This window comes from Vulpes lagopus, chromosome 2 (assembly GCF_018345385.1).
Source record: "Vulpes lagopus strain Blue_001 chromosome 2, ASM1834538v1, whole genome shotgun sequence".
In the NCBI taxonomy this organism is placed as follows: Eukaryota; Metazoa; Chordata; class Mammalia; order Carnivora; family Canidae; genus Vulpes; species Vulpes lagopus.
This window is the reverse complement of record NC_054825.1, coordinates 144,242,517-144,348,973: the sequence shown is the minus strand read 5'-3', so window position 1 is coordinate 144,348,973 and position 106,457 is coordinate 144,242,517. Positions and strand designations below refer to the sequence as shown.

The following is a 106,457-nucleotide window of genomic DNA, read 5'->3' as shown; positions in this document are numbered from 1 at the left end:
CCATGAATGTTCTCAGATTGGGCCGTAGGTTGAGATACCAGGCCATCAGTATGTCTCATTCTTTATTTACATTTTATTTATTTTAATTAATTAATTAATTAATTATCTAATTAATTAATTTCACATGGCAGATGGAAGCAGCCAGCAGGTAGGCCTGCAGGAACAAAGGAGCTGTTACCAAGCCCAGGAAGAGCTGTGGTCTTGGGGAAAAGTTGTATAAGAGAGACTGTGGCTAGAGGAAGAAGAACACAGCCACCTCTAAAACGCAGCTATGCTCCAATTCCCTGGTGAATCCAATCAAAAGTCAGAGGGCAAGACGATGAGCCTAGACGATGCAGGTCATCGAAATCAATCTCCCAGGCCACAGAGCAAGGGATATAGTGGGGCAAACAGAAAAGATACAACACAAAATCTTTAAATCTCTTAATGAATTTCATCTTAAAGCACTATCTAGAATCTTTAATAGTGAGGATTGTGGCCTCATTCTTTAAGAGAGAGAGAGAACTAGCAGCAGGGGGATAGGGAGAGAGAGAGAGAAAAAAAAAGCAGACTCCCAGATAAACAAGGAGCCCAACACAGGGCTCGATCGCAGGACCCTGAGATCATGACCTGAGCTGAAGGCAGATGCTTAACCAACTGAGCCACCTAGGCATCCTGGCATCTTTCTTTCTATATGTTTTTTTTAAAGATTTTGTTTATTTATCTGAGAGACTGAGAGAGAGCACAAGCAGAGGGGGAGAGCAGAGGAAGAAGGACAAGCAGACTCCCTGCTGAGCAGGGAGCCCAACCTGGAGCTTGATCCCAGGACTCTGAGATCAAGACCCCAGTGGAAGGTAGACGCTTACCTGACTGAGCCACCCAGGCACTCTACTGCCCCGCTCCCTGCATCTTTCTTTGGATCTTAATGAGAAGGAATAGGAAGCTTCTCCATTAATTATCCTGTATAGTCCAGGTTTTTGATAAGTAGCATTTAGCAAGTTCAGGAACTTCAGTGCCATTCATTGTTTTCTAAGGCCTTATTACAAATAGACATTGAACTTTATCAGATGCTTCTTTGCATATGTTGAGATAATATGATTTTTCCCTTTAATCATTTAACATGGTGAATTACATGGATACATTGTAGGTACTTTTTTTTCTCCTTTAGAAATGCCTAACTTTTTATGTAAAGCATAATCTAACTGTAAAAGAGTATACAACATGGGGCACCTGGATGGCTCAGTGGTTGAGTGTCTGCCTTTGGCTAAGGTCGTGATCCTGGGGATTGAGCCCAGGGGGCTCCCCCTGCCTGTGTCTCTGCTTCTCTCTCTATCTCTCATGAATAAATAAATAAATAATCTTTAATTTAAAAAAGGTTTGTAAAAAAAAAAGTATACAGCATGTATGTCAATGTTTAAGAATAATAATAAGCACCCATGTACCATTGATACAGCATGAGAAATAGAACATTATCGATAATTTAGAAGCACTCCGTGGACTACAGCCCAGTCACATGTCCATTCCTTGTCCAGAGAGGTAACCATTATCCTAAAACTCACGTTAAGCATTCCTTTGTTTTGTTTTTTAATAGTCCTAAAGCCTATTTATGCATCCTAACAATATATTACTTAGCTTTGCTGGTTTTCGAAATTAAATGAGGTGGGGCGCCTGGGTGGCTCGGTCACTTAAGCATTTATTTGACTCTTGATTTTGGCAGAGGTCATGATCTCAGTTGTGAGATCCAGCCCCACATCAGGCTCTGCATTGAGGGTAGAGTCTGCTTGATACTCTCTTCTCTCTCTGTCTCCCTGCCACTCACACACATGTGGGCACACACTCACACTCTCTCTCTTTCTCTCTAAAAAAAAAAATTATACAGAAGAAATCATTGTATATATATATCCATTGTAACTTGTCTTTTTTTCCTCAAAATTATGTTTTTGAGATTCAGCAGTGTTGAGTTTCTAGCTGTAGTTAATTCATTTTCACTGTGATATGATATTCCATTAAATGATTAGGCTGCAATTTATTGATTCATTCTCCTATTGATGAATATTTGAGTTGGTTCTAGTTTTTTGCTATTGTGGCAATGCTGCTAAAATACTTCTTGTGCAAGTGCCCAGGTACCCATGTGAAAGAATATCTTTAGGTTGCACATCTAACATGTTGAATTGCTGGTTTGGACCTCATAGGTACACTATACTACTGAGTGAGGAAAACTGCTTCCCAACTGGCTGCACTAATCTACACAACATTTACCAGTGTAGATGAGTACCCAAAAGATGCTAATGTCAGATTTTAATTTTTGCCTATCTGATATTTATGAAATTGCATTTCGTTGAGGTTTTTTTATTTTTATTTTTTGTTGAGGTTTTAATTTGCATTTCCCTACTAATGAATTAAATTGAGCATCTAATCATATGTTCTATGACCACTCATGCACCTTGGGCCAAATGCCTGTTTGTTTTGCCCATTTTTCCAGTGAGCTGTGTATCTTTTTCTTACAGAATCATAGGAATCTCTTAACACCCAGATACTAAGCTTCTGTTTATTTTAAATGTTGCAAATATCTTTATTTTATCATGTGGCTTCTCTGCTCCCCACTCATATTGTGAATTTGATTCATGAAAGGCTTAGTTTTTAATATGTATGAATTCATAATTTTTTTCTTTATGATTTATATGGGTTTTTTTGTCTTAAGAAACTCTTCCCTACCCTGTGTTTTTAAAGATATTCCCATATGGTTTCTTCTAAAAAAGTAAACTTTTGTCTATTCTGTTTGTTTGATTTCTCTGGAATTCTATCCAGCCAACTTGCTAAGCTCTCTTTCTCAGAACAGACTCTATATTTACATTCATTTCCTACTGCTGCTGCAACAAATTACCATGCTCTTTGTGGCACAAAACAACACATTCATTATCTCATAGTTCTGGAAGTCAGAGTCCTAAAAATGAGCCTCATGGAGCTAAAATTAAGGTTTCAGCAGGGCTGTGTTCCTTCTGGAGGCTCTAACAGAAAACCCATTTCTTGTCTTTTCTGGGTTTTAGAGGCTTCCCACATTCCTTGGCTCATGGCCCGCTTCCAGCTGTGTTCTCTCTCTAATATCAGCTTTCATTGTCACGTCTCCTCTGACCCTGACCATCCTGCCTTGCTCTTTTAAGGACCCTTCTGATTATATAGGTCCACCCAGATGATCTAGGATAATCACCCCATCTCAAGATTCTTACCTTAATCACACCTACAAATTCCCTCCTGCCATGTATTATAACCTATTCACAAGTCTCAGGGATTATGATGTGAGCATTTTTGGGTTAGCCTTTATGCTGCCTATGGCAGTTTTCTTTTGCTATTAGGTCAGAATTCTTAATAAGGCCAGTTTTGGTTTTCCTCTTACAACTCCTCTATGTGCCCTATTTTCCTAACTGCTTTAGCAGGTTAAGATCTCTAATGTACTGCTCAATAGGAGTAATAGAATCACCCTTGACTTGTTCCAGAACTTAAGAGAATACTTCTAAACATTCTATCATTGAACATGAGTTTGCTAAAGGGTTCTGGAGTCACCTTTTCCTGGTTAAAGGGAGGTTTTGGGTTTTTTTTCTATTCACATCTTCCTAGAAATTTCGACCATGAATGTGTGTTGAAAACAATTTGAATGCTTTTCTTTTTCTGCTTTGATCTTCCTCCTATATTTTAATATGAAAAATCATAGTAATTTATTTGATTTGCTAGTATTTAGTCGATCTTGGATTCCTATAACAAACCCAGTTGGGTCATGATATATTTATTTTTGTGAACATTGCTACATATTCGTGCATATGTCCACGAGTAAGATAGGAAATTTTCATTGTCATCAATTTTCCAAGAAGCTAGCAGATTTACATGATTAGACTCATGTATTCTCACAAAGTATGGATAGGATTAGAGTGGAGATTCTTAATCTGGGGATGGCAGAGGAGGGGGGAGCAATTTTACCCTTTAGGGGACATTTTCCAATGTCTGGAGACATTTTTTGCTGTCAAATCTGAAGAGGCACTACTGGCTTCCAGTGGGTAGTGACCAGGGATGCTGTTGGCTATCCTACAATGCACAAGACAACTGTCTCCTCTTCTTCCAAAAGAATTTTATCCTACCCAAAATGTCAATAATACTGAGATTGGGGTTTCTTCTCATTCTGATATAAATAATCACTATCCTAATTTGTAATTTTGTGTTTTTTCAGAAGGGCTTCAACATTTAGGTAAGTTTCAGGGCCCCCACAGAACCTGGATTCTATGGGGAAAAGAGAGTATTGTGTGGAGGACAGAGATGTATGTGTAAGAGAGATACAGACAGGGAACAGCTACTGAGCCAAAGTCAACACTAGAGAGAGATGGAAAAAAAGAGAGAAATTTTGTTTTGACATAATTTTCAAACAATCACAGTTACTAAGAAATTGGCCACATGCAACAATGTCAAGAAACTGAAGGGAAGTAATTAGTGTAGTATATAGTCTAGCAATTTTAATTCTTGGTATCGATCCTAGAGAAATGCTAGCACATGTACATAAGGACATGTTTGAGGGTATTCTCTGAAACAATGTTTGTAAAAATAAAAAATTGGAAGCCATCTATATGTCAAATCAGTAGAGTAATGGATAAAGAGAATATCATCATACAAAAATCTTACAGCAGTTAAAAAGGAAACAGTTTTATATGTGTCAACATGGATATTTCTCAAAAATACATTTTTGCATGAAAAACAAAATTGTATAACCTTACCATATTTTTAAGTTAATATATTTATATGTATGCATGTAATATATTATATTTTTATGTAATACACTTATGTAATGCATTCACACTCAAAATATTACCACGTATTTTCTGTAGATAAAATGCATGTAAACATAAAAATGGGGGGGGGGCTTGGGTGGCTCAGTCAGTTAAGCCCCCAACTCTTGATTTCAGCTCAGGTCTTGATCTCAGGGTCCTGAGTTCAAACCCTGAGTTGGGCACCATGCTGCGTATGGAGACTATTTTTTTTAAATGGTCTTAAGAGACATTACATACTGAACAAGTGGATAGGTGAGGATAAGGTTTACAGCAACAAGATTGAGGAAAAAAATATCAAATGCACACTAATTTGATCTGTACTGTTCTAGTTTTTTTAAAAATTTTATGTATTTGAGAGAGACAGAGAGAGCACTAGTAAGAGGCAGGGTAGAGGGAGAGTAAGAAGGACAAGCAGACTTGCCACTGGGCAGGGCTCCAACCCAGGACCCTGAGATCATGACCTGCCAAAGTCAAACACTTAACCAACTGAACTATGCAGGCACCCTTGTATTGTTCTAATTTTTAAGAGAATGTATGCATGTGTATCATGTGTAATTGTTTAAAAAGCAGATAATGGAAAGAAGGACAATAAGATCATGCCAAATTGTTAACAGTGTTAATTCTTTTTTAAAACGTTTTTTTTAAAAGATTTTATTTATTTATTCATGAGAGATACAGAGAGAGGCAGAGACACAGGCAGAGGGAGAAGCAGGCTCCATGCAGGGAGCCCGATGTGGGACTCGATCCCAGGACCCCAGGATTGTGCCCTGAGGCAAAGGCAGATGTTCAACCACTGAACCACCTAGGTGCCCCTCTTTTAATGTTTTGAAAATACTTTTAATCAATCTCTTTTGGATATTTAATTCTAGTATTTGTTAAAATCAAACATGCACTGGTGAACAATTTCATCTTCACATTTCTGAATATTTACTCAGGGTAAATTTATTAAAGGAAACTACTGACTCAAGAGGCATGAATAATTTTGGTGCTCTGCTCTATACTGCCACGTGATACCAAAGATCTTGCTGAACTGATTTCCTTACCAAATTTTCCCTTTGGTGCCAGAATGACAATTTCATTGATCTTTCACCAACATTGGATGAAAGATTATCATTTTCAATTTCTGACTGACGTGGAAGACTAACTTCATATTTGCTTTGTAATAATTTGCACTTTTTAATACTTTGTGTGAATATTTTTTCAAATATCTGTGGCCATTTTAGTTCTTGTTTTATGATTTTTCCTTTTTTTCCTTTTCAAATTTTTATTTAAATTCTGGTTAGTTCACATACTGTACTCAATATTGGTTTCAGAAGTAGAATTCCATGATTCATCACTTATATACAATACCCAGTGGGCACCATAACAAGTACATTCCTTAATGCCCATCACCCATTTAGCCCATCCCTCTACTCATTTGCCTCCACCAATCCTCATTTGATCCCTATCTTTAAAGAGTCTCTTATGGTTTGTTTCCCTCTGTCTTTCATCTTTTCTTCCCCTCCCATATGTTCATCTGTTTTATTTCCTAAATTCCATATACAAGTCAAATCATATGGTACTGGACTGTCTCTGTCTTATTTCACTAAGCATAATACTCTCTAGCTCTATCCATGGCATTGCAAATGGCAAGAGTTCATTCTTTTTGATGGATGAGTAATATTCCATTGTGTGTATGTGTGTGTGTGTGTGTGTGTGTGTGTGTACCACATCTTCTTTATCTATTCATTCCATTCTTCAGTCAATGGATATTTGGGCTCTTTCCATAGTTTGGCTATTATTGATAATGTTGCTATAAACATCAGAGTGCATGTACCCCAGTGAATAAGTATTTTTGTATCCTTTGGGTAAATACTTAGTAGTGCCATTGCTGGATCATAGGGTAATTCTATTTTTAAGTTTTGAGGACCCTCCATAACAGTGTTAGTTGTTTTTTAAAGATTTATTCATTTATTTTAGAGAGAAAGAGAACAAGCGTGAGTGGGGATGGGACAGAGGGAGATAATCTCAAGCAGACTCCCCACCAAGCACAGAGCCTGACACAGCATTCAATCCCATGACCATGAGATCATGACCTGAGCCAAAATCACAAATTGGAAGCTTAACCAACTGAGCCACCCAGATGCTCCTGTTAATTCTTGATTGTAGGAATATGCATGCATGGTTGTTGGTTCCTGTTTTGTGTTTTTTGGGGGGTTTTCAAAATTCCAAAATAATACCAAAAACACAAGTACAATTTCAGTTATAAAAAGAATGTTATGGCTACCAATCAAAATTGTGGAAGTAAAAACTTAAACCGAAGGAGTGCATGGGAGAGTTTACTTTATAATTTATGTAGCTGATTTCAACAGATTTAGCATGGTTTTGACTATTACCAGCTTTATTTCTTTTGGGTAGTAACACAGTGTGAAGGGAAACACTCACTCTCCCCCCATATACCTCTGACCTAGCCTGGGTGAAGAGGACTGTTCATTTTGCAAGGATTGGCAGAGATGATTGCTCATAAGTGCTTTAGCACCTTGTTCCTGATCTTTCTGAAATTGACAGTAAATTCCTTCTGGAGCAATTTAATAACTCTTTTCCCATTTCATATCCTCAAAAGAAATGAAGGCACATTTAGCTATAGATTTTCTATCATGACACATTGCAAAGAACATTTGAAACCCAATATTAATTCTTAGTGATTTTTTTCAAACTTTCAGTTGGTTTTCATATCCAACAGATGGAAACTTGAGAAAGATGCAAATCTGTTGAGATATTGATCTCAAATGAACTATTAAAAAGTACTTAGAACAGTAGCTGGTATATGGTACATGCTGTTAGTATCAGCTACTTCTACTAATACCATCGCTATTACTCTAACCAATTCCAAGACTACTGCCACCATGGTAAGGAGAAGGAGATATTTTGATTGTTTAAAGCTTTTCTGTTTTTTAAATATTTTATTTATTTATTCATGAGAAGCACACAGAGAGGTAGAGACATAGGCAGAGGGAGAAGCAGCCAATGCTACATTTGATCCCAGGACCCTGGGATCATGCCGTGAGCTGGAGGCAGACGTTCAACCACGGAGACATCCAGGCATCCCTGTTTAAAGCTTTTCTATGATGTTAGAAACAATTTTTTTTAAAGTAAAAGCGTTAGAGATAAGGTATCCTTATTCCTAGCAGAAGCTTGCTCTATGGTGTGTTACTTCCTCTGTAGAAAGGGTGCTTATTCTCCTCAGAACAGCTCATCCCTCCCTACATCTTCCCCAACTTTTTTTTTTTTTAAAGATTTTATTTATTTATTTCAGAGAGAGAGTGTGTGCACAAGTGGGGAGAGGTGCAGAGGGAAGGGAGAGGAAGAGAATTTCAAGCAGACTCCTGCTGAGTGCAGAGCCAGAATCCGGGCTTGATCTCAGGACCTGAGCTGAAACCAAGAGTCAAATGCTTAACCAACTGAGCCCCCAGGCGCCGCCTCCCCAACTGTTCTTTAACAACATTAATTAGAAAGAGTGGGTGAGGAGGCACCAGGAAAGAAAGGTTGTGTATGGGTGCTAAGGACTTCAGTTTCAACAACTGACTTTTCCCCTTCTTTTCAAGCCACCAGGGCTCACTTTTCCACTTTATGAATTTGCCAAAAGCAAAAAGCCGTATTTACGCCAGAGGACATCATCCCTGTTATCCTGTGAGGGTCTTATCAGAACTAGACGAGTAAACCATCTTAGTCCATGGTGGCCTCCGCAGAGTCCCAGTCCATGTATCTCGCCCCACCTTCTTGCTATTCTAGCACCATTATCAAGGGTTTGGAGTAAAGCCAAGAAAGACAACACACAAGATGGTATTCCCAGGGTGAGGTGAAATGTACTTACAACCCTTAACACTGCCCCCTTTCTGTCAGTTTTTTTGTTTGTAGCAGTTTTAAAGTTTCTGGAGCACTGTAAGGCCATCACTCAAAATCGCCGCTGGTGACTTACTCCTCGGTGAGTAGAAGGTTAAATACAATTGCTCGGCCACCGTCGCTAGGAAAAATGGCCCGATGAACTCAGCTGATGAGTGGACTTCGGATCCTGGAAATGTAGAATTAGCTGTTGTGGCTCATTCACTTATTCATTAGTATCAGTTTCCAATTAATTGATATTCTATTTCCAGAGACCATCTCCCTCTGCCTCTCTACCACCACCTCTTCCGAAACAGTTTTCACCAGTGGAATTAAAGAAACCAGGTGTGGCAAGATACTTTTATGGGTGCATGAAATTATTAAAGAATGTTAGGAAGCACTGAGCTAGTATAGTCAGCCAGAGCACCCCTGGTTCCTGCTAACTGCCAGTTACAGAGTCTAACAAAAAAGAAACGTTTAAATCAATTATAGTTTTTGTTTGATGGAATACTATATGGCTTCTTAAAACTATGTCACAGAAAAATATTTTTATGGCATGGAAATACATTCATAGTACATGAGAAAAGGAGTATTAAATGCTGTAATTTGGGATGCCTGGGTGGCTCAGTGGTTGGGCGTCTGCCTTCAGCCCAGGGTGTGGTCCCGGAGTCCCGGGATCAAGTCCCACATCAGGCTCCCTGCGTGGAGTCTGCTTCTCCCTCTGCCTGTGTCTCTGCCTCTCTCTCTCTGTGTCTCTCATGAATAAATAAATAGATAAAATCTTAAAAAAAAATGCTGTAATTCATGTGGCATCATCCTGTTTTTTGTTTTTGTTTTTTGGAGGGCGGCAACAAAAGTTGCATATCATACATACAAAAGGAAGGAAGATATAACATACACCTAAACCTTAACAGTGATCAGCCTGGGTAGAGGAATCAAGAGTACTTTCTCACTTTGTACAGTATTTCTGTGAGTTCCCAAGGTTTCTACACCTAACATGTATTGGTTTTGTAACTCAAAGCAAAAGCAATAATATTTTCCTTTTTTAAAAAAGATTTTATTTATTTATTCATGAGGATAGATTTCCCCCAAATGTAATCATTTCTTCATAGACTTTGACGCTTCTAAGGTTCTTGAAATGAGGTAACAAATTACTTTTCAAAAAAAACGTGTCCTAGCCTTGTGAGGGAATGACAGGATAGAGCCGCCCCCCCACCCAGACCTAAAAGTTCTAAAATTATTCTTCTGTATTGTAATTTGCAATTTATCATTATTTCTAGTAACCACGACGAGTTCATATGCTTTTCTTCTCATTCTATTTTCTCTGATAATAACTTTTAGAGAGCACTGATGCCACTTGTGTGAGAGGAAGCGCCAGGCACCTGGGGAAGGAGCACTGGTCCTCGAGTCAGGAATGAGGGTTCTACTGCACCAGTTTTTCAAATGGCTTCCCCGGTTCCAGGCTTGACCCTCTCCAAACAGTAATGAGGGGTTATTTAAAAACTTGAATCAGATCACGTCTCTCTCTTGCTTAAAGCCATCCAATGGGCTTCCCAAAGCCTTAAAAATAAAAATCAGCTCTGCTATGGTGGGCAAGGCTCTGCCGTGCAATGGTCAGGTGATCACCACCACAGCCACACAGGCCTTCCCTTTGTTCCTCAGAAGTCCCCCTGTTCCCACTCCAGAGCTTTTGTCCTTGCCTGGAATGCTTTTTTTTATTTTTTATTTTTTATTTTTTTAGCATTTAGGGTTCCACTCAAACATCACCTCTTCTGACAACCTTCTGTGCCTCCCCCCATCACCTGAGTTCTGTTTCACAGCACCTAGCACAGCCTGGAATGATCCTGAATTGCTCCACTGGTTCTTTTTCTGCCTCCCACACCGGGGAGGGGCTCAGGCACGCATCCTTAGCTGGGGTCCCTCAGAGCCGCAGCTCCAGCCTCTGGCGGGTTAGACCTTAAGGAGCAGCTGAGTGATGGAGGCGCTGCGGAAGCTTCGGTGCGCCTCCTGCTCAACGAGGCTAACCAGCGGCAGGTGCGCAGGGTTAAGTGAAAGCACGCACCCACGGAAGCCGCTGCGCTCGAGCTCCCGGGTTTCTAGAAACCTCGGGGCAGGAAGCCTTAAAAGGGAAGGAGGGAGCGAGGGGGCGGAGTGTCTGCTTGCAGGGAGGCTGTTTGCAACTTGGAGCGCCCCGGGTACCTGGCACCACGCGGCTCTGGAGGGAGACGCGGGCGCAGGGCCACGGCTAGAGTTTTCTTTTCCGGACACGGGGACCTGCATGAGGCCAGCGGGGAGCAAAGTGAGACGCGGAAGAGCCCAAAGCAGGCGAGTCCTGGTGCGCTCGGGCAGGGTCCGCCCGCGGCCCCCGAACGTCTCCCTGCGTCCTCTTCGCGGGTCGGCTCCCTCCGAGCGCTCAGGGGGCTTTCCGAGTACTAAATGCAACTGACATCTTTTTCTGAGCCAAAAAGGCCGAACCGTGAAAAATGCACGAACGCTTCGGGGGGACGGCCCGGTAGCCGCGCGCTGGGGGCGCCGCCGCCCGCCCCCGAGGCCCGGCGCCGAGGGGCGGGGCCGCCCGCTGACGCCGCCGGGCCGGACTGCGCAGGCGCGGGGCGCGCTCGCGGGCCGGGCAGTTCGCGCGGGAGCCGGGCGCCGGGGCGCCGGGGCTGCAGGTCGGTGGGAACGGAAGCGCCCGCGGGGCGGCGGGGACGCCGGGATGGCGACTCCGAGTAGGAAGTCGTCGACCCCAAGCACCGTGGCCTCCAAGAGAGCTCTCCCGAGGGATCCGTCGTCGGAGGTCCCGAGCAAGAGAAAGAGCTCGGCCCCGCCGGCGCCGCCGCCGCCGCTGCCATCGTCCAGGCCTTTCGTGGAGGGCTCTATCGTCCGCATCGTGATGGAGAACTTCTTGTGAGTGTCCGGAGGCCGCGGCGCGGCGGGGAGGCGGGCGGGGAGGCGGGCGGGTGGACGCGTGTGTCGGGGCGGTCGGCGCGCGTCTGCTGTGATGCGGGGTGGTTTTTATTTTTTTTTTTATTTTTTATTTATTTATTTTATTCATTCAGCCAGCGTTTTCTGAAGGCGTCACGGGGCGGGCAGCGGACGGGGTAGGGCCCGGATTTCTGTCGGCCGGAGTCACGGCCTACGGAGGGGAGGACGTGATGTGCGAATCCCTGAAGTAGGGGCGCTGGCAACTCCGAGGAAGCCACGGTGGAATCGGAGCAGCGGTGATGCTGTGGCCGCCTCGTGAGGAGTCAGCGGTCGCCAGGTGGACAAGATGGTGAAGGTGGTTCCGCCTGGAGGTGGGAACGTACAAGAGAACTAATAAGCCTCGCTCTGGATTGTTGGGCCTCCTAGCAGACCCTGGAGCCCTCAGCATCCAGCTCCTCCCCCCCCCCCCCCCCGTTCCTTTTCTTTCTCTCCAGGCAACTAAGAATCGTAATAATCGTTTGAGAATTTAGTAAATATCTTTTAACACAGATACTGTGTATCTCTCTAGCACCTTACAGTTTTGTTGGGCAAGGTCTTCCCACCCCCCCACCCCCCCTACTCCCCACTATTTTTTTTAAAGCTTGCACATGGGGGCTTAGGATAACAGAATTGTAACTACCAACGTTGTCGTTCCCGCGCCCCCGTATCTATCACGTACCAGGTATAGAAGTAGATGCTTTATTTACATAATACTCTGATTCTCTCCTGGCTTTATTTACATAATACTCTGATTCTCTCCTAACAACTCTTCATCTCCACCGATGAGATGATGTCAGGTTAATTTACCCATGTTATACTGCCAATAAGTAGCTGAATTGCTATATGAATCTAGATCAGGAAAGATAATCAAATGAGTTACCCACCACGATAATGCGTGTATGTATTTATATATATGTATGTATCAGGGTGCTGTGTGGGTACAGAGGCTGAAGTGGTTAATTTTATTCATAGCTGTGAGAAAGGGCTTTGTACAGGAGGTTATGAAAGTTTTAAGGGAAGAGCACTGTTTCAGAAGAAACCGCCTGAAACAGCTGTATTTAGGAAGTTCTAGTATTCTAGTATGGTTAGCATGTAGGGTGTGAGTGAGAGTGACGATGTGGACAAAGATGATACTCACGAGGTAGGCAGCTCTTGAGGATCTTTGTTCTCTATGCTGAGGAATTCCAATAATCCTGTTGGCAACCTGGGAATGGCATGTGATTTATATTACTCTGGAAGCAGTGTGAAAGATGATTTAGAAAGGGTCCAAGATTGGAAGCAAAGAAGACTTTTACAACGGTAAGACATGATTGGTTTTCGAACCTAGGAGTAACAGTGGGAAGTAGTGGAAAAGAGATTTGGCAGGATCTGGCTGCAGATTGGGAGGCCTGAGGGTAAGAGAGTAAGAGTATTTTTCTCAAGTCTCTGTCTTGGCTCTTGGTCGGATGTGGCCCTTTTCAGAAGACGGAGCAATTTGGGGAGAATAATGATAATTACTTTCTGGATCCTGTGATTTGAAGTTTCCCATGGGGGTGTCTAAAAAAGGTCTTCCATGAGCAGTATTTTTAGGGTCAGGAAAAGGCAAACAGGTGAGAGATTTGGAAATCATGCATAGAGGTGATTCTTGAAGTTGCAGAAACAGTTGAGGTTGCCCAAAAGGAAATATAAATTGGAATAGAAGGCCAACTGTGGTGTCCTGGAGGAATGCCAACACGTAAGGGTGAGCAGAGGAGTTGTTTGGATGGAGAAGGAACTGTTCAGGGAGGTAAGAGGAGAATCGTGGGAGAGTATTCTCTCAGGAGCCTAGGGGGAAAAGTGTTTCAAAAATATCATCTGCTATTTTGGCATCTGATACAGGATAGTGGAACTGAAAAGAGCTCACTGCATTCAGCAATTAGGAATTCTCTTACCCTTTGAAGCCAGGTAAGCGCAACATTTTGCAAGTCCTAGAAGAATGAATGAATGTGAGGAAATAAAGTTTGGATATGAAGAGGAGAAGGAAGAGGTGGCTGCAAAGTGCAGAGCTAGCCTGTTGATTCTCACAATGAGAGGATGCTGAGTTTTAAGAATGAGGGAGGAAGGGTGGGTCTGGAGAACCAAAGTGGCCCGAAAGAGTACTTCCTAGAAGAATTCCTAGGAGCAAACCCAAGTCCAGTGGGCTTGGGAATGGAGGGAGAGATTTCTGCTGATGGAAAATAGCATGTGCAAAGGCTTGGGAGAATAAATAAGTGTAAGATAGTCAGGAAGAAGTTCATGGTAGGTAGAATTTAGAGGTCAGATTAGAGAACAAGGAAGGAGATAGAAAGTAGGAAAAGATGATGCAAGAGTCCTATTTTTTCTTTTTCTTTCTTTTTTCTTAATGAGTGATCTCAGAATTGCTTGTCTACCAGCATGACTTGGTGACTGGATGATGGGGGGCAGAGGTGAAGAAGATGGTAGAATCAAAGATGATGAAAAACTTAACGTCTAGGTTTCTGATTTGGGCAGTGGGATGAATGATGGTACCATTCACTAAGAGACCACAAGAGTGGTTTTGGATTGGAAAGCTAATGGGTTTTAGTTTTGAATGTGGGATGTTTGAGGTGACTGTTGTGCAACATCCAAAGACAGTTCTGGAAGTGGTCATTGCATCTGTAGGTTACATGGGTTGACTTTGAGCATGTAGATCCTACCAGAAGTCATGAAGAGTATGTGAGATACCTGGCAAAATACATAGATGGAGAAGAGCATGGGCCTTTGACAGCTCTTTTCTGAAGGCGCTCAGAAAAAAAGAAAACTCACCAAAAGGGAATTCCCAATAAATATATTACAGAGTCAGACCAACTAATTTTTTTTTTAAATGTTTTGTTTGTGTGTTCTTTTTTTTTCTTTAGCAACTTTGTTGATAATATCTGTATGTTATAGGCCAGGAATTTTTCTTTTTCCTCTTGTTTTTATTATCTTAAACATCATTTACATCACTTGTTTTAGTAAGACGGTGGCACAGATTTTACAGCAGGAAATTGGGGCTTAGTGTTTTTCTGTGATGATGTTCCAAGGCTGGTCATTTTCCAGATGCCTGAAGTACCCAAGTTAGTTTCATTTTAACCATGACACTAAGGGTTTCTTTATGATCATGCTGGGAACAGAACAAAGTATTTGAAATGATAAAGTAGGTGGATGCTGTGTTGAGACGTATAGTTGGAAACCTCTCAGAAAATACTTGTTTACTCCCTGTATTTACATTTATTACTATGTGGCATTTCAGATTATTTGATTACTAAAGTGGAAGTGTACTTTGTTAAATTACTTATATACCTAGCAGGTTAGTAGTAGGGTAAGTTTTTATTCTTGGGGAAGTAGTTGTCAGCTAACTCAAACCATTTGGGAAGAGGATATTATTTGTAGGTTCGAATTTAGGATATTCAGAGACAAAGTAGATTATCGGAGTGCATTTGTTTCACATTTTGCTGTAGTTGTCCTTGGTGGCTAATACGGATTAGGTGCTTCTGTTGGAGATAGAAGATTAAAACTGCTGGACAGCAGGCAGCTTTCTGGTTTGAGGGAGTTTACAAAAGTGCTTGGTGATGATGCATTCTTGTTTCTTCCCATAGAAATAACATTTATTTGAATATGGACTAACAGTGGATCTTTTGGTGAACCTCTGGCAGGATATTAAAAGAAATGGATTTTTAAAAATTTGTAATAAAATGAAACCATTGAGTTTATATCTCCAGTTTGTAATTAGAATAGAAATTTGGACTGTTTCAAGTAGTAAAATGTGAGAAGTTGCTATTAAGCATTTTAATTCGAGAAATAGAAGTGAAAAATGCACAGATTTAAGATGAGCTGTGGCTTCTCTTCACATAATTTTTTTTTGAGATTTTATTTGAGAGAGCATGAGCAATGGAAGGGAGCAGAGGAAGAAGCAGACTCCCGTTTTCTTTTTTTTTTTAAAGATTTTATTTATTCATGAGAGAGACAAAGACTGGCGAGAGAGAGAGAGAGAGAGACAGACAGACAGACAGACAGACACAGGCAGACCCCATGCAGGGAGGCTGATGTGGGACTCGATCCTGGGACTCCAGGATCACATCCTGGGCTGAAGGCAGGTGCCAAACTGCTGAGCCACCCAGGGATCCTGAAGCTGATTCCCTTCTGAATGAAGAGCCCGATGTGGGGCTTGATTCCCAGGACCCTGGGGTCATGATCTGAGCCAAAGGCACTTAACTGACTGAGCCCCCCAGGTGCCCCTCTTACATAAAATTTAAAAAAATTATTTGTATCCTAGCTCTGATAAATTTTCTCATGTATTCTAATTATTAGAGGAATAAATAATATCAAACTTTGCTTTATTCAACAGACATATGTTTGAAAAGGACCTATGAAATCTTATTTTCTCACTGATAATCTTATTTCAGATTTGCATTATCACTTTCTCATTTCTTCCATTGATTTTCTTTTTTCTCTAGTTTATTAACAATGTATAAATACGTTAAAATGTAAGGTCAGCTGGCTTCTAAAGGAACTCCAGGAAGCCCTTAGATAATATAAACAAGAATAAATGTTTTTGTAAATAAAATATTCTTCACTTGTTATGTCTTAATAATTTAACCTCTTTATAATTCAGAACGTATGATATCTGTGAAGTGTCTCCTGGACCCCACCTGAATATGATTATTGGAGCTAATGGAACAGGGAAGTCTAGCATCGTGTGTGCCATTTGTCTTGGATTAGCAGGCAAACCTGCTTTCATGGGACGAGCAGATAAGGTGAGTTAATATAAGTACTTAAAAAAAAAAAAATCAGAGTTGACTTGCTTTTAGTAACAAATCACTTTCTATATCTCAGTTCCTTGGGTATCACAAAGATGTAGAGTTTGAATATAAAGAATGAAGTTTGCAGGTAGACTGCCGGGAGGAGATTGCCATTTCTAGAAGTATTTTGGACTTTATATGTAGAGAATTCTCCAAGTATGTAACACTATAATTTTTCAGACTAGTGTAGGATGTCGTTTTAAGTGTATTGCTGGAGGAAAGATCACTGTCACTTTGAACATTAACATCCTGCCAACATTTCATGGGGAGGAGGAGCCCTACCAAGGGCAGAAGGTTAAAAGAACAGCCTGAATTGATGGTCAGCCCTCACTTTTGTGGTTGAAGTTAGAAAGACTGGTGGCAAGAAAGCCACCAGTGCTGGACTGTCCCTGTCCAGAAGATGAGGCTGAGCAAGAAGAAGAGGTCAAGAGGGACCTTTTTCTCTATGATGGAAGTGAGCTTTCAGCCCATTGTTGAGTCTGAGTGAAAGGATGTGAATTACACACTCAACACTGATCCCCTGGACTGGGCCTTATGTGAGCACGTGATGGATTTCCTGGCAGATGGATGGGTGGATGACACTTTTGCAGATGAGTTGGTAGAGCTCAGCACAGCCCCGGAGCTTGAGGAACACATCATTTTCCATGAAGATCATAAAGGTTTTGTCAGGGTCTCGTAGAGCTGGCAAGACCTTGAATACCTTCTATTTTATGGCCGGCTTTGGCCAGGGAACAATCTACCCTGAAACTAGGCACATACATATTGTGAAAGGGTTTTCATCCTAATATGGAAAATAATTCAAATTTAAGTTCTTTCCATTTCTCTCGTTTACTATTCATTTACTACTTCTCTACAAATCTGTTCCTAGATTTTTGTGTGACATAATGATGGATAATAAAGTTGGTTTATCTCCTCCCAAAACAAAACAAAAATTACTATGAACAACATGAAGAATTCAAGCTTTATTAGCATAAAGTTGAGTGTATAGGTTTTTACAACTATGTAAATGATCAAAATCAGTAGGAAAAAAGTCAGCCATTCATTTTTTTTCTTAGAACACCAGAGACAATTATCCAAAGACCATTATCCATTATATGCTGCTCTAAAAGCAATCACTTCGTGTTTTACACAAAGAGTATGACTGTACCAGAATAACAGTACCAGCATCTGTTGAGGATGGAATGAGAAAATTAAAAGATAGTCCTACTCATGAACATGGGAGCAAAAATCTTTTTTTATTTTATTTTATTTATTTATGATAGTCACACACACACAGAGAGAGAGAGAGAGAGAGGCAGAGACACAGGCAGAGGGAGAAGCAGGCTCCATGCACTGGGAGCCCGACGTGGGATTCGATCCTGGGGTCTCCAGGATCGCGCCCTGGGCCAAAGGCAGGCGCTAAACTGCTGCGCCACCCAGGGATCCCGGGAGCAAAAATCTTAAGAAACTTTAGTCTGTTGAATGTAATACATAAAATGCATAATACATCATGACCAAATGTAATCAAGGAATGAGAGATTGAACATTAGCAGGAAATTAATATATCATGTTTATTTTTATCTTTTTTGCATATCACTTTTTTTTTTTTTTTTAAGGATTTATTTGAGAGACAGAGTGCTCACAGAGGGAGAGGGAGATCCAGACTCCTACTGCGCAAAGAGCCTGACACGGGGCTCAATCCCAGGACTCTGGGATCACGACCTGAGCCAAAGGCAGATGCTTAACCGAATGTACCACTCAGGCACCCTACATAACATTTTAAAGGAGAACTGGATGATCATCTCAGTGGAGGAAAAGCATTAAATTCACAGTAATTTATGATAAAGTCTTAGCAAATTAGGATTAGAAGATACCTACCTTTTTTAATTACGTAAAAGGTAAAACATACAACAAGTTCAGGAACAAGTCAGGGTTAACTACTAGCGCTTCTATTCAATGTTGTACTGGAAGTTTTAGCTAGAACAGTAAGGTAAGACAAAAGATGCAAGTTAGAAAGAAAACTGTCATTTACAGGTTTATAAAAAATCTGCAGTGAAAGAGACTACAGATAAGCCTTCTGATGAATTAATTTGGAAATTTATCAGGATTGCTAGATGTAAGATTATATAACAAAAAATCATATTTCCATACATTAACAGTGGACAGAAAAATGCAATTAAAAATAGATAACTATTTACAGTAGCACCAAAAGTGCAAGTTAATAGCAGTAAACTAATAAGACATGTAAGAGCTATATTTAGAAGCTATAAAATTTTATTTGAAAATATTGGCATTTGATGAGATGGACAGTTGTACTGTATTAATGGACAGGAAGACCTTGTATAAAAATGTCGTTCTTCATGTTGATTTACTTATTGAGCATCATTCCAGTCAAAATCCTAATGCTGTCTGTAGCAAATTACAAGCTGTTTCTAAAATTTAGGTGAAAGAATAAAGGGCTAAGTATAGCTAAAATACTCCTAAAGAAATTCAACAAAATGGAAAAACTTGCCTTATTAGATGTCAAGACTTAACACAAAGTAATAGTAAATTAAAACATCATATGGAATATTATTCAGATATAAAGAATGAAATTGATGTTTGCAACAACATGTTTGCCTAGAGGGTGTTAGACTAAGTGAAATAAATCTGATAAAGACACAAATACCGTATGATTTTAGTTGTATGAGAATCTAATAAACCCAGAAATGGACTCAAATACAGAACACACCAGTGGTTGCCAGAGGGGAAGAAGATGTGCGTTTGGGTGAACATTGAAGGAAATTGAGAAACAGACTTCCAGCTCTAAAAGTCAAAGGGATAAAACACAGTATAGGGAATATAGTGAATAGTATTATAATAACTTTGCATGGTTACAGATGATGACTACACTGACTGTTGAGCATGTGTAATGTATAGGATTCTTAAATCATTGTGTTGTATATCTGAAACTAATAACATTGTTAATTGTACTAAAAAAAAAAAAAAACCCCACCTATGGTATATTGGTGGAATATACATCAGACCACCAGTAATGTGATAGAATAAAGAGCCTAGATACAAAGCCATGGTGAGTAGACTCTTGATTTATGATGACTGACATTGTAGCTGAACGGGGAAAGATGGATAAATAGCACTGAGACAATTGCATAGGAAAAAAGAAATTGTATTCTCACACTTGAACACAGATCAGTTGCAAGTCGATTGAAGATCTAAATGTGATTGACAAAGTTTTTAGAAGATACTGGTATAGAGGAGAATAGCTTTGTGAATATCTTTTGGGTTAAATAAAAATTTATCAAGTAAAAGTATAGATTGAAAAGGAAAATACTGATAAAGTTAAACTCTTATCAAAAAGCACTATAAAGAAAAAGACCAGCCACAAATTGGGGGAAGGTATATATAACCCATATAACAAAAGATTGCTATTTAAACTTTTCGTAACAAAACAATAACAATTAAAAATGGACAAAAGCTGTACTGAGACACTGCACAGAAGAGGCAGCTCAAATAGCCAATAAATGTTGATCTTTGAACAACATAGGTTTGAACTGTGCGAGTTTACCTATATGAGGGTTTTTTTTTTTTTTCAGTAAATACAGTATGGTAGTATAAATGTATATTTTCCATATGATTTTCTTAGTAACTTGTTTTTTGTAGTTGTAAGAAAACAATATATTGTACACATAATATATAAAATATGTATTAACTGTTGACAATATTGGTAAGGATTCTGGTCAATAGTAGGCAATTAATAATTATATTTTGGGGAAGTCAGAAGTTAATGCAAAGTTTTATGCAGGGAGTTGGCACTCCTTTGTGTTGTTCAGGGCCCAACTATATATGAAAAGATACTCAACTTCAATAATGGTCAGAGAAATGGTCATTAATCCTGGCAAGGTATATTCCTCAGTGTCACAAAAATTCTGGCAGTGCCATGTGCTTATGAGGATATGGAATAATGGGAACTCTGATGCACTCTTGGTGGGAATATAAACTTATAAAGTCTTGGAAAAGGGCATTACCTAGTGAATCTGCATATGCATATACCAAATCTCTCAAATTCTTCTAGACAGCTCTTGTACATTAATACTAGGCAAAAATTATTAAAATATTTACAGCAGTATTTTAAAATAAATCCTCGTATAGTGACGTAAAATTGAATATTACAAATTAGTGAAAATAAACCATAGCTCATTGGTTAAATCTCAAATAATTTTAAGGAAAAGTGCTATTCTGGAAGAATACATGAGATATGAATTTATAGAATGGTCAAAACATTTAATATTTAAAGAGACAGCAAAACTAAAAAGCAAAAGGATGATCAAGTCAGCTTAGAGATTATATTTGCTGAGCGAGGATACAATAGTAGTGAGTTATATACGTGGAATGTCAGATACATGGTTAATGTTCAGTTCTTTAAATTTGTGATAGATGCCTGATTGTTGTATTCTTTCAAACAGTATATGAAGTTTATGTATAATGTTTGGTGTATATTTCACATAAAATTATGTTTTAAAAAAAGTTTGAGGGTTGGGTTAATCCAACTGGAAAATAGTTGTAAAAGTTTAAATGATTCTTTGTGTTTTTCTAAAACTACTGGGAAATACTGCAGTATTACTAAAATGATGCTATAGGTTTCTTAGCCAGGCTTATATTTAATGTGGGATTATAAGGTTGAAGCATATACCCTTAAGATTATAAATAAGCCTATTCAAAATATGTGTGTGTTTTTAATGCTATATGGAAGGCATTTATGAGGTATAATATTCCTAGATACTGCTCTATTAATAATTAGCCTTGTGACCATAGTCATTTGTCTGGACTTCAGTTTATTATAAAGATAGGGAGGTTGGGGTAGATAACTTCCAAGGACGAGTTTTTGTAAATATTGATGTATAGTTTTTTAATTGTCAAAAATCATTTATTAAATCCTTATCTCTCTGTAATCGTCTGCTGAATTGTACTCCAGACACTGTACAGTCAGAATGGTTTGGTGTGTAACAATTTCCACCAACCTTCCCATTAATTTTTGGCAATCAAAGACGCCAGATCTTACCCTTCAGTGGAAGGGATTTTTTTTTTTTAAAGATTTTATTTATTCATGAGAGACACAGAGAAAGAGGCAGAGACATAAGCAGAGAGGGAGCCCAGTGTGGGACTCAATCCCAGGACCCCAGGATCACAACCTGAGCCAAAGGCAGATACTCAACCCACTGAGCCACCCAGGTGCCTTGAGTGGTAGGTTTGTTTGTTTGTTTTTTTTTTGAGTGGTAGGTTTTTAAAGGCTGTGGAATGCAGGGTTTCTTAGGTGACAGATGGCAGACCTTCGGGCATCCCCAGATGGATTTAGGGGCTACATAAGTCCTCAGCAAAAATAGTTTTAATGTATTTACGGTTAAATCCTAAAAGAATTTACCATATTCTCTACCATCCATATGTATACCTCATAATAAGAGCTGCCTTGTGATTTTTTTTCTTGACATAAAGTATTTTAATTGATGCAAGCTAATGAGCAAATAGCACTCCTACAAAAATGCCATTGTTTTTCCTGTTTATGAAGAAATTATAAAACAGTGGTAACAAGTAACTTACACATTAATGGCAGGGTTGAGATTGGAACTTGGATGGTGTGTGTTAAAGCATGTACTCTTAATCATTAAGCTATACTTTCTAATTATGAGGACAGACCTCCTTTGTCATCTTTCTGGGCCTCAGTTCATCATCTGTAAAATGGGTATAATACCTCCGAAAGTTGCTCATGAGTATTAAAAATTTGTAAATTGCTTAGCACAGTAGCATATGGTAATGCTTAATAAATGTTCCCTTTTGTGGTTCTAATTGTTGTCATCACTGGTGTTACCACTATTAAAAAAAATTATTATTTATGAGATATATTTTCTGCCTTTTTTTTTTTTTTTAGAATTATTTAGCCAGATTGAAGATCCAATCTGTTGTTTTGTTTTTTTTTTGTTGTTGTTTTAGGTCCACAGTCTCTTCAAGATTATGCTTATGTCTATATTCAAACTAGATTAAATATGTCTACTTATCATGTAAACTGTACTTAAATTGTATTTGCTATGTGTATTCCTCTTTTTAAGAAAATGTCAATTATGTCCTCATTAGTAACAGGATGGGTAGTATTAGACTGGTTAATATTTAATCTGTGCTACTCCAAAGAAGTCTCCAGTGGTAATAAGGAGATTTGGTAAAGCTTTTGATTAATCCATAGAACCTATTTTCCTCCTGGCTTTTTTGCCTCTACTGAGAGTATTTAGTATAGAGGCTAAGTATGCAGACTCTGGAGTCGTATTATGTGGGTTCATTACTTACTCTGTCATTCCTTGCTCTGTATCACTTATCAGCTTTGTCGCAAGCTTTATGAGAGGCTATCTGGCACAGAGAATGTTCAGTAAATGGTAACTAATAGTATTGTTACTTGTGGGAGGAAACAATGGAAACAATTTCCCAAATCTGGGTAAGGGATGGGAGTGGACAGAAAAAAATAGTTATTGAAAAAATTTTAACTTGGCAAATAATAATGACTTTGCTAAATCTGTGATAACCTGGGAATGTCATCATTCATGCACTTTGTCTTTTTTGTTCTAGGTTGGCTTTTTTGTGAAGAGAGGATGTTCCAAGGGAATGGTTGAAATTGAATTGTAAGTGTTAAAAGTGCTGAAACCACTTTTTCCTGTATGACTTATGTTCATGCTTTCATGATAACTTTAGAAAAGAGTAATATTGTGGCATTATGGCATGAGTATTTATAATTAGAATATTATAAATAATATTTAAAGAATGTTTTATCCAGACAAGTAATTTTCTTATGTTTCTATTAAAACCTAAGTTGTAAGACTTTTCTTTCAGTAGAATTCTTAAAGAAGTTACCTCTCGGCAGCTATTTCTGATGGGTAAGAGTATTCAAGATGAAACCAGTTAACTATCCTTGGTATATATACTGTTAGTCTTTTAAACACAGATATGCTCATTGGTTAGTTGGTTTTTAGTGAGCGTTGTGTTTTGGAGTGTTTATAGAAAGTCATGGAATTTTTGAGCTTACGTAGCTTTTAAAGATCATCTGATAGCTTCCTCGTTTTATAGGATACGGGAAATGATCTTTCTACCCAAAAACTGTGGAAGAACGTTTTATTTATGTAGTGATGAGAAATAGGCACACATAGAGGTAAAAGAAAACAAGATTATACTCAATTTATTAAAAAAATATGGTACTATTTTACTGAAAGATGTAAAACCGAGACCTGAATAACAGGGAAAGCATACTTTGTTCCTGGAAACATAAAGCTAATGTCATTATGAACATGCCAATCCTTTCTTATTAATGTATAAATTTGATACAGTTCCAACTAGAGTATCAACAGGTAAGTTTGCAAGTTGATTCTAAAGTTCATCTGGGAGAATAAATGTGCTGGAGAACCCAAGAAGATTTTGAAAAAGCAGAATCATGAATAAGTCGTTTGTGTACCAGATGTTAAAGTGTACTTACTATGAAGCTGTTGATAATGGTATTAGTACAGAAAATTAGAGGAGCAGAATGGAAAATGTAGGGAGATCTAAACGTGTAAGAGAATTTATTGTAAAGATGGCAGTTTAAGCATAGGCTATGAATTACTCAAATTGAGATAAACTAATTGCTATTAATTTTTCAAAGAACATTTAGAGCTTTATCAAACATCCTACTTATATATCTAAACGTGTTAATGACTGAGTGAAAATATATGTAACTTTGAAAATAATAGAAAATTATATTATTTTTTAAATCTTAGGAAAAGGAAAGGCTATTCCAAGAAGAATAGGATACCAAATAAACATAAAAAGGAAGATAGGAAATTTAGATTACTTACAAATCCAGCTGAAAATAATGGTACCATAGTTAAAAATGAGTGAGTGACAGACGGGAGAAAACATTCTCGGCACAAATAACATGTACATGTCTTAAAATTACCAAAATACCAGTGTCTCATGCAAATCAGCAAAAATTACAAACAACTCTTAGAAAATAAGCAGAGAATTTTAATGCCAAGTAAAATAAATTGCCAATATGTATAAAAAGGATACAACTCATTAGTTGTAACTCGTCAATTTTGAAGGAAATCAAAATGAGGATTTTTTTTTCCTTTTAGTTTAGGAAAAAAAATTAAAAAAAAATTTTTTAAATTTATTCATGAGAGAGAGAGAGAGAGAGAGAGAGAGAGAGAGAGACACAGGCAGAGAGAGAAGCAGGCTCCATGCAGGGAGCCTGATGTGAGACTCGATCCTTGGGTCTCCAGGATCCGGCCCCGGGGTGAAGGTGGCACTAAATCGCTGAGCTACTGGGGCTGCCCGGTTTAGAAAAAATTTTAAATAAAATTTAGTGATGTGATGGTATAAAGAAGGGAATCCTGTCATGTGCTGTAGGAATGTTAGCAGTATGTCTTATTTGGCAGTATATATCAGATTTTAAATAAAATAATCTTTGATTCAGTTACTATTTTAGAGAATGTTTATTCATTTGCACATAATTAACTTTTTCCTAATTTTAATAGCGAGAAATTATAAACACTCCAGATGTCTATCATCTGATAAAAGGCTAAAGAAAATGTGGTATGTTCATAGTGACATCGGATTCAGCTATAGAAAGGAAGATCGATCCTCCAACAAGGGTGAACTGGGAAAACATGCTTTGTGAAAGAAGCCAGACACAAATACTGCATACTGTGTGATTCCACTTCTGTGGAATGTCCAGAATAGGCAAATCCGTAGACACTGAAAATAGATTACTGGTTGCTTTGGAATGAGGGGAAGAGAGAGTGGCGAGTGACTGCTTAACAGATATGGGCTCTTTTTTGGGGTGCTGAAAATAATTTGGAATTAGCTGGTAGTGATGGTTGCAGAACCTTGTCAATATGCTAAGAACTATTAATTCACATATTCCCTCACCTGTATACCTAAAAATGGTTAAAATGGTAAATTTTATGTCATGTACATTTTACCATAATAAAAATGCATTAATTGGTATATATAAAATGATGGGGTTTGTATGATATATGAATTACATCTCATTTTTTAAAAATTGCCAAGGATATGAATTACATCTCATTTTTTAAAAATTGCCAAGGATACTCCTGTGTTAGCCTTGTTACCGTTGATGGATCCCAGTGGTTTCTTATCTTTTACAACTGAAACAAATATACTAAGCCAGGAATATTTACAAAACACAGAGGTAGTATTAATATTTAAGTTTCAAAGTCTTGTATGGGTGGCTGCAGGTGTTAGCACTCCTGATTTTCTGCTTGGAATCACCAAGTCCCAGTTGTTTTCTTAGTTATCTAAAGAGGTACACTTTTTGGTGTGTAATAGCTACTAGCTGTTATAATCTAACCAGTGACCATGAACCAGAGTTCTGTTACCAGGTCTGCCACAGGGGAAGTTTGCCTAGTAATACTGTGGTCACTTGTTTGGGAATATGAAACACAGAATGACTCATCATTAGTTGAAATTGTTATTGATGTTGAATAAATCTGTTAACTGGTCACATATTTGTTGAATGGAATAATGGATAACATAATTCTGGCATAAATTTATGCCATCATTTTCAGATATTTCTTGAGTACGAATTCTTTGAGGGAGAGGAGAGACAGAGCATCTTTCTAATTTATGGTTAGGGGCATGAGGGGAGGGAAAGATAAATACATAGGTAAAATACATATTAGATTAGATGGTGATTAGTGAAGTAGAAAATTGAGTAGGAAAGGAGGATAGGCAGGGCGTGCCAGAGTGGAGTTAACAGTATTAAATAGGGTGATCCGGAAAGCTCTCACTCAGAGGTCAATACTTGAATAAAGACTTGAAGGAGATAAGGTGTTGAATTTGGAGGTATTTGGGGAAACAGCATTTCAGCATCTACAGATGCTAAGATGGAAATGCTACCCAGTTGACTCCATTGCACTGAACAAGAGAATAATAAGAGATGAGGTCTGAAAATACCAAGGATCTGGTTGAAAGGGGCTTGTAGGCCAGTGTAAGAACTTTAAATTTTTGAGTAAGCTGTGAACCCTTCAGGATTTGAGCAGAGGAGTGGTAGAAGCTGTCTTGTGTAGTAGTGTTATTAGCCTCCTTGGTTGTTTTCCCCTTGATGTGAAAAAAATTGGTTTATCACTTTTATTAGTATTTTTCAGTGAATTGACTTCTGCATTATTGTTTCTGTGCTATATCATGGTTTTCTGTTTCATTATTTTCTATACTTTACTAATTCTTCTTGAAACTTTTTTTTTGTGGTCTTTAATTTCTTAAAATGGATTTCTTAGTGCAAATTTTTAGTCTTTTGTTTTCCTAATATAAACAGTTAAGGTTAAAATTTCTCTCTCAATATTGCTTTAGGTCTGTCTCCCAAATTTTGGTATATAGCATTTTCCTATTTTTCAATTCTATTTTCTTCATTTTCTTTGAGTTCAAAATCAGAAGTTGTTTCAAAATTTGTAGTGATTTTCTTGTTATATTTTAATATTGATTTCCACTTTGCTAGTAGTACTGTGGTAAAAAATACGTATATTATGAATATATAAAATTGCACAATGTTAGTATGTTTACTACTATGTTATGTATATTATATATAGAACCATGTGTAATATTACTATATATTGTATATATTGTACATTTTATTGTGTATATGACCTTAGTGATAAGTAGTATAATATATAGCAGTGTACATTACTGTATTGTATGTTTTACTATATATGACCTTATAGTGATATATAGTGTAATACATAGTATTATATACAGCATAATACAGACTTATATACATAGTAGATATATATATAGAGAGAGAGTCATGTTACCAAACCTTTGAAATTTATCAAGGCATCCTCTTTGTAGTGAGCTTTCATAATTGTTAACTATTGAGTTGAAAGAATGAGTATTCTGCTCTTATATGTTCAGTGTTTTCTATTCAGTTCAAGCTGATTAATCATATCGTTAAAGCTGATTATTTTGTTGATTTCAATCATTTGATTGATTCTTTAATTATTGCGAAAGGTGTATTACGTGTCCCTCTCTGTAGATTTGTCAGTGACCCTTGTCCTATCAGTTTTTGCTTTATGTATTCTCAGGACGTTATTAGTTGCAGCTAAGATTCAAATTGTTCTATCTAGTGAGTTGAACTTTCTGTTGTTAGGTACTGACTTCTTTATCTTTTGATGCATTTCCCTTAGAATGTATTTTAATTTGCTATTACTGTAGTTGGTAGCTTTCTTTTTAAAGTATTATCCAGGTTATCTTTTTTTTATTCATTTATTTCCAATTTTTTATACCTTTTTGTATCTCATTGGAAAATTATAGCTGGGCTTTGTTTATATCACCTTTTAAATAGTGCATATGATCCATTATGTTTATTGAATGACTTACATGTTGAGGCTTATTTTACTGTCTTACTCCGTGCTTTTTATTTGTTCACCTGGATTTCTTTTCAGTATTTCTTCTCTCTTGCCATTGTATAGATTTTTGTTTTAATTTTTCTCTACTGTTTTGGAAATTACCATTTTTGTTTTAGTGGTTGTTGGAATTTATAATGTAAATACTTGAATTTGAGTCTAGACTGAAATGTCTGTATCTTTCTGTTGAGTAAAGACCTTAGAGTACTTTTGTTTGAATAACTTTTTTTTTTTTTTAAGATTTTATTTATTCATGAGAGACAGAAAGAAAGAGAGAGGCAAAGAGACAGGCAGAGGGAGAAGCAGGCTCCATGCAGGGAGCCTGATGTGGAACTCGATCCCGGAATTCCAGGATCACGCCCTGGCCGGAAGGCAGGTGCTAAACCACTGAGCCACCCAGGGAACCCCTTGAATAACTTTTTGAACTATTTTAATTTTACCTTGTCTTTTAAACTCTTTAAGATACAGTAACTATTATTAATTTATACTGTTAGTGTTTGTTTAGAATTACCCCCTTTTTTTTTTTTTTTGGTTTGCCTTTTTATTCTTTGCTGCATTTTTATTTCCTCTAGGATCTTTTTCTGCCAGAAGATATTTTTTAAAGTTTTCTTTAATGAGAATCTTCTAGTAGCATACTCAGTTTTTGCCTGAAAATGATGTTCTTATACTCTAAATCTAGAAAGATGTATTGGCTGGATATAAAAGTCTATATTGATAGGTCTTTTCTCAACAGAGGCAAAGTATAATTCTATAATCTTCAAATGTAAATCTAATCTTAGTTTCTTTGATATTCTTTTTTTTCTTATAAGACTTTTTTCCCCATTAGTTTCATGTAGTTCCAGTGGCTTTTGAAATCCTATCTCAGTTTTTGGTGTTTTATAGTTTCATATATATTTCGATGTTGATTTATTTTTTATTTATTTTGTTTGACATTTAATGAGCTTCTTAAATTTATGGTTTGGAAAATTATCTATTACCTCTTCCTATATTGTTACTGACCCATCTGTCTCCCTCCCTTCTGAAACTCTTGTTAGACAGATGTTAGGATCTTTTAGTCATCCATGTCTTTTTTTTTTTTTTTTTTTTTAAGATTTGTATTTATTTATTCATGAGAGACTCAGAGACACAGGCAGAGGGAGATGCAGGCTCTATGCAGGGAGCCCAATGTAGGACTCGATCCTGGGACTCCAGGATCACACCCTGGGCTAAAGGCAGGCGCAAAACCGCTGAGCCACCCAGGGATTCCCATTCATTCATGTCTGTTAACATCCTTCATATTTTTCATCTTTTTATGTCTGTGCTGCATTCAAGATCCATTTCTCTTTGGTTCGTTTTCAGATCAGAATAAGTAAATATTTTGCATCTGCTATTTCTTGAAATATAGTGAATTAATTCTGTACTTGCCCATTAATTTGAGTGATTCTTTTTTGTTATTTCTGTTCTTGATCTTGATGGTTTGTTTTCATATGTGTATTTCTAGTGAGCTGCCCCTTTCTCTTAGAACTTTGTGTTAATTCTTTGAGGGTAAAGGTAGATTTCTGCTGAGGAAATTTTTATTGACTTCTGCAGCAGACCATTGGATACTTTGAATCCAGGATTGAAATATACACAGTTCTCAGTTTGTGCATTTTTGAACCTTAGGTATGTCATGTAACTAACTTCAAGATACTAATGTGTTTGAAACTGGCTTGTGGTTAATAACTGTCTTTAGGAGAAATTGTTTTGCATTGCAAGCCGCAGTTGGAGACATGTCGGTGCTGGTGGTGGTAGTGGTGGTGGTGATGGTGATGATGGAGTAGTTCTAGTTTACCCTTATATTGAGGGTATGGTCTTTTGGGGATGGTTTTTATTAGACTCTCTACCATAGGTAGCTTTGGGCCCTGTCTGCAACCCCTCTCCCAGGAGATTCTGAAAATGGATGTGTCAGGTTATTTGGTCAGATGCTTCCAGGGCAAAAGCGGGTTTCGTTTTTCAACTTCTGGATCTGTACCTGCCCTAGGATCTAGGCCAGATTTACTTACTTTCATGTTAACTCATAAATGTATTTATGAACATATTTCAATATTTCATTATTTGTAGTTTCCAGCAAGAAGATCAAAAAGGGTAGTTCATTAGTCATTCTGGAAATGAAAAATACTTTAAGTTCTAAAATCTTAATGTTTGGAGTGTACTGATTACGTTATAGTCTATATACACAACATTTATAGATTATCATTGTCATTAGCCATTGAATACCAATAATTTATCTTTCTACCACATGCTGCTGATTCCCAGTGAAGAAGATGGATGGGAGGTGTGGAGCAGTAGTACTTCTAAAAGCAAGAAATAAGTAAATACCCTTCTTTCGGATTCTGTATTGCTTAATGTTCCCTTAAGGCTGTATGTTTTAGTCCTCTCTGAGTTCAGAGTGGAGGACAAGACAAGGAAGGCATGGGCCACCTGTATGACCAAGCTAGTTATGATGTCTGGAACTGCTTATGCAAGAATTGGTTTCCATTCATGTATTTTCCAAGTAGAGGAAGTTTCAGCATTTAATTTTATATGCTTTAATATACCAACCCATTTTGAATTGCAGTCAACGCATGTGATTGGAGAATAATAATTAAAGGATAAATAACTCCAGATATGTAAATCCTCTGTCAGTGTTTGGAAATTAGTATTGGTTTTGCTTTATTTTAACAGTTTAATTGTGATGTTAAATAAGTGGTAACTTCCATGTGGTCAGTTATGTATCATTACCAATGAAATAATCAAGGTTACCTTCTTTGGAGGGGCCAAAATATCAAAAAGAATAAAAATTATAATAATACTGTCTGGCAAACTTTGTTGTAAGAGAATTTTGGACATTGTATTTCTAAAATATGTGTACTTTGAACATAAAGATTTTTAAAAATTATTTTTTAACCAGATTTAGAACTTCTGGAAACCTTATAATCACCCGTGAGATTGATGTGGCAAAAAATCAGTCATCTTGGTTCATCAACAAAAAATCTACAACCCAGAAAGTAGTAGAAGAGCAAGTTGCAGCCTTAAACATTCAAGTGGGCAATCTTTGCCAATTTCTACCTCAGGTATGAGAGAATGAAATGTACAGATGGGAAAATTCCTCTTCATGCTGTAGGACAATGTAAATACTTTTCAAGGGGTATTGTAAAGGAAGCTATTTAAAGTAAGCCTTATAATGTTAGTACTTTCTAACAGTTCTTTGTAAATAGAGCATCTCATCTCATATTATAATCTTATAGTAATTTGGAAGATTTCAATTAATTAATAAAAAGTCTACAGAATATTGTAAAGGAAATAAAGTTGTATTGTTTTTAAGTAAAGTAGAGTAGCTTGGATGGCCATGGTCTACAATTTGTATGCCCTTAAAATTTTGTTAATAAACAACTTCTTAATCGTGTTTTTTGTAATAAAATGCTTGATATACTGAAACTCCTAAATCTATAGGTGTGTCTTCTAAAACTTTGTTATATTTTAAGTTTGTTTAGTAAAAGTATCCTGAAAACGCACTTTAAATGTTACATTTGTTTTTGAGTGCTGTCTAGTGACTGCAGTATAGTTCATTTCTTTCAATTCAGAAACAATGACTTGATTACGTATGTCCAAATTAAATAAAAATTTTAAATTTGGAAGCATTGTTAGCTGATGTCTGATAGCTTCAGAACTAGATGTTTAAAAATGTCCTTTCTCTTAACTTCTAACATTCTAGCTGATGTGTGGTAGATAATGATCATTCAATCCAGTGAACTGATTTTATTCACAAGCTATCTGTTATATGTATGTAAACACTTCACCCTAGAAATGTTGACATAGAAATTTTTTAAAAGTTCTCAGAAAGATGACAGTTCATACCCTAAGTTTATCTTTACCATTTTAAAGAGTAAAATATGAAGGACAGAGTTTCTATTAGCACATCTTACAGGAGTTTTTTTCTTTTAAATGAGTTTCATCTTAACAAGTGTGATCACTGAGTGAAAATAGGTTTTGAAGATATTTATAAGTGATAATAGTTGTGGGGCACTTGCGAGGCTCAGTCAATTAAGTGTCCGACTCTTGGTTTTGGCTCAGGTCATGATCCTCAGGATTGTGAAGTTGAGCTCTGTGTCGGTCTCTTTGCTGAGCACTTAGCTAAGACTTAAGTTTCTCTCCTCCCTCTCTGTCTCTGTCTAAACAAATTTTTAAGAAAAATGATAATAGTTGCTGATATTTAAGTTTTATGCTCTAGGATAAAGTTGGAGAATTTGCTAAACTGAGTAAAATTGAACTCCTTGAAGCTACTGAGAAGTCTATTGGTCCTCCAGAAATGCACAGATACCATTGTGAACTCAAAAACTTCAGGGAGAAAGAAAAACAACTAGAGGTATTTATAAAGAGACAACTCATTTTTATTGTCCCTCACTGATTCTTTTCTTTTACAATGTGGTAGTGTAAGAGTAGCTTTGATTCATCGGGTGACTTCATATATTTGTGATTTTTTTTTTTTTTCCCACCTAGGGTTGTATTGCTGACATTAATTAAACTAGGTAACAAAGTGAGAAATTGATTTGAAAAATCTGACTACCATTTCATCAAGTAACATGTCATTGATTGAATTTCTAAGGAATCAATAATATTTTAAAGTATTTATTTTTCGCAGGAAGTTTCAGTATTATTCCTTTATTTATTCAGTGTTTCTTAAACACCTGCCATGTGCCAGGACGGTACAAGGCTTTGTAGTAGTATAGCAGTTATCTTGTAGTTTTGATGTAGTGTCTCTTGAACCAGTTCTCATATTTTTTCAGTTGCAGGAGGGTAGACTTTGTAAGAGAGCTTTGTGTTTAGTTGCAGTGTTTTTATTTTCGCCTTTAATAAACATTAAAATGTCCATTTATGGCCTATCACTTAAAAGGGTGTTTGGTTTAATGAAGCATTTTCCATGTGTCAACCACTAAAATAAATTCAGTAAATTTCCGTAATAAGATCTGTTATAAACAAATGGTTTCTCTTAAATTATAACTGTTCATACTTAATAATATGCATATTACTATAATTTAATATTTGTTATACTTTTTCAGAGTCTGTGACCAAAGGAGTAGTTATTTTATCATGCTTTAGATACTCTGGCAGTTGTTTTACCTTTGCTTCCATGGAACAGTCAGATACAGTAGTCCTCCCCCTTATTCACATTTTCATTTACCTGCCATTTCAATTGCCCGTGGTCATCCACGGTCCAGAAGCAGATAATCTTCCTGACGTATCGTCACCAGGTCAACAGTAGTCTGATGTTATATCACGGTGCCTCACTTCATCTTATCACGTGGCATTCTTCCCTTTCACATCACCACAAGAAGAAGGGTGACAACAGTAGGATGATGTATTTTGAGAACGATTGCATTTGCATAACACTTATGACAGTTTATTATAATTGTTTTGTTTTTTGCTAGTCTCATTGTGTCTGATTGATAAATTAAGCTTTATCATAGAGAGTTTGGTACTATCTGTGGTTTCAGGCATTACATCTGTGTAATGGCATTATATCTGTGGTTTTGGATTACTTTCCCCACAAATAAGGTGACGGGACCACTGTACTCTGTCTGAAATACTCTGAAATTACTACCATCCTCTGAAGGAAGACAAACACATTATCCTACTAGGTTCTGAGTACATCTTTGCAATTGGTACCTCGTGGTCTAAGGGCTAAATTTTAGCTGCCTTCTCCTTTTTAAGTCCCTAAGTCATGAACATTCATAACATACGAATCATAATAAAACTATTCATTTGTATGTCACATTACAGCTTTGGGTGAACTTGCATTTAGAATAGGTACATTTCTTCTACCCTCCAGGTGAGTAGGGCAGATACATGTCTTCTCTTGAGGCAGGAAGAGACTGGGCTCAGAGGTATGGGGGGTCTTGCTCACAGTCACACAATGAATAAATTGCAGAGCCTAGATTAGAGCTCAGATATGCATGTTAGTTTTATGCAGTCCTTAAGAACTCCTGTGAAGTTCTTTATGGTGAAATTTTGCTAGCATTGTACATTTTTTAATCATTAAAGGATTTGACCTCTTGTCTTCAGTTAAACTGATTGTTAAATATTTGTTTTAGACCTCGTGCAAAGAGAAAACTGAATATCTAGAGAAAATGATTCAGAGAAATGAAAGATACAAACAAGATGTGGAGAGGTTCTATGAACGTAAGCGACATTTAGATTTGATTGAGATGCTTGAAGCTAAAAGGCCATGGGTGGTAAGTCTTAATTATTAGAGGCAAGAATAGTGATGCTTTAACTAGCAGACAAGCCATAAAGAAGGCAATAATTGCTCTGTATTCAAATTCGGTATTTTTGCCTTATATACTATAATAAAATTTGTGTTATGATAGAGCTGTGTACTGTTACTATTGTGTAACAGATAAGTTGATTGTGCTCCTAATTCTCCCAGATTTGAGTCCTCAACAGATTATGTAAGACATTAGCGATCTAAAAATGTTCACACATAAAAATGAAATCTTTGAGTGCCCTCAAGTCAGAGAATTTTCTTGGCCTGTGCCACCAATAACTTCAGGTACAGGTGGAGCAGAAGGCTGAGGACTACTTCTCTACTCATGCTTCTTAAGTTTATTGAGGCTAATGTCTTTTAATCACTGTGCTGTACAGTTATTATGTATGACCACAGTTTGGGCTAAAGAATCTGTTCCCTCAGTGCATTTCTTTATGACAGGTGGAATAAAATCGGGAAGTTTTAAGATGTTTGTTCCAGGGTTAGGATGGAGGTAATTGTTAATTGATTCGAAAAATATGTAGGTGTATTTATGGCATTTCTTCCTCACCCCTTCACCCTATCCTGTCCCATAATTCGAATATTAAACTTTTTGCTTTCTTCAGCTTGTTTTGACTATATTTGCCCATTATTACTTTTAAACCTACTTTGTTTTTCCTTTAAGTCTTTTTGTTTATCTTTTTCTTTCTGAGATTGATTTCAATCTTTTTTTTTTTTTTTTCCATTTTTTAAATTTACTCTGTAATCTTTCTTCAGCCCATACATTCTTAACTATATGCTCTCTGGGCACTCCACTTACTTTTCTTTTTTAGCAAATATTTACTAATTCCTGTAACATGACAGACATTTTTACTCGCATTTTTGTTCTCCTTTGATCTGTTTTTCCTTTGTTCATTTTTACTTTTCATAACTGAGTTTTTTTATTTTTTATTTTGTAACTGAGTTTATTTATACCTTCTGCTATCCCTTCTTCATTGAGAGACTAGAGAGACTAGTAGCAATTCGTATACAAGCTTCAGAACCAGGAAGGGATGGAAGTGAGGGTCCAGCCCAATAATAGAGGTAAATACTCAGGGAGTGTTGAGCTTCTTAGTAAATCAGTGTTGGTATTCACTGCTACTGAAGTTATTTCAGGCAGCAGATTTCACATGAGTAGACTTGCCAAAAGGATGCCCAGTCTTTTCATAGATTTGGTTTCTGTTTGCACCTTGATTTTAGCGTATGGGTTATTAGTTCCACCTACTAGTGCATTAACTTTTATTTCTTGAATTAATTGCAAGGAATATGAAAACGTTCGTCAGGAGTATGAAGAAGTAAAACTAGCTCGTGACCGAGTGAAGGAAGAGGTGAGAAAACTGAAGGAAGGGCAGATCCCCATGACACGTCGAATTGAAGAAATTGAGAGGCAGCGGCACACTTTGGAGGCTCGAATCAAAGAAAAGGTATTTTCCCAGCTCGGTTTTGGATCTTCTGTATTTGAGCAAGTACAATAACTATTTTGTAGATCTACTGTTATTTTGTGGATTTGCTTGAAGCTTTTGTTCCTTTTTAAGCTTGATTCTACCACTGCAGGGCTTTTCAGGGTACTGTCACTGCTGGTGGGTAGCTTCTTTGTGGAAACTCCAGCCTACAAAAGAGAAAATGGAAATGTGATTGTTTTAATGATAAGAAGACTCAGAGTAGTATTCGTAGGAACATTGAACATCTTTTGTGAATTTATCATAGAAAACTTGGTGTTTCTTAGAATAAATGGTATAATGGCATATGGAAAATTCCATTTATTAAAAAATATATTTAAACATTTTAAACTCAGGGACTCCTGAGTTGGGTGGCTCAGTGGTTGAGCATCTGCCTCCAGCTCAGGTCGTGATCCCGGGGTACTGGGATCGAGTCCCATATCAAGTTCCCTGTAGGGAGCCTGCTTCTCTATGTCTTTGCCTCTCTCTTGTGTCTCTCATGAAAAAAATAAATCTTTTGAAAAAAAATTTTTAACTCAAAAATTTTTATGGTTGTGCCTTTTAACTTTAGGGAGATTTTGGAGTTCCAAGATTTTTGAGGACAGTTTAAACTATGGACCCCACTATCCTGGTAGGATTGCTTTTAGGATCAGATGAAAATCATGAGTTAATAAATGCAGAGATAAACGTGTGCATATTGCTATGACTATTTTTATTTATTAAAAAAAATAAAAGTAAGTAAAAAATAAAGATTTTGTTTATTTATTGATGAAAGACACACACACAGAGAGAGGCAGAGAGACAGGCAGAGGGAGAAGCAGACTCCATGCAGGGAGCCCAACGTGGGACTTGATCCTGGGTCTCCAGGATCACACCTTGGGCTGAAAGCAGCGCTAAACCGCTGAGCCACTGGGGCTGCCCTATGGCTATTTTTAAATATCATTGAATAACCTTTTATAGATTTTTGGTGTTAACATGAATTTGGTTTGAAAGAAATGAAAAAGCATTGTGAATTAAATTAATTTGGATGGGTGGGGCCACATAATTGGCTTGCTTGAGATTTTAACTAAATTCCCCTCCTTGTGGTTCGATCTTCTAGGCAACAGATATTAAGGAGACCTCTCAAAAATGTAAACAAAAGCAAGATATTATAGAAAGGAAAGATAAACAGGTAAGATTTTTGTATTGAAATTTTTATTGTGCTAATTTCACCTTACTTTTGTGTTCAGGCCTGAATTATGGGACAACCTTTTGTTTGGAAAGTGTCTAAGGTCCTCCTCATTCCCTCCTTGGTCTGTGAGGGCTACTAAGATTCAGAAGTAGAGCAGTTGCACAGACGATAATGAGGAAGAATTCTCACAACTCCTAGATAGGCACTGTGATCTTTGTAACTGAGTGGCTGTAGGTTTTTAATGGACTCATGGTAAAATTGGATTTAGTTATCTCAGAAATTAAATTTTAAGAGATCTATTCTGTTGATGTTAAGAGTTGGACATTAAAAAGCTGGTAACAAATTCTTTGTGCAGGTTGGGGCTTGATGGCAGAATTGTTTTAAGATGGCTATGCAGGAAAGTGGGCTTAGCCAAGAGATCCTCAACCATGTGTAGAGTTTTGTTCTTCAGAACCGTTCAGATACCTGAGTTTGACTTACCTGTCTTTGGGATAGACGCATAACTTGAAACATTCCCAGTGGTTGAAGCATTATGTTCATCTTCTGGTTTTTCAGCCCCACCCATTTTTCTGTAGCCTTATCTTCAGATTCCAGGCACCTCTGATTTAATTTCTCCAGGATAAACCTCAGATTCTCATGGCAGAGGCTCAGCCATCAGTGTGAAGTGCTTAGGGCATCTGTGTGGAGGGGTGCGGGGCACTGGGCGGGAGGCAGGGAGGGGGCAGTCCTGTTGTGTATGAGTTCTTTTCTCCTTGATATCTCCTGGTTGTTGAGAGGCTCCAGAATTGTTCTTTTGTTTTGAAAGAGTCCTCCTTTCTTTCCTTTTTCTCCTCATCACCTTTCACACTGTGGCTCCTCCAATAGGGTACTATTATCAGTGGTCCTTCTGCTGTCTTTCCTCTTTTGAATGCTCTTGCTGTCTCCTCCCTTGTTCCCTCTGTCCCTGTGGGAGTGAAGCTTTGTAGTCCATTTCTAATACTTTGTTGGAGTTTAGGAGGGAAAAGACAAAGATTTCCTCTTTAAAACCCTAAACAGGGATGAATACAGATTGCTAAATTGTGTAAATTTGAATCATCTTTGTTTCTGTTGCAAATCGTACCTGATATTTTAATACATTGCTGGATTCAGCTGGAAGATCTTGTATTTACAGTTTTTTTGCACCATATGAGATTGGCCTAAAATTTTATTTTTATTTCATCCTTAACTGGTTTTTCAGTATGTGATGCTGACTTTTTAAGTACTTTAATACTACTTGGACCAGTATTTTCTATTTTGTTCTTAGTGTATTTACCAGGGCTTGTCACTTTATAAATTATTTCACTTTTAACTTTTATTAACTTAAAAAAAAATACTTATTTATGAGCAGTGGCAGAGACACAGGCAGAGGGAGAAGCAGGCTTCTCAAGGGGAGCCTGATGCCGGACTTAATCCCGGGATTAAGTTAGGTTCACGCCCTGAGCCGGAGGCAGACACTAAACCACTGAGTCACCTACATATCCCTAACTTTTAATAAATACATTTTAGGGCATAAATAATTTTTTGGTTATCATTTGGCTACATCTCATATATGTGGTTAAGTGCTTTTATTGCTTTTCTACTTCAGATTTCATATTTTCAGTTTAACATTTTCATTCATTTAAGCTTATATAGAAGTTCTTACTATTTTAATTTCTATGGATATGGAATTTTAAAACCTTAATGTAGAGTTCTAATTCTGTTCCTATATGGTTAATAAACATGGGCTTTATGACTTTTAGATATTTTGAGAACTTTTTGGACTTTTATATTTGGTTTTGTACATGTTCTGTATATATTCAAAAAGAATGTATTCAGTCTATTTATATGTATAAATATATATGTGTTACAACAGGTTTACTATACTTATATTATGTCAATGCCCTATGTACATTTTTATCCATTTTTAAAGTGAAATACCCTCTTCTATGAATATAGAATTGTCTATTTTTCCTAATGATTATATTAGGTTTCGTTTTCTAGGTTTTATTTTTTTTTTTTTTATTTTTTTTTTAAATTTTTATTTATTTATGATAGTCACACACAGAGAGAGAGAGAGGCAGAGACACAGGCAGAGGGAGAAGCAGGCTCCATGCACCGGGAGCCCGACGTGGGATTCGATCCCGGGTCTCCAGGATCGCGCCCTGGGCCAAAGGCAGGCGCCAAACCGCTGCGCCACCCAGGGATCCCCGTTTTCTAGGTTTTAAAGCTATATTGTTTTATTATTTCTGCATCATGTTTTGATTAATTTTTTTCTGCTGTGAGTAGTATGTACTGGGTTTTGTTCTGCAGTTTTCCTCATTGTGGTATTATGACACTTTGTCATCCAGGAAGTTTCACCAGTCCATTTATGGTTGGTTTCTACTCACTATGCTTTTTGTTGGATTTCTCCTGCCTGCTCCACTTTCTCCTTTCTGTTGGTATTGATAGATTTTTTTTTTTTTTTTTTTATGATAGTCACACAGAGAGAGAGAGAGAGAGGCAGAGACACAGGCAGAGGGAGAAGCAGGTTCCATGCACCGGGAGCCCGACGTGGGATTCGATCCCGGGTCTCTAGGATCGCGCCCTGGGCCAAAGGCAGGCGCCAAACCGCTGCGCCACCCAGGGATCCCTAGATTTTTTTTTTTTATTCCATTTTTCTCCCATGGAGTTATATATTCCAAACCTATTCTCCTGACTACTTTTAAAGTTTTAAATAACATATTTTTTAAAAGTTAGCATTTTGGGGTTGGCTGGGTGGCTCAGTGGTTGAGTGTCTGCCTTTAGCTCAGGGTGTGACCCCAGGATCCTGGGATCGAGTCCCACATTGGATTCCCTGTGGGGAGCCTACTTCTCCCTCTGCCTGTGTCTCTGCCTCTCTTTGCGTGTCTCATGAATAAATACAAATCTTTAAAAAATTAAAAAGTCAGCATTTTTATTCTTCTGTTTAGTTAAGATACTTTCTCTTTTTCTATTCCATGTCTGTACCCTCAGAAATGATACTTACCAGTTATTTAAAATGTTATTTTTTACAGTCTGTGCTTATTTAGACTTAATTTGTTTTATTTTTTTTTTTGTAAAGATTTTATTTATTCATGACAGACACAGAGAAAGAGAGGCAGAGACACAGGCAGAGAGAGAAGCAGGCTCCATGCAGGGAACCTGACCTGGGACTCGATCCCTGGTCTCCAGGATCACACCCGGGGCCGAAGGCAGCGCTAAACCGCTGAGTCACCGGGGATGCCCTATTGTTTTTTTTCTTTTTTTTTTTTTAATCATATGACTTGTTTTATCTTATTTCTGCCTTTAGGAGGTAGACTTTTTTTTTCTTGCTGGATATTTTGCAAGGATGTTTCAGAGACACTCTTTGCGTGATGAACTTTCTGAGTTCTTGTATGTTGGAAAATAAGTTTTTTGCATTCATTGTGGAATGTTAATATGGCTGAATCTTAAATTATAAACTCTAAATTGTTTTTTTCCCAACACTTTGACTATCTTTCCTCTGTGTCCCCATGAGGTCTTATATTCCTAAAAAGCAGCAGATATGAGAGCTAGGCATAGACCATATTAGATCCTTAAAAAAGAAAGGAAATTGAATTTGATTCTAAATGCAATGACAGAGAAAGCTTTTGAAGTTTTTAAGCTGGAGAAATAGTACTTCATATGTTTTAAAAGCACTCAGGATTGCCTTACGGAGAGTGAATTGTATGGGACAAAAAAGTAGAGAGTTCCATTATAAGGCCACTGAAGTAGGCAAGGCAAGTGAGAAGGCTTGCTTCTCCTCATATGATAGTCGTGGACAGGCAAGTTTAGAAAACTGAACCACAAAATTTGCTCGGGGAGTAGATAGATGGAATTGTGGAAGAATTGAAGATCCCATTTAATCTTTTGACTTCACAATTGGATGGATTAGTGGTACCTTTTACTGAAAATGAGGATTCTTAGGAGAGTGGAAACGAGTTCTGTTTGACTCTATAAAGTTCCATTCTTTACTTTAAACCTATTTGTGTCTTTGAATCTAAAATGTTTCTTGTGGATCATGGGCTTTCTTTTTTTATTGAAGTAAATATTAACATACAACATTATGTTAGTTTCAGGTATATGACATTGACTCAATTCTGTGCATTATTCATTGCTTACTATGATAAGTATAGTCACCATGTATTACACACTGTTATTCCAGTATTATTGACTGTTTTCCTTATGTTGTACTTCTCATTTCTGTGGTTTATTTTATAACTGGAAGTTTTTGATCTCATAATCCCCTTTATTTAACCCATCCCCCATCCACCTTCCCTCTGGCAACCACCACTTTGTTTTTTTACTTAAGAGTCCATGTATATATGTATTTATGTAGGTATGTGTATCTACATGGGGGCAGAGGGAGAGAATCTCCAGCATATGTGGTGCTGAGCATGGAGCCTGATGCGGGCCTTGATCTCATGACTCTGAGATCATGACCTGAGCTGAAATCAAGGGTTGGACACTTAACCAACTGAGCCACCCTGGCACCCTGAGCATCTTTTTATGTCTGTTGGCTGTCTGTATGTCTGCTTTGGGAAAATGTCTATTTAGATTTTCTGCCTGTGTTTTAATGATGTTGGGTTTTTTGTTTGCTTTTGTTTGGTGTTGAGTTGCATAAGATCTTTATATATTTTGGGTATTAACCTCTTATCTATCACTTGCAAATATCTTCTTTTATTTACCAGGTTGCTGTTTTGTTTATTGACAGCTTCCTTCACTGTGCAAAAACTTGATGTTGGTGTACCAGTAGTTGTATTTGGTATACCAGTTGGCCCAATAGTTTATTTTTTTCCTTTAGTCTCTTGGCTGAAGAGACAGCCATAAATATGTTGGTAAGGGCAATGTCAAAGACATAACTGCCTATGTTACCTCGTAGGAGTTATGTCTCACATTTAGGTCTTTAATCCATTTTTAGTTTATCTTTGTGCATTTTAAGCTGGAGAAATAGAAACTGGTCCAGTTTCATTCTTTAGCATGTAGCTATTGAGTTTTTTCAACATTTATTGAAAAGATTCTTTTTCTTTTTGTATATTCTTGCTTCCTTTGTTGTAGATTGACTATATAGGTGTGGGTTTAATTTCCAGGCTCTCTGTACTGTTCCAATGATCTATGTACCTATTTTTTGACTGGTACTATACTGATTTGATTATTATTGCTTTGGAGTATATCCTGAAATCTGGGATTGATATACCTCCACTGTTTTTCTTTCTCAAAATTTCTTTGATGATTCATTAACTTGTGTGTTTCTGTACACATTTTGGGATTATCCTAGTTTTGTGAAAAATGCTCTTGGTATTTTGATAAGGATTGCATTGAATCTTAGACTGGGATAGTATAAACATTTTAATGATATTCTTCCATGAGGATGGTATATCTTCCCATTTGTTTATATCACTTTTGGTTTCTTCCATTGATGGCTTGTAGTTTTCAGAGTATAAGGCTTTTACCTCCTTGGTTAAATTTATTCCTAGGTATTTTATATTTTAGGGTGCAGTTATAGATGGCATTGCTTTCTTAATTCCTCTTTTTTGCTACTTTATTATTAATGTGTAGAAATGCGACAGATTTGTTTAGATCCATTTTGTATTCTGCAACTTTACTGAATTCACTTATTCTAACAGTTTTTTGGTGGAGACTTTAGGGCTTTTCATATATTGCATACCATCTGCAAATAGTGACAATTTTACTACTTTTACCAGTTTGGCTGTCTTTTATTTATTTTTCATGTCTGATTGCTGCAGTGAGGATTTTCAGTATTATGTTGAATAAAAGTGGTGATAGTGAATGTCTTTCTTATTCTTTTTTTTTTTTTTTTTAAATTTTTATTTATTTATGATAGGCACACAGTGAGAGAGAGAGAGAGAGGCAGAGACACAGGCAGAGGGAGAAGCAGGCTCCATGCACCAGGAGCCTGATGTGGGATTCGATCCCGGGTCTCCAGGATCGCGCCCTGGGCCAAAGGCAGGCGCCAAACCACTGCGCCACCCAGGGATCCCTGTCTTTCTTATTCTTGATCTTAGAGGAAAAGCTTTCAGTTCATTGAGTAGATGTTAGATGTGAGATTTTCATATATAGCCTTTATTATGTTGAGATGTGTTTCTCTCTAAACATGAATGGTTGTTGTATTTTGTCACATGCTTTTTCTGCATGTATTGAGATGGTGATAGGATTTTTATCCTTCTTGTTAATATGATGTATCCTGTTGATTGTGAGTATTGAACCATTCTTGCATCCCTGGAATAACTTGCACTTGGTCATGGTGAATGATCCTTTTAATGTACTCTTGAATTTGGATTAATACTTTGTTGAGGATTTTATATCTATATTCCTCAGATACTTACCTGTAGTTTTTTTGTTTTTTGGTAGTCTTTTTGTCTGGTTTTGGTATTACTGTAATTGCTGGTCTTGTAGAATTTGGAAGTTTTCTGTTTCAATTTTTGGAATAGTTTGGGAAGAATAGACATTACCTTTTCTTTAAATGTCTAGTACAATTAGTGTGAAGCTATCTGGCCCTGGACTTGTTTGCTGGGAGAATTTTTTTTTTTTTTTTTTTTTTGTCAAATCCATAAACTATTTGCTGGTATTTTTATTGACTTGAATTAAAATTATAATTTAGGGAATACTAAAAACTTCATGATGGTGCATCATCTTACCAAGAACAGGGAATATTTTTTTCTTTTGCCCAAGTCTACCTCTGTGTCTTTCAAGAGAAATTCACTCATACGTACAAAACCATGTAAGCGTATATTCATTTAGCAAGTCAGAGAGACAGCAGTCTGTCCAATCCAGATTCCTATTGTTTATATTCTGAGACCCAAGGCCCAATAAAAAATCATGCATGGGCCTCAAGATGATAATGAATCCCTTAAAATTACATATAAAACTCGTGTGTGTGAGTGCTTTATTATTTTTTTTTTTAAAGATTTTGTTCATGAGGGATCCCTGGGTGGCACAGCGGTTTGGCGCCTGCCTTTGGCCCAGGGCGCGATCCTGGAGACCCGGGATCGAATCCCACATCAGGCTCCCGGTGCATGGAGCCTGCTTCTCCCTCTGCCTGTGTCTCTGCCTCTCTCTCTCTCTGTGACTATCATAAATAAATAAAAAAAAAAAAAAAAAAAAAAAGATTTTGTTCATGAGAGACAGATATAGGCAAGGGGATAAGCAGGCTCCCTGTGGGGAGCCCAATATAGGAGTCAGTCCCAGGAACCCAGAATCACGACCTGAGCTGAAGGCAGATGCTCAACCACTGAACCACCCAGAAGCCCCGTGTGTGTGGTTTAAATGAAATTTTTATTATATGTTGTTTTCTCTGAGAGATCATTATGATTTTCCTCTGCATTCTCATTCAAGTATAAACTTTCTAGTCTGTAATTTCCCCAACAGTAGCAATCTCATGTTTACAAAGAAAGAAACAAATACACATGACTTTTTTGTTGTTGTTAGTGCTTCTAAGTACAATGACCCAAGCAACAAGTAGTTTCTCTCTACCCAAAATTGAGCCAAGCAATATGATAGAAAAGGATATTAGAATGATCCTTATACTCAAAAAAAAAAAAAAAAAAAAAAGGCAAGGCAGACTTATTTGGGACAAAGCACTAAAATCAAGTAGAGAACCATAATAGTCACTTGCAACCTAATTCAATAAAAAAAAATACAACAAAGAAGAGATCATAGAAGCATACTGTCAAGTGTTGTGCCTAAGATTGCGAATCGGAGAAACCACCAAGGAGCCGACACCAATGCTCGAGCTTGGGTCCAAGTATACCCGACACAGGGGAGCAGGGACTTGGACCTGTTGGGAGATTTTTGAGTAGTGATTCAATTTTATCACTAGTATTTGGTCTGTTTATGTTTTTTGTTTCTTCCTAATTCAGTTTTGGGAGATGCTATTTTCTAGGAATTTATCCATTTTTTCCTAGGTTGCCCAATTTGTTGGATGATAATTTTTCATAGTATTTTCTCTTGTATTTCTATAATATCAGTTACTTCTTTTCCTTCATTTTGGATTGTATTTATTTGAGTCCTCTCCCTTTTTTTCTTTGATGAGTTTGGCTAAAGGTTTATCAGTTTTGTTTATCTTTTCAAAGAAACAGCTCTTGATTTCTTTTATCTTTTTCTTTCAGTCTATATTTCATTTATTTATGTTTTAATCTTTATTATTTCCTTCCTTTAGCAAGTTTTGGGCTTGCTTTGCTCCTTTTCCAGCTCCTATGAGTGTAAGGTTAGGTTTGAGATTTTCATTTGTGGGGATAGACCAGTATTTCTACAAAATTCCCTCTTAGAACTGCTTTTACTGTGTTCCAGAGATTTTGGCCCATTGTGTTTTCATTTTCATTTATGAAAATTTTATATCATTTTATATCATTGTGGTCAGAGAAGGTGCTTGATATGATTTCAGTCTTCGTAAACTTGTTGAGACCTCTTTTGTGGCCTGATGTGATCTATTCTGGAGGATATTCCATGTGCACTTGAGAAGAATGTGTCTTCTGTTTTTGGGATGTAATTTTTTTTTTTTAAAGATTCTATGTATTTATTTGTGAGAGGCACAGGGAGAGTGGCAGAGACATAGGCAGAGGGAGAAGCAGGCTCCCTGCGGGGAGCCCGATGTGGGACTTGATCCCCAGACCCTGGGATCACGCCCTGAGCCGAAGGCAGATGCTCAACCACTGAGCTACCCAGGCGTCCCAGGGGATGTAATATTTTGTGTATGTTTGTTAGATCCATTTGTAAATGATCCAGACCACTGTTTTTTGAACTTTTTTTTTCTTTTGGTCTGAGTGATCTATCCATTGATGTAAGTGAGGTGTTAAAGTCTTCTATTATTTTATTGTCAAGTTCTTATTTTGTCTGTTAATATTTACTTTATGAATTTAGGTGCTCCTTTGTCGGGCACATCCATATTTACAGTTGATATATCTTGTTGGACTGATCTTTTTATCATCATGTAGTGCTCTTCTTTGTCTCTAGCTTCAGTCTATTGTGTTGTTTATTTTGTCTTGTATATCTATTGCTATTCTTTTTGGGTTTTGTTTTGTTTTGTTTTGTTTTGTTTTGTTTTGTTTTCCTGCTTCATTGCATGGAATATCCTTTAGGATTCCTTCACTTCAGTCTGTGTATCTTGAGGTCTGAGGTGAGTCTCTTGAAGTCATCATATATATGGGTCTTGGTTTGTTTTTGGTTTTTAATCCATTTAATCATTCTAAGTCTTTTGATTAGAACATTTAATCCATTTACATTTGTTTTTTGTTTTTTTTTAAATTTTTATTTATTTATGATAGTCACAGAGAGAGAGGCGCAGAGACACAGGCAGAGGGAGAAGCAGGCTCCATGCACCGGGAGCCTGATGTGGGATTCGATCCCGGGTCTCCAGGATCGCGCCCTGGGCCAAAGGCAGGCGCCAAACTGCTGCGCCACCCAGGGATCCCTCCATTTACATTTGAAGTAATTATTGATGTGTACTTATTGCCATTTTGTTTTCTGGTTCTTTTTTGTAGTTCTTCAATTTTTTCTTCTCTTGCTCTCTTACCCAGTGGTTGAAAGATTTTAGTGTTATGCCTGTATTCCTTTCTGCATTATTTTTTATCTATTTTAGGTTTTTGATTTGTGGTTGCCACTGGGCTCATATATAACATCTTATGTGTGGAGCAAATCTCTATTAAGTTGCTTAAGTTTGAACACATGCTAAAATAACTACTACATTTATACTTCCCCCTCCACATTTTATGTGTGTGATGTCGTACTTTGTATCTTTTTGTGTATCCCTTGACTAAATTTTGTAGGTATAATTTATTTTACTACTTCTGTGTTTTAAAAACTGGCTTTTAGGGATCCCTGGGTGGCGCAGCGGTTTGGCGCCTGCCTTCGGCCCAGGGCGCAATCCTGGAGACCCGGGATCGAGTCCCACGTCGGGCTCCCGGTGCATGGAGCCTGCTTCTCCCTCTGCCTGTGTCTCTGCCTCTCTCTCTCTGACTATCATAAATAAATTAAAAAAAAATTAAAATAATTAAAAAAAAATAAATAAAAACTGGCTTTTATAAGTGACTGATCTACCTTTAATACCTGGTTACTTTTACCTTTGAGCTTTTTTTTCCTTTCATAATTTCCTTCTAGTTATGGCTTCGTCTTTGCACTTAAAGAACCTCCTTTAAATTTAGTGATGAACTCATTTAACTTGTTTGCCCGGGAAACACTTTATCTTGTATTCTAAATGATTTACCTTGTTGGCTAGAGTATTCTTGGTTGTGGGTCTTGTCTTTTCAGCACTTTGAATCTATCAGTGACACTCCCTTTAGGCCTGCAAAGTTTTTGCTGAAAAATCAGCTGATAGCCTTATGGAGTTTCTTTTAGTGTATAACTGTTGTCTTTTGCTCCTTTAAAAATTCTCCTCATAAAAATAAATTATGTACCTTGGTATGGTCCTTGGGTTCATCTTGTTAGAGGCTCTCTCTGTGCCTTATAGACTTGGATGTCTGTTTCCTTCCCCATATTAGGACATTTTTCAGCTAGTTTTTTTTTTCTTTTTTCTTTTTCTTTTCTTTTCTTTTCTTTTTTTTTTTTTTTTTAAGTTTTCTGCCTCTTCTCTCTCTTCCTTTTCTGGAATCCCCATAATGTGAATGTTATGCTTGATGATGTCGCAGAGTTCCCTTAACCTGTTCTTGTTTTTTTATATTATTTTCTTTTTGATATTCTGCTTGATTGCTCTCCATTACCCTATCTTCCAGATCTTCTGTATCCTCTAATCTCCTGTTGATTCCCTTAGTATATTTATTTCTGTTATTAAATTCTTCTGCTCTGATTCTTATATTTTCTATCTCTCCTGAAGTTTTCATTGAGATCATCTATGCTTTTATGAAGTCCCAATTTCTCTATTTGAATCTTTATTAGGTATATTGCTTACTTCCATTTCATTTAGCTCTTTTCTGTGATTTTTGTATTGTTCTTTCATTTGGGACATATTACCCTCTCATTTTGTCTGACTCTATGTTTGTTTCTGTGTCGATCAGCTACATCTAGTTATGAAAGTCGTGGTCTTTTGTGGAAGAGATTCTGTGGTATCCAGTAGTGCTTGCCCTCTCTGGTCTCCAGGGGTGTCCTGTGTGGGCTGCATATGTCCTGCTCTTGTGGCTGAGCCACTGTTGCCTTCAGCTTAGCCGACTGCAATGACCAAAATAGGTGCTGTGGGTGCACTAGGCAGGGTGTGGTCTCTGCTGTTGAGAGGCCTGTTTGAGGTTGCTTCAGGCTTGCTATTGGGCAGGGCTGGCCATCTGTCTAGGAGTCTGCAGTTATCCTCTCAAAGGGCATAGCTTGCTCCCTGCACAGCCGCCAAGAGTCTGGGCTGCTGAACTATAGGTGTGCCAGTGTGTGAGGTTATCTTCCCCCCCTCCCAGCTCCCAGGGCAGGAGTCATTTTGAAGTGGTACTGGTTCCTTCTGGGGCTTCCTACAGGGTGTGGTGTGCCAGGAACAGTGGTTTGGATGAGTAGGTCCTCAGGGGAATGCTTGGGTGGAGCACCTAATGCTAGCAGGATATACATGGGGTGGGGCATTAGCTCTGGCTTCTGCAAGTATCTGGCTAAGCTGGTGGAGTAGAAGAGAAGTGGCATCTGCCAGCACCTTGGTTCCTGGAGAAGTCTCCTGAAGATCCCTGCCCATTATTCACACATTCTAAGATTAGTCAATAAATCCCTTCCCTTATACCCCAGGTGCTTTTCAGACTGCTGCTTCTATGCCATGTCTTGTGCAGTTAATTTTTTGTTCTTTAAGGGCAGCTACGGAGTTTCTTATTGCCATCTGGCTCTTGCAGATTTAAGTCTTGCTGATTTGTCAAGGGCCATGTTACCGGGATTCATCTTCCCAGTGCAGGCCCTCACTGCCTGGATTGCCTGGTGTGGGATCTGATCCTCTCACTTCTGCATGCTTGGCTACAAATTCAGGGGTTCCCATAGCCCCTCTTCAGGTTTGATATTTGCTACAATGATTTGCAGAACTCAGGAAAATATAATACTTGAGAATTGCCAGTTTATTATAAAGGATGCAACTCAGTAACACCCAAATGGAAGAGATGCATAAGATGAGGTAAGGGGGTAGTGTTCAGAGCTTTCATTCCCTCTTCTAGGTGCATCACCCTTCCAGGATATTGACCTCTTCATCAAGCCAGAAGCTCCAGGACTTTATCATTTAGAATTTTTTTTATTGAAGATTCATTATGTAGGCATGGCTGATTAAATTATTGGCCATTGGTAAATGAACTCAGTCTCCAGTTCTTTTCCTCTCCTTGAGGTCAGGGAGTGGTGCTGAAAGCTCTAGCCCTCTAATCATGTGTTGATTCTTCTGGCAACCAGACTCCATTCATTCTGAAGCTATCTAGGGGCCCTTCCAAGAGTCATCTTACTAGCACAAAATCAGGCATGGTCAAAAGTGGTCTGTGCTTGGTATGAATTTCAAAAGATGCTCCTGTCACTCAGGAAATCCCAAGGGTTTTAAGAACTCCAAGCCAAGAACTAGGGACTAAGAAAATACATGTTTTTTTTTTTTTTTAAATTAATAACAGTTGTCTTTTAAATCTGATAAAAGAAAAAAGATATAAAGAGATTTTACGATTTTTTTTTATTAACTCTGTAGCTACCTTTACTGATGCTCTTTATATGCTTTATATGCTTTTTTTTCTTTATATAGATTTCAAGTTATTGCCTAGCATCCTTTCATTTTGGCATGAAAGAAGACTTTAGGATTTCTTGTAGGGTAGGTCTGCTAATGATGAATTTTCTAGTTCTTGTTTCTCTGGCAATGTCTTTAGTTATCGAAGGACAGTTTTACTCGATAGGGAATTTTTTTCTTTTCTTCCCAGCATTTTGAATATGACATTCCACTGCCTTCTAACCTCCTTGGTTTCTTTTTCTTTTTCTTTTTCTTTTTCTTTTTTAAGATTTTATTTATTCATGAGAGAGAGGAAGAGAAAGGCAGAGGGAGAAGCAGAAGCAGGCTCCATGCAGGGAGCCTGATGTGGTACTTGATCCCAGGGCTCCAGGATCATGCCCTGGGCCGAAGGCAGGTGCTAAACCACTGAGCCACCTTGGAATCCTGCCTCCTTGGTTTCTGATGAGGAGTCAGCTTTTATCTTGTTGGGGGTCCTTTGTATGTGATAAGTTTTTTTTCTTGCTTTCAACAGTTAACTATGATGTTTTTCAACATGACTCTACTTAAATTTGTCCTATTGGAAAGTTATTTAGCTTCTGGGATGTGCAGATTAATATTTTAGATCAAAGTTGGGAAGTTTGGGGTTATTAATTTTCTCAGATATTGATTCTGCCTCTTATCTCTTCCCCTGAGACTCCTATTCTGTATAGTTTTATATACAGTGATATATTTGGATACACATTTTGTTCATTTTTTTCCCCCCTTTCATTAGACTGGATAATCTCAACTAACCAATATTCAAGTTTCCTTTGTTCTGCGTTCAAATCTGTTTAGCCTCACTAGTGAATCTTTTATTTTGGTTATTGTATGTTTCAACTCCATATTTCTAGTTGGCTCTTTTTTATAATTTCTTCCTCTGTTGATATTCTCTGTTCAAAGAGACATTGTTCTCTCTTCCTTTCTTTTAGTTCTTTAGACATGGTTTTCTTTAGTTGAACATTTTTAAAATAGCTATTTTAAAGTCTCTACTTTGTAAGTCTATTTCTGAGCTTCCTCAGGGATATTTTTTTATTGGCTTTTTTTCCCCCAGTGTATGACCCATACTTTGTTTTTGTTGAATGTGTTATAATTTTTGTTGAAAGTGGCCATGTAAGTAGCATGATGTGGCAATTTTGAAATTGGTTGTCCTTCCCTCCCCAGGCTATTTGTGTAGTTACTTTCCTAACCAATTGTTTGAAATTTGTATTTTTTTGTTGTATGTGACTACTGAAGTCTCTGCTTAGTTAGCATACTGGTCAGATAGTTCTTTAAATGACTACAATGAGGACATCTCCCGTCTTTGTTGAGGATATCTTTATGCATGTTGGGTCACACCTTCACACAGCAGGGTAGTGTTTTTACTGTGTACCAAGGTTCAGTAAGTGGTCTCTGAATTGTTACAAACTTTGATTAATAATCAGTGCTAGTTTACAGCTGTCTTTTGGGTTTCATTTCCTATTTGCACAAGGTGAAACATTCTTTGTGAGCACAGAGCCTCTGTGATTGCTTCAGGGTCCTTCCAGTCTTGAGCATGTGTACAGTCCTAGGCAGGTACACTGTCTACTCATACATCTGGCTTCTAGATTCCCAGGAGCTTCCCAGGTCTCCTACAGGTATCTCATTCTCCAGCTTTAAAAATTTTTTTGGTTAGCTTATTGTTCTCCACAACTGTTATTCTCATGAAACAGCTGTGGTTTTAAATACTTGCCACTGATTGTTTTTGACAAATGCCTTCAGGGAAAAGGCTACAAGCTGTAGAGTCTTAACAAATAAAGATAAGCCTTGTAAGTATTTCCAGCAAGCAGATCACAGAATAGCAGTTTTCTTAGAATGAGAACTAGAAACCTTTCTAACGTTCTGACTTCTCCATTGGTCAGTAGGTTGCTGATTTCAGTGTGATTGTGGGCTGTTGATTTTCAGGGCTGCCCTGGAAATGGGGAAGGAAATGGGGTATATTCAAAATCCCACAAAGCTTGCTGTTTTTACCTAGATTGACATTTTTCTTGAATAGTCTCCAGATTATTAGAAGCCATTGATTAAATTCCAGAGTTCCCAAAAGGTTAATTTTGATAATTTGTGTTTTCATTGCTTTTATGGAAGAGAGGATTTTCAGAGTTTGATCTTGCCCTTCTTGATGACATCAAATATTTTCTTTATCTATAGAAAAATGTTTCTGATATTTTAATAGGAATTGCATTAAATGTGTATTTGGGGAGAATTGAAATCTTTACTGCATTGAGTCTTCCAATCTTTGAACATGGTATGTCTCCATATATTTACATCTTATTTCTTCGGTGAGCATTTGGTAGTTTCCAGCACACATGTCCTCCGTGTTTTTGCGAGATTACACCTAAGTATTCCTGCTTTCCCCCCTCTCTCTAAGAAGCAGAGACCTTGGGATTTTCTGCATAGGCAAGCATGTCATCTACAAATGAGGACAGCTTTATTTTTTCTTTTCTGATTTGAATGCCTTCTATTTCCTTTCTCGCCTTGCTGTACTAGCTATAATTTCCAGCACCATGTTGGATAAGAATGGCAACAGTGGACATTCTTATCTTGTTCCTGGTCTTAGGAGGAAAGCAGTTGAGTATGTTGTTAGCTGTAGGTTTTGTATATATTTTTTTAAATCAAGTTTGGGAGGTTTCACTCTATTCCTGTGTTTCTGAGAGTATCATTGATTGTTGGATTTTGTTAAGTTCTTTTTTTCTTTTTTTGCATCTATAGATATGATAGTGTCTGTGTTCATCTTTAGCATATTAATATGTTGCATTACCTTGACTGATTTTTTTTATATCATTGGATTCTGTTAATAGTCAAAAGAATTTTTCATGCCTATATATATTTGTGAGGGATATTGTTCTGTAGTTTTGTTTCTGTACTGTCTTTCTGGTTTCAGAATACCAACTAGCTTTATAAAAAGAATTGGTAAGTATTCCTTCTTCAAAATTTTTTTGTTTTGGAAGAGATAGCGTAGAGTTGATGTTAATTTTTCTTGAAGTATTCCAAATAATTCTCAAATGACACTGGGTATTTGAGATTTCTTCTTTGAGCAGTTTTAAAAATTTTTTTTTTGAGCAGTTTTAAAATTATGAATTTTATAGAGAGCTATTCAGATAATCTGTATCATATTTATTGAGTTGGGATAATGTTTTTTGAGGAATTGGTCCTTTGAGTCTAAGTTGTCAAATTGTATGCATAAAGTTTCTTACTATCCTTTTGTTGTCTGTAGTGATACAATGATATCCCTTTTGATTCCTGATATTGGTACTTTGTGTCTTCTCTTTTATTTTTTGGGTTGGCGGGGGGGGGGGGGGGGGCAACTCTTTCTAGAGGCTTAATTTTTTTTTGCTTTTTTCAAAGAACCAGCTCTTTGTTTCATAGATTTTCTGTTTTTCCCTTTTTAGCTTTATTAATGTCTGCTCATATCTTTATTTCCTTTTTTCTGCTTGATGTGGGTTTATTTTTCTCTTTTTCTGGGTTCTTGTGGTGGAATCTGATTATTGATTGGAGCCATTTTCTCATTGTGTATGTATTTAATGCTGTAAAGTACATCTTTTCATCACTGCTTTAGCTATGTCCATGAAGTTTGATATGTTGTATTTTTATTTAATGTATTTTTTCCTTTGAGACCACAGTTTTTCTGCTTACCTGTTGATGGACATTAAGGTTGTTTCTGGTTTGGGGCTATTCCCAGTAAAGCTGCTACGAGTGTTCTTGTATAAGTTTTTGTATATATATGTGCTTTCATTTTTCTTTGATAATTTCCTAGGAGTAGAATATCATAGGTGTACATTTCACTTCTGAAGGATTGACAAGCTATTTTCCAAAATGGTTGTTAGTAATTTATTGTGATTGATAAAAGTTGACTTTTGAGTGGCTCGGAATTTTTTTAAAAATGGCCCTCACTGTTAGTGATTAGAGAAACACTGCTTGGAGTAGCCTTGGTTAGATTTAGGTCACTAAAAGGACTCTCCTACATTATACAAGATAAAATGGAGTGAGTACAGATGGAGACAAGGGTGATGGCTTTTAAAGCAGGAATAGTAAGTCCTTTGATCATAGTACTGATTTTATGCTATTAATGAAGTGTGAGGCAAAGTGATTAGCTGAGTGAGTAGAGGGCCTGTAATAATAAAGGATTGAGGAAAGGAGGAGGCCAAGATGTGAACTCATTTTAGAATGAGCACACATTTGGTAGAGAATATAAGAGGTTTGTCTGGTAGTTTTTGAGTTTCTATTTAAGTTTTTGTGGCCATAAATTCAAAGTTAAGAAGTGTTTTTGTAGAGTTTCTTCAATTAGTTCAGCTGCTTGGATACAGATACATAGGAGGTATATAGTTAGATTTAATAAAGACTGCTTTCTTTTCTGGCTGATGTGACATAGGAATGGAGGAGGGTCCAGAGTCTTGTGCTGGGGTATAGAATTTCAGCAGGTTAAAAAGAAAAAAAAAGAAATGAAGAGGGATGATGGATTGTGAAAAGATAGTGGAATCACTGGATTGCAGGACCCTCTGGAGTCCAAGAATAATTTGAATACCACAGTAAGATGGAAGTAAAGGAGACTGAAAGAATAGGATTATAGAAATGGTTTTCAGGTATATGATTTTTGGTGTTTTATGTGATCTGAAGTATAACAGTAGGAGAAGGTAGCTGAGGAGGGGTTTAGGAAAAGATGGTTGAAGTAGTCCAGGAGCTCAGAGGCCAAAGAGTTATTAGATTGATTTTTCTGGACATATGTTGAAGCCCCAGAATGATGGGCATCATGATGGAGAGTAGAACAATGAGTGGCAGGCTAAAATCATCAATGAATAGAGTGAGGAAGGATTTTGAGGGATGTAGTTAGCACAGCAACAGAGGTAAAGCCTTATACCATGGTCTTCAAGGAAAATTAAGTGGGGGCTCAGTTAATAGAGGAAATAGTAAAGTAGGGATTAATGAGTTTAACTTCCTCCCCACCCCTTGGTTCTGAAGCTATTTGAAGGATTGTGGCAGGAAGTCACCGTGAGAAGACTTTAGGGAGAAGTGTCTTTCAGTAACAGCTAAGTGTCAGAATGAGAGAGAACACTCATGGAAATTGAAGATGATGGATTATCTAGGAGTTTGGACCTACAGTGTTTGAGCTAAAACCTGAGTAAAATGGGATTAGTCATGGAAGTTTCTTGGATGAGAGCTGCACATTAATTAGAATTCAGAAAAACTTAACCTATAAGGACAGGGACCATTGGGCTGCTTCCCAGTTGTCAGTAGCCCAGTGAGATTTGGTAGCTTGGTGGGTCTCTGTTTTGCTGGGAGTGCACAGGTTTTGTTTCCTGAATTTCTTGTCCTTTTTTCATGGAGCTAGACTTCCTCATGTGTTTGGTGATTCTTAATTCTACACCTTTTTATTCTCATTGCCTTGGACTTCAGGGTTTCCTGGTTGGATGCTGTGGCATCTTATCTCCTTCCTTCTTTTAGGTCCATTGAACATTGTTAATTTTCAGCCACAGATACATACCTTAATTTTAAAAATATTTCTGTCATTTGTATGTTTGGTATAGGAGAGGGGATTTTGGATATTTCAGTTCATTTTCTTGACACAAAGTTAAATTTTTAGAAAGGAAAAATTGATAGCAACCCAAATGTCCAACAGTAAGGAATGGGACAAAATGTGTTACATCTACTTGACATTACATAGATAACAAAATTTTGTTTTGCCTGCAACATGGGAGAAATGAGAAACTGCTCTTAATACATATTTAGTGATGCCATTTAGTAAAACATGTACGTTCTATATGGAAAGATATAAGTAGGTATGAAAATATAAATGTTTAAGGGCAGTATAGATTTTTATTAAAAGTTTGTATTTTTCATGTTTTCTGTGATGAATTTGTTCCTACTTTTATAATGGGGAGGGAGAAAGGGAGTAGATAGGACCATTACAGAATTCTATTTTTGTAAAAAAAATAGGGTTGTATACATGTGTATTTTTGCATGTGTATGCATGTGTGTCTTTAAGTCTTAATTCTTAGGTAGACCTTGTATGATCTTGATAAAAATCCACTGACCTCTATAATCTTGGTTTTTTAAAAATAATTTACTTTGAAAATGTCAAATATCTAAACATACAGATAGAGGATTAAAATCTTAAAATATTAATTTCAAGTATTAGTGAATAATTTTGTTAATAGTTTTGATGGGCACCTGGATGACTTAATCAGTTAAGTGTCTGCCTTCAGCTCAGCTCATGATTTCAGGGTTCTGGGATTGAGCCCCATATCAGGCTTTCTGCTCAGCAGGGAACCTGCTTCTGTCTTCCCCCTGCTCGTGTTCTTTCGCTTTCTCACTCTCTCAGGAGTGATGTATGTAATCTTTGTCATCTCTACCATGTAAATGCTATTTTAATTGTGGTCTTCTGGTGTATAGTATAAATTTACTTACTGTCAGTATTGAGAAATCTGCGAATTGGCTTTATACACATTTTGTTTGTCGAGCAAATATTTTATAAGTGCTAATTATATGCTAAGCACTGTGTTCGGTACTTAGGATATATTATGAACAAATAAAACAAAGGTAGCAAGTGTTCTGATAGGAGTAACACTATAATCACAGCACAATACCTTTTAGTGAGGGGAAACACCCATGTTCTTAGGTTGTTTGTATTTTAGATACTGTACTAACTATAAAAGCCTTACAAAACAGAAAAAACAATCTCCATACCATTCTATCTTTGTTTTATCAGATTGAGGAACTTCAGCAGGCATTAACGGTAAAACAGAATGAAGAACACGACCGGCAAAGGAGGATAAGTAACACCAGGAAGATGATAGAAGATTTGCAGAATGAACTGAAGACTGCAGAAAACTGTGAGAATCTTCAGCCCCAGATTGATGCCATTACAAATGATTTGAGACGAGTTCAAGATGAAAAGGCATTATGTGAAGGCGAGGTGATTGATAAGCGAGGAGAGAAGGAAAGCCTAGAGAAGGAGAGAAAGAGTAAGTTTATGAAACTTAGAGTGAAGAGGTGTTTATAAAATGGAGATCTATTTCTGTTGATGGGCTTTCTTCTTCCCGTGGTACCATGTCTTTAGCAGCTCAAATCCCTTTGTTGAGGAAGCTCAGCTTGGTTTTTCCAAGTTACACCTTTAATCACCTATAGGTAGCATATACCATGCTTTGGCACTGGCTAACCATTGCTGTGTCAGATTATGATAGTTGATTTAATTCTCTAAAAATGCTTTTCTTTATTTTCTTCACAAAGTCACTCACTGTTATTTATCAGATCAGATTTAAGCTCTTCATTTGTCTTCAGAATCTTCTATCATGGGACCCCCTGGGTGGTTCAGCAGTTGAGCGCCTGCCTTTGGCCCAGGGCATGGTCCTGGAGTCTTAGTATTGAGTCCAACATTGGGCTCCTTGGCGGAGCTTGCTTCTCTCTCTGTCTCTACCCAGCTCCCTCCCCCTGCCCCCATCTCTCCTGAATAAATAAGTAAAATCTTTAAAAACAAAAAAACCCTTCCATTAGCTTTTGCCTCTTGAAACCTGTCCAATTTCATCTTTGCTTTTCTTTCCTATGGACCATCAAAACAGTGTCGGTATTGCTAGAATGCACACTTTGTAAGCTAAAAATACTTCAGACGTTCTGAGACCTCTAATTTGTACTCATTTTTATATTTTCAAGGCTGAAAGCATTTTTTTGAGAACCATTTCAAATTTTATATGATCTGTTTATGGGTTAATTCTAAAAGCTAGAAATATTAAGTATTATTACAGCAGTGTATGTAACTTGTTCACAGCAGAGCCAGGTAGTGCATTATGATCTGATTTCCTTTCATTGATAGCTTTCTTCAAATGTTTTAATTTACTTAAAAACATTTTTTTTAAAGATTTTATTTATGTATTCATGAGGGACACAGAGAAAGACAGAGGCAGAGACACAGGTAGAGGGAGAAGCAGACTCCATGAAGGGAGCCTGACATGGGACTCGATCCCAGGTCTCCAGGATCACACCCGGGGCTGAAGGCGCCACTAAACCGCAGAGCCACCGAGACTGCCCTAATTTACCTTCAAAAAAAAAAAAAATTTGCTTTAGCATTTCCTTAAAAAGAAAAAAATGATTAGGCATTCTCTTGAGTTTTAGAGCCTTGCCCCTCCCCCTCCTTCCATCTAAATGGATTGTTTTCAAAGCCACATATGTGGCTGTCATCTGGGATTTGTCGAGATACTTTTCTGCATTGGATAAAGCTATTCCTGAATTCCATGGGGTTTGTTATATTAATGTTTTCATACATAATTTGTTTTTCTTACATTACTCCCTTATACATCTTTGGGTAACCTCCTAAGGAGAGCTGTTTGGGGATTAATTTCAGAGTCTCTGCATCCCTCAAAATACCTTGTTTCATAGATTTGTTGTATATATGACTCTAGGTTTAAAATAATTTTTCGCTCAGAATTTTGACGGCCTATTGCAGTTGTCTCATGTTAGGAAATGTAGTGTTTTCTTACTGGTTTTTACGTGACCTGCTTGCTTTTGTAACTTAAAGATATATTTTCTCTCAAATGTTTGGAAATTTGGTAACCATTTTTTTGTCCAGGGTGTTGCTTTCTCACTGTGGGGGGTAGTTGCTGAGGGTGTTGCTAACTTTCAGATCTAAGACACCCTTTTATATTACCAGTGAATTATTTAACTGATTAAAATTTTCAGAGAAATAATACTTTTGTCTTCCTTTTTTAGGTGTAGGTGATAATATTGTACGGTTTGACAATCTTATGAATCAGAAGGAAGATAAGTTGAGACAAAGATACCGTGATACATACGATGCTGTTTTGTGGCTGAGAAATAACCGGGACAAATTTAAGCAAAGAGTATGTGAGCCTATAATGCTCACGGTAAGAAATTTTGTTCATCTTGGTAGCATCTGTTAGTTTTATTATTGTAGTCGTCATGGTTTTTTGTTGTTTTAAGAATTCTTAGTGTTATCAAAACCCTGGTTTTCCATTATCAAACTTGTGGCTCTTGGTATGCTGCTGAATCCATACCTGATTTTTGACCAATAAATCTTTGAGCTTTGTCTAGAAAGATTATGAAACTGTTAGCTTATCGACCAAGAATCATGTATAAAATGAGTTTGCTTAGCTAGTTCCTTCTGGCAGTTGTTATTCTTAGGTTATAGCAGGCAAGAGATTAAATGCTGCCCACAAGCTAAGAACTGCTATAAATGTGTTGATTGGAGGAATTGACAGAAGATAGAGGAGAAAATCACCTACAAATAGAGCATTCCAAGGATTCTGAGAATGCAACCAGCAGTCTCTTGACCTTATAAACCTTTGATAGATGGCTCTTTTTGATGATAAGTCATTAAGAATAGCTGTATTTAATAAATAATCTGTATTTAATAAATCATTTAATGAAATGTGGCCATGGAAAGAGAAAATAAAGTAAAAATCACATTCCTTGGAAATGATATATTTCGGTATAATATAAACCTAAAACTTACCCAGAAATGACTTAAGGATTGTTCTTAGTGTTTTTTTTTTTTTTTTTCTTTAGAAAAGAATGTACTATAGAGCCTTGCAGGATTCGTGAAAACTTCTATTTTCTGTAATTCATGTTTGTGTTATTCTTTAAGATCATTTCATGTAGTTGTCTTTTTTATATCTTAGATTATATTAGCAAAATTAATATGCATAATACTGTATTCTCTTCTTGCTCAGGTATGTATTAGTAGAGTATTTTTGCCAGATCAAGAAGGGAATATCTATTTTGGATGCAGACATTATTGTTTTGATTAATCTGGTAAGGACTGAAAGAAAATATAAGAAAATATTTTGATCCTTAACATAATAAATTATAATGCAAGTAATTGTCAACAGATTTTAATTAAAATGTCAACCTCAAAATTTTAATTCACAACTTAAGTGAATTTGCCATCTTTTTTTCATTTGATCTCCTAATAGTAGCTTGTCACCGAGAGGGATTACTAACTGGTGTATATTTACATTCAAATTGCATTTGAATCTTTGAGATAAAAAGATATATACTCTTGCTTTTTTATCCTTTCTGGGGTAACCCTTTACCTTTCATACCTTCTTCCAACTATGTTTCCTCATCCCCCACCCCCTTCCCTACCCTGATGCACACATACTTAACTAACCTTTCAATAGCTAGTTGAAATGTCACCCATGTAGGCAAGTTAGCAATCTTTAAACTTAAAATTTTAGCCATATGACTTGGCAACTAGCAATCCATTTCCATGAGTTATGTCTAACCATTCCAATATACAATGAGAGAAGTGTACAGAGATGTGTTTATGGTTCTGCTCCTCACAGCAGTGTTCATAACAGCACAATGATAGTGGGGTGCAAAGAACAGAATTTCCAAATATATTGATTGGTTATATAAAGTATTCTACATTCATTGGATGGAATACTATGCAGCCATTAAAAACGTCACTCTAGGGCAGCCCCGGTGGCGCAGCGGTTTAGTGCCGCCTGCAGCCCAGGGCATGATCCTGGAGTCCTGGGATCAAGTCCCAAGTCAGGCTCTCTGCATGGAGTTTGCTTCTCCCTCTGCCTGTGTCTCTGCCTGCCCCCCTCTCTCTCTCTCTCTCTCTCTCTCTCTCTCTCTCTGCATCTCTATGAATAAATAAATAAAATCTTAAAAAAAATGTCACTCTAGGTCTTAGTTAATATAAGAGGATATTTATGACCTATTAATGAATTATACAATAGGTTATAGGATAGGATATATAGAAAGATTTGGTTAAAAAACTGAACCATGCATGCCATCAACTGCCTGATCACCTTGGAGTGCTACGTCTCCTCTGTCCACCTCTCTGCTGTGTTGTGAAGAAGTGACCTTGAACTTTGCCAAATATTTTCTTTACCAGTCTCACAAGGAAGAGCATGCTAAGTAGCTGATGAAGCTGCAGAACCAGCAAAGTGGTGAAATCTTCCTTCCTTCAGGATGTCAGGAAGCCAGACTGAGTGCAATGCAGTTTGCATATTACGGGGGGTGGGGTGGGGTGGGGAATAACTCAGTTACTACTGGAAGTGCACAAAGTGGGCAGGGACAGGAATGACCCCCTACTCTTGAGGCTTTTTTCAGATTCATTATCTAAATGAGCAGGTGAAATTCTTCGAAGAGTTGAATGACCATGTAACCAACTTACACGAGATTGAGACCCCAGAAAAGAGTCTTTTTGAAAAAGGAGAGTGATAATGAGAGCTCAGTCTTGGCTGCCTTATCCACAACTATTTTAAAAAGGTGACTTCCTGCAGTCACGTTGGGGTTACTTTACTCTTTCTATAAGTTGTAGCTAACACTCACTTAACATTTTCTTTAATTTGTACTGCTGCTTCTAATGAAAGTACCAAATTTGGTACCAAAATGAAATTGTGAAATGAGAGAAGCTAAATTTCTATAGTGTTTAATGTCCAGGTATTTTATGTTTTGTTTGCTTGTGTATCTGTTCCCATTTTTTGTGCTGATGTTTTGTGGTGGTTTTTTTTTAAATAGGTAGTAGTAGTTTCTGATGTTTATGTGATAGGCATTGTACTAATTTTTTTTTTTTAAGATCTTATTTATTCATGAGAGACAACAGAGAGAGAGAGAGAGAGGCAGAGACACAGGCAGAGGGAGAAGCAGGCTCCCCGCGGAGAGCCTGATGTGGGACTGGATCCCAGGACTCTGGGATCATGCCTTGAGCCAAAGGCAGATGCTCAACCGCTGAGCCACCCAGGCGTCCCTGTACTAAATTTCTTTGTGCACTCTCTTAATCCACATTTATTCCTGAGATACTATTTTACTGTACCCATTTTGGAAAAGAATTAAAACTGAGAGAGTTAAGTGGTACGTGATTTGAAGCAACATCTGTCCAACCCCAGAGTTTTAGCTCTAAACTAATATGTTGTATTTTATATATATGGTACACAAATACCTTCCTTCTCTTTCATAAATCTTTATTTTTTCAAGAAAGCTGATTTCCATGTGCTGAAAGTAAATCCATCTCCCCCCTCCCCGCCAAAATTCCACAAGACAGTACTTTATACACTTCTGTTATAGAACTCTATTGTGCTCTACTTTTCAGCATACTTATTATGTGCAAAGAGTCTTAAAACAACCTGTCTTCACTTATCTTAGTGTTTTTCCATAGCATTGAGCCTCACATGCAGAAGTGCCTGGTTTGTTAATACTTAAAAGGTAAATCCTAAAGCTTATGCTTTAGTGGTACAAGCCTAGGATTTCTCTTGAAAGCACTGTTAAAATTAATTCATACCAAGTGTCTTTTCATTAGTTTCATAAAGTTTTGTTTGTGTTTTTGTACTGATTGTTATTGCCAGGTATAGTATGACTTCCTCTTGAAGATTAATAAACATTTCTCATCTATCCCCAAACTTAATATTTTTGTCCTTAGATTACAGTCTAAGCCTATTTCAGATATTTTCAATGAGTTGACTAGAAAGGACTGTAGTTATTTTTTTAGCTAGAATCAAAATTAATATGCATTAGGTACTTATTCAAGTCTTGGCTTTTGTTTTACTATGTATTATTAGATGTTTCTGGGTGCTAAATTTAGTAGAGGTTTTAAAGTGTTGAGTATTCATACCAAAATCTTTTTCCCCCCTCAAGTATTTTTTTTCCCCCTCAAGTATTAAATTTAATTTGACTAAACAAATCAAAGTAAAATTATGTCCTAGTAATCAGTTTGAATTTCATGAGAATTAACTTATATTTTCTTTTTTTTAGATCAATATGAAGGATAATAAAAATGCCAAGTATATTGAAAATCATATTTCATCAAATGACTTGAGAGCTTTTGTATTTGAGAGTCAAGAAGATATGGAGATTTTCCTCAAAGAGGCAAGTAATCAACATACTTTGACTCACCTAGTGCTTATTTTCTGGTCCGTAAGTTTTTAAGTTCAAACTAAAGCAAAAAATAGCAACTAATTATGCCAGCAGTAACTCTTGTGTAAAATCATTCAATTTTGCAAATTTCTTTTTTATATATGTCATTATTGGGGAATGAATTTGTTTTGCAAGAAAAGAAACAGCTCATAATTACATCTGTAACATGTTTTGAAGTTATTTGGAGTTAGTAAGAATAATTCATACTGTTTTAAGAGGAAAAAAAACCCATAATGATGGGCCTTTGGTCTTAAAGAAAAGCCAAGTTCATTCCAATACATTTCCTGATAGGGAGCATGGGAATCAATATGTTGTTGCTTTTATATAAAACCTCTTCAGAAAGAATGAGAATTCTATATCTGGCTACAGAAACACCACAGAGAATCTAAGCCACTAAAAGGCAATGTGGCTTAGTAGTTCAGAGCACAGACTCTATAGATAGGCTGCCAAGATTTGAATTCTGGCTTTGCTACTAAATTGGGCAAGTTTCCTAAATGTTTTGTGCCATAATTTCTTTATCTGTAAAATGTAGATATATTATCTACTTCAAAAGGTGGTTGTAAGGATTAAATCTGTTAATAAGTAAAAAAGTATACAAAACAGTGCTTGTTTGCAGTTATTTTTATTGTATGTGATTATCTATAAAATATATATTGTTAGCTGTTGTTACTATCAGTAAGATTTCTTTCCTTTTGCATATGCCACCTTCTTTTAAAAGCCCTAAAGATTAGGTTTAGATTTTGCTTTAAATCTTTGCTAACAAGTGTAAATGAGGACAGGACCCTGAATCACCTCAAGTGGGGTCCTCTGTTTCTGTGGTACACTAGTGATTGGAAAGAATCCCTACTTTTTTTGGCTTTTACCATATTGCCCTCCTTCTGGTTTGGGAGTTGGCAGGAAATGTTGAATATATGGTAATTGCATAAAGTTGCATGTATAAAATTACAGAATGGACTCCAGAAAGTTAGACATTTGTGTAGTTTAGGATTATTTAAGCTTAGCCAATGAGTTTTTGGTCTGAAGAAGTAGGTTACTTGCATTACAAGTCTGATAAATGGCATGTTGCAGAGGGCATTCAGTCAGGTGCAGTTAGATGCTTTCTGTTGGAAATGGTCTGCTTAGCTTACACTGGGTACCTTTTTTTTCTTTTTCTTTTTAAGTAAAAAACTCATGCTTCTTCTGTGCTAGAGATTTGAATCCTATATGGATAATGTGACAGGAGATCCTGAAATTTTGACCTTTGTTTTTGTGTGTGTGCTGTGATAAGTAACTTTCCATAGCTTCAGGACCAAAACTACTTCCCACATGTCTGACTGTTCGTTTTACATTGTGAAATTTATTGTATATAACTGCCTCCTGTAATATCTACTATAGAATACCATTAGCATCTTATCGTGTAAGAAGTATTGTGTCTGCTATATAGTTACCATAGATGAAGTTGCCTTCTGTTCCTAGTTTGCTGAGAATTTATCATATTTTTCCGCATCTACTGGAATGATTGTTTGGCTTTTGTACTCTATTCTGTGGACATAAATTAGATTTTTTTAAAGATTATTTGTTTATTCATGAGAGAGAGAGAGAGGCAGGCTCCCTGTTGGGGAGGGGACTTAATTGCAGGACCCTGGAATCACGACTTGAGCCAAAGGCAGATGCTCAACCACTGAGCCACCCAGGTGCCCTGGATTGGTTTCTGAAATACATCAATCTCGCATTTCTCTGAGAAACTCTACTTGGTTATGTGTGCTGTTTACATATTGCTGTATTCTGTATACTAATATTTTGTAAAGGACTTCTGCATATGTATTAATGAGGGATAGTGTTTTTTGTCAGGTTTTGGTATCAAGATTATGCTGGAATCATAAAATGATGTGGGAAATGTCTTGCATTTCCTCTCGTTTTTTGGAAGAGCTTCCTTAACTCTTAAATGTGCTCTATTTTCACTGAAATTCTTTCTGTACAAACATGTAATTATAATGTCCTTATCACACTAAAACATTTTCTCGAAAGTACCATTAAATATACAGTTTTGATCATCTTATACTAGGAATGTAACTTTAAAAATCATTTTGATAGTGTATGCTAAGTAAAATGTTTTTTCCCTTATATTCAGATTCGTGACAATAAAAAATTGAGAGTAAATGCTGTCATTGCTCCCAAGAGTTCATACGCAGACAAAGCACCTTCAAGATCTCTGAATGAACTAAAGTAAGTCTCAAAAATATTTTTAGAATTAATCTGTTACTTTGAATATTGAAAAACCATTTAGCTCTTAAATATCTCTCTTACATAAGTATCTTATAGGCTGTATCATTCCCTTTTAGGATCTCTGCTTAAGTTTAAAAGAAGGAAACTAGGAACAGACAAACCATGGAATATTTACTGGTGATGTTTCAGATCAGTGGAATAATACTGGACTGTTTCATAAAAGATACTAAGATAGTTGGTTAGGTATTGGGAAAGTCAAACCGGTCATCACTTCATAATGCAGAAGTAATCTCCAGAAGGAATAAATGGAAAATTTGCAATTATAAAACAGTTAATAAATAAATATCTTAATTCTGGGTGTAAGTAAACATTCTAAATATAAAAGCAATGGAAGAAACAAAAAAGATTAATAGTTTTAATCATAAATATATTAAACTTTTCTGACAAGGGAAGAAGTCTCAACATTAATCACTTAATATTGATTTTAAAATATAAATTTTTGCCATACCATCATTAATTTATATTTTGTTTATTTGCCACATGAAAACTATCAGATTTCTGTAAATGATTTTCTTTTAAGAAGAAAAATCTAGTAAGTGCTTTCTGTTTCAGACCATATGGATTTTTCTCTTATTTGCGAGAATTATTTGATGCACCTGATCCTGTCATGAGCTTCCTTTGCTGCCATTATCATATTCATGAAGTTCCTGTAGGAACTGAAAGGACCAGAGAAAGAATTGAACGGGTAAGAAATACTGAAATCATTACCAGAATCTCATTTTGTTAAAACTTCTTAGCATAAAAATAAAAAATTATGAGAAATTTAAAGAAGTAGGTCACTGTTGTTTTTAACCACACAGATATTCTTTGTATTTTACATTTTTAATATAACACAAAATAGTGACTGTTGACTATTATGTTATGACACATATGATATGGAGTTATCTAGAGTAAATGCTTTTATATCTGTATTTATTGAATAAAATGTTGAAGCCTGAAAAGACACACCTGGCACTCTTACCTCATTCTATTTTGCTTGACAAACCTATGTTCAGACATTATATTAATTACTTTTTTTGGCTTTTACCATATTGCCCTCCTTCTGGTTTGGGAGCTGGCAGGGACTGTTGAATATATGGTAATTGCATAAAAAGTTGCATGCATAAAATTATAGAATGGATTCCAAAAAGTTTAATCATTTAAATTCTTCTAGATTATTTTTCAGATAAATTATACGTTAGGGTGGTAGGCTGGTGTACAGAACTGTTTCGGTAAGCCCTTCCTTTCTTAAAGCTGCCATTTAAGATTATCTGCTATATGAATGACCTCCCTTCATAGGATCTCCCTTCTTGGCTAGCATAGCACACATACTTGTAGTTCTTATATTTTGCTAATTCTGCTTGGAGTTTTCACCTTCTCATATAAATCTCCAAGACTTCGGATTACATTTGTTGCTTCTATCACAGGCAGAAGCAGGAAAGAAATCTCTTCATCCAAAACAAGTATCTCCATAACACCAGGTTGTGTTTTTTGCTTGTAAGCATCTAAGGACCCAGTTAGAGACCCAACTACTATTGATTATATTGATTTCATTAGAAAATGTGTTTTAAAATCTTATACCTAGTGTCCCAGTATCCCTGGGACAATTCATTTGTAACTTAGGGACTCTTTATTAAACTTTATGGACAGAAGATAGAAATGAGGGCTTATTACCAACCCATTTTGCAAACAAACAACAACAAAAACAATAAACCACTAAGTTAGTAAGTTGCCTGTGTGTTTGAATAAAAATTACATTATGGAGAACATTTGAGGAAATGAATATTAGGGCTCTCCATGTGGGTATACCACTCTTCTATCCTTTAGAAAAGAGGACAAGACCATCTATATATATAGGAACATTTATGGAATTGTTCTCATTAATTTCTAGGACTCTCCTCTTTGGTTGTTCTGCCACCTTAGGCCATGATGACCTTTTTGCTGCGAGTGCCCTGCCCTTGCCATCTCTGTTTAAATTTATTAGAACTTGAGTAGCCTTTTAGCTTTCTCTTTATTTCAAATTATTCAGCAATTTGTGGATACCAGGTTATACCCTGTTAAACTTAAGTGTGCTCAAATGTGTCTTATCTCTTCACTTGACTATAAACTTCCAGATAGAAACAAGCCATAAGAGTATTGATAGTGAAGCTTCAGAGATTGGAAAAAAACTGTATCACGATAGCCTGTTATTCATGAATATGCAGCAATACATAGAGTAATGTTACTGTGTTTAGGATGTGCTTTAGTTTATTAAGCTCTTGAGAGACAAGCTTTCCAAAAAATGTAAAAAAAAAAATTTTTTTTTGAAAAATTTCAAGTGTGTCCATTAGGTATTCTTCCAAATATACAGGAATTATAACTGAGGGAAGGTGAGAATAAATGACTTAGTTGAGCTACCACAGTTTTGTGTTCTGGGCAGCTGGTTCCTGGCATCTCTACTGTAAATTCACCAAAACTCCAAAAGTAGACTTACTTGAGAGAGATTATATAGTCAGGTAGAAGTATTGCCACCTTTGCTGTAGCTGTTTGGGTTTTATTCCTTCTCTCTTCCTTAGTATTTTCCAAAATAGTACCCTAAGATGTATCTATCCCACCTTTTTAGAGATGTTACTGGTGAAGTTAAAAAAAAAAAAAAAAAAGGTATATCTGTTTTGATCTTTTCAAATTCACTTGATCTGCATTTTCCAGTGTTTTAGTCCTTTTAAAAATGTTTTAATGACTATTAGATGTACCCTAACAGTTTGACCTTGTTTGGCTTATATGACAGGTAATACAAGAAACCCGGTTAAAACAAATGTATACAGCAGAAGAAAAGTATGTGGTGAAAACTTCCTTCTATTCGAACAAAGTTATTTCTAGTAACACATCGCTAAAAGTAGCCCAGTTTCTCACAGTCACTGTGGATCTAGAGCAAAGACGACACTTGGAAGAACAGCTGAAGGTCAGTTACTTTGAGTATTAAAAAAAAAAAAATTAACTGGATTTATAATACTTTAGAACTATTTTTAAAATAACAATCTTTAATATTTCATAGGAAATTAATAGAAAATTGCAAGCAGTGGAAGCAGGGTTGATTGCCCTATGTGAGCGAAACAAACATCTAGAACACAAAGACAATGAACTTAGACAAAAGAAGAAGGAGCTTCTCGAAAGGAAAACCAAGAAGAGACAACTGGAACAAAAAATTAGTTCCAAACTAGGAAGGTATCATTTAGCCTATTTGGGCAAGGGTGTGTGGGGAGGTACAGAGCACTACGAGGATGTTATTAGTGACGAAGACGTTTTTTATTTTAGACAGATTAACGGTTTGTGCAGCCTTCTGTCAAGTCTGTTGGCACCATTTTTCGAATAGCATTTGCTCACTTTGCCTCTGTGTCACATTTTAGTGATTCTCACGATGTGTGTGTGTGGTGATCTGTGATTAGGACTCTGAAAGCTCAGATAATGGTTAGCATTTTTTAACAGTGAAGTATTTTTCAGACATAATGCTGTGGCATACTTAATGGGCTATGGTATGGTGTCAACACGACTTTTAGACGCACTGGGAAACCACAAAATTCTTTGGACTCACTTAATTGCAGTGGTCTGGAACCAAATCTGCAGTATCTCTTAGGTGTGCCTGGACCCTGCCATGACAATGCAGTTCCCACAAACATGTTTTGTGATAATTTCCCTCAAATTGTAGTCCTGGTATTCAAAACAAAATTGTGGTCTGTAGGGTAAAGGTTGGGGAATCTTAAGTTGTTGTGAGTTTTCCTGTCCCCTGATTAGCTGCAACAGTGTAGAAAAGTGCTTAGACCGTATGTGGAGGAGATTCTCTTGCTAATCCTAAAGTATCTGCCCAAGGGCCAGGAGCCTAATGGGAATCCCTCCTGGGACAGGGGCCATTGTTGGGGACCACTTTTGCACTCTCACTCTGACCTGCCAGCACTAGTGGGTGTATGGCACCCCGAAATCCTCGACAGAGCTAGGCACCCAAGGGTCTGAAACTCTCTGAAAAACAGAGTTCTTAGCAGACTGCTCTCCCCAGGATACTGCATAGACAGCAGTCTCAAACATTTTCCTGTGAAAAAGATCTATTTACTGGTCCAAAACTTCATCCTCAGAGGCTTCAGGATCACCACATATCTAGAGGCTATGCAATTGTTCTCAGGGAACATGGTCCAGGAGTTTCCATCTTTGTACTCTGTTGTCCTTGCTAAAGCTCACACACTCGTCTAGAGCCCTGATTTTTTCCGACCTAGGTGTCCTAAATCTCTAGATTGCCTGGTCTGTAGATCAGTGAGGTTTATGGGAGTCCCGTAGGACTGTTTATATATTTGCATACATTAAAAGCTGCTGCCTGAGGGTCCTAGCTTATATTCTAGTTTCTGCCTGAAACTAGGGATAGACTGAGATCCTTCCCTCTGGAACACTCACAGGACTTGGCACTCCCTCAATAACTGGGACCTATCAAGAATATAAATCAGGCTTCTTAGATGACAAAGAGTTAGAAGAGGCTTAAACAGCAGGGCTCACCTCTTTGAGGCCACTTCATGACTTGCTGAAGTTTGTTTCATCTGCTGCTTAGAAATCAATACAGTCAAGCAAAATGAACAAGAATGTGTTCCAAATGAAAGAACAAGATAAAAATCAGAAAAGAACTGTTAATGAAATGGTGATAATTTACTTAAGAAATCAGAGTTGATGGTCATAAAAATGCTAATTGAACTTGGAAGAGAAATGAACCTAGTAAGAACTTCAATAAAGAGAAGTGTAAGAAAGTACCACAGAGATTTCACAGAGCTGAAGAATACAGTAAGTGAATTGAAAAATACTCTGGAGGGGTTCTAACAACAGACTAATGAGGCACAAGAAATATCAGTAATGTGGAAGACAATAGAGAAAAAAAAACTAAGAGCGCATGTGTGCGAGCAGGGGTGAAGGACAGAGGGAGAGAGAGAATCTTAAGTTGGCTTCATGATCAGTGCAGAGCCCAATGTGGGGCTCAGTCTCACAACCCTGAGATCATGAGCCAAAAATCAAGAGTTCGACACCTAACTAAATGAGCCGCCGATGCACCCCTCAAACAGAATTTTAAGAAGTAAAAATAGCGTAAGGGACCAACAGGACAATATCAAGCAAAATAACTTTCACATTATATGAACCACAGAAAGAGAAAGCAGAAAACATACTTGAAAAATAACACAACTTCCCTAATCTCAGGAAGGAAAAGACATCCAGATCCAGGAAGCCCAGAGAGTTCCATGTAAGAGGAAATCTGTTCTGTAGAAGAGCACTGATTTTTTTTTTTTTTTTTACTGAAAACAAATCAGTCATATGACAATGACATTTGACAGGACTGGAAAACCCTACATTCCTCAATAATGAAGAATTTACACAATGTTCAAGGCTTTTGTTTTTTGTTTTTAAGCCATCATGACTGATGGAAGCATATTATTTGTATCTGAGAGAATATAACTTCATTACCTTAATATTTACCATTTAATCTCATGGATCAAAGTATTTTATCCCAGAGAGGGAACATTCACTAGTTTTTAAAAATACTCTCTATCCATCTGCTGAAAAATGATTCATTAACACTTGAGTATTTAGAATCAGAATCTTGTTGTCATATGCTTTGAGGAACAGTAGACCCATAGGAGTCACATATCTATGAATACGTGTAATTTATAGGAGATTTCAAATCATCAGAGAATGGTTTAGAAGGAACTATACAAGGCACATAGAGGCCTTAAGGTGATCGAAATTGTATTGTAGCTATTGTCAGATAAGCTAAACTTTAGTTCATCAAGGATGTGTACTGTTGAAGACCTTAATGAGCTCTAGATATCTGGCCATCATTCACAATTTTATTGCTAGGTCACAAGGAACTACCTATGATAGAACATTTGCCTTTGAAGTTCTGTGAACATCAGGGTGTGAATGTCATGTGCATGGTCTAGAATATTTGGCAAAAATGTCATGAGCTCTTAATGCAGTATGGGAAAGGCAGATCACGTCATTATAGGTTCCTAATTAAAGGACCACAGTGGATTTGGCTTCAAACTCATTGTATCGTTTATCTTTAGTGGAATTCCAAGCCAGAGTTTATTGTTTGTACTCCTACCATGCTAAATTATGCCTAAGTTAGGGCTGAAATATGAAGAGTACTTGGCGTTGAAGAGTCTCTGAGACAACTGCTAACAAAAGCCAAGATTCTCGGTCTGATAATTGTATAGATAACAGTCAGGCCTCAAGGAAGCATTGGAAGGGTTTGATCACAGCTCACCTCCTCCTGCTTCCTCCCAGAGTTCAAGAAAATCGTTTCACCTGGCAGTCTCAGACCGTTCCCTCAACATCAGCAGAGACTTGCACTCCTCCCAGATAGCAGCATATACCATCTTAATGAAAAGATGATGGCAAAGAGGGTCATTGTTGAGTCAGTCCATAAGTTCCCAGTCTGTTCAGTCATTGATATGGCCAGTGATGTCTCAAGTTGCAAATATGCAAGTTCCTTAAGGCATGTCTCAGTTTCAATTTTTAGCTCAATTATGAGCCATGCAGCAACTGAAAGACCAGTTGGAGCAACAGACATGGAAGACAGAGGCAAATATCCATCAGCCACAAGAAGAACTAAGAAAAATTCAAGAACAACTTTAAATGGTCCATGGTTGAGGGCTGTAGATGTTTTTACAACAGTCCACCCCTGGGTTGAATTTAGATTCTGTTCAAGTTTCTTCTGGAAATTCATCAAACATCCTATAAATATTAAGGACCAAGTTGTTCAAACTAACCAAAATCAAAGTGAAATGGTACTGGACACATTGGCACACTCAACATATGATACTGCAGCATACCCAACGAAGTCCATCAAATCAGAGTCAACAGAACGTACTGAGCTGGCAGAGTCAATAAACACCTCTTTCCAGTTGGACACAGAGCATGCTAACAGCCCCACTGTATGACACTATGATGATTTCATAGCAGAAAACATGGTCCAGATTCCACCCACAAAACAGTGCCACAAAACCGTACCCAGAGGGCTGCAGTCAACCCACTGGTTTGGGACAGAGAAGAATCTTTTCAAGGTCAGCAGCATGTGCTGTGTGATTAAGTTAGTAACTGCTCTTGTAGCTTGGGGGTGGTCGTGGTATTTAGCACTATGCTTATGGGTTAGGTGGCGGCTACCTGCCCTACTTTTGCTACACAACAACAGCAATCACAGACCTTGTCCATCACGCAGCAGCAGCAGCGTTCCAAGGAAGGGCAGCTTAGTTTAATTCAGCAACCCTCTTAGACTCCGCTGACCCAACTACTGCAGCAGTTTTTACAGACTTGAAGGATTTCCATGGAGCAGCCTTGAAACCAGCTTACCCCTGCTGCATTTCCACTACAGCAGGGCACATCCTTCAGTCCCATCACCACCAACACCCACCTCAGCAACAGTAGCATCTGAGTCAGCACAGGACAAATTGATCTGTTCTTCTAAGGTTCAACCATGGTAACACATATGCCTCTGGCCTTAAGGGAGGGAGGAAGGGGTTGGCCATGAAGAGTTGCTCAGATGATCTGAAGCTAGGAGAAGGCCTAGTGGTTTCACAAGAAGCAGTACTGAATGTTCTAGTTTGTGGAATTAGGGGAAATGCTACCTAGTACTACAGAAATACATTAAACACCAGTCAGTGGGAGATGATCATGGGTCCATACCCAACTCTTGACAGTGTTGAATGTGGCCAAATATTTTTTGACAGGAAAAAGTGTATTGCCAGATAGTAAGCTTATCTATGAAACATGGTCACTAATCAGAAAGGCACTAACAGTATTAGTAACTTAGTGGTTCTGTACTTTTTTTATAGGTATTACAGGACATGTCACTGTCCTGTCAGGGCTTTGCTTGCAGTGATGCTATGGGGGTAGTCTAGTAGACTCAGACCCCTTCCCGAGCCCCTTTCCTTTTCAGAGGATGATGGAATAGTAATTGTCAGAATGTTGTGTGGGTACAAATTTTCTATGTACACATACTGTAAATACTATGTATATGTCTGGATAAAAGAGAAAGCCAAAAAATAAAAGTCCTACTGCATCTCAATAAATGCAGAAAAAGCATTTGACAAAATACAACATCCATTTTTTTTTTAAAGATTTTATTTATTTATTCATGAGAGACCCACAGACACAGGCAGAGGAAGAAGCAGACTCCACACAGGGAGCCTGACGTGGGACTTAATTCCAGGTCTCCAGGATCACACCCTGGGCTGATGGCAGCGCTAAACCGCTGAGCCACCCGGGCTGCCCACAACATCCATTTTTTGTAAAAACTCTAAACAAAGTTGGGCATAGAGGCAACATACTTCAATATAATAAAGACCATTTATGATAAATCCACAACATACTCAACAGTAAAAAGCTGTGAAATCCTTTCTTTTAACATCAGGATCAAGACCCAGATGCCCATTCTCCCCACTTTCATTCAGCACAGTATTAGAAAATAGAATTTCTGACCAGAGCAATTAGGCAAGAAAGAAAAGGCATCTAAATCGAAAAAAAGTAAAACCAGCACTATTTGTGGATGACCTGATTTTACATAGAATACCGTGAATACTCCACCAGAAGAAACTTGCAGGGTACAAAATCAGCACACAAAAATCTGTTGCATTTTCAAGATGAATTCAAGAGAACAGTCCCATTTACAATCACACCAAAAAGAAAAGGCTTAGGAAGAAATTTAACCAAGGAAGTGAAAGGACCTGTATACCAAAAACTAACACATTGAGAAGGAAATGGAATATGACCCAAATGAAAGATTTTCTGTGCTCATGGATTGGAAGAACCAATATCTTTAAAGTGTGTTACCCATGGCAGTCTAAAGATTCAGTGGAATTCCTATCCATTTCCAAATTCCAATGGCATTTTTTAGTATTAGAAGAATCCTAAAAATTTGGGGACCATTAAAGATATCAAATAGCCAAAGCAGTCTTGAGAAAGGACAATAAAGCTGAAGGCATCATGCTCCCTGATTTCAAACTATATCACAAAACTGTATTCATTAAAACAGTATTGACCTAAAAACAGATGTGTACATCAATGGAACAGAATAGAGAGCCCCTAAATAAACCCCTGTATTCGTCTCTGGTCAATTACTTTGTGACAAAAGAGGGAAGAATAAACAATGAGGAAAGGATAGTCTCTTCAATAAATGGTTCTGGGAAAACTGGATCACTAGCTTACACCACAAGAAAAATCAACTCAAAATGGATTAAAGACTAATGTAAGACCAGAAATTAATAAATTCCTGGAAGAAAATAGGCAGTAAGTTCCTTAACATGGGTATTGGCAGTAATTTCTTTGAAACTGGCTTCAAAGACCTTGGCGATATAAACAAATGGGACTACATCAAACTAAAAGGCTTTCACACAGTAAAGGGAACCACCACACCAAGAAGGCAACCTATGGATTGGGAGAAGATATTTGCAAATCACATATTCGTTAAGGGTTTAGTATCCAAAATGTAAAATACTACAGCTCAGTAGCCAAATAAAACAAACTCCAAAACAAAGACCATTTGATTAACAAATGGGCAGAGGATCTGAAAGATATTTTTTTCCAAGAAGACCTACAGATGGTCAGTAGGCACCTGAGAGTGTGCTCAATATCATTAATTATCAAGGAAATTTAAATAAAAACAATGAGACTACCACCTCACACCTGTCAGAATGGCTATTATCACAGGACAGGACAAGAGATACCACATGTTGGCGAGGACGCAGAGACAAGGGAATCCTTTCCACTCTTAGTGGGAACGTAAATTGGTGTAGCCACTATAGAACACAGTATGGAGGTTCCTCAAAAAAAAAAAAACAAAAAAAAAAACAAAAAAAGAACTACCACAAGATCTAGTAATTCCACTTCTGGATATTGATTCAAAGAAAATGAAAGCTCAGATTTGAAAAGATATCTGCGCTCTCATGTTCATTGCAGGATTATTTACAAGAGCCAAGTCATGGAAGCATCCTAGGTTGTCCATGAATGGGGAAAGAAGTGAGATACACATGGAAACAGGACGCATGTATGTGCACACACTGCACTATTTAGCCATTAAAAAGGATGAAATCTTTTGTGACAACATGAATGGAACTTGAGGGTATTACGCTAAGTGAAATAAGTCAGATGTCGTATGATTTCACTTTTAGTGCAATCTGAAAAAGGAACAGAAATGCATAGATACAGAGAACAGATTGGTGATTGCTGGGGGGTAGGGAGGAGTGTCGGGGGTTTGGTAAAATAGGTGAAGGTGATTGAGAAGTACAAACTTCCAATATAAAATAAAAGCTCATGGGAATGTAATGTATGGCATATGACTATAGTTAATAACACTGTAATGCATTATTTGCAAGTTGCTGAGAGTAGATCTTAAAAGTTTTCGTTGCCAGAAAAATCTTTTATAATTGTATAGTGACAGATGTTAACTAGATTTTTTGTGGTGATCATTTCAGGATCGATACAACCACCAAATCATTATGTTGTGCCCCTGAAACTAATATAATATGTCAATTATACTTAGGTAAAAAATGAAATAAGATTCATGATTTAATACAGTTAATTTTTCTATCAAAAATATTAATTGAATTTGGTATGTTTGAAATTTTTAAGTACATGGCAGTGAAGAATCTCATGACTCTGAGTCCCCTTTGGTGCCATTACCTAGATTCATTCCAGAGCACTAGCGTTTTTATTCACCATTGCTTTTGCCCATTAGTGCAAAACATCACTTCAGTGAATGGGGCAGTTGAGGTCTTCTTCCGACAGTGAAAAAGGTTCATGATTCCCCTGAAATGGTTTCAGGGATCCCCACAGGATTCTGCAACACCTCTTGAGAGCCACTGACCCAGACATATATCCAGAATAATACATCCACTGAATTTGGATTGCTGGGAGAGGAGAGAAGAGGGTACAGGCAGTGAGATGAACAGTCCAGACTATTAGCCATTAAGCTGTGCATTCTCTTCTCGACTCTAAAGAGAGTAATAGGAGAGGAGGAGAACATGCTGATTTTCACAAAAGAGAATGGGCACCTAGGGATTTAACTCACTCCCTCAATTGTAATCTCCCTTGTTAAATTGGAATTATGTCTGCTTAGCCTTCATGCTCACACATTCCACAGAATTCTGTACAAGGACATGAATAGTCTTAAATCTTTTCCTAAAGGAAAACTGGTAGGCAACCATTCTTAGAACTGATATGTTTTATTGCGTTGGATATTTTGTAGAAATGGGGATATATAAGTGGAGATAAAATTTATGTTTATTCTAGGGGCAGGGAACGTGACTTCCGGTTCAAAGGTTTTTCTCATGGCCTCAGACCTTTTTGTTGTGATTTTTTCTTTTATGTTGTTTTCTATAAAGATTTAAATATTAATAGCATTGTCAACCTTTGGTAATAAATGACCACTCATGGCCTTAAGGTTATCTGTTTACCTTGCCCTAATGTAGTATGTTTTTAAACACATTGGTAAACTGAATTGTATTGAAATATGTTAAGAGAATTGGTGCCGTTTTGGTTTTGTTTGTTGGTTTGGGGCTTTGGGGGTTTTGTTTTTAAGCAAACAGTTGTCCATTAACTCAGTGAAAAAGTAATAGTGTACCTTGATTACTTAAAGCAAGATAGTATTTAGTCTGGCTGCCCAGGAGGTTTTTCGTCTCTCAAATCTCTTTTCAACTTTCACCTCTGGCCTCATTCCTCTCTTTCATCATCTACAAGTCACTTAACCTTTCATGTTCAACTGTTCTGCTGGACCCACTGTCTTAAAAACTTTTCATAGGTAGTGTGGATTTTTGTAGTGAGATGGCCTTTCGTACCCATCACCAGCCTGCTGTCTCATACCTATAATTAATTGCCTCTAGTTACAACACTGCATTCCTTGAGATTGACTTTTAATTTATACAGTCTCCTTTCACTCGACCCATTTTGCCTTACCTCCCTGGCATCCCCCTACTCTCTTCCATGTACTGGTCAGGCCCCTCTCTACAACATCTGCTGAACTTATTTATTATTGTTTCCAGTGGAAAAGAGGTAACATGGTGCAGTGGAAAGAACTTGGATGTCAAACATGTCTTAACCACATGCTATACATGATCTTAGAGTAACTTCTGATTCTTAGTTTCTTCACCTTGACTAGCAGAGTGTCAGTTTTTAGGGTTTATTGTCTTTTCAGTATGTATTTTACATCTTAATCAGATCTCCTCAGTGAAACTACTTTAAGTAAGAGACTGTATGTAAACAACATTAACAACAATGGTAGTAATTAATATTCATCAGCTGGTTAAGGGCCAGGCACTGTACCAAGTGTGTTACATGTTTTACCTTTTTAAAATTTTCATCATAGCCCTGTAGGGGAAGTAGCATTGCTAGAAAGCCCATGAAATAGCAGGAGACCTAAGGATTTTTGCTCAGTCCCTGTGTTAACTCTGATTTCTGCATCATTGTTTTATGCAGTTTAAAGCTGATGGAACAGGATACTTGCAACCTTGAAGAAGAAGAGCGAAAAGCAAGTACCAAAATCAAAGAAATAAATGTTCAAAAAGCAAAACTTGTTACTGAATTAACAAACTTTGTAAAGGTAAGGCATTTTCTTAAAAACTCTTCTAAGGGGATCCCTGGGTGGTGCAGCGGTTTGGCGCCTGCCTTTGGCCCAGGGCGCGATCCTGGAGACCCGGGATCAAATCCCACGTCGGGCTCCCGGTGCATGGAGCCTGCTTCTCCCTCTGCCTGTGTCTCTGCCTGTCTCTCTCTCTCTCTGTGTGACTATCATAAATAAATTAAAAAAAAAAAAACCTCTTCTAAGATTTTTACTATCAATTTTAACTTGCTTTGTTTGACATTTCTCCTTATAGGTTAATAAATTAGTTAAAAGCCGTCATTAAGCTAAATTATTTTATTCCAGATGATGCAATTAAGCACAGAAAAACATTTAAAAATTCTCTTGTAAGAAGTAGTTGTAAAAAGAACTAATTGAGGTATCAGTCACATTAAAAAAAATGTTCCTTTTTCTCATGGTTGATACTTTTTTTAAAAACGTTTTCTTAGTTGTAAAACAAATTAAAATTTTAGGGCTTTTTTGTTCCTAGATTTGTACTTCTTTGCATATACAAAAAGTTGATTTAATTCTTCAAAATACTACAGTGATCTCTGAGAAGAACAAATTAGAATCAGATTACATGGCTGCTTCATCACAACTTCGTATAACAGAGGTACGGTTTTTGCTTTTATTTTTTATGATAGGGTGGTTCTAGCCTTAGACCTGGTTTGAAAACCTGTATCTAGCACTTAGAATATGCATTTTGTTATGTGCTCTTTAGTTTATGAATTAATGCATTTTGCTGATGAGGAAGCATCTTTGAAACAGTGTACTATGTATTTTATGTTACTTGATGGGGGAGGTATGGTAATAATTAGAGTCTTATGTAGTCACTCGACAAAGTCTCCTCTGTGTTCCCTTAGCCCATCTAAATTACAGTCACACTATTAACAGGTAGCATCTAGTAGCTTTTATTGCAGCTTGTACATCTCATAAAATAAACCGCAGATGAGTTATAATCAACACTAATTCTGACCTAGGTGTACAGTTTTGGTGGTTTAAACTTCCGTTAATATCGATCTGTGAAATAATATTAAAATAGTGTGCAGGGGGTGAAACGGGATGCTCTAAAGTTAACGAAAATCGCAAGGGCGAACTGGCAAAAGAAGTGGTGACAGTGGCATAGTTTTTAAGTCTTCCAAATCCTTTCTTAAAAATAGAAGAGCAACTAGGATAATGACCACAAACTCATGGATAATGTATACAACAAAACTAAGTTTCAGAGCTCCCCTGTTGTTGTACTGCAGTATACTCTCCCACTGACCACCCAGTGTTAGCATTAGACTATTCAGGTTAAGGGCACAGACTCAACAAGCCTGCCCTTCAGGCTCTCCCCCTCTCCCCTGAAGGCTCAAGAGTAAGTCACGATAATCATAGGACTCAATGCCCCGACACTCTGATCACATAATTTGCCTTTTGGCATTGTCTCTTGAGTCCCCTCAAGCTCTTAGGTCCTCTTCTTTTTTTTTTTTTTTTCCTTAGGTCCTCTTCTAAGCTTGAACGTAGGTATGATCCAAGGGGGTGGGCTCATGAATAATAGACATTCCTATCACTCAGAAGATTCCTAGGGTTTAGAGTCTCCTTCCCAAAAACCAGGGACAAAAGCCCAATTCTTTATTACATGACACATATGAACCTCCAGCATATCAGTGGGTAAGATTAAGTCAGCGGCAACAGCGGTACAACTAGTGTGTTATCGGTAAGTATGTGGTAAACAGAGGGAGAGCTCAGAGAACCCAAAAATGGAGGTCACCAACAGGTTCTCCTCTCTAAAGGGAGGCCCCACTAACTGTGGAAAGCTCAGATCAGTTTGAGAACAGCTGAAAGTGGCAGGTGACTGCAGGTCCTAGAAAGCCGGATGGTGCTGTGGTGGTCCAGGTCCTGTGAACAAGACTAAACTACTTTGCAGAAGAATGCTGCTTACTGAAACTAGAACCGTGTGGTACACTAAGGAGACAGTAAACTTGGTAGTACATGGTTAGAAGGCTGACCCTGTAGCTAACACGCAGCACTAAAAATGGGAGAAGAGAGACAACAGAAGTAAAATAGAATATACTTCCTGACTGTCCGATAGGTATTATCAGGAAATAAAAGGATAATACTTCAGAGTGGGTGCTTTGGGAGACAGAAATAAGGGAGAATTTCAATATTTATAGTGGGAACCAAAAGACACTATTCCAAATAAAATATAAAGGACATAGGACATTATATAAAGTATTTGTGTAAACTTTCCTAAATACCAAAAGATACACAAAGAAAAGGGGAGGGAGATAAAACAGATCATTAAAGATTATTTTACTTATGTGTATTTGCCACAAAAATAAATATGACATAAAATGGCAGAACTGGGGCACCTGGGTGGCTCAGTGGTCGAGCATCTGCCTTTGGCTCAAGTTGTGTTCCCAGGGTCCTGAGATCGAGTCCCACATTGGGCTCCCCACAGGGAGCCTGCTTCTCCCTCTGTCTCTGTGTGTCTGTCTGTGTCTCTCTGCCTCTCATGAATGAATAAAATGTTAAAAAAACAAAACAAAACAAAAAAAAACTAAGGCCAAACATCAATCTTGTCACTAAGTATAAAAGGATGTGTAACTCATCTTTTAAAAAAAGATTATTTCCAAGTTCCAATATGGTGCAGAATGTGAGGGGTACATCTAAGAGAAGAGATCGAGAAAGGTTTAAATAAGAGGATGATAAGCCCAAGGGATTTTTTTTAATCAAAAATCCAAAATACCTATTCAAAAGTCTCTATATTTATGGAATTATAAATATACTTAAAAATAGTAATATTGGTCACCTTTGGAGGATATTGGAGAACGAGCTCATTATTTTGAAAAATGGCAAAGAATTCTACAATCCAGAATTTCCTATGTGAACTATTACTTAGGATAAACAAATATAAGAGAAGTTCCTCTTTACAGGAGCCTTTCAGATAATAAATGCAGAGGGAATTTTAGTATTAGAATATCACCACTTTGCAGCTGCTAATGAATCAGTGGATCACATTAGCTGCTAACATCACCAAAAAATAACCAGATATTTATATGTATTCCCACAGACATAACATGAAATTATTTTGTGAAAAAATTTCAGTCTGATTAAGCCTCTGGAACAAGGGTGTGTCGACATCAGCACTGTCAACATTTTACACTGGAGAATTCTTGTGGGCGCTGTGCTGTGCATTGTAGAATGCAGTATTTCTGGCCTTTACTTGCTAGATACCAGCAGTATACCCCTCCCCACTGCAGTTGTGACAATGTTGCCAGATGTACCCTGGCGATCAAGACTGCTCCCATTTCAGAACCACTGTTGTAAAACTACGAGTTTCAAGTCTTCAGAGTACTCTATTTTATAATTAGATCTCAATTTAGATGATAAATTGTCATCAAAAGTATTTAATTATATTTTGATTTTGGTGAAACCTACAGTTAAAAAGTAAATTCATATACCCAGGTTATGTAACTAAACATTTTCTAATAGCTGTAGTATGGGTTTTTAAATTTTTTTAAAGATTTTATTTATTTATTCATGAGGATCTAGAATTGTAGATGATAGGTACATGAAGGTTTATTATATTCTACTTTGTGTATGTTTGAAGTTTTCCATAATAAAAAATAAAAAGTTTCCATTCTTGACCATCATGAAATAATAGGGGTCATAAGTATTATCTCACTTTAAGCCACTAAAAGATGGAACAAAATATATGAAGTAGTGATTTTCAGACACAACAGGCAGCACAGGATGGTGATTTTTGAGAAGAGGGAAAACAGTGCAAGGTGATCCCTGTGATTGCCTTAGCTTACTGCCAGGAGAGTTTTTAGGCCACACTTTAGGGAAGAGGAACCCAGTAGGAAATAGAGCATAGCACTGCAGGTCTTACACATGGTAAAAGAGTATTAGGAGAATATGGTCAACAACTTTCTGGCAGTAAACCTGACAATTTAGAAGAAATGGGCACACTTTTGAAAAGCCACAACATATCAAAAGTCCCTGAAGGAAGACCTAATTATAATTAGATTAGCCCCATATTTACTAAAGAAATTAAATTTGTACTTAAAAACCTTCCCACAAGGAAAACTCCAGATCCAGAGGCTTCACTGGTGAATTTCACCAAGCCTGAAAAGGAAGAATTAATAGAGGTTCTACCTAGAGTCTTCAAAAGGTGTGGGGGGTGGGGTGAGGGTTACTTCTTCACACATTGTATGAGGCTAGTATTCCTAATATCCAAACCAGCAACTCTACAGACCAGTATGTCTCATAATTCTTTTTTTTTTTTCCATAGTTCTTTTAAAAAGTTAGTAACTGAAGTCCAGTGCTATATAAAAGAGTAGAGTCTTCAAAAGGTGTGGGGGGTGGGGTGAGGGTTACTTCTTCACACATTGTATGAGGCTAGTATTCCTAATATCCAAACCAGCAACTCTACAGACCAGTATGTCTCATAATTCTTTTTTTTTTTCCATAGTTCTTTTAAAAAGTTAGTAACTGAAGTCCAGTGCTATATAAAAGAGTAAAACATCCTAACCAAGTGAGTTTATTATCCCAGTGTGTATCCCAAAGGTTGATCTAATGTTTGAAAATTCATCAGTGTAATCATGTGAATGACTACAGAAAAACCAGATGATCAGATGATCATCTTAAGTATACACAGAGGAAAAACATTTGCTGAAGTGTAGCACCCCTTTAATGATAAAAACTTCGTGTATCTAGGAATACAAGGAAATTTTATACATCTGATAAAAGGCATTTACCCAAAACCATTAGCTCATATACTCCTTGATGAAGGAATGAAAGCTTTCCCCTACTGATTGGAAACAAGGAAAATGCTCACTAATCAGTTGTGTTCCACATTATACAAGAGTATCTAGCCAGTGCAGTGAAGAAAAAACAAAAACTTGTCTACTTCAGACCAACAGATTTCTGTGGAAAATCTTAAAGAATCTGTGCATTCAGCAAGGTTTCAGGATCAGATGTGGCTCCGTCTACTAGCAGTGAACAATTGGCATTTGAAAGTTTAAAAATACTCTGCGGGGTGCCTTACTAAGCATCTGACTCTTAATCTCATCTCAGGCGTTAGCTTGGGTTCTTGAGTGCAAACCCTGAGTTGGCTCCACACCAAATTTTAAAAAATGCCATGTACAATAGCTTCAAAAATAGGAAGTGCTTAAGGATATATTTATAAGAAACTACAAAGTTTTACTGAAATTAAAATAAGACTTACATAAATAGAGAGAATGATTATGTTCATGGATCAAAGGTTCAGGATTTGTTGTCAGTTCTCTCCCAAATATATATATTCAATAAAATTCCCAGCAAGGGTTTTAGAAATTGACAAGCTTATTTGAAAATGCAGTAGACTTAGAAGAACTTTGAAAAAGAACAAGTTCGATGACTCACCCTTCCTAATTTTAAGACTTATTATAAAGCTGCAGTAATGAAGACATTATTGTATTGGTGTAAAAATAGACCTATATGGCTCTGTGGAACAGAATAGGGAACCCAGAAATAGATTCACACATACATAGTCAATTGTTTTTTTGGCATAGATAACTGAGGCAATTCAATGGAGAAAGAATAGTCTAACAAATAGTGCTAGAACAATTGAAGAGTGGTGTACAAAAAATGAGCCACAACCCTTACCTCATACCATATATAAATGGATCATAGACTTAAATGTAAGAACTAAAGCTAAAAGCTTTTTGCAGGAAAGATAAGAAATTCTTAGTGATCTTGGTTTTGGGGAAATTGAAACACAAAAAGCATGAACTATAAGGCAAAAGGAATCAGAAGTTTTACTTCAACAAAATTAACTTTTCAATAGATGCTGTTAAGAAAAAGCAGGCTGGAGACTGGCGGGGACAATATATTTGCAGCACCTAACACCTGACGAAGGACTTGTATCAAGATGAAGGGCTCTTCCTGGGGCCCTTATCGAGCCTAACGTCTGCTTGTATAAAGTCTCTGCAGGCTAATGCTTTTTCCATTTTCAAAGGATTAAAAAAGAAATACAGGATAGTTTGTGGCCCTCCACACCTAAAATACTTACCTGCTGGCCTTGTATAGAAAAAGTTTGCTGACCCTACAGATACCACAGAAAGAACTCTTAAACAACTATTGACACAAAGAAGACAACCCAGTCAGAAGACGGGCAAAAGATTTTAATGTGATCTTCACTAAAGAAAATACAATAGACAGCAAATAAGCATATGAAAAGATGCTGAACTTTATTGTAGGGAGGTGTGAATTAAAGTTATATTGAGCTATCAGAGACCCACTAGCATGACAAACTTTGTACCAAAGTGATGGTGAGGATGTAGAGCAGCTGGAGCTCACGTATATACTGGTACTAGAGATTTCAAGTGTGCAACCACTTTGGAAAACCATTAGAGAGATTCTTAAATGCTAAAAAATATGCCTGCTGTATATTTTGATCCAGCCATTCCTTTCCTGGTATTTACCCAAATGAAAGGCACATTTCACTGTCCATGAAAGACCGGCACAGAATGTGTGGCAATATTGTAATAGGTAGAGACTGGAAATAAATGTCCAGCCGTGGTTAAGCCACAAATTATGGTATATCCACACAACAGGATATTACTCAGCCAATAAAAGGAATGAAAGGAATGAATTACTGAGACACACAGCATGATGGATCTCAGCTATGCTGGTGATAGAAGACAGACCAAAAAAACCCTCTGATTCCCTTTATATGAAATTCTACGGAATGCCTAGTGACATTCTAGAATTCTAATAGAATGCCTAGTGACAGACATAAATCAGCAGTTGCCTGGGGGAGGATACAGTGGGGTAGGTCAAGGAGGAGTATGTAGAGTTGAAAGTGATATGTTTGTTACACTGGGGATGATAGTTTCACTGTTGTATAAGATCATCAGAACTTACCAAGTTGTATACTTTACGCGCAGCTTATTCACCAGTTACACTGCAAAGCTGAAAAAACTCTTTAAAAACTTAGTTTTTTTTTTTTTCCTAAGATTTTATTTATTCACGAGAGACAGAGGGAGAGAGGGACAGAGGGAGAAGCAGGCTCCATGCAGGCCTGGGACTCGATCCCGGGTCTCCAGGATTACGCCCTGAGCTGAAGGTGGCACTAAACCGCTGAGCCACCAGGGCTGCCCAAAACTTCGGAGTTTATCATTTGTTTTACTAAAGTTTTTTTGCAGTATTTTCAAGTATGAAATTTTAAAGGTACATTCGAGTAGGAGGAGTAATGTAGCTTCCACATGTCCTTACCCCTAACAAATGAAACATCTGGCCATAATTGTATATTTTTAAAGCTTGTCCTGTATTTGAAGTCCCCTTGTACCCTTTGTCATCCATTCTTCTCTGAGTCTGCTGTACTCTGGCAGGGTCTATACACGAGTCACATTGTACCTGACTTTTCAGAAACTTTCCTGTTGTGTAATAGTAAACTATAGTAGTATCTTTCAGTGGAAACAGCCCTGATAGGAGGAGCTGTGGGGGCTGGGTACAGAGCTAGCTCCCCAGAGGGCCTCATCTGGGTTTATTTCACGGGGTGTGAGTGAAGCCCTTTGCCCTCGTGTGTTTTGTTGGTGAATAATTATAGAGCCCATGCTACAGTTGTGTCACTGAGTGAGCCTGTGAACCTGGTTATGGAGTGTAGGAAGTGCTATTACAGAAAAGAGTTCATGGAGAAATTGACCCATCATGCCTGTACTATATGGAGTAAGTCCAGTCACATGATACAGTACTGGATCTCTGTGCCTGAACTTGTATTTTTGAATAAACATTAATAAGCTTAAGAAGACTGTAGGTTTGTGCATGTTGACAGGCTTTGGGGTAAATATTCTCCCAAACTTCAGCCCACTCTTGACGTAGAGCTGCTCTTCCGGCAGCTTTTGTTCACATAGACATACTAAGATTTGGTGTAAACTGACAGCTATTGCCCTGTGATCCATTTTGTTAGTAGCAGCAGGAATATTAGAGCAGAGTGAAGGGAGAAAGGTTTGTTTTCAGTTTTTGAATCACTAATTTTTTATAAAGACGGCCACCTTACACTGTCCAAAAAAATAATCTGTGGTTAGCTGCTTGTCCCTTTAGATTTTGTTACCTGGAAATAGCCACTCACTTCTCAGCCTCTTAACCACTAGCAAAGACTTGTGTGCGTACAGCCCTTGACAGGTTTTCCCATAACGATCTTACCTGATACTCCCTGACTATATTTTGCATTTCCTCAGCAGTGTTTGGTACCATTCTGTTTCTTTTTTCACTAGTTGATCTGAAAATTGTTTTATGCATCCCTTTTGGAAAGTTCTTTTATTTCCTGCACAGTGTACTCAGTAAGTGTTTGTTGCTGACTGACCATCGTCCCTAACTACACTTTTGAAATAATCAAGGACGAATGAAATTATATAGAATACACCTGTCATCGTTCACTTTCTTTTGTTCTTATTTCTTCTGGTTGCTGTCCTTTACCCACAGATGCTCTTACTATTCTTTCTTGCTCTCCTACTTCGTTTGAAACAAGGAAAAAATAGTGTTTTTCCCCCTACTTGTCCCTTTGAACACATGGCAGGTTGCACTAAGGAACCATTACTATCACTTCCCCATTTTTGTCCTTGACGCTGATCATGGAAACAAGTTAACTAGAGAGGACTGACTTGTGTCAGTGGGGGTTGTATCCATGAGGGAACTTAAGGATGATTAACTACCATGGATTCTGATGTGTCCTCAGACTGGAAGGCAAAGAGGGCAAGAGGATTCCAGGCCCCTAACATATCCTCAGAGAAAGGCAGGTGGTTGTAAGTGTTAGTTTGTTAACTGTGCCTGAAGTATTTTTAGGACAAGTTAATAAACATGTAAACCTGAATATAAAGGTGGATACAGATGAATATACCTGTTACTTGGTTGAGGTTTTTAAGTCGTGTGCTGCTTTCCTGATCCCACTCAGTGTCTCTTGTCTATCTCTGGTCATAGGTATTAAAACATCTATCTGCCTGAGAATGGGTATTGTGATGTGATAATTCTATTTAATATATATCAGAATGCTTAGTGCACTGCCTAGCATGAAACCAGGGTTTCCTTCAGAAGTATAGGTTTACATCAGAATTAACATTAGTTACAAGAATTAGAAATTGTTTGTGTTTATCCTCACACTAAATTTAGAAATTCTGTGCTTCCATCTAACGTTCTCTTCTCTAGCTGCCTGCTTCCCTCTGTCCCGCAAAACAATTTCAGGAACCTTTTGTTTATTTAAGGGAAATAGATTTGGGGAGAAGGAGGGTCATTTAACAAGTAAACAGTATTCTTGCCATTTGTTAATGGCTCACTATTAGAATTTGTTATTTTGAATAGTAAAAAGTCAAGACCACTATCTTTAAATTTCAAGTTTGACGTTAAAATTTCAAGTTGATATTAAAAGATTACTTTTCATATTTCTAAAATATGTGTATGTACTAAAATAAAGTTAACATGTGAACTTGAAATCTATTGGTATGAAATTTGAGGCTTGTTTTAAAGGAAAATTGAAGTAATGCTTTTATTTACAACTACTGTTTTAGTAAAAGCTCACATTCCTTTCATACAGAAAATCATTGTCATTTGACTAATTGTTAAATATTTACTGTGTTAATTTTACATAAAACATGCAATTATATTAAGAAATTCTGTGAGTAGTTCTGCTTTCTATCACTAGAGGGCCCTCTTAGAGAAGCTTTTCCATGTTCAATGTCACTATACACCTTTCAGGACCATTGAATGTGCTCAGAATTTCAGAAAAAAGGATACTTATTCTTTCGGAATATATACCCATAGAATAGTCCTTTCTGAGATGTCGGTGGGGCACAGTTTGTCAGTTTGCCTTTTCCTCTCTTGGTCTCCCACAGATGAAGAGTTTCTGTTGTCTGTTAACTGTTAAAGGCTAGACTCTAAGCAGAATTGTTAAAGCCTTTTTCATTAGCGTGACTATAGAACATTATCTTAGGTAATGGTAGGCTCTCTTTCTTTCCTATCCTTACCCACCCCTCACCTACCCCGGGCCAAAAAGACTCAATAATACGAATTATGGTTTAGAGTAGGGAGAAAACCAGCACCGTTTAAAGAAGTGTGTCACAAACACATACATACAGAAAGAACAGTTTTCTCTGATAAAGATTTAATTAGATTGATGCCATTCATTGGAAGGCAACTGTTCAGTGAGGTCCTCCCAAGCCCAGAGGCCCACACGTATTTCTTTGCCATAACATTCTGGTGCTTTGTTTGGCAAGGCCCAGAGGAGTATGAAGCAGAAATGGAAGAGTCTAGAAGTGTGTGGTCTCTTTCTGGCACTTAGAGTTGCCTCTGTGTGATTGGCCCTGAGAGCGAAGCAGAGGTGATGGGGAATCTTTAACATTTTCCTCTATTTGTCTCAGGCTTAGAGAACCATAATAGCAAGTGATGAGTATTGGGCTGGCTTTGCATTTTCAGTTCAGTCCAGGAATTCCTTTACTTTTTTCTTAGTTTAGCGCATTTGCTATCAAACTTTTTTTTTTTTTTTATCTTTTATTTTTTTATTTACGATAGAGAGAGGCAGAGACACAGGCAGAGGGAGAAGCAGGCTCCATGCACCGGGAGCCCAACGTGGGATTCGATCCCGGGTCTCCAGGATCGTGCCCTGAGCCAAAGGCAGGCGCCAAACCACTGCGCCACCCAGGGATCCCTGCTCTCAAACTTGTATGCATAAAAATCACCTGAGGATCTTGTTAATACACATGTGCAGGCCTCTGCCCTAGGAGATCTTAATGAGTAAATACATCTGCCTTGTGGCTGGGCATCAATACTGTTTTAATCATCTTCACCATCCCCTCCCGCACCTCTCTGGTGCAGACTGAAGTTTGAGGTTTAGTGGAAAGAGTAAGCTGGACCTGTTTTCTTAGGAACCTGTTCACTTGGTATTTTTATAACCTTGAGGAAGTTTCTTAATACCTCTAAGCCATGTATGAAGAAGATAATAAATTTCTCTAAGATTGCAATGAGGATTAGAGGACTTAACATATAACAAGCTTGGCCCACAGAAGGCATTCCATGATGCCCTCCTCATTACAAATGAAACTTGTCATCTGGCTCTTGCCTACCTTATCACTCTGATTTTGTACAATCTTACCTCTCCTCCAACTATGGTAGATTACTTGTTCCCTAAATAAGCCTCCAGGGAGGCTTCCCTGCCCTTACATTTGTAATTAGGATGCTAATGCTGGGAATCTGTTCTGCTACTTGTAGCCTCCCTAGTAATCTCTTTCTTACTTGTTCTTGAAGACCATTCACCTGTCATAGCTTCTGTGACCCCTCTGGCCTTCCTGTACCCTCCCCCGCCAGGCGTTGCTTTCATCTGTCCAGCCCTGTCCAAGGGCCGTCCATGGTGCTTAAGAAGGAGAGCATGAGTTCTAGAAGCAGGCATGGTTGTGAATCCTGACAGCCTGCAACTGAGTTTGTGAGGTTGGACAAGATGCTTTATTTTTTTAATATGCAAAATGGGGAATAATAGCATTGTACAGTATTGTGAGAAATAAGGGCGTCCTGTGTGAAGCATACAGCACATAAGCTTTCAATAAATAGAGCTGTTTCTTTAATGATAATTTTGTCTTTTCTCCTTTTTCAACTTTCTGTGTTGAGTGCCTAATAAAATCCTGACATTCCATGGATTCTCAGTAATTATCTGATGAAGGAATGAGTGGGTCCATGAATAAATGATAACTATATGAAAGGCAGTGGGACAGCTACCAAACACTATTTACAGGTTCTCTTTACATTCAGATGCTGAGTGTTCAGACAGGAAGCCTACAGACTGTGTATTTCAAATTGTATTAGAGTATAATTATATATAGCTTAAACTGTTGAAGAAAAAAGCAAATTTAAATTTCAGAGCTCTTCAGAGAACTATGGCGCAGAACATAGCCATAGGATATGCTGGTATATTTTAAAATTTAAGTTCAAACTTAATCTTCCTAATAATAGCTGTCATGATTTTTGAGGTATGGTTTTTTAGATGCTTTTACTTCCCTGTATTCAGTCATTGATCTACAGGCCTACCTCGTTCTGTATTCTTCACTTCACTAAACTTCAGATGTTGTATATTTTATCATTATTGTATCAGTTACGGTGACCTGTGATCAATGAGTCACTTTGCTGAAAGCTCACATAGTGGTCAGCATTTTTTAGCATTAAAGTATATTTTAAGTAATGTATGTATTTTTTTTTTTTTTTTAAGATATAATGCCCTTGCACAATTAGACCACATTTTGGTAAATGTAACTTTTACATGTGCTAGGAAACTATAAAACATTCATTTGACTTGCTTTCGTGTGATGGCCGCTTCATTGAGGTACTCTGGGACTGAATCCACAGTGTCCCCAAAGCATGCCTGTGAATTGCTCATTTGAGCAAGTAGCTCGCTGATCTAATGATAGCATAAAAATGGTCAATTCTTTTTCTTGCAATAGCAACATTTCATTGAGCTGGATGAAAGTCGACAGAGATTATTGCAGAAATGCAAGGAGCTGATGAAGAGAGCTAGGCAAGTATGTAACCTGGGTGCAGAGCAGACAGTTCCTCAAGAATACCAGACAGTAAGTATAACAAGTGTATAAGGCTGCAAGGTCACATGCTGCGCACCTTCTTTATCCGCTTCAAGTGTGTTAGGCATTGTAATGGGCCCTGAGAAACACAACGTGCCATAAGGAATTGTGGAATCCCACCCCGCCCCCCCATTTTTAAACTGAATATGTATGTAAAGTCATTGTGCATAGTGGATTTTCTTTCCTGTATTCAAGGAAATAAGGATGGGCATCCCTCCATCTTCGCTTAGTCCTAAAGTTATTAAAGCACGGCTATCCCCTTGCATAGTTCTCAGTTCCGTAACATTCATTCTTCCAATAAGAGGCTTTTTTTCTCCAAACTCCCTTTAAGACGTAGGGTCAGGGGATGGGGTGTAGTTCTTTATGGAAATGTAGCATTGGTAATTGGCATATAAGAAATAGTAAATAGAAGGGATGTTTAGAAAAAGGCAAACTGAAAAGGTTTTTCTGGAAGTTAACATATTTAGGTTTAAGCGGGACCTGAATCTTTAGGGCTAACATCTGGTGAGAAAAGGAGAAAAGAGCCTTTCCTCCTTCCCTTTCTGTTTTCTGTGCTGACATATTGTTCAGTTAGTACAAGGAGTTGTTGCCCTCTAGTCCACGTTCCACCACTAATTATGTGGCCCCGTGGCTCTGTTATCTGACGAGTGGGGATCATACCAACTCTCAGAACAATGTCAAATTAAAAGTAGAAAATGAATTTTTAGATAAGGTATTTTATCTTAATTTGAATAGATAATGTGTATTTCCCTATTTCAGTAGTTCATGTCCCATCTCTTTCAATACCTAATGAAATGGTGGGTGGGGGAAACCATTTGGATTATGATTTTCAAAGATCTTACTCTGTTAGATCAACTACACCATAGAAAATGGTTCTATTTAGGCACATAATAGGGATGTAGTAGGTACATAGAAAAGACGAACTGAGTGGTGGCTATTTCTAAAAATATATTAGAACTTCTCTAGAGTACATGGAATCATCATATAATAAATAGTAGCACAAGATCTGTACCAATTTTTTTTCAGAGCGTAGGATTAGTCTACTCTTGATAAGTTGTATTGTTTTTGAAAGAAAATTAGAAGATAATTCATATATTAAAAACATTACTGATGTATCAGGCATTGAACAAAACACATACTTCTCTACTGAAATTTATATTCTAGTCTGGAGGGTGGAGCAGATAAATGAATTAAAAAGCAGATAATGTTGGCTATCAAGAGGTGCTAAGAAGAAACAAGGTAAGAGGATAGTGTCAGGAAGCCTCCTTTGGGAAGATACTATTATAGAGGATTCCTGAATGCAGAAAAGAAATTAGTCAAGTAAGAGTTGGAGGGTAAAGTTTTCCAGGCAGAGAAAACAGCTCCATACAAAGTCCCTGAGGTAGAAGTACACAAGGGCAGGTTTCACATGAAGGAAGCAATCTCAGTCTGGCTAAGACCTTATGATCCAGGCCCAAAGGCAGGCAGGAGTCAGATCATGCAGCCCCTTAAGCCCATGGAAGGAGTTTGGATTGTACATGGAGACAGAACCCACCAGAAGATCAGAGAGAGGAGTGATGGGACTGGTGTGGGCATGTAGGAGCCCCCTCTGCCTGCCAGGCGGAGACTCGAGGAGGGACCCAAGAATGAAAGCAAGGAGGCCATTTAGAAGAGGATTGCTTCGGGCCAGGCCAAAGGGAAAAGTGGCATGGAGCAGGGTAGGAGCACTGGAAAGGGAAGTTTGCCGACCTGAGGATCTTTTCGTGACAGCAGGACTGGCTAATGGATTTCAGGAGAAGGGCAAGAGGGAGAACCACCCCCTATGTTCTGCCATTGACTGAAGGAGAACTAGGTTTGCCCCCATTGGTGGGGAGGGTGGGTGACAGGAATCTTTCTGTTGGACCATCTCCACCTGAAGACGCCTGTTAGGGAGCCTGTGAAGACCCATGCACATGCGCAGCACAGGCTGAAAGCTCAGCAGTCACGTCAGAGCAGCAGCAGATGCTGACTAGAGAGAGCAATTCAACTTCTCTAGGCTTTCAGAAATAGTTAAAAGACCTTAAGATTGAAGTATTAGATTAATGTAATACTTCAGGACCTTTTTCAGAGCGTCAAGATGCATTCTGTACCTCTTTTGTCTGAGCGTTGCAGGTTCCCCCTCAGACAGGAAAGCGCCTGTGCCGACTTCTCTGTCAGGGCTCAGAAGGTAGTATGGTTGACCCTCGAACAACATGGGCTGAACCGCACGGGGCCACTTCTAGAAATTGCCCCAGACCACAGGGCAATTTCTTTCAATAAATACAGCACTAAATGTATTTTCTCTTGTGTTTTTCTTAATATTTCCTTTTGTCAAGTTCACCGTAAGTGTACACTATATAAAACCCGTAACCTACAAAGTACGTGTTATCTCACTGTTGATATTATCGCTGAGGCCTGCAGGCAGCAGTGGACTACTGGGAGTTAGATGTGTATTTCTGACTACACGGCGGGTGGGGGCGAGGGGGCGGTCCCCTAACCCTGCGTTGTTCGAGGGTCAGCCATGCTGTGGTGAAATTCTACCATCGAAGTAATTGGATTCTTAAGATGCTTTTGTCGTTCTTCATAAGTACAGTATAAAGTTCTAACTTCTTGCTCTCTTTCAATGCCCCACATATTCTGGACCCATTCTACCAATTCAGCAAGTACCCACCATTCCAAATGGACACAACTCCTCACCCCCCATGGTATGCAGCGCTCTTTCTGTTCTCCACACTCCTCTCCCTCTGCCTCGCTTTTCCCCAGCTACTTGCTTGCAGGCCCCAAGATGAAATTGAGGCCTCTTCTTTCCCTTAACTCTCTGTAGTTTCTCCAGCATGAACTGGTATCCCTTCCTCCCCCGTAACTCCCTGTAGCTGTAGGATAGAACTTTAATACTCAGCACCAACACTCGGCCTTAAGGTGTTACCAGTGTTACTAAGTGTATAAAGTGGAAGCTTTTTGAAGGCAAAAACCCCTGTTGAATTCCTCTGATTCCTTGTATGCTAGCATGCTGTTGAACACATAGTAGATACTTACTCAGCAGAACACTTAACTGTTCAAACAGAACTGCTTCTGCTGGACTGCTTGTAATAACAGACCTTTGTTTTTTTTTCCCTCTTTAGGCTTTCCAGGATCTTCCAAACACATTGGATGAAATTGACGCTTTATTAACTGAAGAAAGATCAAGAGCTTCTTGCTTCACGGGACTGAATCCTACAGTATGCTACTTGCCCTGTTGCCTCCCGCAAGCACCACTGCCCCCTTCCTCACACCCACCACGCACGCGCACGCACACCTCCTTCCAGCACTCGCCTCCCACTCTGTACTAGAGCTCTTGGTAATAATAAGCCAGACAGCAGGAACAATGTGCTTTAAATGCCAGATTCTGAATCTATTAGAATTTTAAATAGACTCTTCCTAAGGAACACACTGTTCTGTGCCTTTCCTTTATAAAAAGAATCATTGGGCTAACCTGAAATACTGCAGTGTCTATTTTTTCAAGGATAAAAAAACACGTTTAGTAGAAGAACATAAATTGCGTACAAACAATGCAACAATTGGCATATTTTCAGTTAGTATTTTAATTGATGCAGAATTTCCTGTAATGTTATCCTTTGGTAGATTCTTAAATAATTTTTTCTCTGCCAGGTTGTTGAAGAATACACAAAAAGAGAAGAAGAAATAGAGCAATTAACTGAGGAACTAAAGATAAAGAAGGTTGAACTGGATAAATACAGGGAAAACATTTCACAGGTCATTAACCTTTAACTTTTCTTTCTGTCACGTGCTTATCATATGGGAATGTAGAATAATGCAAACTGAAATGACATGTTTCTAAGAACAACTGCCATGTATGGTGTCATGACTAAATTGATCTTTGTTTTATGGACAATTTTCTGTCAGAACGTAGTAATACTTCTTTTAAAATGCCCTTTTATGTTGAATTGATTTGCTTGCAGGTAAAAGAAAGGTGGCTTAATCCTTTAAAAGAACTCGTAGAAAAAATTAATGAAAAATTCAGCAATTTTTTCAGTTCCATGCAATGTGCTGGTGAAGTTGATCTACATACAGAAAATGAGGTAATATTGCATTTGAAATGTTTCTTGGCAAGTAATTTTAATTATATGCTAAAAGTCTGTGTAAATTATTTGTTTATTCTAGAGTTATACCTGTGAAAATTTGCTAACTACAAAATCGAGCCACCTAGGCACCCTGAATAAACCAGTTAAGCATCTGCCTTTGGCTCAGGTCATGATCCCAGGGTTCTGGGATCAAGCCCCGTGTTGGGTTCCCTACTCAGTAGGGAGTCTGCTTCTCTCTCCCCCTCTACCCTTCCCTCTCTTAAGCTCTCTCTTACTTTGCTCATTCTCTCTCTTCAATCTTTGTGAGAAGGAAAACACCACCTATGGGAGTCCATCAGGGTTTTGTTTTTTTTTTTTTTTTTGCAACATGAGACAAGTCACTATAGCCTTACTAAAATTCTTTTTTATATCCAGATAGGTAATGGTTATTCAGCTGTGAATGAATTGCTTTATAAATCTACCATTCTCCACATTAGAAGAGTCCTTTAGAGATTGGCAAATGTAACTGAAATACAGTATAATATCAGTGGTTTCCTCTTTTATTCAAGATTTTAAGAGTACACAGGAATGAAAATATTTGGAAACTTGTTACTAATTCCTTAAACTAGAACAATGCACTACAAAATGGTAGGTGTAAGATAATTTTGAACCAGAAATGTGTAAAGTGAATGTGGACTTTGCTTTAAGATCATTGGAAAATAGTGAGGCTAGTTGGTAATTTTACTGAGCTTATTTTAGTGTCTAGTTTTGTGTATGTTGAAAATTTTCCCTAATAAGTTTTTTTCCGTAGGATAGAAATGAAGACCATAAAAGATCATTTTCTTTCAAGCATGTGTGCAATCTTGCATGTACGTTCTGTACATAGATACAAAGCAAGGTAGTGCTTTAGGAACTTTGCCCTATGACTCCTTCACCTGCTTGAAGTGAGACATAAGGATAGTCAACATTATTTCACTTTTCAGTTCTATTAAGATAGATTTTGCCATAGTGAGGCCATCCACAGACTTTTTAGGTTTGTTACACAATTAAGAGACAGTGTAGTAACAAATATAATTCATAATATACTGTGCACGTGTTGGGCTCTGTGCCGAAGCACTTAGAAGTCCGTTATCTCGTTATCTCGTTTCATCCTCCCAGTTACTCTGTAAAGCAGTATTCTGATCCTCCCTTTTTTACAAATAAAGTATCAAAGTAGTAGTTGCTGTCTACAAAGCTGTTAGAGATCTTTAAGGAACTAACTCTTCTAATGGATTTATTCAGTCTATCATCAAATACTATAAAATTGCTGGAGAAAACTGTAACCTTTCAACAACTTTTTACTGTTCTACAGGAAGACTATGATAAATATGGAATTCGAATTCGAGTCAAATTTCGCAGCAGTACGCAGCTGCACGAATTAACCCCACACCATCAGAGTGGAGGTGAAAGAAGTGTTTCCACCATGTTGTACTTGATGGCGCTCCAGGAGCTTAATCGATGTCCATTTAGAGTAGTTGATGAAATCAATCAGGTGTGGTGCTTATTCTTTTACTTGGGCTTTAGTGTAGCTTATAATAGATTGAAATGTAATCATTATTGTTGTCATTGTTTAGGGAATGGACCCGATCAATGAACGGAGAGTGTTTGAAATGGTTGTAAATACTGCTTGTAAAGAAAATACATCTCAATACTTCTTTATTACACCAAAGGTGGGTAATAAGACATCTGCACATGCTCTGTACTCAGAAGTCCCCTGTGGTGTAATCATGGAGCAGATTATGGCCCGATCCATAAATGAGCAGAAACACTCCCCCAAAACAGAACTAAAAATATATCAGTAATATTTATATAAAGGGGACAAGTTCCAGTGACATACTTAATCAGAAACCTTATTATTGGAAAAAGAAACGTAGGAGGCATAGAATTATGTTCTAGAACCAAAATTTCCTCCCTGCTTTTGGCACTTTTTATCTAGAGAGGCTCTTCTTTTAGTACTTTAAAAAAGGGGCGGGGGGGGGGGGCAGGAGAATATAACCCTAGAAGTCTGGCCCTCCTCATTTCCTCAAAGACCCAAGGATGCCCTGCCCTTCTGTATTTGCCCAACAGCAGTCCCCTGGTGCAGGGCAGATCTTAATTATCCTTATGGAGAATTTTCCATAAGCTAGAACCATTATAGCAGGAAATTTTCTTTTGTTACATCTTGTGCAAGAGCTAATTTGTAAGACCAATACACTCAAAGGTGTGTTTATCATCAGATTTCCCTTTTAAATTAAGTAGTCATGAAAAATTTCATTGGAGAGCCCACCTTAAATGCACATTTTCATAGAATAGAATAATCTGTTTTTTTCCTGTTACTCTCTGGAATAGCCAGAATGTTTACCACGCTATTGTTTACCAAACACCCTGGTGTATGAACCCACCCCTCTGTCACACACTTTTCAGGCTACCAATCTTTCATGGGCCATACAAGTTGCTTGTGAAGTATATGTGGATAAATGAGTTAAAGTATGGATCCTAGGAAAATTCTGAAGGACATACTACCAGGGTCAGCCTAGAAGTTGTAGAAGCATACTTGGCCTGGGAATGCTGACAAGGCATTTGTTGATGATTCTTTAGGCCAGGTGCTAGCTCAAGTAAGGATCGTAGTCTGGCCAGGTATCTTATTGAATTGAGAACTTCATACTAGAAATAACATTTGACTTGACACATGTAAGGTTGGCAAACTGTGTCTCTTAACGTATGGCATTATGGGACCATCTGTTCTAACACTTACAGCTCCTGCAGAATCTTCCTTATTCTGAGAAGATGACCGTATTGTTTGTCTACAATGGTCCTCATATGTTGGAACCTAACAGATGGAATTTAAAGGCTTTCCAAAGGCGGCGGCGCCGTATCACATTCACTCAACCTTCTCAATAAAAGTAAAGAGCAGAAACGGAGCATTTTTGGTTAAATCCTGTTTATCAGTATGGCTCACCTGAATAAAAGATTCGTTAAGACTAAGAGATGGGTCATTTTTGGAAACCTGCTGTTAAATACAAATGGGTTGATGGATGGAGACCATAGTCACTCTTTCTATGGGGGCCTCACCTGACAGTAGAAATTAAGTCTTCAGTTTCTGTTGAGCTCAAGTTCTTGGCTCTCTGCCTGTGAGTCATTGGGTTCCCATGGTAAAAGGTATTCACTGTTTCACATCACAGGTACAGGGGAAGGGGTGACCCAGCACAGGAAGTGTGGGTGACCTGGTGATCCCGAGCTTTAATTCCAGAGTCACTTTAATTACTTTCAGAGTCTAAAGAGGACTCTACAGCTAAAGTCCTCCCAGTATAATATTTAATTTAAAAAGAGAATCAATATGGAAATGTCTAGACTAATGTATAATAATTATTTATGACAAATCTATTTCTTCCTATTAAGAAGGATTACCTTATCTCACCAGGAAATGGAATTTTATGGGCCTTTAAAAAATTTTTTTACAAAACGACATAATTGTATCAGTATCTCAAGGGAAATATGTACTGGGCTTTAGAAATGGTAGGGGAAAGTCTTTGAAATGCCACAAGGTGGCCACTAGATGATGCAATGTGCAACCAAAAGATTGACAGGAAAAAATCAAGTGATAAGGGTTTTTAAAGAATAACCTGGAAAAGTGTGTGTGGGTTTGGTGTTTTGTTTTGTTTAGTTTTTTTAATTTAAAGTCAATTGTATTTTACATCTTCAATTTCTAAAAGCATTTTTATAATTATTTTTAGTAGGATTTTTTCTTAAGATTTCATATACTGGTTTCTACAATTTATATTTGAAACTTTTCAGTGTTATTTCAAGAGTGAGGGAAATATTGATTTGTTTTAAAACACAATACTTCTAGAACCTGAACTTTTAGGTCCTTCCTTACAGTGTTGACCCTACCCAATTGTCTTAAAAAGTCTAGTTTAAACTGGTTTTTTTTGGAGCAAGAATGAATTAGATGAGAATCATTTGTTCCTCTGAGTTACACTAATAGTGCCAAAACTAAAAAAATAAATCCATTGGACTAATCCAAGAACATGTCTCTGAACAGTTGAATTGGATCAATGCCAGTAATGACAAAATTATTTTTTAGTTGGTAGCTTGAATAAATTGAAGAATTGCATTCAGTTTGTTTCGTATATTCATCACTAGCCATGGAAATTTGTATTATTAGGTTAAAAAAATAATGAACCCTAGTCTATATCCTCTCACCTGGATATTTTCTCTTTAAAAAGGTATTTTTTTTCTTGAGAAAATTTTAAGAGAGCCTTCTACTCTTAGCCTAATGCATGTATTATGAAAATATTTTAAAATAACATTTTTTACTAGTGTAACAACTCACGTAAAAGTTGAAAAACTTGGTAACCTACTAGTAGGTGGATCTTGTTACCAAATATTTGTTGTTTAATACTTTGTTTTCCACCAAAATATCTTTACTAATATGTGCTTACTGTCATTAGTTTTTTGTCTGAATTAGTGCCAGTCATCTTACTTCTGCAAAATGATTATCAGTGTGAAAAAGGAGCTTGAAGATGAGTGTGTTTGGGGGGGAGGGGGGGAACGATCAAGTACATTTCCGTTTACATATGGCAGTAATTATTTCCATAACTTGTTTGTAAGCATTTTATATTTCTCTACTGGACAAAGTTAATACTTGGTTTTACATTGGATTTTGAGCTGTAAAGGAAAAATTATGTATCATTTTAACATAAGAGAATAAGAAGTGTAGCACATTATATATATTCAGCCACTTAAAACTTCATATATTTTCTGCAAAAGTTGATTTCTAATTACACACAAAATGTAAAAACACCAAGTCTGATTTGATGAATAAAATATTTAAAACCTGAAGGTGACAGGTATCTTTAATGCGAAAAATCCTCATCATTTGCCTAAGGAGAGTGTCTCTATTCAGATTTGTAGTGTTTGAAGTTTTTTTTGTTTTTGTTTTTGTTTTTGTTTTTGCTGCTTTCTTATTGTCTTTTGGACATTCGCTTACTTTCTTTGGAGTACGGATCTTTAGTATGTGAAAAATGTAATTTTGTCCTGCTATAGTGTGTGTCTGTGTGTGTGTAACTGGGGAAAAAAATCTGTGGGAAATGCTACTTTGTTGGTAATAAATGCATATTTTCATATTCTTTTGGTGTATGTTATCTTAAATAATGGTTTTTACACTTTCAACATTATTAAGAGTCATTCTAGTTTTCACTTACTGAAGAACAACTCTCTTCAGTGTGCCTTGCCAGCCTGCCCGTGGTCAAAAGCATAGAAAATTTTGTTTCACATTTGCCTGCAAGGGAAGTACAGTCTAACAGCACTGAACACAGTGAAAAAGTTTGAAGCCATCTGAGGAAGCCAAGTTACAACATGAATATAGACATTTTTTGCTAAAAACATTCACAGTATTCTTTTTGTCTTCATACAGTAAGCTCTTCTCTTGCCTCAGTTTCCTCATTGTAAAATGAGGGTAATACTTCATTTACAGAGTTGTGGAAGGGAGCATAGGAGGTCAGGGGCCTCTTACTAGGGCACCTGGCATCCTAGTGGATGCTTTATTAATGTGTCCTTATTTTTTTTCCAGCTTTATTGCAGTTTTGTATTTTAAATTTCTTACATTTGAGAGAAAGAGCGAGCACAAGTGGGAAGGGGTGGAGGGAGAAGGAGAGAATCCCAAGATGACTTTGTGCTTGGGGGGGCTCAGTTTTATAACCATGAGCTCATGACCTAAAACCAAGAGTCAGACCATAACCAACTGTGCCATCCAGGCACTCCTTGCATTTTAAATATTAAAAAAATGTAATATACTATATTTTATACATCAAGGTATGAGAATTCCCTTTTAAATGAAGTTAGAGTTTTTTCATTTGTGTCCATTGTTCCAAGGACAGACACCTGTAGGTTTTGAGTGAGCCTCTCAACAGATAAAATTGTCATACACCTTCATGAAATTTGACTTCGTTAATTAGATGAATTGGTATAAGTATCTTTAGAGTAGCTCATCTCTTTATAGTCACACCATAGGTTTTGGAAAACTTGTAATCAATACAGTTTGCAAATTTGGGAGATTTGACTCTACTGATAATTTGGGCTTCTTTTTTATTCCCAGTGGAAATTTATATTTCTGACATTTTTTTGTTGAGCTATTCACTCACTGCTCCAAAGTAAGTTATTGATGATTGGAGTTTTAAAAAAAGCTGGCTCAAAAAAAAAAAAAAAAAAAAAGCCCCACTCTTCCAAAGACAATGAGCTGGGCTACTATAAGAGGATTTGGTGAGGCTGGGCTCTGGTTCTATGGGCTCTGGCTTCATCTGAGAGACCCGGACAAGATGTGGGGTGGCGGTTTGGGGGCAGATCAGAAACATGAAGGGTGTTCTGCTGCAAATCCTGCCTTACCTTTCTGATCATCCATCTGTTCATTTTCTTTTGCCTCTCAAGAGCATGCTTACACATTCGGTGTCCAGGCCCAAGGGTTCAAGACCCCTTGGCACCCTACCCTGTCCCTCAACCTCTGCTCTTACCATGCCCAATACTCCTTAAGGAGTGGGTTGAAACAGGATAATTTTAAATTTGTTTAAAATCTTAATTTAGTCCCAGTGATCTCTGTGACATGTTCCTTTCTTCGTTTGTAAATATTAGCTGTTCAATTTGGAAACAATCTTCCAAGTGGCTTAAATCAGCCTCCTCTTTCCACTGTCTTAATTCATGAAAGGAATCATTTGAGTGATGAGGCCAGCACCTATTTTGTAAATTAGGTTGAGTAAGAATTTGTTTATAAGCTGTACTATACTTTCAAAGTGTTTCCACCCAGCAACCCCTGTACTATCGATTAATAGAAACTTAGTAAAAACTTGAAAGTCTTAACAGTGCTATCAGTAAACAGCAGAGGTGGAAATAAACATTTTTTCCCGGCATACCATACTGCTATTTTAATCAGGATACCTTGCCTTTTAGATTGGTGGAAGCAATACCATCAGCAGTCCTGGTTGTGTAATCTACTTCGTTAAGGCTAATACTTGGTGTTCTGATATGCCCCTGGATTAGGGTACAAGTTCTGCAGTCACAAAAAACCCAGATACAGCTTATGTAAGATAGAAATGTATTCCTTTCTTAAAAGAGCATTAAACACTCTGGGATTCTTCACCCAGGTCATATTTTGCTGCTCTGCCGTTCTCAAACTGGGTTCTCTCATGGGCCAGGATGGCTGCTTCAGCTCTTGCCAACATTTGTATCCAAATGATGAAGAGGAGAGAAAGGGACAAGAAAGAGGAAGACATGGCTACCACCGCCTTAGAAGTACTGTTACGTAAGAGGCCCAAGTTACTTTAACTCTTGTCCCGAACTGAGTGCCACAGCCTGTATGAGACTTGACTATGTCATCCTGAGTTACCTAGTTAAACTCCAGCCACTCTGTTAAACAAAAAAGGGGAGAGTGACTACCGGGAGACCAGCAGGAGTCTGCCACAGACCCCAAGAAGATAACCCTATGGCCTATTGACGGCGTTTTCAGAGAAAAGATCTGTCAAGTTTCCCATCGCACCTAAAGATCCGGTTACCACAGCCTTGAAGATGGCTACACGCCACTCCCTCTAAACAGCAGCCCCAAGCCACTGCTATTCTCTTGCTCTCTCCTTTCTTCATAGCATTTCTCACCACTTGTGTATTGTGTTTGTTTCTCTTCTCTACTAGAACCTGAGTTCTCTGAAGGCAGAAGCTTCATTGTGTTGAGTGCTATCACCCCAGAGCCTAGAAGAGTGCTTATTAGTACACACAGTGTGATGGTATCATGAACGAATGCTCTTTCTCCCAACGCTGATGGATTAGAGCATATTCCATTACCTGTATATTCAATTCTTATTTACATGTATTACAAGCAAAGCACTATCTTATGTAGTTTGAGGAATAAAAATACGCCCCACGTATGATTCCACTCTGAAGGAATTTAGGGTAGGGATTTATTCAAGAAGATGATGTAGGACGATCTTGAACTCCCCTCTACCCACAGACATACGGTGGCTACAGCTACATATGGAACAGTGTCGTAGAATAACCTGAGCCTGGCTGAGAGATACCTACCCAACAGACAAACGAGAAGAAAACCACATCAATGCAGGTAGTACAGGTTGGGACACAAGCTTGTCAGCCCCTCCCCCCCCCAGGCACAGTGACCCACAATCAGGAGGAGACGCCACTCCAAATCCAGAGTGCCCTCCCCCCGCCACCCACCACTAGTGATAAGAACTCAAACCCATCAGGTGCCCCAGATTTTCAAACATGCACCTGAAAAGACCAGTCCCCATCTAGTTTTACAAACCAATGGGGCTCATAATCCCCAAATCCACCAGACTATCAGTCTGAGAAATAGCTCTGAAAGGGTGTGTGTGCTTGAACTCACCTGCCCCAGATCCCAGCTCAGACACCACTGACTATGCCTAGACTTTTTAATAAATTTATTTTTTATTGGTGTTCAATCTGCCAACATACAGAATAACGCCCAGTGCTCATCCCGTCAAGTGCCCGCCTCAGTGCCCGTCACCCATTCACCCCCACCCCCCACCCTCCTCCCACTTCCACTACCCCTAGGTTCGTTTCCCAGAGTTAGGAGTCTTTATGTTCTGTCTCCCTTTCTGATATTTCCCACACATTTCTTCTCCCTTCCCTTATATTCCCTTTCACTATTATTTATATTCCCCAAATGAATGAGAACATAAAAATGTTTGTCCTTCTCCGATTGACTTATTTCACTCAGAATACCCTCCAGTTCCATCCACGTTGAAGCAAATGGTGGGTATTTGTCATTTCTAATGGCTGAGTAATATTCCATTGTATACATAAACCACATCTTTATCCATTCATCTTTCGATGGACACTGAGGCTCCTTCCACAGTTTGGCTATTGTGGACATTGCTGCTAGAAACATCGGGGTGCAGGTGAGGGACAGGCTTCTAATAAAACATGCATCTAGAGGCTGTAATACTTTCCAAAGTCCTGCAAAAGTGGGCACTTTCTTTGCACTCTCCCTCTGCCGCATTCTAGAGCACTGTGTCTCCCAGAACGGAGCTTTACACGTGTCTGGTACCCTGGTTTTCAGTCTGATAGGGAAGCTTGTGTTTTGGGGTACTGTAAGACTAACAATCAGTTTTTGGCAGGCTACTACCCCCCAGGATACTGCAAAGACAGTAGACTGAGGCACACTTCCAGTCTCTGTGAAGACCTCTTTGCTTGTCCTGGAGCTTTGGGCCTAAGGAGCAGGTTTCAGGTTTGACACACATCTAGTGGCCTATGGAGCTGCTCTCAAGGAACATATGCTGTTAGATGCCATGTTGGTGCTCTCCTTCTGCCTTACTTCAGCTTGGCAGGATCTCCCATAAAAGAGCTTGTACACATTTCTGGAGTCCCCATTTTTGCAAATACTCCCAATTGCCTGGCTTTGGTGGCCAATGGGTCTTATGTGTGTGGTCTTGAGCACTATATATTTGCACACTTCTGAAAGCTGCTGCCTGAGGGTCTGGCTTCCAATCAGCCTGAATCCAGGTGCTGAGAGAGCCTCTTCTCTGGGATACTCACAAGTCTTGGCACATCCTCAGCTACTGGGAGCTACTAAAAATATAATAGGCTGCTTACAAGCACAAATATTTGAAAGACAAGAGCTAGGGCAGGATTGAACAACAGGGTTTATCTCCTACATGAATTCACTTCTTCAAGACTAGGAGAGGTGGCTGCTTCATCTAATGCATAGAAGCCAACAGAGAGCCAAGCAAAATGAAGCAGCAAAAAAGTATATTGCAAATTAAAGAACAAGATAAAAACTCAGCAGAGAAAAAAAAAAAAAAACAACAATGAAATGACAGTAAGTAATTTACCTGTTAAAGAGGTCAAAGTAATGATTGTAAAATGCCCAAACTGGGAAGAATGGATAAACACAGTGAGAACTTTAACAAAGAATGGACAACATGAGAAAGCACCAAACAGAAGTCGCAGAGTTGAAGAATACAATAACTGAACTAAAATATACACTAGAGGCATTTAATAGATTACATGAAGCAAAAGAAGGGATACATGAATTCAAAGACAAAGCAGAACTCACCCAACCTGAGCAGCACAAAGAAGAATGAATGAAAAGAGGAAAGATAGCATAAGGGACTTATAGGGCAACATCAAATGGATTAATGTTCCTATTATAGGAATCCCAGAAAGAAGAGAGAGAGGGGCTGAAGTCTTATATGAAAAGACAATAGCTGGAAATTTCCCTAACCTGGGGAAGGAAACAAACATCCAGATCCAGGAAACTCAGAGTTCCAAATAAGGTGAACTCAAAGAGACCCACACTAAGACACATAATTAAGATGCTGAAAGTTAAAGATGAGAGAATCTTAAAAACCAGAAGAAAAAATAAGTTGTTATTGTACAAGGAAAACCCTCATAAGACTATCAGCAGATTTCTTTCAGCAGAAATTTTGTAGGCCAGAATAGAGTGGCATGATATATTTAAAACTGAAAGGAAAAAAAAAATCCCAAAATACACTACTCAGCGAAGTTATCATTCAGAATTGAAAGAGAGAGAGAAGGAATTTTCCAGACAAGGAGAATTTTCCAGACAAGTAAAGCTAAAGGCTTTCATCACCATTAAATCAGCCTTACAAGAAATGTTAAGGGACTTCTTTAAAAGCTAAAAGAAAGGGTGCTAATTAATAACAATATATAAAAGAATAAATTTCACTGGAAAAGTAAATATAGAGTAAAAGTTTAATTCATCACTTAAAACTAGTATGAAGGTTAAGGCAAAAACAGTAAAAATAACTGCTTACCACAATTAGTTAAGGGATATGCAAGATAAAAAGATATAAAATGTGATGTTAAAAAACAAAATGTGGGGGACACCTAGGTGGCTCAGCGGTTGAGTGTCTGCCTTGGACTCAGGATGTGATCCAGAGTTCTGAGGTCAAGTCCCACATTGGGCTCCCCAAAGGGAGCCTGCTTCTCCTTCTGCCTGTGTCTCTGCCTCTTTCTGTCTCTCATGAATAAATAAATAAAATCTTAAAAAAAAAAATGTGGGAGAGAGAGCTCATCGAATGTATGCCAAGTTAAGCATTAGCAACTTAAAATAGACTGATAGAGATTTAGGTTGTTATACGTAAGCCATAGGTAACCACAAAGCAAAAATCTACAATATATACATAAAAGATAGAAAAGAATCTAAACATACCACTACAGAAAATTAATCAACACCACAAGAAAAGAACAAGAGAAGAAAGGAACAGAGGAACTACAAAAGAGCCAGAAAACATAACAAAATGGAAATAAGTACATACCTATCACTAATTACTTTAAATATAAGTGGACTAAATTCTACACTTAGTAGATAGAGTGACCAAATGGATTAAAGAACAACAACAGGACCCATCTCTATGCTGCCTGCAAACTACGCACTTTAGATGTAAAGATACACACAGACTGGAAGTTAAGAAATGGAAAAATATATTCCATGCAAATGGAAACAAAAAAGGCCTGGGGTAGCTGTATTTGCATTAGAAAAAAACAGACTTTGAAACAAAAAAAGACTGTACTAAGAAGAAAAAGAAGGGCATTGCATAACGATTAAACAATCAGTTCAACAAGAGAATATAACATCTGTAAATATTTGTGTACCCAACATAGGAGCAGATAGATAGATGGAGAAATAGACAGTAATACAATACCTGGGACTTTAGTACTGACTTACATCAATGTAAAGATCATCCAGATAGGAAGCCAATAAGGAAATATTGACCTTCAGCAACACATTAGATCAAATAGATTTAATAAATATATACAGAACATTTCATCCAAAAGCAAGAGAATATACAATCTTCTCAAGTACACATGGACCATCCCCCAAGGATACATTATGTGTTAGACCACAAAAACAGAACAATAAGGTTTAGAGGACTGAAATATCAAGCATCATTTCTTGCCACAATGGTATGAAACTAGCAATCAATTGCATGAAGAAAACCAGAAAAATCCACAAACATGCAGAGATTAAACAATATGATAATGAACAAATGAGATAAAGAAAAAATTGAAAGAGAAATTTAAAAAATACCTTTAGACAAATGAAAACAGGAAGCAAAAACAGTTCTAATAGGGAAGTTCACAGCAATAAAGGCCTACCTAAGAAATAAGGAGACCCAATAAACAACTTTTATATCTCAAGGAACTCAAAGAAAAAATTAAGCTTCAAGTTAGAAAAAAAGAGGATATACAAAGATTACAGCAGAAATAAATGAAATAATAAAATGGAAATAAGTACATGCCTATCAATTGCCTTAAATGTAAATGGACTAAATGCTCCAATCAAAAGATAAAGGATGGCAGAATGGATTTTTTAAAAATGCTGTTTTTTTTGTTTGTTTGTTTGTTTTTTTTTTTGTTTTTTTTTTAAATGCTGTTTATAAGAGATTCACCTCAGACCTAAAGAGCTATTCAGACTGAAAGTAAAGGGAGGAAAAACATTTAATGCAAACCTAAGTGAGGGGGAAAACAAAAGCCAGAGATTTTATCAGACAAAATTGACTTTAAAACAAAGAGCAAAGAAAAAGACAAAGAAGTATATTACATAATTATGAATCAACCCAAGAGGATATAAGAATCATAAATATCTATACACTCAACACTGCAG

The 106,457-nt window shown here is 37.6% G+C and overlaps 1 protein-coding gene and 1 pseudogene across 2 annotated transcripts; both read left to right on the top strand.

The window, feature by feature from the left end:
* Positions 1 to 11,237: 11,237 nt before the first annotated feature.
* Positions 11,238 to 98,941, top strand: SMC5 (structural maintenance of chromosomes 5). 2 transcript variants are annotated; one of them, XM_041743218.1, is made up of 25 exons: positions 11,238 to 11,558; positions 16,225 to 16,366; positions 23,000 to 23,052; positions 30,728 to 30,890; positions 32,048 to 32,182; positions 33,909 to 34,049; positions 35,362 to 35,523; positions 36,638 to 36,709; positions 56,119 to 56,374; positions 58,113 to 58,267; positions 62,127 to 62,240; positions 64,399 to 64,493; positions 65,106 to 65,238; positions 67,300 to 67,473; positions 67,567 to 67,736; positions 77,007 to 77,130; positions 77,639 to 77,761; positions 89,598 to 89,723; positions 92,390 to 92,434; positions 92,852 to 92,947; positions 93,378 to 93,482; positions 93,689 to 93,808; positions 95,142 to 95,321; positions 95,404 to 95,499; positions 96,566 to 98,941. In XM_041743218.1, exons 1-25 carry the CDS (start codon positions 11,368 to 11,370, stop codon positions 96,707 to 96,709), a joined length of 3,315 nt encoding a protein of 1,104 aa, XP_041599152.1. In that variant the 5' UTR covers positions 11,238 to 11,367; the 3' UTR covers positions 96,710 to 98,941. The 2 variants fall into 2 exon arrangements, with proteins under 2 accessions (XP_041599152.1, XP_041599153.1); XM_041743219.1 differs by lacking the exon at positions 92,390 to 92,434.
* Positions 69,219 to 72,661, top strand: LOC121484676 (annotated as a pseudogene).
* Positions 98,942 to 106,457: the final 7,516 nt, after the last annotated feature.

Coding starts and splice junctions, on each gene's coding strand:
- SMC5 (XM_041743218.1), top strand. CDS start 11,368: ATGGCGACTCCGAGTAGGAAGTCGTCGACCCCAAGCACCGTGGCCTCC. Junction 32,183..33,908: donor AGAAAGAAAAACAACTAGAG/GTATTTATAAAG, acceptor TATTTGTTTTAG/ACCTCGTGCAAAGAGAAAAC. Junction 56,375..58,112: donor CCTAGAGAAGGAGAGAAAGA/GTAAGTTTATGA, acceptor TTCCTTTTTTAG/GTGTAGGTGATAATATTGTA.